The sequence below is a fragment of the Cryptomeria japonica genome, chromosome 11, assembly GCF_030272615.1.
Source record: "Cryptomeria japonica chromosome 11, Sugi_1.0, whole genome shotgun sequence".
NCBI classification, from domain to species: Eukaryota; Viridiplantae; Streptophyta; class Pinopsida; order Cupressales; family Cupressaceae; genus Cryptomeria; species Cryptomeria japonica.
In genome coordinates, this window is record NC_081415.1 from 62290865 (window position 1) to 62435043 (window position 144179).

At 37.0% G+C, this 144179-nt stretch overlaps 1 protein-coding gene across 12 annotated transcripts; it reads right to left on the reverse strand.

The window, feature by feature from the left end:
* Positions 1–49027: 49027 nt before the first annotated feature.
* LOC131051389 (WUSCHEL-related homeobox 8) lies at positions 49028–106735 on the reverse strand. Of its 12 annotated transcripts, none has more exons than XR_009107115.1 (6): positions 106440–106732; positions 106205–106282; positions 103797–104038; positions 102110–102640; positions 101641–101842; positions 49457–49593 (listed from the first exon to the last, which is right to left on the reverse strand). XR_009107115.1 is itself a non-coding variant. In XM_057985884.1 (6 exons), exons 3-5 carry the CDS (start codon positions 104017–104019, stop codon positions 101739–101741), a joined length of 858 nt encoding a protein of 285 aa, XP_057841867.1. In that variant the 5' UTR covers positions 104020–104038; positions 106205–106282; positions 106440–106732; the 3' UTR covers positions 49459–49593; positions 101714–101738. The 12 variants fall into 12 exon arrangements, 10 of the variants coding, with proteins under 10 accessions (XP_057841873.1, XP_057841867.1, XP_057841877.1 ...); XR_009107116.1 differs by having other exon boundaries at positions 49458–49593; positions 101662–101842; XM_057985884.1 differs by having other exon boundaries at positions 49459–49593; positions 101714–101842.
* Between the last annotated feature and the right edge of the window lie 37444 nt (positions 106736–144179).

Genomic DNA, 144179 nt, shown 5'->3' on the forward strand with positions numbered 1-144179 from the left:
TGACCTAGAGTTGTATGCACTAGTTCAGTCTCTAAAAAAATGGAGGCATTACCTGCTCCCAAAGGAATTTGTGGTGTTCATAGATAACCAGGCTTTGAGTTACATTAACACTCAAGAGAGGCTTAGCAATAGACATTTGAAATGGATGGAATACCTCCAATCCTTCACCTTCACTATCAAGCATAAAAAGGGGCAACTCAACAAGGTGGTAGATGCTTTAAGCAGAAGTTGTTGACAGTTCAAGAGTTACAATTGCAGAGCATAGGAATAGAAAGTTTCAAGGAACTCTATGAAGGAGATGAAGACTTCTCATCAACCTACAAGGTTTGCAAGGAGTTTGAGAATCATTTTCATGGTGAGTATGCAGATTGCACTCTCCAAAATCATCTCTTGTTCAAAGGTAATCAGTTATGTGTGCCTAGAGGATCCATGAGGGAAAACCTCATCCAAGAAAAACACAATGGTAGTCTAAGTGGACACTTTGGAATCAATAAAACCTTAGATCTAGTACAGAGGTACTACTATTGGCCCAAGTTGCCAAGAGATGTGAAAAGCTATGTGGAGCAATGTGGTGTGTGTCAAAGGGCAAAAGGAGGATCAAGTAATGCAGGCCTCTATCAACCATTACCGGTCCCTAATAGGCCTTGGGAATGTATAAGCATGGACTTTGTAGTAGGACTCCCCAGGACAAAGACAGGTGTGGATAGCATCTATGTGGTAGTAGATAGATTTTCCAAGATGAGCCATTTCATACCATGTAGAACTACACATGATGCTAGCTATATTGCACATCTCTTCTTTAAGGAGATAGTAAGGATTCATGGACTCCCATTAAGCATTGTTTCAGATAGGGACAACAAGTTCATGGGCCATTTTTGACAAACTTTATGGAGGAGATTGGGAACTAATCTCTCATTTAGCTCAGCTTACCATCCACAAACTGATGGTCAAACTGAAGTCATTAATAGGGTGTTAGGAAACTTGTTGAGGTGTCTAACCAAGGAGTATGGGCAGACATGGGATCTAGTCATTTCTCAAGCAGAGTATGCATATAATGATAGTATAAATAGGACCACTGGAAGAAGTCCTTTTGAGGTTGTCTATGGTAGACATCCAAGGGGAGTGTGTGAACTCAAGAAACTTGGTTCCATGGAGATGAAGAGTGGTCAAGCAGAGGACTTCACTCAAACCATCAAGGAAGTCCAAGAACAGGTCAAGAAAGCCATCCTAGAGTCTACTCAAAAAATGAAAGAAAAAATGGATGAGAAAAGGAGAGAGGTTCAGTTCAAGGTGGGTGACTATGTGATGGTCCATCTGAGCAAAGCTAGAATGCAAAGTGGCAAGCCTACTAAACTGCAAATGAAGAGGGTAGGACCTTGTATAATTCTGTCAAAATATGGTGAGAACGCCTACAAGGTTGATCTTCCTTCAGATTTAGCCATTTCACCAGTCTTCAATGTTGCTGATTTGATAATGTACAAGGGTGAGACAACAGGGCAGACTGAGAATCAAGCCAAGGTACTGCAAGACTTGGATGTGAATGCCTTACCTCAAGTGAAGCATCCCATAGTAGAGGAGATCTTCGAGTCAAGGGTGAAGAAGTCTACTAGACACCAAGTCTACATGGAGCACCTGGTCAAGTGGGTAGGTCAACCTGTGTCTGAAGCTACTTGGGTTGAAGAGAGCAAGTTCAAGAAGCTTGGCATTGATCTGACTCTTCTCACTCCCCTAGTTCCTTACTTTGTTGCAGAGGGGGAGTATGGTGTAGGAGCACCCTTCAAAGGGCTCCCACCATTTGATTTTGTTGTGTTCTTGCTTCTTTAAGAAGCCTTGTAAATGTAATAAGAGCCATGAGCTCATTGGTTTTATGTAGGTCCTAGTTTAGGTCCTAGGTTCTTAAGTCTAGGTTGAATTTTCTTGAAGAGTAGAGGGTATGTGTGTCTTTGAGGTGTTTAGGGTCCTTCTTAGCATGGTGGTGTCCATAGGATAGTCCAATGTGGGCCTAGGAGTCAAGAAAAGCAACATTGAGAAAGTTGCTCAAAAGTTGCAAAAGTTGGATGACAACTTTTCAAAGTTGTCAAGCAACTTTTCCACCTAGTAGGTCAAAATCTTTAGTTTAGCGTGGACAACCCTAATGTGGGCACACAGATCGAGGAAATGGTACTATATGTAGTTGCAAACCCTAAGATGATGGGTTGGATGTTAGTTTTGTTGGCAATATTGCATTATAACAGACAATGAAAGATTGTTGGCATTTCATAAGGATATTGAGAAGGTTGTTGATGATTATGGATATAACTGATTAAAGATGTTTACTGTCTTGATATTATTATTTTGTCATTGATGCCAAGAAATTGATTTCTAATTCAGTTTGATGTTGCCATATCTTGAGAAGTATGATATGAAGATTATAAAGATGTCGGTAAAAGACACAGGAAAGAATATGATGAATAAGGGGATGAATAAGGTATTCAATGGGCAACTAGTACCGAGTCAGACAATGATGAGATCATGATGTTTAGATTGTTTTAACATCATACATATGTTGTAAAATGTAAAGGTTAATACTATATTATGTTATCAAGTAAGGAACCTAGTCGGTAAACCCTAAGGTTATCGCTATCGGTTAATGAAGGCGGAATGTCTACCGAGTGAAGTTTAGTATTCACCGAGTTGTTACCAAGTTGTAACCAAGATATAACATAATGCATTAAATGTTTACATGCGTTATTTAATGAAGGAAGCTGATGAGCTGGAATTGATCAATGATTGGTGAGCTGTGAATGAAGTTTGTTAATAAATCTAAGGCAATGAAAAGTTGGCATGAAGATCTACAACTCAGATTGAACTGCAATATCTTGGCACAAGTTCCAAGACTAATATACAAGTTTCAAGGCAGGGTAAAATGTTTTCAGATCGAAAGATGCATTGAACCTGGACAAGATTGAAGATCTGATGGCTATGATTGATCATGGGAAATGTGATCAAGGAGATTAAGCGGTTACCAAATTGTTTATAAATACGAAACTGTTGATAAACAATGTATGCGGGCAAGTGTATGCACAGGGATGCTACATAGTGATTACCGAGCACAGAAGCTTGAAGACCTGTTTGAATAACAGAGTATAGAAGCCCAATAGATAGACAAGATTAGTTCTATGTCTAGATTGTATTGAACAAATAAGAATCCGCTTTAGCATTTTAGATGTGAAGTTGCAGATAGATTTTATTACTGTTATTTTGTGAAAGTGACAAAAAATCTCTTAACTGAGTGGACTTAACAATCTTATTTGTAAAACCCTCTAGCAAGGTGACATTCTGATTGAGTATTTGAAATCCTTTAACAAGGTCACTTCTAACAAGGTGAAGATCCTAACAGATCTGAGGGAAATCCCTTAACCGGGTCACATCTAGCAATGTGTTTGTAATCTTTAACAGGATTTGCTTTTAACCGAGCATACTCTAGAAGAGTATATTTCTTAGTGGGTCCGAAATCCCATAGTGGTTTTTCCCTATTTGGGTTTCCACGTTAAATTTGGTGTTATGAGGTTTATGATGTTCATATGCTTTTGAGTTTGCATGTTTAACAGTTTTGGTTATATTACTGAAATATATGTTACTGAGGTTGAATATGATGTTTTTATGGAAGATTAAGTTTGTATGATTCGCCCCCCCCTCTCATCTTGTTGGCTATTGGATCTGTACTTATATTAAGTGGTATCAGGGATTTGGACTCTGGAAGGAAAGTTTAAAGGCACTTGAGTTAAAGATCCAAAGATGTACAAGAGGGATGCACCGAAGCTGAACAAGTCAAGTTTCTCTACATGGCAGAAAAGGATGAAGCTACATCTATCAGGAGTTGGAGAATATGCTGTATACTATCTGGAGAATGATTTTGTCACACCAAGCACCTATCCATTGACTATGGAAGAGATAAAGGCAAAGCGAGAACATATTCAAGCAATGATTGAAATAACATCTGCATTGACCGATTAAGAGTTTAATGATCTAGAAGGCTGTGATGATGCAAAGGCAATGTGGGATAAGCTCATATCAGTATATGGAGGAGATGAACATGTTCAAAGAGAAAAAGTAGATAGTCTAAGAGAACAAATTGAATCTATGAGGATGAATGCAGGTGAGAACATAACGTAGTACAATACAAGACTAAAGGAGATTGTTAATCAAATCAAAGGAGCAGGTGGATCTATTGAAGAAAAGGATATAACAAGTAAGTTGTTAAGAACCCTTCTATTAGCTTATGCGATCCGAGTCTCTGCAATCAATGAATTGAGGTTTGTACCTAATATGCCAGTTTCTTTAGATGCTACTATTGGTAAGATACATGCATTTGAGTTAAGTAATTTTGATAACAATGGATCTTCGGTAAATAAAGTTGAATCTGCATTTAGTTCTTTTCATCTTGATGAATCTAATGATTTCAATGAAAGAAAGTATAAGTACTCTGAAGGATATCATAGTGGAGCAAATGAAAGATTTCATAAGAACATGGAGGCAGTACACAAATTATATAAGGAAATCAGAAAGCAAGAAGAGTTTGAAGCACTATTAGCCAAAAGGTTACCGAGAGGCAAAGGTAAGTATAAAGGAAAACTACCTTTGAAATGTTTGAATTGTGATAAAATAGGACATATGGCTTCTAACTATCCTGACAAAGATTCTACTGAAAAGAGAGATTATCGAGATGATAGACAGAAAGATAATCATTACAGAGGACACCGAGACTTCAGAAGAAGAGATAGAAAGACATGCCTAATAGTTGTTGAGGAATCCAACGATGATAAATCAGATGAGACTGATATAGAGGAAGTAGTTTATGTGGCTATCAAGGATGGATCAGATGAAGAAAGGTATGAAGAAAAAGCCCTAATATCTCACATAAACACTAATGATTCTTGGATTATAGATAGTGAATACTCACATCATATGACAGGAGATAAACACAAGTTTGTTATATTAGAAGATTATGATGCAGGCTATGTTAGATTTGGTAATGATGCACCATGTCCGGTGAGAGGAAAAGGATCTATAACACTTCTTGATAATGCAAGATGCAATGATGTTTATTGGGTTGAAGGTTTGAAATACAATTTGTTGAGTGTAGCACAGCTAAACAATACAGGTTACCGAATAGAATTTCAGAAGGGAATTGTCAAACTTCATGACAAAAATGGAAAGTTAGCTGCTACCGGGACACAAACAAAAGATAACACATTTCACCTTGACTCAACTCGGAATAAGTGTTTGCATGCAAAGTTAGATGATACCTGGTTATGGCATAAAAGGTTGTGTCATGTCAATTTTGATAATCTGATCAAAATAAGCAAGAAGCACAGCGTAAGAGGTCTACCGAGTCTTGAAAAACCTGAGAATGCTATGTGCCAAGGATGCCAGATGGGTAAGATGACAAGATCAAGCTTTACAAGTAAGTCTTAAACTTTTAAGGGAATTTTAGATCTAATGCACACTGATCTTTGTGGTCCTATGAAAGTTCAAAGTTATTATGGTGATAAATATTTCATATTATTTGTGGATGACTATTCAAGGATGAGGTCAGTAATGTTTTTAAAAGAAAAATCAAAAGCTTTTCAAATGTTTAAATGGTACAAGGCAAGAGCTGAAAATGAAACAGGAAGACAACTAAAATGTCTTAGATCAGATAGAGGAGGAGAGTTCACATCTGATGAGTTCAACTTATTTTGCAATGATCATGGTATTAAAAGACAAGTCTCTGCACCGAGAAATCCACAGCAGAATGGAATAGCTGAGAGAATAAACGGATCTATTGTGGATTGTGCTACAACATTGATGATTGAAAAGAAGGTGCCACAAACATTTTGGAGAGAAGCAATAAGCACAATAGTTTACACCTTGAACTGAGTTCAATTGAAGAAAGGTACTTTGAAGACACCATATGAAATCTGGTATGATAAGAAACCTAATGTAAGTTATTTTAAAATCTTTGGAAGTAGATGTTATGTTCATAAAGATGATAGAAATGGCAAATTTGATCAGAAAAGTGAAGAAGGAACGTTTCTAGGTTATTCTTCTAGAAGCAAAGCATTTAAATGCCTGATCAAATCATCTAAAAAAATAGTAGAAAGTGCAAATGTGAAAATTGATGAATTTGCAGAAAGAAATGATGAAGGAAATTCCAAGGAACCAGAAGACTATGATGAATTTGTCTATGTTCAACCGAGAAGTCCTACTGAGAAGATTGCTAAAGAAAATGAAGAGAATATCCAGTCACCGAGTGATGAAGAAGATCATACAGAGCCTACCGAGCCTGTATTAGCCAAGTATGTCAGAAGACATCATGTACCAAGTCAGATTATAGGAGATAAGGATGATCCAGTGATGACAAGGAACAAACTGAGACATAACACATGTTTGATATCTGAATTTGAACCGAGAATAGTGAAAGAGGCATTTAACAGTGAAGATTGGATAAATGCTATGACAGAAGAGATTGATCAAATCAAGAAGAATGACACATGGACACTAATGCCAAGACCAAAGGACAAAAATGTAATCGGTACAAAGTGGATTTTCAAAAACAAGCTAAATGAAAAAGGAGAGGTCATTTGAAACAAAGCAAGACTAGTTTGCAAATGTTATGCTCAAGAAGAAGGAATTGATTATGGTGAAACTTTTGCACCTGTTGCTAGACTTGAAGGAGTAAGAACATTGTTGGCCTATGCTGCTTTCAAAAATTTCAAGATATATCAAATGGATGTCAAATCTGCATTTTTGAATGGAATATTAGAAGAAGAAGTTTTCATTGAACAACCTGAAGGATTTGTTGAAGATAAGAATAAAGATCAGGTATGTAAATTGAACAAATCTTTATATGGTTTGAAACAAGGACCAAGAGCATGGTATGAAAGATTGCACTCTTATTTGATTAAGGTTGGTTTTATAAGGACAAGTGAGAACATCAACATGTACATGAAGAATGATGAAAATGGAATACTGATCTCAGCCATACTTGTTGATGATATTATATTTTGTGGAAATGACTCTTTATGCAAGAACTTTGAAAATGAAATGAGCAAAGAATTTGAGATGTCATTAATCAGTGAGATAAAGTATTTTATAGGTTTACAGATACTGCAAATGAAAAATGAGATTTTCATTACTCAATCCAAGTACACAAAGGAAATCTTGAAGAAATTTGGAATGGAGGATTCAAAACCAGTAAGTACTCCTATGACTACCAACTGCAAATTATCAAAGAATGATGAATCTGCATCTGTTGATGAGACACTTTACCGATCCATGATTGGAAAGCTACAATATGTTGTTCACAATAGATGAGATATAGCACATGCAGTAGGTATAGTTGCAAGATTCTCTGCAGATCCTAAGGAAACACACATGATAGCAATCAAAAGAATTTTTAGATACTTGAAAGGCACAGAGGATTATGGCTTAGTATATCAAAAAGGAAATGATTTCGATTTAAAAGTTTATACTGATGCTAATTGGGTAGGCAACATTGATGACAAAAAAAACACAAGTGGAGGAGCTTTCTTTTTAGGAGAAAGACTAGTGAGTTGGCTTAGCAAGAAACAAAGATGTGTTTCACAGTCAATAGCAGAAGCTGAATACATTGTTGCAACATTGCATGGATCAAACAACTGTTGGAAGGTATAAATGAGAAAGTTACCGAGCCAGTAACTATATTATGTGACAATACTAGTGCCATTAATATTTCAAAGAATCCTGTTATGCACTCAAAGACAAAGCACATATCTATCAAATATCATTATCTTAGAGAAGAAGCTCAAGAGAAGAAAGTGGTATTGGAGTATCTTAGCACAAAGGAACAAATAGCAGATATCTTCACCAAACCACTACCAAGGGACACTTTTGAATATCTCAGAAGTAAGTTAGGGGTCCTACCCCTATCTTCTACTTACTGACCGAGTTCGGTGAAAGCATCAATCCAATGAATTTAATGAATATCTTTTGGGAGTTGATGTTGATTTATACACTTTAGAATGTTTTCTAAAGGTGTACAGAAATAATACAGGAAATATTACAGGGAACAGGAATTGAAGACAAATGCTCTGACCAAGACTCAGTTGATATATAACAGCAGGAAATAACTTCTTACAGAAAGTAATTATGTTTTAGTTCTTTACTTTTTGGCATTATTGTCAAAGGGGGAGAAGACTAATATAGAGGAAGAAGACCTATCAGGGGAGAAGACTAAAATAAAACTGAGCAAACTAAAGATTAGAAAGAAGACTGAAAACAGGAGAAGTCTAAGGTATGGGGGAGAGCATTTCAGCATTTCAAAATCACAGCAATCCGAATCTTTTAAGGTCAAATCAATTGGTTTTACCATCAATGCCAAAGGGGGAGATTGTTGGCAATATTGCATTATAACAGACAATGAAAGATTGTTGGCATTTCATAAGGATATTGAGAAGGTTGTTGATGATTATGGATATAACTGATTAAAGATGTTTATTGTCTTGATATTATTATTTTGTCATTGATGTCAAGAAATTGATTTTCTAATTCAGTATGATGTTGCCATATCTTGAGAAGTATGATATGAAGATTATAAAGATGTCAGTAAAAGACACAGGAAAAAATATGATGAATAAGGGGATGAATAAGGTATTCAATGGGCAACTAGTACCGAGTCAGACAATGATGAGATCATGATGTTTAGATTGTTTTAACATCATACATATGTTGTAAAATGTAAAGGTTAATACTATACTATGTTATCAAGCAAGGAACCTAGTCGGTAAACCCTAAGGTTATCGCTATTGGTTAATGAAGGCGAAATGTCTACCGAGTGAAGTTTAGTATTCACCGAGTTATTACCAAGTTGTAATCGAGCTATAACAAAATGCATTAAATGTTTACATGCATTATTTAATGAAGGAAGCTGATGAGCTGGAACTGATCAATGATTGGTGAGTCGTGAATGAAGTTTGTTGATGAATCTAAGGCAATGAAAAGTTGGCATGAAGATCTATAGCTCAGATTGAACCACAATACCTTGGCACAAGTTCCAAGACTACTATGCAAGTTCCAAGGTGGGGTAAAATGTTTTCAGATCGAAAGATGCATTGAACCTGGACAAGATTGAAGATCTGATGGCTATGATTGATCATGGGAAATGTGATCAAGGAGATTAAGCAGTTATCTAATTGTTTATAAATAGGAAACTGTTGATAAACAATGTATGCGGGCAAGTGTATGTACAGAGATGCTACATAGTGATTACCGAGCACAGAAGCTTGAAGACCTGTTTGAATAACAGAGTATAGAAGCCCAACAGATAGACAAGATTAGTTCTATGTCTAGATTGTATTGAACAAATAAGAATCTGCTTTAGAATTTTAGATGTGAAGTTGCAGATAGATTTTATTACTATTATTTTGTGAAAGTGACAGAAAATCTCTTAACCGAGTGGACTTAACAATCTTATTTGTAAAACCCTCTAGCAAGGTGACATTCTGATTGAGTGTTTGAAATCCTTTAACAAGGTCACTTCTAACAAGGTGAAGATCCTAACAGATCTGAGGGAAATCCCTTAACTGGGTCACATCTAGCAATGTGTTTGTAATCTTTAACAGGATTTGCTTTTAACCGAGCATACTCTAGAAGAGTATATTTCTTAGTGGGTCCGAAATCCCACAATGGTTTTTTCCTATTTGGGTTTCCACGTTAAATCTAGTGTTATGAGGTTTATGATGTTCATATGCTTTTGAGTTTGCGTGTTTAACAGTTTTTGTTATATTACTGAAATATATGTTACCGAAGTTGAATTTGATGTTTTTATGGAAGATTAAGTTTGTATGATTCACTCCCCCCCTCTCATCTTGTTGGCTATTGGATCTGTACTTATATTAAGTATCAGAACTATCACCCTAATGTGGGCACACAGACTGAGGAAAGGGTACTATATGTAGTTGCAAACCCTAAGATGATGGGTTGGATGTTAGTTTTGTACGACCCAAGGAAAGTGACTTGATTGCGACTGCAATTTTGTTGCCAGTCGGTACTAATGGAGCCATGAAGGATTGATAATGAGTTGATCTTAAGCAAAACTGTGTTGAAAGTCTTATATGGTGTACATACCTTCATTTTGAGCAATTAGATTAGGTTTTGTTTTGCAGGTATTGTGTGTTTGTAAATATTTTGTGAACTTCCTTCTTACTGTCCAGTTTTGGACTGGTTTGTGTCAATGAGTTGATAACTCCTTTCCCCATCGTGGAATCATCATGAAACCATACATTACTGACCCTATACATTACTTCAAAGAAAACAAGGCCCTTGAAGATGCAGGGAAGCCAACCAAAGACCCACTCCTAGGCGAGACTAGACAGTGCTCAGCTAGGAAGGGTTAAAGTTGCAGAGGTCCAGGAGAGCAAGGAAGATCAGAGGAGGATGCACCCTTTGGAGGAGTTGTAGAGGGGTGAGTGGAGCACCATTAGTGAGAAGGAAGAGCTTCCGCCAATTCAGACAAGGTGGCAAGAAAATCAAACCAACACTGTAACCCTGGCAGGCCTAAAAACCCTCTTTAAAATCCTTAAAAACCTCAAAATTCACCTAGGGCAGTGTATGGACACTTGGAGGCCCAAAACCAGAAAAATCCTTGAGCCCTTGCCAAATGAATAGTAGGTCTTTTGGGAAGTTTCACAAGCATATGCATCATTTTCAAGAGGGAGCCCTAAAAGTCCGGATTGGAGGCCTAATTGGGCACATTCTTTGTAGCCCTATTTTGTAGGGAAAAGACAAAATAGTGAAATCGGTAAGGGATTGGAAGGTTGAAACCTCTTGGGGGCACATGAATGGATGGGAAACCTTGAATAAGACCTATCCTATTCTTGCTAGGACCTAAGAAGGTGTGGAACAAGAAAAACCCTTATTAGCCTAAGTAAGGGTTCTTTGAATCTCATGAGTAGGTGAGACCTTAGGAGAAGCAATTCAGGTTGTTGGTGGGTGGATTGGGCAAGGTCAGGGGATTCCACAAGCAGGGGAAGTCCTAGAGACCCTAGGGTGTGGTTAGAACACCTGGTGATCCAAGGAAAGGATCTAAGAGCATAGACTAGGCTATTCTATCCCATTCTCTATCCCATCAATACGTCATGTCTGAACCACCGGGTGGAGGAGGAGCATGTTGCATATATGGATGGTATTGATCATACACTTGTTCATATGGAGGAGGTCTATAATGATGCTATGTATAACGACCATTTGGTATCGAGTCATGATGAGGAATGAAATATCTGTTTTGTCCATGTATACCATACTCTACAGGCATGTCATGAGCTTGTTCTAATGTGTTGCCCCTAAATTTGACACGGGGTTTCCTTGTGTCCAAATTTTGATCATGCCTTTGGATATCCAATTAATTTTGTGGTTGGTCCTTAGCACTGGTATGCGATTGAGTATATTTTTCTATATAAGACTTCCATAATGGTCTGCGAAGGTGAGTATCATATGCTTGACTATGTGTATGTGGGACCTCAGGTTTTTGAAACAAAGATGATGGTGATTCAAGCACCATTTGTGGTCCTCTATTACCTCCTCTATTAGGCCTCCTTTGATCCATGTTGAGGTGAGGTTGTTGCAAAGGTCGATGTTCCATTATTTGAGACATATCAAAATCATGAGGTATCTTGGCTCCACTTTGTGCCATTACTTGTAAAAAATATTGTCTATCTCTTCTCATTATTTCCTCAACCAATTGATTGAAACGGGGATCCATAATGGAGTCTTCCACTTCTGCTGAATGTACGGAAAAGTTGTCCATATGGTCATTGTGTGTATCATTGTTGTTTGTAGTGTCCATGTTCTCAACATTTGGAATGTTTCTATAGGCATCCATGTCAGGTAATGTGGTACGATCAGCATTGATAATGACATCATTGTCATACTCATAGGCACTCATGTTTGCGGACTCTTGAGCCTCTTTAGCTTCTCTCCTAGATTTTTGGGAACGGGTTTCAACAATGAACTAGGTCTTGACCAAGATGTGGGAGACTAGATGAAAATGGAAAAGTATGGAAGACCAAGAGTTGGATGGAATGTAAATGAATCTGGGGTTTACTTGCAATGTCCAAAGTGTAAGACCAAGTATGTATGTAGTAGAGTAAGTGTGGCTTCCAAAGAGATGATAGTTTCTCTTGATGAGGTAAGTTGACGTTGACTCTAAGTAAAACCAAATGAGACACAAAGGTGATAGACCTTGATGAGGGACCATTTAGCAAAATGTTGTTGTATGTATCATGTTGACAAAGTAAGACGAGGACAAGCAAGTGACCTTTTGACTCAAGTTTAGACAAATGTGAATGTAATATAAGGTGTAAAGCAATGATGGACTTTGTGAGACCCAAAAATAGGCTGAATTCTAGATGAAAACCAGGAAGGATAACCTAAGAAGCTCAATAAGTCTGAAATTGACTGCTCTTGTTTGCTGGACTGTAAATTTTTCCAATTCTGAACACAAATGTGCCTGTATACTTCACAAATGTGGTTAAATGGCACAGACGCAGTTGAACATTGCACAGACGTGTTTCTGAGATTTTTGTGAATGAAATTTTCTTTAGGATGACACATACGCATTTCTGAACTTCACAGACATGGTTAAATGACATAGACGTGTTTCTGCCAGACACAAACTGAGTGCAATTTTTCCAATTTGTAAAGTTGTTCATTGTGACCAAATTTGAATTTTTGACTGTTTTTCTGTGACAAGAGGACACAATATTGATGAAGACTCAATGTTTGCAAGTGTTTAGACTCAAAATGACTCAAAGAAAAGTGTGTTGTTTGATGTAAAAATGTTTTGCATGTTGGCATTATGTGAACCGGTATGAGGACATAATGATATTGTATGTTGTCATTGATGTCAATATGTGATATGATGTGAACCGGCATATGTGATATGTGAGAAGAGAGAACCGACATATATTTCAAAGTGAAGCGGTATATTTGTTCAAGGTGAACCGGCATGTCAAGGTGAACCGACATGTAGTTATGGGAACTGACACATGGAAGCATTGTATGACTACCAGTTGGTAGGTAGTTTCCACTTTAGGATTTCCGGTTGAAGTACCTCAAGCCTGTGTGACTCAATCGGTGATCTTTGTGTGATGAGTTAGTAGTATAACAAAGAACAGATCGTGTTGCCACATAAGCCCTGTGCGCATGAAGGATCTTGCATGAAGAAGACTATCCCTATCCACCTTGGGAATGTGCGAAGTTTGTCAACCAGTGATAATGCGTGATGGGTTATCAGCCGCCATGAAATCAGTGGATAATGGACGATGGAGAATGTCTTGAGATCGATTCAAGATTGTTGCATTTAATGCAGTATGATTCAATGGTCAGGATTGAACCGTTTGAATTGCTTAACCTAACAGGTTTAGGGTTTAGGGTTTAGGGTTTTTGCTACCGACCTGTCTGTTTCCTATAAGGTCGATGTTGTGTTTCTTTCTAAAGTTGTTAGCAAAAGTTGTATGTGTGTATCCAAGGGAAGTGATACCTGGTTCTTTCCAAACCAAAGGAGAGAAGAGATACCTGCAAAGTGAATGTGCAGAAGGTGAAGAGGAGAAAAAATGGATCTGCATTAGCATTGAGTGCTGTTACCAGATCATTGTAATTCCTGTTGATCTTTAACCACTTCAACAGTTGTGAAATCCCTTAACAAGGTAGCCTTAACCGGCTTGATACAAATCCTTTAGCAGGGTAACTCGAAGTTATTGAGTTCTGGAAAGCTATAGAGCTCTGGAGATCCTTTAGCTATTGAGTTCTTGAAATCCTCTAACAAGGTAACCCTAACTGGGTTTAACCCTTAACCAGGTATTATAGCCATCCCTTAATCGGGTGATCCCTAATAGGATCGGTTCCTAGTAGAACCTATTGTAATGTCTTTAACCGGACAAGGCTTCTAACAGAGCGGACTTCTAAAGAGTTTAAAATGCAGCTTGTGGGTATTCATTCCCACCCTGGTTTTTCCCAGTTGGGTTTCCACATGAAAAATATGTGTGTCATGTGTGATACTTTTATCTTGTGATGCTTTGTTATTACCTGTTAAGCATATGATGGTTCTGTGTTTTATGCATGTCTATAAAACATATTGAACTAACTATTGTGAAGATCTGATGATAGTTTACCTGTTCATGCATGAGGGTGTAATGGTACTATCGTATTGAGCTAAGAGGAAGGCTAAGTGAGTAACCGGTTTATGATTGTTTTAGTTGTTCTGGGTCTTATCGGTTGCACTCTGTTTCAACCAGTGTCACTGCTTGCCAGTCATTTGGAGTATTTGCTGTCAAACCGGTTTTGGACTGTATTTTGTTTGTACTGATTCAACCCCCCCCCTCTTAGTACCGGTTTGGTACTATTCATTCATCATTGAGTTATCAATTGGTAACAGAGCACTCTAGGTCCTCTGTGTTGTAAGCTTAACTGCTTGAGGTAAAGATCCCAGTCAAATGATGAAGAGGGAAGGTCCCAAGTTTAAAAGGGAAAATTTTGGTATATGGAAAGATAGGATGAAGATATTCATCAGAAGCATGGGTGGTCAACATTGGAGTTATGTTGAGAATGTCTATGTTGTCCCTAATGATGCTCTGACCGATGACCAAAAGAGAGAGATACAAGAAAATGGACAAGTCATGGAAGCCCTTATTAGTAGTCTATCTGACATTGAGTTTATTGATGTTCAGGACAAGGTAAATCCCAAAGAGGTATGGGATGCTCTTGAAAATATCTATGGTGGTGATGAACATGTAAAACAGGCTAAGGAAGAAAGCCCAAGAGGGAAGTTTGAAGATATGCAGATGGTTGAAGGTGAGACCATCCAGCAGTATGGAATAAGAATCAAAACAATTGTTGGAGAAATCAAGAGTGCAAGTGGTAAAATAGAAGATTCCACTGTGGTAAGCAAAGTCCTGAGATCCCTATTGCCGGTCTATGCAATAAGGGTTGCTGCTATTTAGGAGCTGAGATCAATAGACAAGACTAAGGTATCCTTGGACTCCATCATAGCCAAGTTGATAGCCTATGAGCTAAATAGTTTTGATGGCAGTGTTCAAAAGACTGAATCGGCTTTTAAAGCCTTTCTATACCACCCAGAAAAGGAAAAGAAGCTAGCACCAGTGGTGAACCTAGACAGAGCAGAGAAATGGATGATGAGGAGATTCTGATGGAATTTGAAGCTCTCTTTGCCAGGAAGCTTCCTAAAGGAACCGGTAAATACAAAGGTAAGCTACCTTTGAAATGCTTTATTTGTAACTAGATAGGACATATTGCTATAAACTGTCCTAATGGCGACAACAAGGACAAACTAGAAAGGTTCAGGAAATTCAAAGGAGGAAACTGGAGAAATTGTTTTGTGGCAGTTGATGAAGGTGTCACAGATCAAGAATCAGAGGATGAAGAAAATGAAGATATTGTGTTTGTTGCTGTCAAAGAAGATGTGTTAGACAAGAAGGCTCTTGTCTCCCGGTTTGATAATTCCAATGAGTGGATCATTGACAGTGGCTGTTCTCACCATATGACTGGTGATCGGAGCAAGTTTCTATCCTTGGAGGAGTATGATGGAGGTGTGGTTTGCTTTGGCAATGATGCACCATGCATGGTCAAAGGCAGAGGGTCCATCTCTCTGAATGGAAAGAGCAGTGCTGACAATGTGTATTGGGTTGATGGTCTCAGACACAACCTTCTAAGTGTTGCCCAGCTGAATGACAGTGGCCTCACTCTGGAATTCAAGAATGGAGTTTGCGGAATCAAAGGAAAAGATGGTGAATTGGTGGCCACCGACATGCAGACCAAAGGTAACCTATTTCATCTGAATGCAAATATAAGTACATGTCTTATGACTAAGTTTGATGATAGTTGGATATGACATAAGAGACTTTGCCATGTAAACTTTGATAACATTGTGAAGGTTAGTAAGATCAAGGCAGTTAGAGGGTTGCCGGTGGTAAGCAAACCGGATAATACCTTGTGCAGAGAGTGTCAATTGGGGAAAATGTCTTCCTCGACCTTTAAAGGTAAATCTTTCACCGCTGACAACTTGCTTGATGTTGTGCATACTGATTTGTCTGGTCCTATGAAAACTAGAAGTGTGCAGGGTGATAGGTCCTTCATGATTCTCATTGATGACTGCTCATGAATGATGTGGGTCACATTCTTGAAAGACAAGTCTGAAGCCTTTGTGAAGTTTAAAGTTTTCAGAGCATTAGTGGAGAAGGAAAGCGGTAAAAGGATCAAGTGTGTCAGAACTGATCAAGGAGGGGAATTCACTTCTGGTGAATTCAACAAGTATTGTGAAGAATTTGGCATCAAGAGGCAACTGTCTGCCCCCCGGACTCCATAGCAGAATGGCCTAGCAGAGAGGAATAACTAGACTATGGTTGAAGCAGCTAGAACCATGTTGATTCAAGGAAAGGTAGCTCACACCTTTTGGAGAGAAGTGGTGAGCACTGCAGTCTACACAATGAACTGGGTACTCATCAAGAAAGGTAAGGACAAAACTCCTTATGAGTATTAGATTAGTAAGACACCCGTGGTTAGCTACTTTAGGGTATTTGGTAGCAAATGTTACATCAAGAGGAGTTAACATCAGGGCAAATTTGAAGCTAAATGCGATGAGAGAATATTCCTAGGATATTCCACCAAGAGTAAAGCTCTCAAGTGTTACAACAATAGGACTCAGAGAATTATGGAAAGTATCAATGTAAGAGTTGATGAATCCTCTGAGAAAACTGAGGAAACTGACAGTGAGCAAGCTGTAAATGAACCGGTTGCAATCTTCTGGGAACCGGTTGTTAGTCAACCAAGTACCAGTAACAGTATTCCTGAACTGGTGAATGCTAATATTGATGAAGATGAGGATGAAGAGGAAAAGCAAGAAGAACTAGTCAAGACCATTCCTCAGCATGTCAAGCTGAATCATGATCCTAAGCAGATCATAGGAGATAAGGATGCAGAAATCCTTACAAGAAGAAAGATCAGAGAAAACTCATGTATGATCTCTGAATTTGAGCATAAATCATTCAAAGAGGCCCATAAAAATGAAGATTGGATCAAGGCAATGGAAGAGGAACTTGACCAGATAGAGAAAAATGGTACATGGTCCTTGGTACCCAGACCAGAGCATAAAAATGTCATTGGCACCAAATGGGTGTTCAGAAACAAGCTGAATGAGGATGGCACAGTGATTAGGAATAAAGCCAGATTGGTGGGCAAAGGATATGCTCAAGAAGAAGGAGAAGACTATGGAGAAACCTTTGCTCCTGTAGCCAGATTGGAAGGAGTTCATATGCTTCTTGTTTATGTAGCTTTTAAAGGCTTCAAAGTATATCAAATGGATGTAAAATCTGCATTCCTAAATGGTGTACTTGAAGAGGAGGTGTATATTGAACAACCAGATGGGTTTTCCCTATCTGAAGACAGTGACATGGTACGTAGGCTACATAAAGCCTTATATGGTCTAAAGCAAGCAACTAGGGCATGGTATGAGCGCTAACATTCCCATCTTGTGAAGATTGGATTTGAGAGAACAAGTGAAGATAACAATATCTACTTGAAGTCTGAAGGAGATCAGATCCTAATCTGTGAGGTTTTTGTTGATGACATTATGTTTGGTGGAGATGACAAGATGAGTCATGAGTTTGCTGATGAGATGAAGAAAGAGTTTGAGATGTCACTCATAGGGGAGATTAAGTTCTTCATTGGATTACAGATCCAGCAGATGAAAGATTGAATCTTTATCACTTAGTCCAAATATGTCAAAGAGATGTTGAAGACCTTTGGCATGGAAGATAGCAAACCGGTTGGTACACCGATGGTGACCGGTTGCAAATTGTCAAAAGAGGATGATTCCGCACTGGTTGATGAGAAGGAATACCGATCAATGATTGGTAAGTTGCATTATGTAGTGCATAGTAGACCGAATATTGCACATGCAGTTGGCCTTACTTCAAGGTTCCAGAAAAGTCCAAGAGAATCCCACTTGGTTGCAGTCAAGCAGATTCTTAGGTATCTGAAGGGAACAGTTGACTATGGATTGTGGTACCCATACAACAATGATTTCATTTTGAAAGTATTCACAGATACTAATTGGGCAGGTAATGTGGATAATCGGAAAAGCACAACCGATGGTGCATTCTTTCTCAATGGTAGACTGGTCTCATGGATGAGTAAAAAGAAGAGTTGTATCTCTCAGTCTACAGCGGAAGCGGAGTATGTTGCAGCTTTCATGAACTGCACTCAGACAATTTGGATGAAGCATGTTTTAAATGGCTTCAAAATCACTATATCTGAACCGGTAAGTATATTATGTGATAACACAAGTGCTATCAATATTTCAAAGAAACCAGTTTTACATTCTAGAACCAAGCATTTTGAGCTTAAGTATCATTTCTTGAGGGAAAAGGTTCAGAATAAAGAGATTGCACTGGAACATGTTTCTAGTAAGGAGCAGTTAGCAGACATATTCGCCAATCCTCTCCCAAAGACTATATTTGTGCATTTAAGAGGTGAATTGGGGGTACTGCTCCTTCAGGAGGTGAACTAAAAGTATTTGTTCTACATCAGTCAGGTATTGCATAGTCAATTTTTTGTTGATTGATGTGTTGAAGGATGCTACTCCTCAGGGGGAGCAGCATAATGGAACAGGGATGCTTGTGCCTCCACTTTGGCATTGTTGTCAAAGGGGGAGAAGGAGTGAAGCAGAAAAGATATCTGCAGAAAATGGGGGAGAAAATGTGAAGCAGAGAGATATCGTTGTATATTGCCATCAATGCCAAAGGGGGAGGTTGTTGGCATTATGTGAACTGGTATGAGGACATAATGATATTGTATGTTGTCATTGATGTCAATATGTGATATGATGGGAACCGACATATGTGATATGTGAGAAGAGAGAACCAACATATATGCCAAAGTGAAGCGGTATATTTGTTCAAGGTGAACTGACATGTCAAGGTGAACCGACATGTAGTTATGGGAACCGACACATGGAAGCATTGTATGACTACCGGTTGGTAGGTAGTTTCCACTTCAAGATTTCTGGTTGAAGTACCTCAAGCCTATGTGAGTCAATCAGTGATCTTTGTGTGATGAGTTAGCAGTATAACAGAGAACAGATTGTGTTGCCGCGTAAGCCCTGTGCACGTGAAGGATCTTGCATGAAGAAGACTATCCCTATCCACCTTGGGAATGTGCAAAGTTTGTCAAACGGTGATAACGCATGATGGGTTATCAGCTGCCATGAAATCGGTGGATAATGGACGATGGAGAATGTCTTGAGATCGATTCAAGATTGTTGTATTTAATGCAGTATGATTCAACGGTCAGGATTGAACCGTTTGAATTACTTAACCTAACAGGTTTAGGGTTTAGGTTTTTTGCTACCGACCTGTCTGTTTCATATAAGGTCGATGTTGTGTTTCTTTCTAAAGTTGTTGGCAAAAGTTGTATGTGTGTATCCAAGGGAAGTGATACGTGATTCTTGCCAGACCAAAGGAGAGAAGAGATACCTGCAAAGTGAATGTGCAGAAGGTGAAGAGGAGACAAAATGGATCTGCATTAGCATTGAGTGCTGTTACCAGATCATTGTAATTCCTGTTGATCTTTAACCACTTCAACAGTTGTGAAAGCCCTTAATAGGGTAGCCTTAACCGGCTTGATACAAATCCTTTAACAAGGTAACTCGAAGTTATTGAGTTCTGGGAAGCTATAGAGCTTTGGAGATCCTTTAGCTATTGAGTTCTTGAAATCCTCTAACAAGGTAACCCTAATCGGGTTTAACCCTTAACCGGGTATTATAGTCATCCCTTAACCGGGTGATCCCTAACAGGATCGGTACTTAGTAGAACCTATTGTAATGTCTTTAACCAGACAAGGCTCCTAAAAAAGCGAACTTCTAAAGAGTTCAAAAAGCAGCTTGTGGGTATTCATCCCCACCCTGGTTTTTCCCAGTTGGGTTTCCACGTGAAAAATATGTGTGTCATGTGTGATGCTTTTATCTTGTGATGCTTTGTTATTACCTGTTAAGCATATGATGGTTCTGTGTTTTATGCCTATCTATAAAACATATTGAACTAACTTTTGTGAAGATCTGATGATAGTTTACCTGTTCATGCATGAGGGTGTAATGGTACTATAGTATTGAGCTAAGAGGAAGGCTAAGTGAGTAACCGGATTATGATTGTTTTAGTTGTTCTGGATCTTACCGGTTGCACTCTGTTTCAACCAGTGTCACTGCTTGCCAGTCATTTGGAGTATTTGCTGTCAAACCGGTTTTGGATTATATTTTGTCTGTACTGATTCACCCCCCCCTCTTAGTACCGGTTTGGTACTATTCGTTCATCATTAAGTTATCATTACATACACTTGAAGACACAAAAGACACAATGTTTTGATGTTTGATCTTGAATGTTTGAATGTTTAAAATAAGACAAGCACAATTCTTATGGTTGGCCGGACAATAGTTGTTGATGCCACATGGGGTTTCCCCCGAGGCTACGTTATTCAGAGTGGATACTTATATGCTTGACCCCATTGGCTCCACTCTCGACACTCACTTCTCAGGGGCAGCCAAGCATCAGTTCCCACAAAAACTCCCTATGGCAAACTTTGTATCTCTACTAAGAACTGTATGTGTGTGGGTTGCTCCAGAGGTCCAACCTCCAGCCGCAATAACTAGAAGGATTTTGGCTTTCTAAAACAAAAAGGTGCTAGTAAGGGCATCCGCTTGTGTGGCCATACATGTGGCACTTTTAGCTCTATAAATATAGAAGGATCCCAGCTGGTAGGGGTTACACCCTACAAATGATCAAATAGATTTGATCAAACGAGTTTATGGGGAGACATAGTGTCAGTATAAACTAATCAACACACGTTACAGATGGCTTTCACCATCGATACAATTATTTTCAGTTGTTTGGAAGAGGTGGGTTTTCCTCGCTACCACTTGGGTTGTTCTCTGCTCAATAGTAGTCCTAATGACCACACGAGGAGACAGGTCCTCTAGAGATTAAATACAAAGAGTCTATTGCTCAAGACACAAAAGACACTGGTTCAATTTTAGTGCACCAATTGAAGTGTTTTCTAGTCTATGAAAACACGACACAAAATAAAGATAAAAAACCCTTGCCAAAGTTCAACAACAAATATTTGTTAGTAGTTTTGCAATAATACCCCTCCTGCAAGCACACAAGTTAGGTAAATTTTTAGATCCAAAAGACTTTGTGAAATTGGGGCGTTTGACAAGACGATTCACTTCCAAGACAAGCTGCACCAATTTTGTTAGCTAGATCACAAGATGTTAGCCCGAAATAAATTAGATCTGAAATCCAAATGACAAAATAAAGCCTCAAAATTGGATCAAAAACTAAAAAATGCAAGATCTGAAACACAGACGCAGTTGAACTTAACACAGACGCGGCAGAAAATCACAAACGTGCCTAAATCCGTCACAGATGCAACTCCCGAATGCAGACGCGTCGGAAAGGTGCACAAACGTGGTTTGAAAATAGAGACACAACCTTGCAATCTGCAAAATAGGATAAAATAACATTGAATACAAATGCGATTACGGAGGTCACAGACACAACAAAAAAACAAAAATGCAGTTCCAGAATGCGCAGACACAGAAATGCCAAAAGTTTGTCGAAAATATCAAATTTGCAACTTCAAAAACACAAAATCTGCAACAAGAGATGTTAAATGCAAAAAAAAAGAGACAAGAGTCCCATCGGGCGTGCCAAAATGTTTATGGTAAAAATGGAAACAACAATATTGAAAGACTAAAAAGATTCAACCATAAAACCCTAGCCTAACAACAACAAAGATCCACCATAACATATGAAGATTACCTAAGACAATGCAAATCAAATAAAATCACAAAGATTATACCATCACATGTCCAATAGGGTTTGGATCTCCATTCTTCCTATCTCCATTGATCTTGCTTGATATATTTGCTCTCAGATTTTATGTGTGCACAATAGCTCAACAAAGAATGGAAATGTGGTTGCCAGTAGGCTTGATCGCATGTGAAAATTTGAAAATGTAGTTTTGGGGCGTCAATTGATTAGGGTTGATAATGAAGGAAGCATCTCTTTATATAGAAGACACTATAAGAAATGGAGGGATAAGATTGAGAGGTGTAAAAGATAAATGGTTGGCTAGGATTAGAGGGTAGGTAGAGGAAATCAAAATGTAATGAGAGGGTAGGTAGTGTAGGAATTAAGAGATGAATGACATGTGTCATGGGTAGAAAAGGCTAATGAATTAATTAAATAAATAAAGATTTATTTAATTAATAGAGGAAGTGGGATCAATTCAATAAATAAAAGTATTTATTTAAATTAGAAATAAGGCTAGAAGAGGATAAATGAATTAATTAAATAAATAAATAAAGATTTGTTTAATTAATAGAAGAATTAGGCTTAAATAAATATATATATTTATTTAATTAGACTGGACAATTTTAGGTGTCTACAGTTTGAAGTCTAACCGTCTGCGTCGGTCTGTACTCATGAGAAACACAATATCCCACATGCATCAGGAAGTCAGGTCGGTTCGTATTCATATACACCAACAAGACGATCTTTAGTGTCCAAGTGTTTACCTTTTGGACTCTGGTTCGAGCGCACACCCGTAGTCAATCTCTACTCCATTGGCCATCAGAAAGACCACAAAAGCATTGCTCTGATCTCCTGATAAACTAGTGACTCCATTAATGCGGCTCCACCATGTGGCACCCCTTGATTGGCTCTGGAGTCCCTGCCCTGCCACCTTATCACGACCTCACTAACTGTCCGGAATGAAGCTCTTCTTTGTCGCTGGGTCATGATGGAAAGTCTAACGAGCAATTTCCCATCATGACCTAGCGACCACCGTCAGATCTTCTACGATCACTATCCGATATTCTGCGATCTGCTTGGCCTTTAACTCGCCTTAGCCACTCTCTTGTCGGGTCCCACCACTTGGTCGCCATGTCGCGAGGGATAACATTTCGGGCACCTCACAACCTCGGTACAACGACAACCGCTGATAGTCCCATAATTTTACTCTATCGTTGATCTTCCCCGGATCTTTCGTTGGATCTTCTCAATTTGCACAAACCTTATCTTACCTAGGTCGCTCACTTATGCCATATGTCACTTTCTGATTGGCTCCAGAGTCCTTGCCCTGCTACCTTAGCACTACCTCAGTAACCGCTCGGAATGAAGCTCTTCTTTGTCGCTGGGTCGCGATGGATATTCTAACGAGCAGTTTCCCATTGCGACCTAGCGACCACCGTTGGATCAACCTTGATCTTCTCGGTCTTTAACTCGCTTCTTTTTGCACGTGCTTTGTTGCCAATCTGCAGGGAATAACTTTCGATCATCTTCCCATCACGGTATAACAACAGTCATTGGATCATCTCAGACTTGCTCACCTGATAGCCGATCACAAGAAGAGGGTTCCATTAGGATAGGTTACTCTGATAAGTTTGAATACAAGTCAAGTTAATTTGAGGCACATTTCCAGCAAACTCCCACTTGATGAGGAATTCACTGGACCAATTACAATTCCAGACATTACTGAGAAACATGGGTATCAAGACCCATAGAATTAGAACACCACCTGAACTTGTGAGTGCTCACAAGTTTCGTCAAGGCATTTGCAACATTTTCTAGAGTGTCTACCTTGTTAAGATAAACTTTCCCATCTTCCACCATGTCACGAACAAAGTGATACTGAACATCAATATGCTTCGATCTAGCATGGAAAGTAGGATTCTTCGCCAAACATATGGCACTCTGATTGTCACTCCAAATTTCAACTTGCCTTGCATCAAAATCAATATCTGAACTCAAACGCCTAAGCCAGACAGCTTCTTTACAAGCATGTGTGGCCACCATGTATTCTGCCTATGTAGTGGACAAAGCGACTACAAATTGCCGCTTGCTCATCCAACTAATTGCTCCACCATTCATGACAAAAACATATCCACTGGTGGATCTTTTGTTGTCTATGTCTCTTGCCCAATCAAAATCCACAAAACCACATACACTGAGAGTTTTCTTTGAATCATCAAAATGACCATGATAGCACTAAGCAAAATTTGAAGTTCCCTTTAGTTATCTAAACACCCTCTTTACAACATCCCAATGCGGCCTTCCTGGATTCAACATAAACCTGCTAAGCACTCCCATTGGTTGGGCAATGTCTGGTCTTGTACAAACCATAGCATACATCAAATTGCCAATAGCACTTGCATAAGGTACACTTTCCATGTCTTCTATCTCTTTTGGACATTTCAGACTGTCAAGAACAGATAGCTTAGTTCCCTGCAAGATGGGAACAACCCGTGATTTACAGTCAGACATATGAAACCTATCAAGAACATTGGTTATATACTTTCTCTGGCTGAGCCAAAGTTTCCTCTTAGATCTATTCCTTTTGATCTCCATTCCCATAATGTAATTTGCTGCTCCTAAGTCTTTCATTTTAAATTTCATAGATAACTGAGATTTTAATTCTAAGATCATACCTTTTGTATTTCCTATGAACATGTTGTCTACATAAAAATCTATGATAAAAATTCTATCACCTTTAGTTTTGTAGTAAACACAATGATCATCTTTTGATCTCACAAATCCCAAGGACAAAACAAATGTATCATACTTTTGATACCACATTTTGGGAGACTGTTTCAAACAATACAGAGACTTCTTGAGTCTGCATACCAAATGTTCTTTACCTTTTTCCACAAAGCGCTCAGGCTTTCTTATGTTGTGATCTAGTGACATAGGTTTCAGCTCATGAAAAATCACACTTCTGCTATACATAACCTCACCAATCACTAGATTCCAAAGTTTGTATCCTTTCACACCAACTCCATAGCCAATGAAGATACATTTCATAGCTTTGTTATCCAACTTAGATCTATTAACATCAGGCACATGAGCATATGCCTCTGCACCAAAAACATGAAGGTGCCTTAAAGAAGGTTTCCTACAAGACCAAGCTTCCATAGGTGTTTTGTCAACCAATGCTGAAGTAGGAGAATGATTCAGTAGGTAACATGTTGTGGAAACTGCTTCAGCCCAAAAGTTTTGTTCCAACCTAGCTCCGCTCAACATGCTTCTTGCTTTCTCCATTAGAGACCGATTCAACCTTTTAGCAACTCCATTTTGTTGTGGAGTGTGAGGTATAGTCTTATGTCTCTTAATTCCATGATCAACATAGTATTTGTCAAAATCTGCACTACAGTATTCACCACCATTGTTTGTTCTTAAACATTTAATCCTTCTCCCAGTATGATTTTCAACAAGGTTCTTAAACTCCTTAAACCGACTGAACACTTCTGATTTACTTTTAAGAAAGTACACAAATGCCCTTCTTGAATAATCATCTACAAAAGATACATAGTACTTAGACTTAGACAGAAAAGGAACATCTACTAGACCAAACACATCAGAGTGAACATAATCCAGAATGTCAGAAGAGTTATGAGAACTGGAATAAAACTGAACATGGTTATGCTTTCCATATATGCAGTGTTCGTAGAAATTGAACTCAAAACTACAATCACCCAGACCTTCAACCAGATTCTTATTCTTCAAAGCTTTTAAACCTTTTTCACCTATGTGGCCTAACCTATTATGCCAGAGCATTGTTTTCTTAGCAGGAAGTTTAGCTTCCAATGAATTAGCATTATGCATCATTATAGTTGTCTTAACATACATTTCAAAGGTTACATTACAACATATAGGTTCAATATTTAACTTATACAGTGTACCAATGCAATCACGCTTTGCCAATACAATGGAACCCCTAGTCATCTTGCAACCACCAGATACAAATGTAACTTGTACTCCAACATCATTAAGTTTACTTACAGAGAGAAGGTTTCTTGCCAGACCTAGTACATGAAGAACTCCATTGATCCCCTTCACTCTACCATCTGGGAATTGAATTTTAATTCTGTGTCTCCCTACAATCTCTAACGTAGAATCACTAGCCAAGTATACCTTTCCACCAACATACGGTTCATACTTCGAGAACCACTCCTTGTGGGAGGTCATGTGAAAAGATGTGCTAGAATCTACTACCCAGGTGTCATCTGAGGTAGGCACTGCCAGGACTGCTACAAATGCATCTGCATCACTCTGAGAAGATTCAGTGTCAGAATAATTCTTCTTCTTCTTCTTCTCCTCCTTGCAATCCTTTTGGATATGCCCTTTTTGCCCACAGTTCCAACACTTCACCTTTGACTTCTTACCTGGAGATTTTGATCTCTCTTGAGACTTGGACTTGGACTTCTTTCCTTTCTTCTTGTCTTTGTCCTTCGGTCTTCCTTGAACAGAGAGTGCATCTTTTTTCATCTCAGAAGACTTCTTTCTCATTTCTTCTGACAAAAGAGTATTAACCACAATATCCATCTTGAACTGGGTCGTAGTACTACTAATAGCCATCACTAAATGATCCCAAGAGTCAAGCAATGAACACAACAACAACATGCAACGTTCTTCTTCCTAAATGGTCACACCAACAAAACTTAACTGTGTAAGAACCATGTTGAATGCATTCAAGTGGTATGCCAATGGTGTTCTTGCATCCATCTTCAGAGAGTACAACTTCTTCCTCAAGAAAAGTTTATTCACAAAGGATTTGCCTTGATAAATATCTCCCAACTTATTCCAAAGAAGATGTGCAGTTTTCTCCTAATGGACATTTAACAAAACATAATCAGCAAGACATAGCCTGATTAGACCCCTTGCCTTCCGGTCAGCTAATTCCCAATCCCCTTGCTTCATGTCTATAGGTTTCTGCCCATACATAGCAATCCAAAGGTCTTGATTGACCAACAAGTCTTCCATCTTGAGTTTCCATAGTTCGAAACTAGAACCATTAAACTTCTCCATGTCTATGCGCCCTGAGGTGCTCGCCATCTTAACCTATAAAACAAACAAGTAGACACTCTGCAAGACTCCCACTGAAACATAACTGACACAAACAACTAACCCTACCCAACAAGGATAACAAAACGGGCCAAGCTCTAATACCACTTGTAAGGAAAACACAGTGCAGAAATGCCTTCCTAATATCATTTAATAGGGAAGATCATGCAAGAATGCAGTTTAAAACTTTTACAGAACATTAAGAATAACATAGACAGAACACATAGAATCAACACAAAGACATAACACCAAGAGTTACGTGGGAAAACCCTTTCGCGAAAAAACCCACCACAAACAGTTGAACACTTTATTTCCAGTAAATGAATTTACAATAAAGTTTCAGTCTACAACTACTGGTATTCATTCTCAGATTCTCACGAACTGGACACTACAATCGGCATACGATAATCAGTTACATTCACCATAATTATTCAATGGCTTCATATGTCAGATTGTCGACAGTTCATCTGAGCAAGTGCACCAATGGTTTGAAGTCTAACCATCTGCATCGGTATGCATTCATGAGAAACACAATATCCCACATGCACCAGGAAGTCAAGTCGGTTCATATTCATATACAACGACAAGACCATCTTCAGTGTCCAAGTGTTTACCTTTTGGACTTTGGTTCGAGTGCACACCCGTAGTCAGTCTCTACTCCATCGGCCATCAGAAAGACCACAAAAGAATTGCTTTGATAACCCGATAAACCAAGGACTCCACTAATGTGGCTCCACCACAGAGCACCCCTTGATTGGCTCCAGAGTCCTTGCCTTGCCACCTTAGCACGACCTCACTAACCGCCCGGAATGAATCTCTTCTTTGTTGCTAGGTCGCGATGGAAATTCTAACGAGCAATTTCCCATTGCGACCTAGCAACCACTGTCAGATCTTCTACGATCACCATTCGATCATCTGCAATCTGCTTGGCCTTTAACTCACCTTAACTGCTCTCCTGTCGGGTCCCACCACTTGTTCGCCATGTCACGAGGGATAACATTTCGGGCATCTCACAACCTCGGTACAACAACAGCCATTGATAGTCCTAGAATTTTACTCCACCGTTGATCTTCCTCGGATCTGCCATTGGATCTTCTCGATTTGCACAACCCTTATCTCACCTGGGCCACTCACTTATGCCACGTGTCACTTCCTGATTGGCTTTGGAGTCCCTGCCCTGCCACCTTAGCACGGCCTCACTAATCGCCCAGAATGAAGCTCTTCTTTTTCACCGGGTCGCAATGGACATTCTAATGAGCAGTTTCCCATCACGACTTTGCAACCACTGTTGGATCAACCTTGATCTGCTCGGTTTTTAACTCGCTTCTTTTTGCATGTGCTTTAGCGCCAAGCCGTGGGGAATAACTTTCGATCATCGTCCATCACGGTATAGCGACAACAGTTGGATCATCTTAGACTTGCTCACCCGATAGCTGATCACAAGAGGAGGGTTCCATTGGGATAGGTTACTCCGATCAGTGTGAACACAAGTCAAGTTAATTTTAGGTACATTTCCAACACCCCGACCTAAAAATAAGAATGTTATTGGAACTAAATGGGTTTTTAGGAATAAATTGAATGAAGATGGACAAGTTGTAAGGACTAAAGCTAGATTGGTTTGTAAATGATATTATCAGAAGGAAGGAATTGATTATGATGAAACTTTTGCTCTGGTAGCTAGGATTGAAGCTGTGACATTATTTCTTGCTTATGTTGCTCATAAGAACTACAAGGTTTATCAGATGGATGTTAAGTGCACATTTCTGAATGGAGATCTTGAAGAGGAAGTTTACATTGAGAAACTTGATGGATTTTCACTTTCAGATGACAAAAACATGGTTTGCAGGTTAAGGAAAGCTTTATATGGATTAAAACAAACCCCCAGAGATTGGTATGTTGTTAGCATTTGACTGAACCGATAAAGATTGTTGTTGTCATGCAATCGGTATATGCTTAGTTAGTAAATGTGATGAAGAGATTGAGATTCATGTTTGATGACTAAGTTTTATATTGCCATTGATGGCAACAATGTTTTTGTAGTCATCTAAGTCTAAGAAGACAACCGGTAAGGGTTAACCAGTACAAAAGACAGTTTTACATAGAACCAGTAATTAGGATCTCAATCGGTAAACTGAGACAAAGTAGCATTTCAACAACTAGTACAGGAGATTCACGAAGAGTTGGATGATATGATTTACAACAATGTTGGTGACAAGTATTTGGAGCTATGTTCTCAACCGCATTGACCGATTCAACTGGATGAGGGAGATTTGATTTATAGAAAATACAAACTAGTATAACACTTAACCGGTAGTGATATAGTCACTTAAATCAGTAACACGATACATGTTTTAATTTGTTATGTCGGTGGCTGACATATGTAAAGCGTGTGATGTGAGTTTATCTAGATTCATTGAACCTACGAAATTGTTCCAAGGTTGTTGCCGACTAAATGTAAATGTTTATAAAAAGTTTGATGAGGTATAAAGTTGGTATGTGTGTGAAGAAATAATTCATGAGTGAATATTGTGAATGTGATCGTGCGGTGTTTACGAAAGATATGTAATGAAGTGTTGTTGATGTTTTAAGGATCGAAAGTGGAACTTATCAGACACAGAAGGTGTTACTTGAAGATCTTATCGTTGTTGTTTTCCTAACAGTTTGCAGCAGCAAAATTCCCTAATTGGGTAGGTCCTAACAGACCTTAATCTGTAAATCTTCTAATAGGGTAGCTCTGAATCAGAGTCTCAAATCCTCTTGTGAGGTTGATCCTAACAGGTCATTGCTCCTAACAGGGCTTATCATTCAAATCCCTTAACCAGGTCTACTCCTAACAGGGCATAATTGTAAGACCTTAACCGGTCAAGATTTCTATTTTGCAGATAGTGAATCTTGTGGGTACCAACTCCCACAGTGGTTTTTCCCTTTTGGGTTTTTCATGTATAATCTCGTGTTATGTGGAATTTGTTTTATTGGGCATTTTCTTATGTGGTGATATTTCTTATATGCTTGATAAGTTTTAAGTTGTTAAAGTTGGTGATCATATTTATACTATTTTTGCTTGCACTGACTCACCCTCCCCTCTCAGTGCCTTATAAGTTCATCAATTGGTATCAGAGCCAACCTTCTTTGAGGCCTAACTGCTTAAGAAGGATTCCTAAGGAAGACATGGGGGCCATGAGTTATAGAGATTTGTCTCTTAAAATTGCTGAAACTGAGGATTCCTTAGAAACTTTGAGAGACAAGTATAAAAATTCACTCGCTAAAAGGAAAGAGCTTACTGAACAACTGTTGGAAGTCTCTGACAAAAGCTCTTTTGATGAAACAAACATAGATGCATTGGTTGAAGAAGTGAAGAAACTAAATGGCGAGAAAACTAACTTGAGGAGAGAGCTTGAAGCCCTTACAATTCGGATGAGTCAGGAACTTGAAGCAAGGAGGGAAGCTGAAGACAAGATCAAAGAGAAAGATCATGAGATCTTTAAGATAAATCAGGAAAATTACACTCTATATGCACACTAGCATGAGGAGAAAGAAGAAAAAGAAGAAATCAAAGCAGATCTTGATATGTCAATGTCTCTTAGAGAGACTCTTATGAAGCAGAATGAAGATCTTACTAAAGAGCTTGCAGAAGCTAATGAGAAGCTTGCAAAATTCAACAAGAGTTCTACCATGTTGGATGAACAAATCCAATCTAAGAGGATGAATGATGATACATCTGGATTAGGATACAATACATTTGAGAAAGGAGAACCTTCCTATACTAAGGTCAACATGCATGAAGGTAAACCTGCTCCTAAGGCTCAGAAAACCACTGGTAAGCAATCTTATGAACTTGTTTGTTTCAATTGCCATAAGACTAGACATACTGCTAATGTGTATAGAAGCAGGTCTGATATTAATACTGGTTATAGACCTAATACTAATCAGAGATATGTGCCTAGAAGATTTGACAGTTATTGTTACACATGCAACATGTATGGGCATAGATCTATTGAATGCAGGTATGGAGTTAATAATCCAATACCTCACATGAATCGAAGATTTGTTGGTGATTGGAGAAGGAATTTCAATGATTGGAGAAGTCCAAATTGGCAAAGACCCTATGCTAACTGGTCTAGTCCCTATGAGATGGAGAAGAGAATGAATGTGGTATGCACAATCTGTAATAATTTTGGTCATGTGGCTATGAACTGTAGAAGAAGGACTGTAGATGTTGGACCTTGGAGAGCTTCTGGTATGGCTTGTTATCATTGTCATAATCTGGGACATATGGAAAAGTTCGGCAAAGCTAAAGTGAACAAACCGGTGAATCAATCAGGTGACCGGAAAGGGAAGATGAAAGTTGATGTGGAGGAGACAGAGCATAAATGAGTAGAATCTGGAAAAAAGAAGGATGAGGAGCCACCGGTAGATAATCAAACTGTAGATACTCAACCACCACTGATAATGGACATTAATGAAGATAAGCAAGAAAAGAAGAATGAAGAAAATGAAAAGGAAAAAGAAGAAGAGAAAACTGACAACAAAGAGGGAACATAGGAGAATAAGGCAAAAAAGACTGAACCCATAGTGACACCTTTGCCACTTGATTCTAAAAGGAAAGATGTTGATGAAGAAGATGATGATGATACATTAAGCATCCAAGGACCTTTTGACATGGATAAACTGAGTTGTACTGAGTTAATGGAGATTGCAACTGCCATGCAATCTTGAGCTAAAAAGAAGAGGATGAAAGAACAACAGAAGGAGGTAGAGACCATAAAGAGTGCAGTAGATATTTTGTCTAGTCTCCTACTGAAGACTGATATATGAAATTTTTCCACTCCTATTGACAAACTTGGACAACTTGTTTTTGATGCCAGAGAGAAGATGAAGTTATTAGAGGATGCAACTTATATCAGTGTGGAGAATAATTACAAGAAGAAGAGGACATAGCACTTGATGTCTGAAATTGATAAATGTAAAGTGGCTCTTACTATTAATAAGGATTATTTGAAGGAAGCACTGGAAACCAGAGGTAAAATCCTCTCTACTATTTCAACATTTTCCTTATTTTGTGCTGATTTGAAGAAGAAAAGAGAAGAAGATGAGCATGAACTTGAGGTTGTAAGTGAGTCATTTAAGCCCCTTAATGACTCTGCTATTCATTTTGGAAGATCAGTTGTAGAACTTAAGCACAAGCTGAAAGTATATGAGCAGGAACATGTGATGAGAGTCAGATCCCTGCAAGAAATTCAAACACAACTTATACCGAAGGTCGAAGTTTTGCAGAGAGCATACAAGGAATGTGAAGCCATTTTTGCTACATCGGAAATGAACACTGTTGATGCAATGGAGGAGCTAGTTGGACAAATCAAGACTCGTGGAGATCGCATGCATAATTTTAGAGACATGGCACAATGACTTTAAAAATTTGAAGACTTTATGACTCTTATATCTATATATATGCTCTGATGCAAATTTTGATATCACGTGTATTTTTTATTTCATTTGACATTATTGTCAAAGGGGGAGTAAGAGTTGAGTCAAAATTTTGTATGTAATCGTATTTATTTTGTTATAGCATACAATTGCTAAGGAGGAGTATATGTCATGTAGTCAATTTTTGTTTTGCACACTTAGTTGACAAATTGTTTTCCTAAGTGTTGCCATCAATGCCAAAGGGGGAGATTGTTGGCATTTGACTGAACCGGTAAAGATTGTTGTTGTTATGCAACTGATATATGATTAGTTAGTAAATTTGATGAAGAGATTGAGATTCATGTTTGATGACTAAGTTTTGTGTTGTCATTGATGGCAACAATGTTTTTGTAGTCATCTAAGTCTAAGAAGACAACCGGTAAGGGTTAACTGGTACAAAAGACAATTTTATAGAGAACCGGTAATTAGGATCTCAATCCGTAAACTGAGACAGAGTAGCATTCTGACAACTAGTACAAGAGATTCATGAAGAGTTGGATGGTGCGGTTTTACAACTATGTTGGTGACAGGTATTTGGAGCTATGTTCTTAACTGCGTTGGCAGATTCAATTGGATGAGTGAGATTTGATTTACATAACATATAAACTGGTAGAACACTTAACCAATAGTGATATAGTCACTTAAATCGGTAACACGACACAAGTTTTAATTTGTTATGTCAGTGGCTGACATATGTAAAGCGTACGATGTAAGTTTGTCTAGATTCATTGAACCTAGGAAATTGTTCCAAGGTTGTAGCCAACTAAATGTAAATGATTATAAAAAGTGTGATGAGGTATAAAGTTGGTATGTGTGTGAAAAAAGAATTCAAGAGTGAAAATCGTGAATGTGATCATGCGGTGTTTATGGAAGATCTGTAATGAAGTGTTGTTGGTGTTTTAAGAATCAGAAGTGGATCTTATCAGACACAAAAGGTGTTACTTGAAGATCTTATAATTGTTGTTTTCCGAACAGTTTGCAGTAGCAAAATTCCCTAACCGGGTAGGTCCTAACATGCCTTAATCTGTAAATCCCCTAACAGGGTAGCTCTGAATCAGAGTCTCAAATCATCTTGCGAGGTTGATCCTAACATGACATTTCTCCTAACAGGGCTTATCATTCAAATCCATTAACCGGGTGACTCTTAACCGAGTCTGCTCCTAATAGGGCATAGTTGCAAGACCTTAATTGATCAAGATTTATATTCTACAGATAGTGAATCTTGTGGGTACCAACTCCCACTATGGTTTTTCCCTTTTGGGTTTTCCACGTATAATCTCTTGTGTTATATGGTATTTGTTTTATTGGGCATTTGCTTATGTGGTGATATTTCTTATATGCTTGATAAGTTTTAAGTTATTAAAGTTGGCGATCAGATTTATATTGTTTTGGCTTGCACTGATTTACCACTCCCCCCCCCCCCTCGCTCTCAGTGCCTTATAAGTTCATCATATGCAAGATTGAATAAATATCTTTTGAGGCTTGGTTTCACTAAAGGTAATGTTGACAGTAACTTATACTATAAGATCACTGGTGATGACATATTGATTGTTGAAGTCTTTGTTGATGATTTCATTTTTGGAGGTGAGGATAAGTTATGTATGAAATTCTCTGAAAATGTGAATAATGAATTTGAGATGTCTATGATTGGGGAAATGAAATTTTTCTTAGGTTTGCAGATTACTCAGATTGATAAATGTATTTTCATCTGTCAAACTAAGTATGCTAGAGAGTTGTTGAAGAAATTTGGTATGGAAGATTCTAAACTAGTTGGTACACCTATGGTTACAAGTGAGAAGTTGACTAAGAAAGATGCATCAACACCGATAAATCATACAAGGTATAAGTCTATGATTGGAGGTTTGTTATAGCTACTCAGACTAGACTAGATATAATGAATGCAGTTTGCATTGTATCAAGATATCAGAGTGATCCTAGAGAGAATCATGAGAGTGCGGTGAAAATTATATTCAAGTATTAGCAGGGAACAACTAAACTTGGTTTGTGGTATCCTAAAAATGATGACTTTACACTATGTGCATATGCAGATGTTGATTGGGCTGGAGATGTTGATGAACAGAAGAGCACATCCGGTGGAGCTTTCTTTCTTGGAAAGAAACTTGTGTCATGGATCAACAAGAAGCAGTCATGTACATCTTTGTCTACTGCTGAAGTCGAGTATGTTGTTGCTGCTACTAATTGTACACAAGTCCTATGGATGAAGCACAATGTTGAAGGATATAAGGGTGGATTGTAATGAACTAGGTAGTTATTCACTGTGATAACTCTGCTGCTATTGAGATATCAAAGAATCCAATATTTCATTCTAAGACAAAGCACATATCTATCAAGTATAACTTTTTGAAGGAGAAGGTGGAAGCAAATAAAGTCAGACTGGTTTATGCGAACACTAAAGAGCAGATTGTAGATATCTTCACTAAACCTTTGCTTAAGGAATCATTTGAGTACTTTAGAGACATATTGGGGGTTTTTGCCCCTTCGATAGAGACTTGAATGATTCTGACTAGCATCAGACCGACATGCACTTACAGAGCTACTATTCATTCCATATTGATGTTTTGGCTACTACTCAGGGGGAGTAGTCAGTCGTGTGGTTCAATGGATTTATGATTTTTCTTTGATGTTCATGTCAAATTTTTGGCATTGATATCAAAGGGGGAGAGATATATGTAAAAAATAGAGATTAACATAATATCAGTCAAGGGGAGAGATTAGAGCTTAACAAAGATATCATTCACAGGGGGAGTTTGTTAACTTCATTGTTATATCATTTTTTGGGAGATTGTTGACTGTCTTCCTTTGGGGGAGACTTGTTTGGCACTTGGATGTTTTTCACATCTAGTGTTGCCATCAATGCCAAAGGTGGAGATTGTTGGCAATTGTAGGAATTGATTATGTGTTGCATTGATGTTGTGTCATTGATGGCAACACCGATTGTTTTGGTTGTTTACTAGCTTCTAGTAGGTTCCGGTAGAGTGGTTGATTTATGATATTGATCCGGTATGCTCCGGTATGCTTTAGCTCATAGATTTGGTTTAGATATGTCATTCATACTATTCAGATGTGTATCACGATCAGTTGGTTTGGGATTTGACGACTCATGAGCTATCATTTGTTCTAGTAAGCCTTTTGGTCACCAGTAAGGGTTTTGCCGACAAAGCTTTGTTGAAGACCTTTTGATGCACGTGATAAGTGGTGTTGGTGGGACTACTAGATGGCTTTCGGGATGTTGTTGGTTATCTTGTTCATGTTCTTGTTGATCAGTGGTGTTGGATTTGGGTCTGGACCTAATGCTATCTTATTCGGCTAGGTTATGGACTAGTTTATGTAACGTGTTGGTGGATGATCCTGATGCGTTACCGGTTGGGTTTGTTGATTGGATTATGTTATTTCAATCTTAGGCCAACTTGGTTGATCATTAGATTACGGGTTTAAGTTATGAATTTATTGTATTATCTTTTAGGTGGCCAACCTAATTGTTTAGGTCCCAGGTTGGTATAAATATGATGTAAGATCTCTTTGTAGATCATGGGGATTTCATGGGTTTTTAGGTTATGGGATTATCTGTGTGCGAATAAAGTTGTAATCATATGCAGAGGATTTGATCGATCATAGGTGATCAAATTGGGTTGGTGAAAGAGGTTTAAGACCTCCGCTACTGAGCTTAACCAAAACTGTACTCAGGCATAGGAGATGTTATTCTTGCAGTTCATTCTTCTTCTAGATTGTAGACTGGATTTATTTTAAGTTAGTAATCCTAGTAAATTGAAGAAAATTTATTGGTGTGACTATGGTATATTACCTAATGAGGTTATATTCACACTAGTTTACTTCGGGAATTATCACTTTATGTCTCAAGTCATAAGATTAAGACAAATGCCATTATCATATGTTGTCATGTATGTCAACTTGGCCTGTATATCCAAGGGGTTCTCATTGTAATCTCAATCCATCATAATTTGTGTACACATATTTTGCATTTGCATCCTTTGATAGACATTCAATTTTTCTCATGTTAGGTTTATCTCGAGCTTTCTTTGAAACTCATGGATCTTGGATGACTACCTCCATAGACAAATCTTACATGGTCCTGAGCATTCTATATGGACTCTTACAAAATTAAACATTTTTTTTGAATTTAGAGCAATGCCTAGTAATATTTTTTAAGACAAGATTGATATTAAAATTTCCCTATAAAAAAAATTACAAAATCTACACGAGTTAATTCTGATTGGTTCTCTTTTAGGAATGAAGCAAGGTTGATCTTTTAACAATTTCATTGCCTAGTTTGAGAGGAAATTTCCTTATGTCTAAAATCTAGAGACAAATAGATAATGGAACACAATAGAACACTAAATATTTTCATGCTATCCTTGCACGAAGAAGGCAAGCAAATATGATCACAGGTATTATGGATGCAAAGGGGAACCTCCTAGAGGAATATCAAAAAATTGCCAAAGAAGTTATTCTTTTTCTTTGATCTCCTCTCATAAAATCCCAATAAAGAGCTAGCGGGTGGAGAATTACCTTGTAACTAATATCTTGGTTGTCCTTTTCCCCAAAAGATAATGATATGCTTCTTCCTTTTCAAGCAAAGAAGTGCACAAGGTTATTTTTTATTTAAAATGGGATAGAACTCTAGGCCTAAATGGTCTCCATGTCACCTCTTTTAAATTTTTCTAGATATTCTTGAAAATGTGATGGTGGTAGCAGTAAATTAGTCTTTCAAATAGGTAAAATTCTCAAAATTTTCAAATGCAACTCCTGAGATTTAAACCCTAAGAAAGTAAATGTGAAGTCTTTTCATGATTATTGCCTAATAGCATTGTAGTTTATAATGAATAAAACACTTTCACAGGTTTTTATGGAGCACCTAAAACCTTTTATTGCCCAAAATGATAGCGAATGAATAGGAGGCTTTGTAGGAGGAAAGCAAATTTACATAGTGTATTAATTTGTTATGACATTGTGCATTCTTTATGTAAATGCAAATATTGAAGTATGATCATTAAATTAGATGTAGCAAAAGCTTTATAAGGTTTCTTCAAGTTTCCTTCAAAATCCTTTTAATGCTTGGTTTTTTTAATAGTTGGTTGATTGGATTTTTCAATTAATATTTGGGATCTAATTTTTAGTGACTATGAATGGTAATCACGTGAGATTCTTTTAACATTCTCGAGGCTTAAGGAAAAGTGATTCCTTAGCACCCTGTCTTTTTATTCTTATGGTGGAGAGCTTAGGGAGGCTTATTAATTATTTTAGAATATAAAGAAGATTGGAAGGGGTCAATTTTTCTTCTTGAGTAGACCTCTCACTCATACACAATTTATGGACAACATCACTCTTTCGCTTGGCCTCAACATGTTAGAAGCAAAAGATTGAAATAAGATTCTCTCTAATTATATTGTGGCCTTGAGACAAAATGTTGATAAGGAGAGATGTAGAATTTTTATTTTAATATTTCTCAAATACAAAGATGTTTAGCTCATGTATTAATTTTTAATCTTACTTCTCTCACCTATAAATACCTTTTTGTATCTTTTTATTCTCTAACAAAAATAATATTTCTTTAAGAAATGAATAAATGATTTCTTTTTTCATTTTCACAAGTATTCCTTAAAATAAAGATTGCCTTAGCTTAACTAAGAAAGATTCTTAAAACTAAAGTAGTGCTTCAAGTTATCCCCATTCATTTTTTTCCTATTCTCAAATTGGTTATTCACAAGATCAATCAGATTGATAAAAAATTCTTTGACAAGGCAACTCAAAGAAACATTCCTTTCCATAAGTACAACTCGGGTTGGCCTAATGGTGGAGAACTTGTGCTCTTGAAAGAGAAATCACAAGTTTGAATTCCACAAGTCATAAGATATGTATGCCTCGTTTGTAGTACAGTTAGGTGCCTCCAACAAGGAGTATGTGGTAGTTCCATAGTACTATAAGCCATATGTAGACTCATATATAGACTACTCGATATCGTGGAATATAAAAAAATCATTCTTTCTTTCTTTCTTTCTTTCTAAGACAATTGGTGGTCCAAGAATGGAGGACTTGGAAGTTTATAGCGCCAAGAGAAAAATTGGTTTGATGTATGTTGGAGAATTTGAGGTTCAATGGAGCTCTATATTGAAATAAAAGCACTTCACAGGTATTGAAACTAGCGCTTTTTGAAAAATGAGATTATCCTTGAGGCTTCATCTATATTGAGTTTTGAGGATTAAGCTAGGAATATAATTGGATAAGACTCGCTTGGGATTTGGGGCATGGTATTTTGATGCGTTTCTTGGATTGGAGATAAAATCTTTTCCCATTTTGGCAAAATCTGAAAGCATCCTCACTATAATTTGGGGCACTAGGGTCTATAATTATTAGTGGGAAATCTCTATGTATGGTTGTGTCGATGTATTTTTAAGGCACCTCTAACACAAAAAAATACCAAAGTATTTTACCCTTTCTTGAATAAAATCACCTTAGATGCTAAATATCTTATCAACTAAGACAATTCCAAGGTTTCTACTGTTAGTTCTTGACATGTGGGTAACTCAATGGTTTGATGTGAATTATTATTTTCACTTGGGGACTTACACAATTGTTCTTAAAGATTTCAAACTTATCATGAATCGACATGGGTTTGTCGATGATTTTCAAATGATTTTGCAATTCGAGCTCTCAATCTATTTCTAACAAATTTTTAGATAAAATGCAAAAAGGATGAGGGTTTAGAAGTTCTATTCTAATCCTATCTTAAAATCTAAAATGCAAGACGTAATGGATGATTCAATGAAATTCAAGTAGGCTAGATATTGCCATCAACAAACAACTCAACACAAGCTTAGTGCAATCATCTAAGGTAAATTCATAAATGTTCAAATTCATACCAAACAACATCAACACCATCAATTGGAGCATATTAATGAGTAAGCACAAATTGAAGTTAAGTTCAATTCAAATTTTAGTTGACCACACAAGGCAAACTTACAATCAACAAGAAGTTAGTGGTATGGGTTAAATGAATTTCATTCAAATGCATTCAACACTTCTTTCATTTAATCTAAAGTACTCGAAAAACATATTCTAATCTAAATTCGGAGGCAATGAGAACCACAAAATGCTTCAAATCTCAACAAGATCACCAAACTTCAATGATTGAATTCAAACTTGCAACATATAGGCAACAATTCTCAATAATCTCTCTTACAAATGAGAAGCAAATGAGTTTATATAGAGTCTCCAATTGAAATGAATGACCAAGATTCATTTGGAATCAAGGGTCGAGATCATGCCAACACTGTCCTAATTAGGGTTTACAGCAAAAAGTGGAATAAAAAAGGTTGTCCAATGGGATGATGCCTAGTCATCAAATAGGGAATCTTCTAGAAGATTATGGCCTTCATCCCTCTCTCTAGCTGAATACTCAATGAATCTAGCCAAGATTGAGTTGAGTTCCTCCATCGTAACACTGAGTAGACCTTCCTACTTGCAAATCGATCACATCCAAAGCAACTAACCAAGCATCGAAAATGCTTTCCCAATCCAACATAAGCTTCTGCAAGTTGATGTGAATCATGAGAGAAACCAAGGTCATCTAGTCGATTCTTCCTTAAGGATTCCAATTGTTTGAAGTAAATGAACTTCATCTTCTCTTTCAATTCTTCCAAATTCAAACTACTGGAAGTATGGACATCTTGTCACAATAATTCTTCAAGATGTAAGGATCTTGGATTGTATCTCTTGTATTGATCCTTCCATCTCCATGCACTCTTGCTTCACATGATCATACATCGACTCTTGCATGGCCAAATAACAATACAAACCTTGAAAATCATAAACATTGCTTGACCGAACAACTCCCTCTTGGATCAATGTGGACATGAGAATTCACTTCAACACTTTGAGGTGAGGAATAGTCTTCTCCTGCACCAGTTAGAAATCTTCCCAAACTCCTTCCAAGCACTACATCCTGAATATGAGCATCGTTGTCTTATCAAATGCTTGGACAAACTGAGTTAAGAAATCATCCACTTGTCTTGAAACATCTTCTATCCATTTTCCAGTGTCCTTACATGCATTCCTCATTGCCTCATGATCAAAGGGGGTCCATTAGCAATAGCAATGGGTGAAACAAAGGTAGGATCCTCACGCCTTAGGGAATTCATCCCTTCAATATATTCCTTGAGTCCCCTGTTCTCACTCTCAAGCATCTATTTTTTTTCAATTATCCTATCCAATCATGCCTCAATTGCCTTGACTGTATCATCTAGCTCTTGAAACTCTTGTTTTTTTGTAGAAGGGCCAAAGTCAATAGTGGCAACCTAATAATCCATAGGAGTGACAACATCTCTGGTCTTATCACTTCTTAGGACAACCACTTGTGTAATACATGCGCTTGTATCATCTCTAGTAATCCTAGCGAACATCTTAGCCTTTTTCTTTTTCTTTTCCTTTTCCTTGCCAACCTTGGCTAGGAAGTCATCAATATCTTTTGTGGATTGTGCCTCTATCACTTTCTTCTTCTGCATGCTAATCAGCAACCAATCACAGATAGTAGAAAATTCCATCCCATCTTTGAGGTGTTGATCTTCATCAAGTCCTCTCAACGCTGAAATAACGTCATCCTCCATTTCTTTATCCTTAGTCAAATCTACCACATTATTGTCCAAGTCGACCTCAAGCTGAATTATAGGAGATCCTGATTGTTGTTCATCATCATGTTGTGCCGATTGTGATGTAGCATGTAAATCTTGATCATTCTCCAATAGGATCTCCATGTTGAAACCGCATTCGAATTCATTGTTCTTTTTTGTCATATCATTCTCCTTCACAGATGAGGAACTCGTGGTAGATTGAGGAGTGTTAGACTTGTGTTTCTTGTGCCTTGACTCGTGGATAACAATTTCCTTGCCTTTCGCTTGTGATCATCTAGGCATACCTTTCCTTTTTTTGGGAGCCTAACTCTTCTCATCATTGTGCGTTCGAACATTGCTTATTGTCCTTTCATCGTCATTGAGAGAGGACTCCTCATTTCTCATCTTCTCATAGGTAAAGGTGACCTTTAGTTTTCTCAACTCATTCATGTACTTGTCTATCCATTCCTTGGAGTAATCATTCACATCTCTCATCAAAATATTCAAATCTACCAAATTAGGTTGTGTCTAGCTAGGTAACGAGATAGGCTTGTCTTTCTCCTTTGCATACCGTGGATGGATATGATCCCCATCATCTTGCACCTGATTTGGAATAGAGAAGAAGTTACACTTCTCATGAAGTCCACTAGCATACGAGACCACATCTTTCTAACTGTGAACTTGTCCATGAGATTAGCCCAATAATCCTTGATGTCAATCCTGTGTATAAACTTCCCTCCTTTAATTGTTACAATTCTCTAAAATGGATCGAATCAATCCTTTCCTTTATAGATTCCAAGATGATAGTAGTCCAATGCCATATTAATTGTCTCTTTTGAAGATGCAGTGTGGCATACCTCTATCATCTTTCCAAGTGTGATAGGAAAAGTTATCCCTATTTTGTGTTTTACCTTATGGAGGTAATCATACTCCAAAAGCTATCTCACTACCTTAAGTAATACCATCTTATATGTTGGATACATAGGAAGCTTGTATGGTTTTGACGTGAATCCCTGAATCCTTAGGTATGTGAAGGTAGGAAACTGGATATACCATGATCCGTACTTCTCAATAAGTGATGTTGCCTCTTTAGACAATATTTTATGTATTCTGCCTTGCAACAACCTTGCAATGTACATGGTGAAAGCATCATTCACCCTCATATAATGTTCAATCTCATGTAGGTGGACTTGTCGATAGCACTTGTAAACTCTGTATTGTCCAAGCCCGTTCTCGACTTTGCCCTTGCATATCAATCCTTTGTACACAATATATCTGGCAAGCATGTAGACTAGGTAGGAAGTCATGTTAAATGTCTTTGTTTTCTCCAAACCTTTCAACTGGATATCCAGGTTGTCACTTATTATCTTCGCCCAATTGATCATTGTTCCCCATGCTATCTTTCAATAAAATAGTACATCCATGTCTTAAATAGAGCCCCTTGAGGTGCTCCAATGACTTAGTTGAGTAGATATATCAAATCATTGTACTCCTCCTTGAAGTATGAGCATAAGAGTTTGTTGGGTAACCTAGAGTTGTGATGTCTTGTCTCAAGAACTCACTCATTGTTGATAACTGTCATACATGATTCCGATCTTCTTTCAAATTTTGGTTGCACTTCCTCCTTAGTTCTCTCTTGCATGCCTATACATCTAGGGATCCCAAATACTTCCCCAATTGACTCCTCAGCTAGGTATGCAAGCACTATCCCCTTAGGTGTTTTGATCATTCTGGTTTGTGGACCATAATGCTTTGCACACTTAACTACACACTCATTGCACTGAATAGATGATGAAAAACCTGTTGCGTAGTATATTTCACTCTTCATGATATTAGCTGCCAAAGTGGATGGAAGATGATTCTATGTTCCAAACATTCTCCACCTCATCCTCTTCATGTCCAATTATTCCATGTTGGTGTCCCCAATTCTCTTCCATCAAGATGATATCTGTGACTCCAAGTAACAACCTTGCACAATCTTCAATTGATTCTTCCTCGTTGATATCCCTGCTTTGGACATGGCACCTGTATGAAGCTGAAAGTTAATATCATGACAAACTAATATAAATAATTCATTTTTTAGAATTTTCGAAGTTCTGATTTCTTTAAAATTTTCAAATTTGTGAGCTTAAAATCAGAAATTTGAACAATACATAACGCGAATTCTGAAAATGAATGACTTCCAATCAAACAAAGGCATGTTGCCTCTCATAAAAGCTGATTTTTGGACTTAGAACAAGTATGATCACAATATGTAAATTTGAAGACACTTTCCAACACTCAAAAAATGATGGTTTTGATGTCAAAAATGAAGTTTTCGCTTTGACTTTTTGAGTTTGAAGGTTTGAAAAAGCTATGCAACTTCAACTTCAACGACTGGGATCAATCAAAACACTCATGGTGCCACATACACTTAGTGCGATTTTGCCCCAATCAGCTCGAAATGAACACGCTTGGGCATAAACAATGGCTAGGCACAATCACCGGATCAATGAAAAAGGGTTGAGAATAAATCAATGCAAAAAAATGAGGCTGGAAATGATGTCTTAGCTAGGAGAAATGCCCTCAACTAGCAATGTCACCCCCCCTTGGATGCTCATAAATTCCTTCAATGGTGGTGCAATTAGCCCCTTTGGCAAAATCGCACCCTCTATAACAATGGCACCACACCAAAATCAGTCATTCCAACCACCCAACTATCAAATCAATCACAATATAATAATATGGAAGGCGTTAGACTATGTCTTTATTCATGTTTTTGCCTTGTAAATTGACCACACAGCTAATGTGGGATAATTTTTTTGCTTTCATCAGCCAAGTGGAAAATTGATATGCATTGGGATTCAACACTTAGCATTAATTTCACCTTGTTTGATCATTAAATGCATATGGCAAGGTAAAATTGATGTCATTTGGGACATATTAACTTAAAAAATCTCACTTGAATCTAATCTTCAACCATTTGGGGAAAATCACACTCCATCTTGACACATAAGTTTCACTTAAATTCACTCCAACTTGCCAATTATAATCATGAGGGGAAAATCGACCCTCATCTGGACAAGTAAATTTCATCACTTAATTCATTTTCATCCCCAAATCCACTCTAAGGGAAGATCGATGGTCATCTAGACAAATAAAAATTGATCATTTCATGCAAAAAACACTCCCTGTTGGAAAAATGTCCATCTGGACTCAAAATCTCATTAAAACTTGTCAAATTTCACCAAAGCATTCTCCAAGGGAAATTCGAATCCCATTTGGACAACTTAGTCGTAATTCATCATTTTGTCCTCAGTGGAAAAACACCTCATCCAGACAACATAAATTCATCCACATTTCACTTCGTCTCACTCAATTTCCTCTCTGGCAGAGATTTGAACCTCATCTGGACACTCAAATTCACTCAACTTGGTCACTTTATCTCCTGGTGGAAAAACATGGGTCATCAAGACACTCTTTCCTTGTACATTTTTGCACTTGAAGGCTTAGTGGATAAACGACCCCCATCACGATGACTTCAATGGAGAATCCAGATGCATCGAAATTTTCCTAAAAAACACTTGCAAATTCAGTCTATGAGGGGTAAAATGCACCTCATTAGGGCTATGACCATTTTAATCATTAAAATCATATTTTTTGCTTAAAAGTGGAGTGGAAAACCATGCTCCATCGAGACAAAGTTCATTTTCACCTTTATTTCTTAGTGGAAAAAAAGCCTCCCATCATGACAACTCACTTTTATGCCTTAATTTCATGGAGGAAAAACGTCTTCCATCGGGACTGATGATTTTCACACTGCAAAAGCTCAAACTAATCAAATTTCATCATTTCGCTCACTACAAATTCTATTTCCATTAGGACTTTTAACATTTTAATTGGATTTGAGGGGTGGAAAATAGGAGTCCATCGAGACTTTGTGCAATTTTGACTCATCCCACCTCCTAGGAGTGGAAAAACGACTCCTGTAGGGACTTTTGACACTTAAGCACAAAAGTCACACCAATTTGCAACATTTAAACAACACTTTTCGCTCATATTTTAAAGCTATTTGCAACCTCAAGACTTAAAAAAACTTAGAATCACCTTGACATTTTAAAAATTTTAAACACTTTGATCCTATTGACTTCAAAAACTCAAAATTTAGACATTAATTGCACATTGAAGACCTCTGGGCATGATTATGTCAAAAAGATGAGACTTAGGCACGAAAACTCAAAATTATCACTTGACTGCCCAAAACCCTAAACTAACGCAAAGCGAAAAGCAGGAAAAAGGGGATCCCTGTTTGCAATGGGACGATGTGTGGAAAGGTCACAATAGGTTGCCATCCTCGCATTTGGAAGAAATTTCAAGATATCCAAATGTTGAAGGATCAAAAGATGATTCCCTATTCTTTTCTCCATTCTATAATTAGTTCTAGTTCGAATCAACTAGACTATGCTCCATGGAATGGGCATCCTTCCGATATATATTATGTTTCTGTGAGTTGTTCTTTACTAAAAAAAAGGCAATTCCCAAATACTAAGCATTGACTGCGAAGGTTGTCCTTGCACCATCTAAGTTTAATGCCTTTCCATGGCTAGCGCTCTTTCTTAAATTCTGATCTAAGACAATTTGATCAAGGGAGGTTTCCATGGGCCATCCAAGAGTAGCTTATGTTAAGATGTATCAGTGGATCTTTATTGTTGCCTTGTTCCTTTTCCTCAGAATTGTGGAATAGAATTCTTAACCTAATGAGTTTGACATGGGTAAGAATGCTTATATGTAGCTAGTCAGTTGGCTCAAAATATCTAGCTAGTCTTTGAAATATTGCAGTCATAAGCACCTTGTGTAGGATTTGGCTGAAGCCCAATAATTCAAAACTGAAACTTCCTCTTGATAAGTGTTGGAACCATGTACATTCAGCTATCACAACCTATGCTAAGCCCTCTTTTCCCATTTTAGAAATGTCACTCTCATGCTTTGGGATATGAAATGTTAACCCTCATTCCAGGGTTAACAATCTAATGACTAGAAGGAACATTGGGATTCACAATGATCCTAATTTGAGAGGGGAAAGTAAGATGTGGGGACTTCTTGAAAATGTTGTGAAAATAAATTTTGATGGGGTTTCAAAGGGCAATGCAAGTAAAGTTAGAGCAAATTTTATACTCAAAGGTCTAAAAGGCATTTTTATGTATGATTGATCTCTTTTTTAAGATCAAACGAATAATAAAGTTGAATGACAAACACTTGAAATAGATATAACAATGCAACTTTTCAAGTGAAAGATCTTATTGTTGAAAGACAACCTCTTGTTGTGATTAATACTTTTAAAAAGATTTAATTCAAATTAAAAAATAAAATTCTATGTGAACAAACAAGGCAATATTGATGAGAGTGAAATTTGTGAAAGCTTGTTATCAACATTGGAAGCATAAATTGAACTCTACCACTTTTGGTGGATCAAACATCCCCTAGAGCATTTTATAGTCTTTCTAACTCCCATTAAGGATTTATCATTTGAACGATGCCTAAGTTTTATGCCACCCTATTTCAGCACATTTGTGCTCACATTATGACTCCTATTAAGGATTTGAACGATGCCTAAGCTTTATGCAACCCTAATTTAGCACATTTGTGCTCACTATGGTATCGCTCCCTTGCTGGCAAAGTCCATTTATTGATTTCTTTGTTCGATTTGTGTTAATCTTGTTATGCCAATTAAGGCATGTGGGCAGTGATGATTTGTCACCATAATGGTGTCCTTAAGGGTGCATACAATTTCTTTTACCTCGTAGGAAGAAATTGCACTCTCTTATAAGTGAATTATATAGAATATAAGCTTCCAAATAATGATTACTTCTATGCAGTGGTGGCTGCAGGCGTCTTGGCACTTGAATTATTGTTTTTGGGGTGTTTCTTTCTTTTTGTTGTGTTTATAATGGGTAGCCATAAGAGCTCATGAAAGAGTAAAGATAGCAAGCACAAACATTTAGTGGCGAATCGTCATCTAAAATTTATTTTGCCATCCGATAATCTAAGTGCATTAGAGTTTGTAAAAGGTTTATTTTGGGAGACACAAATCTAGGTTTAACGGATGATCATAAATTCAGGGAGGCTATAAAATGGGTGATTTCATCTGTAAAATGGCTTTTGGTAGTACCGATGCTGACCCATCACTAAAGCTTCTTCGTATCCTCATTCCAAACCATTTTAGCAATGTAGCGTTAGCAAAAGATGTAAGAGAAGACAGTTTTTTTAAGAATTTAAAGGTGCAAAGTTGATGGTGGGGGCCGAGTTAATGAAGACAATAAGATAGCTTTGCTTGCTAAAGATGCACGGCAATGATATGGGGAAAGCATTGGTTGGTCTATGTATTACTCGTAATGAAAGACATCCAGAAGTTTCTGTATGGTTGTTCTCTATGTTCTTTGTGTAAATGGGATTCTCTTAAAGGACGGGCGCCAACAAAATCATAAATTAGTTTAATCTTAAAAAAAAAGAAAAGACTTTCAACATAATTATGTCAAAATTCATAAGAGAATAAAATTAATAATAATTATTTATATAGGGGAAGAGCACCAGTAGCCGTCATAGCTAACTTCGCACACCCACAGATCCTAAACAGTACATCGGATTTTGGTTTTTTTTTTTTTAGTTGTCTTTGTATGCGACTTAACTGCTTATAGCTATTGATCTGGCTTCTGGGTAGTAACAATGCACGCTGTGGAATCTGTTATGCGCACAAAGGTAAAAAAATACACATTTGAAAGTGTCGCCTGATACCTAACTAAAGATGTTCTAGTAACTGTCAACTCAAAATTGCTAGTACTTGTCCCAATAGTGGGGCACAAAAATTCCAATAGTGGGGCACAAAAATTCCGATAGTGGTGCACAAATGGGAGAAATGTTCCAATAGTTGTGCACAAATGGGCCAATTAATTACAAAAAATAATCAGCTATTGGTACAAGACAAATTTATTAATGGTGTTTTCACTATGACGGCTATTGGGGGGTCAACATGACAATAAGGTGACAGTTATTGGAACTATGTTATCTATTGGTGCTCTTCCCCTAATTGTAAAATTTGTATTTACAATTACAATATTTTTTAGTTACATTTAAAACATAATCAAGAAAATAAATTTTTTAAATAATTTACAATGATACAATAAATAAAGAATTTATTCAATATATTTTTACTTACAATGGGTTATATTTTTACGTTTAAAGTCAGTCATAAATACATAAATATATCATTTGTTTTATATAACAATTCTATTTAATATTAATTCTAAATTAAATAACAACCTTTTTCAACTTCAAAAACAATTTAAATAATTAAACTATTGAAACTAGCCTTAAATATAAGAATTGAGAAAAGGATTATCATATCAATACTACACATTATATGAAACCTTTCATCCCTATCATGTTCTTTTCTTAAATAGTGACAATTGAGAATGAACCTCTTAACAAGTAAAAGATGAAATATTATATAGATTTTATATACTCTAATTTAATATGATTAAGTAAAATATGTTGTAATATAGTTCACAGCTTCCATAGTAAAGTATTTTGTTAGACTAATCCAAATAATTCAATTTTTCTTTACAAACCAATGCTTTAGGAAACATGCCTTTATTTTTACCATATTCAAACATAAAATTAATACTTAAAAAATATCTGATCTCCCTCTTATCTTTCTGTGTAAAGACTACCTTCTTTCTATTTTTATATGAAACATAAGGCAAACCGAAAATAACTTCTTTCACAATAATTTCAAATACTGAAAGAGCAGTGAAAATGAAAAAGAAGGTACTGACAAATACAATGCTGTACTGCACTGAAATTAAAAACAACTCATCAAAAACAAAATGAGAAATTTTTTACAGTCTGATAAATTCTAAAATCCAAAGAATATCAAAATATGACATTATTATCATCTTAAAAACTCGATAATTTGTAAAGCTCTAAATATGTCCATAAAGAATCTTATATATTAATTTTTCAAAGATCTTGATCTGCCATCTGCATTGTATTCCTTCTCCTTATTCTGATAATAAATTATAGTCTAATCCAAAATGATGATTTATCTTTGACTAATGTTAATATTATAGACTATTATTATTTATTTCTTCCATACATATGTCATGAATAAATAAATATAATTTGAGGTATAGACAATCTATATACCACTCATTACCTTATAAACTCGATAAGTAGAAAGGTGGGAGACTCTACCTCCAATTTTTCATGTCTGCTATTGACATTCAAGAGATAAATCACTCATAATTAGTGTGAAAACTAGTCTACCACAGTGAGCCTTTCCTCACTAAGGACGACTAAGATAACCATTTGGTTGAAGAATCCACGTTGCTTATTTCACATTCTACAGAATATTTTTTTATTTTTGGAAGGAAAAGGAAAGATAAATGTCACCATATAGGATATGTTCGAATCTGTTATCACCATCCGCATCTTTTACATTTGTCAGTTAGTTGTTCATTAGCCATGCGTGATTCCAGCAACTAGAAATGAGAATGGAAATTCAATTAGAGTACATTATTACAACAATTTAAAATGTACTATTTGCAAACACTATCATAGGATACTTCAATTTCATACAAAAATAAAGAAAAGTTTGACAGTTACTAATTTTAAAATTTGGAATCGAACCATGGCTTTTTTGGAATTAGTTCTCATAACACCAGGGAAAAAAACACTGAATACAATTCATTGCTTTTAGATTTCATTCAATAAACTTTTTCTCTATTGGTAACGTATTTGGAGCACATAAGATCTTATAAGCTACCCTTATTTCACGAGGAACTAACACAAGTGCAACCCAATCGTGTATGAGTATAAAAGACTTCATAAGCATTTGTAACAGTTTTTGAATGGGAAACTGCTAAGGGTCGCATATATTTGTAGACGTTGGTGGAAATAGAAGGAATAAGACCAGTTGTTTTGGAAGCTTTTTTTTCACATTTGCAATCTTTATGTAATTTGACTGCACGTTTTAAATTACCTTAAGATGAACTCCATTAATAATAATTATTATACTGATGACGTCTCTTGTGTCCAGGCTTGTCATCTCCTTGATTCATGCATCCAAGAAGCTTATATATTTGTATGTTACTCTTTGTGACTTCTCTCATAATATGGAATATTGAATATCTTTATTCTATTAATCTAGATTTAAGATTAACTCATGGGCATTTGATATTGGATAGATTTATTGTTTATGACAAATTTTAACATATTGTCACAACATGATGTCCTAATGTTAGTCCAATTCTAAGATTAAATATCATGGTTGCTCTTTAAAAGCTGAGTATGCTCTTCTCTTGCATCAAATGATGAACTGGAGAATTTGAAAAAAAATGAAAGAAATATTAGATTTGGAGAAGCTTTTTCATTTGTGACCTTATTTTGTAATTCTTAGAACAAATGTAAGCTCACCATTGAATTCACAGCATTTGCCATTTGATATGTTCATTTGAAAATTGAAGATCAGATCTACAGAGATTAAAGTTGGGAGGTACATGTCAAATCTGGCAGGTATCTCACCTGTTAGATCATTTTGGGTCAAATTCAACCCTACCGCTGCATTTGGAAGGCCCAAAACCCTTCATTTAACTATCAGCTTGTTGAAATCAAAGCACTAGCTTGGAGCTCTCAAGAATTTTTCTTCTCCCTTGATCGCATAGATCTTATCACAAAACACAAAAAAATCTACGTAGTACTGCATAAGTTGATACCCACACGGTACCTGCAGGGTATGTTTGCTAGCTACACTACAAAACCAGCAATGGCTAAACCAACAATCAACACCAACCACAAACATCAAGTGCCTACCTCTAAGGCTCACAAACCGTGGCCATCTCTCTACCTCTCCACCAATGGATTGGCCACCTACCACCGGAACGTACAAGACACTCATCCTACAAACTGCTCTCACCCTTGAAAACCATTAGCTATGCATAATCAACAATTTCAAACATTGAGATGCAATTTTTGGTGAGAAAGATGGTTTCACATAATCCAGTTGGCAATTTTGGGATATTTTTATAGGGCTGAATATACCAATAAATTTTTAAAAAATTCTTTTGTTGAGATCATTATTTTCATCCCTCCAATCTTGCCCACCTCTCTAATGGAATTTTGATTTTGGTACTTAGAAGTTTGGAGACTTTTTCCTTGTTCATTTTTACTTCTTTTTTCAAATAACTTTTTTTATATGGGCTGATATTTTCCGAGGTTTACATTGGTGTAGTCATTTTTTTTTTATTATGGTGTCTAGATTTTCCAAAAATTGTAGATTCTCACAGTGATGCTAGGTAGTTTTCATTTTGGGAACTTTCAAGGCTTTATTCAAGTTCATACAATAAAAAATTGTGTGCAATTTTTTTAAGGTGCATATTTTTTGTGCACTTCTCTTTGGTGTAGTTTGATCTATATCATTCTATATCGAAATTGTACTTTCAACTTTGTGGCCTAATTTGACATCTATAATATATTGAGATCAATTCGTTGATTTGGTAAGTTGCATTTGTAATTGCACTAAGTATAAAGTGCCATCATCATAATTTGCTAGGGGTTCTCATGGTTGTTTGCTTTTCGAGAGGGAAGATCTTGTAATTCTATATTTTCTTTTGCTAGTTTCGTAATTGAGTAATCATTATAAGGAAATTAATCATGTCTCTCACTCTCTCCTTTCCATTGAGTAATCATTAGAGAATTTATCACTACTCAGTAGTATCCTAAACTCTTGATCAGATGATGGTATTGGCTGCTCATGAATGCAGAGTACAATCCATGAGTTGTTTGGAAGTAAAGTTGTGCACAAACAAGACTTTAATTAAAAAAAAGGAGGATCAAAGTTATTAAGACCAAGTCTTATGGATTGGAAGCAAAAGACAATGATGAATAGAAAAGAAACTTTTATGGAAGCTGCAAAGAAGTACCAATAACAGAGGATGAATTAAATGTTATGAAAGAGCTGTAAGGAGTTGAAAGCTAGAAGATTCAGTCTGAGGAAGAAGCAGGAACAAAGGACCATGCAAGAAACATCTTTGTCAATGGTGGCGATGTGATGCTATCAAAGCATAAAATTGAGAAGGAATTTGAAGTCCGTTGAAATATAGGAAAAGTATGCGTGTAAAGGTGGGAGTTCCAAAGTTTAGAAACCTCATCGGAACCCAATATACTTTTCTAATGGTGACAAATGTTCTCAAAGATTGGTATAGTGGGATAATTTTGTAACCATTGGCAGGGTCTGCTATGGTTGTAAGAACCCCCTTCTTACCCAACAAACTTTTTACAACTGCAGACAAAAGAGCTATTGAGATAAACTTTGCAAACACCATCAGCACTTGGCAGTGGTTTTGGAACCGTCGGCTCCCGAAGTGGTTGTGAGAACCACTCAAGGGGATGAAAATATAAAATCTTGTGCAAGCCACGGCAGTGGAAATATTTAGCAGGATTTCATCTCACGCAATGTGAGGATTACAACAAAAGCATAAAATGGATTTATTGAAAAGGCTTTTGAAATGATCAAACAAATGCAAGACCACAACACAAGCCACAAAATGGAAAAACATGAGGATTACAGGATAAGGCTAGTTTTGGGACTCCAGATGAGCGTCGGAGAATTGAAGTTTCTCCAAACCATGGCCGATCTTGGCATCAACTATCTCATGAGTGGAGCATTTCTTGATATTATATTTACACAGGCACTGGTTAATATATGTGGATCAGCAATATGAAGGGAAGTTGCGACTGTACAATTTCCATTTTTCTTTCATTGCTGCCTGTTAATAATCTTAAGAGCCCAAAGATTGTGAGTTGGAGTGTTGATAGCAGCATTTGAGAGAAGTCTTGCCAAGTTGTATATCAATGCTTTTATCCTACACCAAAACAAAGAGTTCATGAATCTGCAAATTGAGAAAGAATGGCGGCAGATATCCCTGGTTTGCACACACTTCAGTTCTTGAGCTCATGCATTTCCTTTAGGACAAATTCGTTGGAGTTTAACACATTGGACTCAAAACCTCTGTATCTGACTAAAATATATATCCACTAAATCGGCAAATTCATATTAAATCTGACATAATAAGAGGCTTGAAGGAATTATTGTGGATATCTGGGAAAGAATGACACATTTGTTAATGCTATAAATGATGCCAAACAAGCTTCAAACGGGATCATCTGAGGCTGTTGTTTATGAGTTGTTTGATAGGTGCCATGGAACATTGCTTCAGCATGTAGAGCTCTTAACTAGTGCAATTTTTTTCATGGAAATAAGGAATTAGAACAATTGAATACATCCTATGAATTATTTTTGGATCTCCTATCACATCGAAAGCCAATCATATGATTGGATTTTCTCACAACAGTTCATTCAATGTTTCCTTCGAAAGAATGGAATAGTCTCTCTCCAGAAGTGTATGTTGCATTTTGTGGGTCACATTTTCACATTACACAAAAATAAACTGAATGGACTGGACATGAGTTATTTTATAATTTATTTTATAAAGCTTTAAAGGAAGCAGTTGATGAAAGTTGAAAAGTCTCAGGAAATAATTAAAGGTTCAAGAAACAGTTGTCAGGAGAAAAGTTATAAAATAACATTTTATTTGTAAAGCAGGGGGAAGATTCTGTTTGCTGTTTTCTAGGAAAGCTCCTTTGAGAACTTGTGAGGAAGATGGTGACAGGATTTTTCTGATTTGAAGACTATATTATTTTTTTTCCAGCATGGTCATTTATACAAAGAATGTAGAGTCTATGAGCTCTCATGTTTAACGAAGGAATAAGGAGATATTTTGAATCTGTGTGTTTAACTATCTTCCTTTTGTTTGCAAGTTTTCCTATGTGAATTCACAATCTTTCTTTGATGTTTCTGTTATATCTAGCTGTTGTTATATTTATTACAGGATCTATGAGTTCTGAAGATATATATACTTAGAAGGGATTATTGCTCGTCTTCAAAATCATCATTCGTGGGTACAGGATGTAAGAACCCTGCTGGTTCTAACTCTCCTGAAAGACTCTTGCTGATTTGTTTTTGGATTTTCAAGGGTTTTTGAACAATTTTTAAATAAAAATAACAAGTGCACCAGGCAAGTATTGCTCATATAACTGAATAGATACCAAATATGGAACAATTGAATCTAATGTAATGTCCCTACTTTGAAATATAATTTAATAATAATAGAATTAAAATACAAAAGAATAAAAATAAAAAATTAAATTAAAATATAAAAGAATATAATTAAATATAATTAAGTTGATGAATGGTCAAAAGACATGTAAGGAAAAGTTGTGACTCCTTCAACAATAAGATATAAAAGGGAGAAGAGAGCCTCATTTGAGAGGGGACAATTTGAAAATCAGAAGTGCAGATCTGTCAGAAGTCACGTTCAACACAGAGAGAATTCTTAAAATGATAGTATCGATTTTGTGAAGAGTGTATTGATATTTTCGAACTTGGTGGCTAAGCATAAAAAATGAAAGGCGAATTCATATAATTAATAAATCGATAACTTTAAGCATCAACTTGTATATATCTGTAGAAGTGGTTCGAATATTTTTTTCAGGGAGTTGGCATTGAAAAGTTGGGAGTGGCTTTGGAGTGGTTACAAGCATTTATAGTTTCCAGGATTATATTAAAAAATATTCAAATCTGGGTTTGTTTTTTCGATGTTGGCTGTTATGCTATGATAGTACGGTGGATATTAAACATCAAAAAGGAGTTGTGCAGTTTTTTTAATAAGTGGCTGCCATTTACTTTTGTGTGACATAGGGGAGTATTTTTGAAGTGTGAGGTGTGGGACGAGTGATGTGTTGGCTGTTGCTGGGTGTGCTGGTAGAGGATGTGGAGTGACTTCATGAAGAGAAAAAATGTTTTGTTATCTGATACAGACTACCATTATATGGGAATGTGGTTGTAGCTATATTTTGAGAAGTCGGTCTAGGGGAGATTGGTGAACTATGATAAAAAATCATATATGATGTGTGTAGAGTGAACATGTGCTGCTGTGCATTTTTAAGTGCTGAGAGTTTGTGTTTAGGTGTGGAGGTCTTAGCTGTTGACCAAGATCTATATGTATATCCAAGATTCTCTTTGTTGCTGATAAGGTTGTGAAGTAGACATGATTTTCTGTATTAATATTTGTTGCAATTTCAGTTCTTCCTGAGCACAGATTGTTTGTGAGTTGGTGCTCACTGTTTTGAACTTTGTTGGTGCTTTTTGCTTGAGCTGGGGTTGGTGCCTCGGTATACTGGAGTTGGTGTTTCAATTCTTCAAAGTTGATGCTCTGTATTTGTAATCTGGGTTGGTGCCCATTTGTTGAGACTAATAAGAGCTTATTTGTGCCATGGTTTTTTACCCGAAAGGGTTTTCCATGAGAAATTCTAGTGTTTGACTCTTTTTGATTGATTTCTCATATTTTATGTTTGTACTTGTGATTTCAAAGTTTAAAATTCTTTAAACACTAATCACCCCCCCCTGCCTCTCTCAATGTTTATTGTGCTATCTTCAATTGTATCAGAGCTAGTACCTTCTGCAAAGGCTTAAAAGCTTGAGGGTTGTTTCTGTTGGAACCGGAAAATGAATGCTCTGGAGGGTCTTGCAACAAACAGAGGTCCTCAATTTGATGAATCTTTGAGTGATGAGATCCTATTCATGGCTATGGAAGAAATTCACACAGAAAATCAAGAAGATGAAAGTGATCTTAGAGAAGAAGATGGTGAAGTGGATTTGGAGCAAGAATTGATAACTGCTCTCAATGAGATCAAATGTCTTAACAAGAAAAATCTGAGTTTGAAGGTGCAGCTCAAAGAAGAAAATGAAGGAAAATCTGCAAAATCACAGGCTCTTGAGGATGCTGAAAAACAAATTAATGATCTGAGAATTCAAATTGAGGAGGCCAAGAAACTAGAAATAAGAAATTAGATTAAGTTGAAGGAAGAAAATTGTGATAGATTGGAAGCTGAAATTGTCTTTCTCAGAAAATTAGGCAAAACATCAACACTGTTGAACCAAGAAGAGATAAATCAGAGAGTTTCGCTTTCGCTAGACAACTTGTTAGCTTCCCAAAAACAGTCCTCAGACAAGGGTGGAGTTGGCCTTGAAGAAGGTCAAAGCTCAAAGGTAGAACAACGAACTCTACATACGTCTTTGATTTCGTGGGAATCTTTTTAATGCTGGGCATTATTTCTCCCTATAGTTGAGCCTTTGAAATTCTTTGAAATTTCCGATATAAGTTTGGTGTCGTTATAGGAAGCTTAAGTGGTCTTTATTAAAACATTGTGGTGCCGTCGAAGGACTTGGTGTCTTTATGCTTCTACAGAAGGGGCATTTATATTTATTAGCTTGCTCGATGGAGAATAACAGCAAATTAATTCTATGGCAGAAGTCGCATTCAACACAGAGAGAATTCTAAAAATGATAGTATCGATTTTGTGAAGAGTGTATTGATATTTTCAAACTTGGTGGCTGAAGTATAAAAAATGAAAGGCGAATTCATATAATTAATAAGTCGATAACTTTAAGCATCGACTTGCATGTATCTGTAGAAGTGGTTCGAAATTTTTTTCAAGGAGTTGGCGTTGAAAAGTTGGGAGTGGCTTTGGAGTGGTGTTGGTGAACAGATTGTCCTCTCACTTAATTTCTCTTAATTTACTCTATGCCCAATGTTATGAAGAGAACAGAATCGTTCACTACAGTTGAGAAAGTATTAGTTTCATTTTAACTTCCTCTCTGAATTTTTCTAAAGGTACAGCTCCCTTATCTGATTTACAATGAATTCAGTTTTTTTTACAATCACACCTTTTCCTGAAAGTGCATAAGGTTCTCTCAACTACTCCTAGGTAGTGAGGTAATTACAAAATACAGATCGCAGATAGAAAAATTCACATACATATAATCAACAAAATCTATTTCAAAGAATGAATTCTCTGCTAGATTTTCCACATATATCAAAACAAGAAATAGATGAACTTACAACTAACCAACAGCAATAAGGAAATTTCGAATCGCTGAATTATCTCCACAAAGTGATAATAATTCAACACTCAGAACGCAAAGTTTCAAAGCATAACTCGAAAACTTTTATATATGTATATCCAACTTCAATGCACAAAGTCTTTGGAAGCTAAAACATGCATATACTATCCTTCATCACTGTTCTTCCGAAAAATCTATATATAAAAACTCTATTTAACTTCCTATTCTTTCCTATTCTATATGCTAATCCCCTAAAACAGTTTAATGCCCTAGCATTTATAGTTATTTTTGAAATCCCGAAGGGCCTCCCGTAAAACTCAGCCCTATCGGGTTAATACAAGAAACCGTTATAAAACTAAAAAAGCAGTTATCAAAAAGATAGAACACCAGCAGGTGACGATTCAATTTCCGCTATATTCGCCGGCTTCTTCTTCATTTCCGACAGTCTGACGTACCAGCTTCCAGCTCTGGAAAGAAGACATGAATTCTTGCGTGGCCTGTGAGTGCGGGTTCTTTAAACTCATCAGCCGGGCTCTACATGCATCCTTCTGCCACCTGTATTCCTTCATCTTTAGGCTCTGACATGGCATCAACTTCTCATTGAGGCGCAGCATGGATTCTATACCTGCCAATGAAGTGAAATCATCGACCTTGGGCGTCTCTTTGTCCCTAATCCGCTCGACTGCTTCGGTGAAACTTTTAGTTAACACTTCAATGTCCATGCTGCCTTCATCCAATTGTAGGATGCCTGTGGGGTTGACAGTCTTCATGTCCTTAACCAGTTCCTTATGTATGTCTGTGATTTGATTCTTGATGCCTTGGACTTCTTTGATGGCTTCTTGGTAGATGGACTCCTTCCAGCTCATATTACTTTTCAGGATAAATAAGGTGCACGGGTCCACGGCCTTCATGGAGTTTTCACCTAAGAATTTGAGAACTCCAAACTTTTCAACCTCAATTACCCGGGAAACTATGGTTTGACACCGTGACAATTCTGTCTCCCATACTGGTATCAAAATTTGAATCTCTTCGAGCAATGCTTCACCCTCGGAATAGATACTAGTAATTTCTGAAATAAACTTATTCCCTTGCTCTAATATGTTATTTACCCAACTAACCACAGCATCAGACAACAATTTTCCCCTCTGCGTCTGTTTCATCAATTGCTGGCTTTCGGTAGAATTTGGGTCGAATGGCTGAGGCAGCTGGATTATTGAGTTAGGCCCTAAATTAGTCAGCGAATTGATGTATGTGGCCATCGTCACCACCATTGCTTTCAATTCTTTCTTCTCCTTAGAATCTTTTTTTGATTGAGTGAGCATGTGGTCAGCAGAAAACTTAAAGAAATTATTGCCAGTATTCCTGTTAAGGGTACCTAGTTCAATAGAAGTGACTTTGAATCCTTCCTCATCAATTTCCCCTGACTCCCTTTTCTACTTATAAGTAGCCACTTCCGCTATGATTTTCCCCGTCACCGGATCCTTAGTGAGACAAGCATCCGTTTTCATTTTCTTTGCTTTAGACCCTCTAGCCGCGTACCTAGTGACAATGTCCTTTACTGGCGAGGCCATTGGTTGTAAACTCCGTTTCTTATTGATTGAATTTGACAACCATAAAGGAACAGTGGGAGTGGTTGATACCATCTGAGTATCTTTAGTCGGAGTTAAGAACTTGGGTTGATCTGCCTTTGGTGTTTCAATGAATTGGACTTCATCTCAAAAAGGAGACTTGTCACTTGAATCCCGCTTTGGTGATGTCATTTTCTGCTTCTGGGAACTAGGCTGCTTCAAAGCTTTGTTCCTGGAATGGGATCTCGTTCTAGGAGCCGTGACTTGGGAAGGGAACTTTATTTTCTTATCTGAGGCCAATGTATCACCTGCAACATGAGAAAGTGGAATGTCAGATTGAAGCGGTTCCGAGAGAGAAATCACCTTAGTAGAAGACTCAGTGATGTTTCCAGTCTTTTTCCTCTGCAGCCAATCATCCGTATAAGTTAATATGGATCTGGCTCTCCAATTAATATCATCATCTTCCTCCTTGCTCCAATCAACTGTCAAGAATTTTGTTTCATTTGATTCTTCCCATTCGGGTTCAACTAGACATGAACCATCCTCAACGATCCCTTGTGTTTTGAACTTCAAATTGAAAGAATTAATTTGCTGCAGGGTGAGTCTAGAATGGTCCTTTTTCAAGACTTCTTCTTCGTTTTCACAATCTTCCCATAAATCTTCTAGCTGCGGAGCAACTGTTGAGTTGATTTCAAGGCCGAGGGTTAGAGCTGCATATCCTTTACTATCGAAGTTTCTCCTGCTGTGGTAGAAACCAAGATTGAATCCCAGCAAATTGCTTCCGATGATGGAAGCGTCATTCATGTTATTACACACCAGAGAGTGCAGCTTAATAGGGAAGACCGTTTCCCATTTATCCTGAGGGAGGTTATCCTTAATAACAGCAGAAAGTTGCCTGCACAATTCAGCTAAAATGAAACAATCAAGGGCATATCGAGGCAACCTCACAGGTTCTTCCTCAAACCCTCCGATTCTCAAATATGTGAACCTGGGGAACTGAATAAAAGAACTCCCATAATATTGAACCAGCTTCAGCGATTCAGAAGAGAGTCGTGGCATCTGAACACCTTCTAGAGCCAAATAAATGTTTTCAAACAATATATCATGCACTTTACGGAAATCCTCCAGGACTCTGTCTTTTTGCAACAACGGGCAATATTGGAAAATGGTCATTTCCTCATTCCATACCTCATGTGGAAGAGTGGCGAGATCACAGGTGCAGGCAATACAATAAGTCAAATATGAGGCCATACGGAAATCTTCTCTAGATTCTTTGGCGCGTTTGAGCTGGCTTCTCAGGGAAGTGGCAATAATCTCCGCCCAATCTATCCATTGTTCACCTTTTAAAATAATTTCAATGTACCTATACATCCATTCTTCGAACAAACATACATCAGCTGAACCTTTCACCTTGTGTAATAATACCACCAGGTCGTGTATGTGGGGTTTCATGTGGCTTCTAGTAATGACCTTGGGAAGTCTAGACCCACCTCCATAGTTAACCTTGGCCCATTTCCTGGCAAGAGTGTTTCGGTACACACTAGGGTTTTCCCGATACTCAGCTTCAGCTTGAATGGGTGAGAAAGCGGCAAAGGTACTTGTTGTTAATTTCAAAACAGAAGAAATGGTTTCTCTGGAGACAGAAAGTATGACATTACCATTTTTGCTTACTATGCTCTTGCTTCTTACATCATAATGGTCAATGCAGAGTTGTAAGAGTTCAGGGTGTACAAAGGCAGGGGGAAACGCAGCGGCTTCAATTAACCCGCTCGTTAATATTTCCATACATCCCTTAACCTCTTCCGTATTCGCAAGAAAACTTGCTTGAAGATTTTCCACATTTACCCCTTCTAAATTGATATCACAAATCATTGGTCTTTTACATTCAAGGCTAGAAACATTACCGAGAAAATGCATAACCGACTTCATTCTTAACTTAAACAAGCAAGACTTCTTTCAGACAAACCTTTGAAAATAACAGTTTTGCAGAACAGAACAAAGGTTACCAAACTCTCACCTGTTTTCCATTGAAAAGCAAATAATCTCCTCTAGCTTCCCTAACTGCTCCTTCTCTCCGAAATCAGACCCCCTCTCCTTTATCCTTTTTCTTTGTTTTCGGATAACTTACCAGGCAACTGAATGAAAATTTATCACAGGGGAATTTTATACATGGGAAGATCAGATAATGATAGTTTATCAGCTCACATCAGGATTGACATGCTCGAGGCGTTGATGCATAAATGCCTCGATTAATGATTTACCCTTCCGCATGAGTTAATAATAATTTATTTCGTGCGATATCCAGTCTTGCATGAAACGAAGGTCTACTCACACTCATAACAATGATGCCCTTTTCCTTGAAAAAGAAATAAAATCTTTTGATTTGACATGCCGACGGGACCATTGATTGCTCTGAGAGAAAGGCGGCGCAACGTACTCCAAAAATAAACTCCTGACGTCGGTATTTGCCAAAAACTACTTTGAATAGGTTTGAACCAAGCTTCAAAACGGTTCAAAGTATTTCAAAAAGGACCGCCGCGATAAAGATACTTCCTGCCAAAGAAAGAGTGTTAGTATGAAAAATTTGGTCGAATCACTTTGAACTACTTCGAACCGAGGTTCGAAATGATTCAAAGCGATTCAAAGGGAGGGGAGTAATGACTGTGGAAACTTGCGACCTTGACCAACTTTATTCAAAAGACGATAGATACTTAGATGATAAAGAGGAGACCTCGAATAAGATAGGTGGGGTTTTTAAAAGGGGGAACCTTTGAAATAATATGGTGACTCTAAACACAACTAACAAGTGGTTACAATCATTTAATTTCTAGGATTATATTAAAAAATATTCAAATTTGGGTTTGCTTTTTTGATGTTGGCTGTTATGCTATGATAGTATAGTGGATATTAAACATCAAAAAGGAGTTGTGCTTTTGTTTTCATAAGTGGCTGTCATTTTCTTTGGTGTAGCATAGGGGAGTATTTTTGAAGTGTGAGGTGTGGGACGAGTGATGTGTTAGTTGTTGCTGGGTGTGGCGGTAGAGGATGTGGAGTGACTTCAAGAAGAGAATTTTTTTTGTCATCTGATAGTGACTACCATTGTATGGGAACGTGGTTGTAGCTATATTTTGAGAAGTCGATCTAGGGGAGATTGGTGAACTATGATAAACTTTCATATATGATGTACGTAGACTGAATATGTGCTACTGTGCATTTTTAAGTGCTGAGAGTTTGTGTTTAGGTGTGGAGGTCTCAACTGTTGACCAAGATCTATATATATATATATATATATATATATCTGAGATTCTCTTTGTTGCTAATAAGGTTGTGACGTAGATATGATTTTCTATATTAATAATTGTTGGAGTTTCAGTTCTTCTTGAGTACAAATTATTTGTGAGTTGGTGCTCAATGTTTTGAACTTAGTGCTTTTTGCTTGAGCTGGGGTTGGTGCCTCAGTATACTGGAGTTGGTGCTTCAGTTCTTCAGAGTTGGTACTCTATATTTGTAATCTGGGTTGGTGCCCATTTGTCAAGACTAATAAGAGCTTATTTGTGCCGTGGTTTTTTACCCGAAAGGGTTTTCCACGAGAAATTTAGGTGTCCGACTCTTTCTGATTCATTTCTCATATTTTACGTTTGTACTCATGATTTCAAAGTTTAAAATTCTTTAAACACAGATTCACACCCCCCCTCTCAGTGTTTATTATGTAATCTTCATGCCATACAGTTGTTTGGTTTTCAGTTTAATGTTGCTGAAATTTTCAAAACAGCACCTAAAGAGGAGCATCCGCATCATTTCAGTGATAGTAATACAAATTTTGAGTGAGAATTTTCCATGCATAAAGGACACCAATTTGACTTCTCAGAGAATCCCATAGAAGAGAGTGATGAAATGGATCCTAATGAAGATTTCAAATCAGCATTAAGTGAGATCACTCATTGTTTAAGTATGGTGCTGCCATGACTTTTGATCAAAGTGATTGTGATGAGAAAGCAGTTTTTGAAGATCCATATGGTCTTTGAAAATGAAGACACTTTGCTACTTCAAGAACCAAGTCACCTAGTTGAACAAAGACCTAGAGAGTTATGTAAATTGAAGAATCGACTCTTGGTCACCAATGAGAAAGAGATTCAAGTCCTCCCAAGTTTGGAAAGAACTCACAAGATCCTTGTAATCCTCATGCAGAGAGGTGTTGAGGATGGATTTACTTCTTCAAATCTGCCACTTATCAAAGACTTGTTGTTGTGTTTTTTATGACGACGTTTAACACATAATAAATTTACCAACGGTCACCTTACTCTCTCTTGATCAAAATTAGTCTCTATGCTAAGATTGCACAAAAGTTCAAACGGCTAACTCCAAGGTTCCTTCAATGCGTGGACGTGACTCAATTGATTGATGGGTTTGCTGCTAACCCAAGGGGCCTTACGTATTCACTTAAAGAGGATAACAAACTTATGCGAGTTCAAGAATTTTTATGTGAATGATTTGCAATGAAAGCCCTATTTTTCAGATTTTTGGATTTAAGAGATGCAGAAAAGTAAATGAGGAAAGGTTTAGACGACTAAGCTAAGGCTAATCTAATCCTATGAACACAGAGACGGGATTACTTATGCAAAATCCAACCACGCTTCGCTTCGCCAGCAATGCACAAGTACACGAAGGCGGTGCAATCTTCAAAGGATGTGTTAAAGATTTTCAGACCATCAGTAGAAACCATCAAATCGAACAATCTCTACTGATAATCAAAGTGAAACATACACGAATAATGGGGGGCTTAGGCTAACTTTGCACAGTATGCAACTAGTATGCAACAATCAGTTGCACACCAAAAGTATAAGCAATCTTGCAACAAGCAACCCTATCAAATCCAGTCCGTCTAATAACATAAAGCAAGATCTATTCTAACTGAAGAGAGCAAGACCATGCATATTGCTAAAATAGAACAAGAATACACCATCAAAGTCGAACAATGTATTAAGTTGGCTACTTCAACAATCCTTAGCAACAATCTCAGACAATAATCTCTCCTCCTTACAAATGAGGGGGGTCATCCCTTTATATAGGCGTCAAGCCTTGGCTACATGCAAAAGCCTAATTAGGGTTTCACCCTAGAAGATTCCCCACTCAAGATGCAACAAGGTGGGAATCAACAATAAATGCCCATTAAGCCCATATACAATTAATTCCATCCCATTACAATTAATTACATTCAAAAAGTGCCCACTATGCAATGAATGTACCCTCATGCAAAAATTGCCCATGATGCCATAAATGCACCATCATCTCCTAAATGTGACGGCTACATGTAGAAAGAATCTGCCATAATGCCATAAAAGTGACGGCTGCATGCAAAGAGATGCTTCATTAATTCAACGTCTGTTGACTTGGTTGCCACTTGGCAAGAAAACCTTGGAGAGAGAAAACTTCGAGAGAAGAATTTGATCCATGAAGAATTTTCTTGAAGTTTCTCGAACTTTCCTTGCTTTGGAGGAGATTTTCAACTATTTTCCACCATCTCCTATTTTTTAGGAATTTCCACAAGTTTAGGGTTTTTCCAGGAGAGAGTATTCTTTCACAAATCCATATCTTCAAAAATTTCTAAATTTGGACGTCATTTGAGCCCTGAAAATGGATTTTTCAAATTTGAATCGAGGGAAATTTTTTTGCCTTTTCATTCCCCATTTCTGACCTCCAAATTCCCCTTTGCCTCAGAAAATCTTCATCCTGAACTTGGGCGTGGAATTCACTTTGCATGGTGGAATTGCATTATTTTGCACTTCTTCCATGCCTTAGTTGTTTTGAAGCTCATCTCTGTGGATTTCATTATATCATGGTTTTCTTTGATTCTCCATGACAATGGAGTTTTAGAGTTTGAATCTTCCCTAGGGCGCAATTCCTCAAGGCAAGCAATTCATCCTTCTTTCATATTTTCCATTCCTACCTCCATTTGGCACCTTGACTCACTCATGGGCAGATTTTTACATAGGTGGAGGAATTCATGATTCTTTCAATTCTTCCCTGACCACTCCACTTTGGTGCCCTCCATAATTCCTAGGCGACATTTCTCCCTTGTGATGGAATTCCTTCCATCTTGGACTTTCCTTGATATTCCTTCTTTGGCGACTTAATCCTTCCTTGAGTGTTATTTATCCACGAAGGAGGGATTTTGCAATTTTTCATCTTTTCCTTCACCACCTCCCTTTGGCACCCTACCTGAGTGTTGGGCGGAATTTCCCTTAGGTGGAGGAATTGACTATTTTTCCTTCCTTCCAAGCATACTACATTTTGGCGCCCTTCCATGTCCTAGGGCGGAAATTTCGCCTGGAGAAGGAATTCCACTATGTTGTGCATCCTTCCTTGACCCCTCAAATTTGGTGCCCTCCTGAGTGGTGGGGCAGAATTTTACCATGGCCAAGGAATTCACAACTCTTCCCTCCTTCCATGACAATTGAGTTTTGGCGTCATTTGACCTCCTAGGGCGGAATTTTGTACTGAAGGAAGGATTCACTTGTTTTGCAATCTTTTCCTTGTCTCCCTTGTTTTGGCGCCTTTTCCTGTGCATGGGCGGATTTTTCACTAAGGCATGGAATTCATTGATTTTCCACCTCTCCCTGGAGGGTCCATTTTGGCGCCCTTCTCTGGCTTGGGGCGGATTTTTGATGGTGAGGAGGAATTTAGCAAATTTGGATTTTTTCCTTGCTTCCCTTGGTTTTGTGCCCTCCATCATCCTTAGGCGCCATTTTGACTTGGCCATGGAATTTCAACATTTACATGGATTCCTTGCACCCCCTAATTGGGCACCCTCCATAGTGCTTGGGTGCAATTTTGACTAAGGAATGAACTCATTGATTTCTCATCTTTCCATCACCACTTGAGTTTGGCACCTTGGATTGCAATTTGGCATGGGTGAAGGAATTTCACTTGTCTTGGATTCTTCATGAACTTAGATGAATTTCTGAGCTTCTTATTGATCAGGCTACCATATGTGGACTTGATGTGATTTCTAGACTTAGATGATTTTGCATGCTTCCCACTTTTGGAATAGGAGTTCCATACTCAACCATTTTTTTTATCCAACTTGTCTGCCTTCCGACTCTTCCGGATTTAGAAATGATCTTCAGGAACGTTCAGTCTTCAGCATCTTTAGGGATGAACCTGCCAAAATAGATTTTCCCAAATAGTAAGTGTTTCAAAATGTTAGGGTTTGGACAAAATAGGTTAGGAAAGCACTTACAAAAAACATAAACTTACTAAAAATAGTAAGTTTTATTTTTGGCCAAATTAAGACATTTCAAGGCTCAGTAAAACCCCTAAAAAAATAGGAACGTTCTAAAAATAGAAAGTTGCTCCGTTTTCGCTCAAATTTTACTGGGAGGTTCCTTGAGGGGTCCTGATTCCAGCGATATGTTTAATTTTTCCAAAACCCTAACAGAAACCCCTAAAATCTAGGACTAAAGGCAGAAACCCTAAAATTGACAAAACAAGCCCTAGACTTCATCAAATTCACTCAAACGAAAAGAAAACTTAATCAATTCAATCCCCCAAACACCTGCAAAGCAAAGAGACTGGAGAGACTGTTGCGAGAAGACCCAAAAAACAAAGCTAAAAGACCGAAGGGGCCTAAAAAGAAGGGGGTCCCCATTTGCAATGGGGCGATGTGTGAAAAGGTCACAACAAGACTCTTTGCAATAGTGAAATCAAAGTACTTACAATTGATTAGAGATCAAGATTATACCATCAAATTCGCAAAGGATATTATTAGTGCATTCAAAGAAAAGGAGTAAAAGGTTGATGAGCTTACTCTTGAGCTTGATTCAACAAAAGACATGTTACTAAATACTTGAATGGCACTAATGGAGTTACAAATTCAGCTGGTTGATACAAAAAAATTCAGGGAGCAAAAGAATGAACAAAGAGCTAAAAAATAAAGCAAGTAATTGATGAGCTTGATAGTCTTCAAGAGGAGTTTGATTTAGAGGATTTCCCCAAGAAATTGAAAGTTGTATGTGCATATTTGGATTAACAAGATGGGTTTGACTAAGAGGAAAGGAACGACTTCCAAATTTTTGATAATCCTCTCTCTATAGTGGGTGCAGAGTCAACTTATGACAATCCACTCTTTGTGATGGAAGATGAAACATCTAGCGACAATATCAAGATATAGGATATCAGTGAAATTCCAAGCATGATATAGAGCATGGCTTTCAGCTGGCCAATGATTCGAGATCATATCATGAGGATGTGCCAAACTTTGTGATTGGTAATCCTCCAAGAAGGCCGCCTGGTAAAGAATGTGTGAGGTTGAAGATGAAATTTCCAGAAGGATGTGTTGAAACATGGAGACTACATCATGCCTAACCTTGAGGAGATTCCAAAAGGTGATTTTGAGGTTGCTAGCATTTTCAGCAACAACAAGAGATAATGCAAGTTTAGAAGTAGTTTCACATTAAGAATTGGTAAGACAAGGGTCTAAACATGATTTCCACTTTTTGGATTGGGAGCTGATTTGACATATGCTAATCCTTCTTTGAAATGGAATATGGTGAGATCAATTGCCCATAGACCCTTAGTTGGTGAAGCTTTCATGGTTGAGTTACAAGAAGTCAAAGATGTCACAATCCTCTATGGAAAGCAAGAGGATGAGTTCAAGATGGATATTATATTATACAATGGTTACAAATTTCCTAATGCCTTGGAGGTGCAATTTGTTGATGGCACTTGGATGATTTGCATGAGAGGCATTTTTATGGAGAAGAAGCCTTTAGTTTCACCAAGAGGTCTCTAATGAGCCACACATGAATAGTAGAATTGCGCAACATAAGCATGGTGGAGTTGCTTCATTCCTTCGAATTCATGATAGAGGTCACCAACAAAGTATGTTGGAAGGTTATGATGACCAGAGAGATGCTCCTTGGCAGAAAATCAATTCAGATTTTCAGTTTTGACTCTAGTGTTTTGTTGCAATTCAGCCACCTCACACTTCGGTTTTCTCAGATTCATGAAGGATGACAAAAAAATTCAGTCAAGGGATGGAGAAACACTATTAGTTGGAGGTTGCTTGGGAGCCTTTTTCAACCTCTTCCGAGGTGATTTTGAGCATTTCAATGTTCACCATTCATGTCCTTGCTAGGATATTGCATTTAAGCAGTTGTTGTCCTACTTCAAGGTTGCTGATTTTGATAAAATCAGATTATGAGTTGTTGTTTGAGTTTCTATGTTTGATCAGCTGCAAAATTGAGTATTTTGAGACACTAGACTATTGCAGTATGCTGGAGATTGGTTTCATTTGGAAAAATTGAATACTACAGTCGTCATAAGTTTATTTGGGGTAGAAAATCAAATGACTTATAGCTGCAATAATTTATTTTCATCTTTGCAAGCAAGCTGATTTGTGTTCTTTCATGGAGGAACAATTCAGATTTTTTCCCACAATATTTGAGATAAATGAGTTGTGTGGATGACTTGTTGAGGTATGCTCATTCTCTTACCTCCAACTTATTTGACTATACAATGATTTTGTATCTAGGAATTTGAGATATTGGTAAATTGCTTCATAAGGAAACCAAGAATGCTAGTTTGGGAATCTTCAGTTGCATCAATGTAGAGCAACGAAATCATGGAGAAGCATTCTTTAGACTTATTTGGGATCCTTAATTTTTTTGGGGTCTATCCAAGATCAATCAAGATTTAGTTGTGATTGCTCGAGGACAAGCAATCTTGTGGAGGGAGGATAACAACGTCCACTTTTGATGCTTAGCCAATTTGTGCACATTTAGCCAATTTCCAAGTCTTCTAGAAGCTAACTAATTAGTTAGGGAGAACTCCAACATTCTTGGAGAGGCATTTGAGCAAAACAATTGTTCTTAGGGTTGACTTTTGTTGGTTAGATAGAGCACTTTGATGCTTTTGAAATTGATTTCTAACCTTTTGGGTGCTCTCAAGAAGACTTGGAGTAAGCTAGCTTTAGAAAGTTACCCAGTTGCCTTCGATCATCATCTCTAGTCTTCAATATCACTTTTGTATGATCAAAATTGCAAAACTATATCATTTGGGTGCTTTCCACAACTTGGATATAATATTGAGTTGTTTAATTAATATTTCACTCAAGTTGTCTTATTTTGGAAATATTAAAAGAGACAACAAAGTGTAACAACTCATTTTAAAGGTGTTGAAAAGTTATTTCTAATAGACACCTTGGAAAAGGGGCTTTATTCATGGAAAAAACATTATTATTCCTCAAAAAGGTGAAAAGTGCCCCATAAAAGGAGATTTGGAGAAAGAGAAAGAAAAAAGTAGTATTTCAGTGCTTCATAAGTTATAAAAGGATGCTGAGTGCTCATTGTTTGGGTTGTTGATGAATTTGATTTTGCTTCTACATTTTGGAGAGAACTTGTGTTTTTCTCAAAAACCCTTGAGGATGAAACCTTCTTGAGTTTATTGGTTTTGGTGGTGAAAAATCCTCCCTAGCTGGTTTATGGTAGTTTCACTTTAGAAAGCATATTGGAAATTCAATGGACTTTGTTGTTTTCTACAGAGACTTTGAGGATTGCTAAAAGCTGGTTTATGGTGGTTTCACTTCAAAAAGCATATTGGAAATTCAATGGACTTTGTTGTTTTCTGCAGACTTTGAGGATTGCTGATATGTTGAAATTTCGTCTTGATTAATGTGTTGAGATTTTGAGAAGTTTGAAGTGTTGAATTACCTTGATAAAATGGTAGTACCATTACATGGAAAGTGCACAAATCTCGAGTATGGCATTGTAATGTCCCTTCTTTGAAATATAATTTAATAATAAAATTAAAATACAAACGAATAAAAAAATAAAATAAAATAAAAATATAAAAGAATATAATTAAATATAATTAGTTAAATTTAATTAAGTTAATGAATGGTCAAAAGACATGGAAGGAAAAGTTGTGACTCCCTCAACAATGAGATATAAAAGGGAGAAGAGAACCTTATTTGAGGGGGGGACAATTTGAATATCAGAAGTGCAGATCTGAAATATCCCCTTTGAATATCAGAAGTGCAGATCTGAAATATCCCCTGCTCATAAATGACTGTATAGGCAAGGAATATCGTCAAACAATTAGCTGGCAGCCTTCTATTCTAAGTCTTACTGTGTATAACCTGTGTGTTATGCAGTTTTTCTAGGCTGCAGGTTAACTTGTGTGTTATGCTGGTTCATGTCTCAAGGAATATTGTCAAACAATTCATTTCCAAACTTCTAGCTTGTTGTTTAACAGTCTGATATGTTCTTATTAAACTGATTCTAGATATCTGGTTCCAAGGGCACTTTCAGTGGCATAGAATGTGAAACAAACATTGAATAGGTTGGACCAAGTTTGGAAAGAATGCTAAGAATTAGTTGTGAATCCTTCTTCTCAATCCCACACGATTTTAATTGCAATTTTAAAGCCTTTAGTTTTGTGAAGAAGTCTTGAATTGTACCAAAGTTAATGGGTTTAACCCTATCAATTCATTCTCCAATTGGTGCCCCCCTTAATTCATCTTGTTTATTGAACAACCCTTCTAATGGTGTCCATATAACATTTGGAGTTGTAGCGGCTTCAACATGAAAAAGAAGATCAGGAGATATAGCCATGCATAGAGTACCATATGCTTCATCACATTTGTTAAACCATTTTGGCTTTTCTACAAGTAGTGATGGTTCAGTTTCAACACCCATTGTTACTCTATATAACCCCAACTTCTTAAGATAGATTGTCATTTTAGACTTCCACTCATAGTAGTTATAGATTGTGAGTAATGGTGTTGCTGATTGATCCATTTTTAATGCAGAAAATAAGATAGTTGTGCAAAAAAGAAGAGACACCAATCAAAGACAGAGAGTACACGAGACCACCGCCCCTTTTTTACTAGATCAAAAATCACCCCCCCCAAATATTACAAGTTGGCACTTTATAATTCAGTGCATTTACAGAAAAAAAATTTCAAGTTACAATCCATATCAGGCTCATAATGGCCGAAATTACAATTTCTGATCCAAAATGAACCAAAGATAAAGTCTGGAAAAAGACTACTGTATCTATGTAGTGCTCTTCACCAACTTTCCAATGCCTATTCGTTTCTGAAAAACGGACCACCAGGGTGAAAGTTATGCACTTTTGAAAGTCCCAAAACGGGGACTACACAGAGTCACGTGTGAGAATCTGAGATTTTGGAAAATCCATGCATTGAAATCAGAAAACGTCTACACCAACTTGTAGAGCACAAAAAAATAGCCAAATCAAAAAAAGAAGTTTGTAAATTGAAGGTCGGAAGCCCAAGTTATGGCCTTCAGAAGTTGAACTACAATTTCCAAAACTCCAACGGAGAGGGGGTGTGTCGTAGCTTTATGACTCGATTTTCTCATGATCTGTTGACTGAATGAAAAAATTGAAAACGACTCAAATAGTTTTTTTAGTGGCGAAATAAACTCAGAAAGCTTTTGTAATTATCACTTGCTGATGATGAGGCCACAGTGAAAAAAGACGTATTTTAGCACCACAAAACGACCCCAACAACCAAAAAATGGCATGCATAGATTGAATCAGCTACCTAATACATGAAAAGGCATGTTGCAACCTGAAAGATTGATCAAAATACATAAAATGGAAGCCGAATGTTAGATTTGAGCTCAAAGAGTCTCCGGGAAACTCCAAAAGAACCTGCAACTGACAAGTCAAAATAAGAACCCCCCCCCCAGACACTAGATTTTTCTCCACACTTTTCTGATTCTCCAGGTCATCTGAAGATGCAAGAGAAGAGCATACTCATGTGCTTCGAAAAAATAGCTCTACTCTCTAAGATTTAAAAAAAAAATTGATCTTCCAAAATAGGCTCTGATACCATGTTATGACCTGAGAAGCAATTATAAAACTAGAATCTAATGAAAGAGTTAGATCAAACAATTGGAAATAAAATTGACAGAATAACAATATTAGACAAACTTGATGTAAATGCTCAGAGGCATAATAGCATCAAGGGAAATCTCAATATGCAATATCCCAATATTTCCAATATATAAAATACATGCAATCTAGCCTGTTTATATAGGCAAGAGCTGATGGGAAGCATGGACACGGTTGAGACAAGTGTCTCAACCTGGAGGAAGTAGAGTCCTGATAGAACTCAACAACATCCTCTAGAAGAGTGAGAGTCCAAATTGGACTCAACCATATCATAGGAGGAGTTAGAGTTCAAGTAGGACTCAACTATATCCTAGGAGGAGTTAGAGTTCAAGTAGGACTCAACTATATCCTAGGAGGAGTTAGAGTCAAAGTAGGACTCAACAATATCCTCCTAAAATAATATCTAAATAAATAATATCCTCCTAATAAATAAGTTCACCTAAGTAAACTTAAGTCAAGAGTGGAATGGAAAAGAACCATTTACTCCAACACTCATGAAAATGGGGACATCACAAGATCTGATTATGAAAAGTTGTGTCCCTTTCAAAAGGCAGAAATAATGAAGAGTTGCACTAGTTCAAAGGGTGCTAATGGTGAAAGGGTGTGTCTCTTGCCAAAGGGAATACATGATGAAGAGGTGGGGCCTCTCCCTCACATTGAGAGATATAAAGGAAAGGAATCAAAAGGATCCAGTGAGATCAACATCGATTAGATAAGATCAAATCAGATCAGAACTGTTATTAAGTTGCAGGCAGTAACATCCTTGCTCTTGGTGGTATGCATGAGGATGTGTTTAATATGTATGCTTAATATATGATGCCTGATAATGTTCTTATGTAGAATTTAATAGTAATATTAATATAGACTGCAATATGTATGACAATCATACTTAATTTTATATATATCAATGATACATGAGAAGTTAGCATAATTATAATCTAAATCATACTATTACTGTCAGTATTTAAGAAGATGGGGATGAGATGTTTCAAAGTAGGGACATTACAGGCATGTGCAGGGGTTTCTAAGTTAGTTTGCAGCTTGTTCTGCATTGATTCTTGACTTTATGGAGGCACTTGGTTGTAGAGATTCACTGTGAGATGATTTGTTGTTGATCAAATTATGTTGAAAAGAGTTTAGGATGTTGATGTTGTAGATAGGTCGGATTCCTTCTAGGGCCGACCTAGCACATGTGGGTGACTAATTGGCCTATTGGCCCAAGTCACATTAATATGCAAAGTTAAAATGTAACTTGTGATTATAAATAGGGCTGACCCTATAATGGCTAATGTAACTTGTAAATGAGTCTGACCCTATAATGGGCATTGTAAACTTGTAAATGCTTATAGGGCTGACCCTATAATGGGCGCCTCCTCAAGAGCATTATATTATTATTAATTATCATCCTTGAGAGCCGACCTAGGATGAATTGGGTGGCTAAAGTCACATATATAAGCAAGGTTCATTCATGCTTCAAGGCATACATTTTATGATTTACCGAAAGCATCAAGCAGTCTATCACCTACAACAGCGAACATATTCTAAGGCAGCAAATCTCATCTCCAAGAGCAGTGAATCCATTCAAGGGCAGTGAATTCATCTTCAGGGACAGCGAAATTGTTCTAGGGGCAGTGAATCATCTTCATGCCCAGCGGATTGTCTTCTTAATCTGCAACTTGTCTCCTTGTCAAGCTAATGGCCTTAAAACAGCAAATTGCCTTATCTGATTAGCGAATCACCTTCAGTCAAGGATACTGCAGATAAGTTTGCCCTAGTCAGTTTTACATGCTGCTGTTCATACTACTGTGCATGCCCTAGTTCAGATTTATATTCTGTTGTTCATATTGCTTCCAGCGTTGAAGCAAAATTGTAAGACACATTCTGATTATTGGATAATACAAACTGAGATTTGTTGCTGGGTTTTTCACCTTCAAGAGGGAGGTTTCCCAGGGTACTCTTGTGTTCTGTATGTTCATTGTGTTGATTTTGTTAATTGCTATCAGTCTGATCTAAAACTAACATAGGGTTCGCGACACTAGGGTTTGTTGTTGTTTCAGACATTTTCCTTGTTTCAGATTTCAGACCTGCATATGACAAATATTTAATGGTGAATAGTGAGTTTTCATTGAGTCTTAGGATTTCTACATCAATTGTAATGTTTGAGCAATGATGGGTATGATTCATTGTGTTATTTGAGTGATTTCTACATGATATTCAATGTTATTTAAAACTCATATTGGCTGTTATTTTATATCAGACCTGTGTATAAGTGTTTGAAAGTGATTTTCAATGTTAATTCAGTGACTTCATGTCTTCTCGATCATCTACTACAGTTGTCCTTCACTTGGGTATGATTTCTATTCGATTTCATATGATTCACGATGATATTACTTCATGAAATGTATTGCAGCAGTATTTCAGTTTGAAAATCAGAAATAAAGCTTATATTGAAGATCTTGTCAATCAATGTAATCACTTATAGTTGCAACTATATATGTTTGTAATATCTAGATGGTTGTACCTCCAATTGCTTTCGTGCATGCGTTACTCATATTCTAATATTGAATGGTTTACTGCCAATACATATAGCATTTCATAATTGGCCAAGCCTAGTATTATCAACCGTTTTGGTTTGAATCAACGCTTGATTCATGCCAGTCTTGCATGTTCAGTTTGTTTATGATGCACTCTGCTGAAGAAGAAGTGATCATCTCAACCACCTGGGGCATGCTTGTGTGTGGTCGCCATGGATGCCTGGTGTGTACATACTCATTTGCATGGCATTCATTACAGCAACCAATTAAGTAAAAGTGTGATCCTAAGCACCACATCCTCTCACCTTGCCCATCTCGAGATCTAGATGATCAGAAGGTGTATAAGAGAATTCCTATTGCATGGTTTTCAATTGAGATTATTTGCAAAAAAGTAAACAAATGTCTTAGCCTTTTGTGGACTAAGGCCCCTTTATGTTAATCATACTACCTCCCTAGTGTTTATACCTTAATTTTATGTTGGATTTTAGGACTTAAAATTATTCCTAAAAATGCAAACTTGAATTTGTTCTTTGGGCTATTTTGAACTATTGTAAGTCAACTTTTAGTGTTTTTATGTCCTTTGATTCTCATGGCTTGGTACCTTGAGGAAAGGTATCTATTCGGGTTGATTTTGAATATGGTGAATGAGCTTAAGCACTCATTCTACCCTTGGCAAGAAGATGCATTTAAGACGCATGACAGCATGGAGGGATTTCTTAGTCAATTCTTTCCTGTTCACAAAGTATGTGCACTGTTGTGACATTTTCACACATCGCCCCATTGCAAATGGGGAACCCCACTTTTTGCTCGTAGGTTAGTTGTCTTAGTTTAGTCCTCTACCTTGGCAGTAGTTTTAGTGTCTTTAACCTCTTGCTTGTGAAGGGATGCAATGCAACTTCTAGGTCAAGTCAAGGGGTGAGTATTAAGTGTGATGAGTAGTCAAATGAGCAAGTGGACTTCCTTTGGTCAAAGCATGGAGGCAAGGAATGACCAAAGAGAAGATCAACCAACTGAGGTGAAATGCTGGATGAGGATCAACCAAGGTCTAGGTGATGATGGAAGAGAACAAATACACCAAGTCAACCCCACGAACATGTTACCCAATTCTTGGTAAAAGCATTGAAGTAATCAACTTAGGCAAGCGCTAAAGTAGTTAACTCGAGGTGGAAGTAAGAAACTATTCCTTCACTCCCTCAAATCCCCGACCCAGTAAGGGACTTTTCCTTGAAATGCTAGAATCCATGCATTGTGAAGGTCAAAGTGCTTGAAGAGTTTTAAAGGCAATGGTGAGTGAAGGCGATGCTATCTAAATGCCTTAATGAAGGATGATAAGGTCGCTTTGAAGTGAATTGAGAGGAAATCTTGGTGTGGAAGGTGAACGACATGCATGACTTGGAACCTCTCTTTGCACCTCCAAACCCCGACCACCCTTTGCAATCTTCCTTTACACCCCAAAATTCCCTACCTAGGATGTATTTCTCCCTTACTTGCTAAGATCCACACCTTGTCAAAGTCAAATGTTTAAAGAGCTTGAAATCAATGATGCTATCTCAATTCCTTGTTGAGTGATGATGGAAGTGCCTTGAAGGATGCGGATAAAGAAGCTTTGAAAGTAAATTGAGTGAGGACATATTGATGTTGAAGGTGAATGGTAATGAAAAATGCTCAATTCCTTCACATCCTCCCCTCAATCCCTCAAAACCTTGGCCATCCTTCACATCCTTCCTCCACTCCCTCAAAACCTCGGCCATCCTTCACATCCTTCCCTCACTCCCTCAAAACCCCAACCATCCTTCACATCCTTCCTTCACTTCCTCAAACACCGGGCATGATGAAATTCTTCCTTCATCCCTCCAAATCCCCGACCATAAGTCAAGATCTTCCCTTGCCTCCCAAAATCCACAGCCTTCCCCTTCCACTTCCACTTACCCCTCAAATCCACGGCCTTCCATTTCACCTCCAAATCCATGGCAGTCCTGAGACGTATTCCACTTCATGTCCAAATCCACGGCAGTCTCGGTGAAATGCAGCAAGTTTGTCTACCACTGGGTAGAAACACCAATTAGACCTCTTAAAGGTGAAATCATTTGGTGGAAGCCCCAATCAGACCTGAAATCAGTAAAATCAGCCATAAGATCAGAAATCAGAACATCATTTCACCCTATTAGGAATGCATATCAGATTAGAAAATTTGGAAAATGTGTGAAATCTGACTATATCATAGGTGTTTGATGCCTTGTTTGTTTTGCAGGCAACTAAGGAAAGAGGATGAAGGAACTGGCTGCAAGCATCTCAAGGAACATTGCAGCAAAGCAGGAAAGTTCCCCACAACACTTCAGCAATGCAGGAGAGAGGACTTCACAATGAGAGAGATCAAGCAAGGCAAGGTGACAGATTGCTCCACATGATAAACATTCCAACATTCATCAACACTGCAAAGGAAGGATAAGGACTCATCATCACAAAGAGCAAGCATAAGAGATGAAAGTGCTAAAAGAAGGAATTTTACAACTATCTTAAATTTCCTCCACAAATCCAAGAATCATTGCCAATACATCAAGAGGGTAATCCAAGACAAAGCCTTCAAGTGAGGGGATTCAAGAAGGATAGGTGAAAGTGATCAAGTTAGATAAGAAGATGCAATTTGGGAATATCTCCCACCATCATCACCTTAGGTGCTAGGAAATGTTGAATATCAACAGATATTGTCCGAATCACCAACACTTCTTTGTGATGATCTACAAGATGAACAATGTTGAGTTGGCGCTTAGTCATCCCCAACCCAATCATATCATTCCAAGTCAGGCATCCAAATTCAATGCACTTGACTCATCCAACAAGGAGGATAACTACCAAATGTGGAGGCACAAAGTTTGATGTACCTAACCTCATCATTCATTGGTCAGAATTCAATGATGGACATGTATCCTAAAGATGTAATTTTAGCATTGGTCAAGCATTAAATGCTATGTAATGGGTGTAACAAATCCTAACTAGGGTTTCTATCTTTCAATCTTGGCCATTGATGTGGAGTTGGTCTTGGCAATTCAATTGTATTGGGAGCACTATATAAGGCTCCACTCTCTCATTTGTAAAGGTTAATAGTTTATTAATAGCTGATAGCAGACAGCTAGAGTAGAGTAGGAGAAGGCAAAATTGTTGCCAAGCTTGTAAATAAACATCATTTTCATTGAATTAATAGTGGAATGTGTTGTTTCTTCTACATATTGCATGGTTTTTCGTTGTACCCTTATGTTAGATGAAGTTCATTGATTGTGATGGAGTAATGTGTGAATGTTGATAATTCCTTGGTTTATACTATTTGTGGTTGGATGATTTTCAATTGCAGTGCATAGTTAGCCTAAATATTAAAATGTCCTAAGTTCAATTGTGGATATGTTTGTTCAAGTTGCGCCAGTGTATTGGGTATTCGGATAGATGATTCATGATATGAAAACCTTTCAATTCCCTTGGAAGATTGAATCAGTTTTGTGTAGTTGTAGGCAACATGGCAAATCAAAGCTCGGTTTAAGGAATGTGTCCAACCAAGCATGATCCAGTACTATCATTGATCTTAGAAGTAGATTAGATTTCTCTAAAACCTTATCCTTTTTATCTTTTTTTCAAGCCAATTAGATCTCAAGTTCTAGCCACATTCAAGCAAGAGTTCAAATACAAACGTAAGTCCCCTTTGTGATTCCAACAATATCAAATCAAACCGTTGAACTTATCCGCACATCAAGACTTGACATTTGGAACCTTGGAGTCACCTCAAGTGATCACTTAGTTCAGCATTTGAGAGGATAAGATACCTTAGTATTATATTCTGTGTATGAAGTGTATAAAAAACACATCAACATGCACAATGCACTAACATGTACCTATGGGGATGCACTTGGGAGGTATAGCCTTGCAATTAATTCTTGCAAGATAGTGAATGCATAGGCAAGTAGTATGTCATGTGTCTCCATCCTATTGGATATAGATAAGCAGCATGGCACTCCCATATAAATTGTCTCCTTTAGCCTCTACAAGCCGTAATTCCTCATTTTCCAAAAAAAACTTGGGGGATTCAAAGAGAGAATGATTTGAGAGAGTTCATAGTGTTGTTGGGAGTTCTTGAGCTTTTTGGGAGCTTTATTGGTTTGTTGAGAGCTTGGAGAGTTTATTGACAAGGATTCCTGGAGGAAGAAAGAGTCTTCAACTCTATTCGAGCTTATCTTGAGAAATAAGTACACTTATTATTTTTACAATTTGTTTCTTTTGTGTGAATGTGTTTGAAAAGAAAAAAGATAAATCATTGTACATGTGTTTATGTTTAGAGGTGATTTGTGTTGATATTTTGTAAGCCTATCATGATGTTTTGTATGTGTTGGAAGAGCAAGTGTTGCTCTCATTTTGGTGATATTAGGTGTTCAGGGTAGCGTGTTGGAGGTGATATATGGTGATTTGGGCATTGTGAATATGAAATATGATGGAGGATTCTCATGATGGGTTTCAAACCCAATTGTGATTCTTATTTTGGGTTTCAGATCCACATTCTTATGCTTCTCATGGTTATCCCTCTTGGCTCCCCCTTTAGTCAAAAAAAGAATTAGTTCTCTATTTTTAATCCTCTTCCATGTGTCTTCTTGTGTGTTCACCATATGGCTGCAGTATGTGTTAAATATATACTTAATTTTCTTGATGATTCTCCTAGCTTGATGGTTGATATGGCATCTTACCTAAGTTGCTGGATCAGGTAAGGGAACAAGAATGGGTATGTGGATACAAAATGCCGGTACAGAAGAATTTTTTGGGGGGTTGGGTTATGTTTTTGGTACGTTAATACAAAATAATACATATATACGTGCATATGTATATATACATCCATGCATACATACATACATACATACGTACATATATGTGTGTGTGTGTGTGTAGCTAAAATAATAGAATTAAGTTTAGAATGTCACATACCAATACATATGCAAAACAAAACCATTACAAATTTCAAATTTTGAAACATAACATACTAAATTAAATTCAGTTTTCAATATCAAAAAGATCAAACTAGAATCTCATGATAGATATGTTTTGAGTTCACTAATCAACACTATAGGTCTTTAGAATATCAAAAAGATATCACTAAACATTTTGACATCTAAAAACACAAACCCTAGACGCACCGATAGGATATTCATTTAAGAATCTGATTCCGGTACATTTTGTACCTGGAATTGCCCAAAAATCCCACGATTCAGCAACTTAGCTTTTTACATGTCATATGGTACGGAGATGAGTACTCTTTGAAGTAAACCACCTTTGATTTTTATAAGCTTTAATGATTCTGAGCTAAAACAATGCAGAATTGTTTGATAATATCTAACAATAACAAACTCAGCGATGTAATATTGCATAATTTAACAACCAAATCTGGGCCTTATGGAGATGTCGTATGAATCAGACCTATATTAAACTCAACATTACAAATCCAAATGTAAATTTCTTTCTACAATGCACAGACTGATATAAGTTCAGGGCTTAACCAAGACCCTGGTAAGCAAACTAAGCAGAGTTTATACTGTAGGTGATTGAATAGACGCCTTTAGAAGGTCACCTCCAACATGCTTGATGTGGCCTTTGTCTGATTATGAGAGCTACCCCAGATTTCCAAGTGATTATGATTTTCCCATGCTACCTATCTTGCACAAATTATATCGCTTTGATGAAAGGCTCCAACTTGCATCTGATGAACTTCCCCAAACAACAATCTCTTGTAATATCTCCCTTGAAAATGCTTCCAATGACCTTGCCTGAATCTACTCTTTAAACATAAGGAAAACAGCACTACTCAATTGTAGAAATTAGTGGATGAAATAATTCAGATAGGGTTTTCATCCTATATATGAGCTCCTCCAGGTTTGCGTCTAGAGAAGTTTACATTCATTTAATGCAAATATGAACTTATTTCTTCAATGCCCCTAACAGCTCCCGAACCACAAATATGAACATATGTCTTCGATGCCCCCCTAATAGCTGCCAAACCACACATAAATACAGAATACTGGTCAGTTAACGGATAACTGCCCTAGGTCAACCCAAAACAACTTATTAAAATATTCAATAATTTCCAGCATTTCATGGGGACCCGTGCCCCCCAAAAAACTTGTGTCCCCTATAGGGGGATGTTTCCAAGACTTGGAGACTTGGGTGAAACATCCCCCACAACACCACCACCTCTATCGAGGACGTTGTTGGGTCACTTGCTATATGACACATGCCATTACATACTAATTGCAACCTTTAACTTTGTAAAAACTAGTTGGCCTTTCATGGGGCACCCACAAAGATGTCATATTGCAGATTTTGCCTTGATGATTTCAATTCACCTCTATTTTTATATCAGCATTGCCCTCCACCACCGCTTTGCTGCCGTCCTGTTGTGACGTTTTCACACATCGCCCCATTGCAAATGGGGACCCATGTTTTTTTTGCTCGTTTTGCTCGTTTTCGCTTTGCTTTTTAGGGTTTTGGTTTAGTTTGTCAGTTGTCTGGATTAGGGTCAAGCCTTAGGGTTTTTCATTTTGACGTTTTCAGGCCAGAATCCAGTCAGTCTTGACAGCCTTTTTTTTGAGCTTCCTTTTGTAGGATGCAATTTTGAATGAAATGAATTCGCCAGAATGGTTTATTTTCAATTGGAATTTTGAATGCAGAGTTTAAATTTGTCTAAGTGTGAAAGGAGAAATTGTGAATTTTGTCCAATTGAGTAATTTTGACCAAATTTTGAGTTTTTTGATATTTGATCCTGGGCATCGGAAATGATTTGTTTTTGCCTTGTGAAGTGATTAAACTTGTGAAATCATGATATTTTGGCCTGTAGGAGCAAAATCGCTCTTGTCCCTCAGTGGAGGACCGGAGCTCGTTTTCAAAAATCTTACTGTCTCTGCAGGATCAAGATGATTTTTCGAGTGGAAGTGGTAAAGAAAGGCGCGATCTTTCCGTTGAATATAAATTGAAGAATTTCACGAACACGGAAATGCCCCAGGAGTCAAAATCGCTCCTGTCCCTCAGTGAAGGACCGGAGCTCAAAATCAAATATTGCTTTGTCCTTGCAGGATTTGAACAACTTGACGATTTGAAGGAGTCAAAGGGGATATGTTTTATCAATTGAATATAACTTGAAGTGCCTTCATGAGGGAAAATTTGACTTTGAAGCCAAATCGCTCCTGTCCCTCAGCCAGGGACCAGGGCGAAGTCCAATGTAGCTCCCGTCCCTCTCCCAGGGACCAGAGCGAAATTCCTCATGAAGCATGTTTTGGGCAAAGATCAAGCAAGTTTTAGGTTTGAGGCAAGCAAAGACAGTGTAACGGATTCGTTGAAGACAAAATTGAAGATTGAAAGACACCAAATGAGACCTATATTGGCCTAGGCGCTCCTGTCCCTCAGTCAGGGACCAGAGCGATTTTTATCTTAGATGAATTTCTTGCCAAGTTTGAATGATTTCCAAGCCAAAGATGAATAAGACGGGGCACAACAAGACCGTTGAAGATAATTTTTGAAGATGGCAAAGTGTAGTTGAGCTTGAAAGTACAAATTCGCTCCTGTCCCTCAGCCAGGGACCAGGGCGATATGATGGTTATGTTGCCTTTCCTCCAAATTCAAACCACTCCAAGTCAAGGTGAAAGGTGGCAAGGACGTTTTGAAGCGTCTCAATGAAGAACGAAGTATCAAAGGTCGCCAAAATTGAAGGATTTGCACCAAGTGTCCCAATTCGCTCCTGTCCCTCAGTCAGGGACCAGAGCAAAATTTTCATAAAGGCCTAGATTTTGAAGGTTTAACAAGTATCAAGTGTCCAAGGGGATCAAAGGGACCTCATTCTACATTATGAAAGTAATTACAAGTTGATGGAAGCAAACATGAGTCCAGGACATTGAAGTTCGCTCCTGTCCCTCAGGCAGGGACCAGAGCGATATTCACCATATTTGCCAATTCATGCAAAAATCATGCCAAGTCAGGATTATACGAGGTTGCAAAGTATCAAAGGTGTCTTAAGAAAACGATATGCAAAGAAATCAAACGTTAAATGGTGATCAATGGAACCAAGGGACCTATATCGCTCCTGTCCCTCAGTCAGGGACTAGGGCGATTTGCACAAGATCATTCGTTTTTCTTCAAAATCAAGACAAGGCAAGGATACACAAGAATCAAGGACATCATTTAGGAAGCAATGAACAAAGAACAAAGGTTGGAAGATAGCAAATTTTGGCTAGGACTTCAGGATCGCTCCTGTCCCTCACCAAGGGACCAGGGCGATAATCTATTTAAGCATCAAAATGCCTTGTAGATGCCAAGTGAAGTAAGGGTGGAATGAAGAAATAACACCATTGCTTGCCATATAATGAAGATCGGTGATTAAAGAAGCGAGATCAAGGAGAGAAACACCAAGATCGCTCCTGTCCCTCACCAAGGGACCAGGGCGATATTAGCTAAATCACTCATTATCCTTCGAAAATCATGTCAAAGCAAAGTTGCAAAAGGTTTAAAACGTCATTTGGAGGGCGACACAAAAGAAGTGAATGACAAAATGTTACCAATTTGAGCTAGATATGGAAGTTCGCTCCTGTCCCTCACCAAGGGACCAGGGTGATATCCACCTTAGAAGGCATTCATCCTCCAAATCAAGTTAGTCAAGTTCGAAATTCCCAGCAAAAATGCCAAATTCAATGTGGAGATGGAGGTTTTAACGTCAAAAGCACAAGAATCAAGACCAAATTGAGATTTCGCTCCTGTCCCTCAGTCAGGGACCAAAGCGTTAGGTTTGCATCTTTCCACCTTTTTTAAAAAATTCTTGGCGTTAAATCATTTTTTTGAATTTATTTTAAATGCTAAAATCGACAAAATCAAAAAATCCAATTAAAGTTAGCATTTAACATTAGCGCATGGGCCTTTATTAATTAATTTTTGCCTATTAAAAATCGAGTTTATTTAAAATTATAGGCATTAAATTAATTAATTATAAATAAAAGTGGGGCGCTTGATTTAAAATTTCTTTCATTTTACAAAGGTCGGCCTTTAAGTTTATTTTAAATTTGCCTTATTCACCAAAGTCGGCCTAGGGTCAATATGAAGGTGAGCGCCTATAAAGGGAGGTGTTTATTTCATTTTCAAATCATCATTTTATCCTCTTTCATATGCGATTTTGGAGAAGACAAGGTGCGAAATTATCATCAAAGAGGAGTGCGTGTTTGTTTCAAGTAAGGCGAATTTGTTATCATCAATACATTGAAGACCCCTCCCCCAAGGTGGCAAATTGCTAAAGTGGACGTTTATTTGGAGAGAGATCACGTTGAAGCCATCAAATTTTGATTTTTGCCTAGGCGAAATCCTTGTTTTGCATTCTAGAGTTAGCTCTCAAGTGAGGTATGACGATGTGGATTTATTGTTTTGATTTTGATCATTGATCGTTATAGCCTTCAAGTTTTGAATTTTGAATTTTGAATTCTAATAGCTCAATCCTTTTTAGGAAATGATAATTCAAGGACTTATCATGAAGTTTCCTAAAATTTAATCTATGCTATTCATTGCAAAATCATGTTACTAATTTTGAAATGTTGTGTAGGTATCAAATGAAGATCTCATTAAGGAAAATCAAGCCGGATCAAGGACGGTCTTCGTCGGGACGATCAAGCCAGGACATGGGCAACCTCTTTCAATCTAGCGTTCCAAGGCGAGGTACATCATCATCCTGCACATCAAGGACACAAGGAGTTAGAACAAGGGCTCGTTGAAGAAGTAAATAGTTCCAGATAAATTAATTAAAGCAAGCTTCTCAACAACATCAAGTTGAATATCTACCAAGTTCCAAGTGTCAAATGAGGTGGCATCCTAGTCATCACTTCTCCAGTCAGTGAGGTCCACCTCAGTATGTCCAGATTCAATGTACTTAACTCATGGAAGGTGGCACAAACTCCGATGTACCTACCTTGGCTATCCATTGGTCGATTTTTCTAGAGAGGACATGTGTCCAAGCAATACAATTTTATCATTGGTCAAGCATTAAATGTTATGTAATGGTTGTAACAAACCCTAATTAGGGTTTTCATTGTTGAATCTTGGCCATTGATCTAAGCCATCAAATTGTATTGTGGGCACTATATAAGCCCTGACATTTCATTTTGTAAAGATAATTAGAGAGAGTTGTAAATAATTGAAAGCAGTTAGTAGATAGAGAGTAGTTAGAAATTGATAGAATAGCAATTAGAGTAGAATAGGAGGACAAGGCAAGAAATTGTTGCCATTGATTGTAAACAAACTCCATTTTCATTGAAGTAATGGTGAAGTGTGTCGTTTCTTGCAATTTGCATGGTTTCTTGTTGAGTCTTCAATCCTAGATGGTAGATGATTAGATGAATGGAGGAAATGTGATTGATTGATGGTGGAATTCGTATATCCATACTACTAGCAGTTTGTTGATTGCAGACTTGCCTTGTGTAGTCAACTGGAATCGTTCAGCTTAAGCTCAATTTCAATTTGTCACTTCTTCATTGATATGCATCAACTTGATGGTGTCTATGCCTGCAGTGATGATTTGAACATCATAAAGCTTCCCTTAGAAGATCGCACTAGTCTTGTGGAGATGGTCCATTGATGTCAAAACAAGACCTAGTTAGAGTTTTGTCAAAGATCAATCATTGCTCTTACATTCTTAGTATTAGGATTAGATCCTCTCTTCACCCTCATCCTTTTTCCATTTTTTCAAATCTAAGTTAGTAAGAGCCTGTGTTCCAGCAAAGCAGATCAGAAGTTCAAACATTAAATGTAAGTCCCCTTGTGATTCCAGCAAATCACATCATACCACTGGAGCTTATCCACACGTAGAGACCCTACATACAGGAACCTTGAAGTCATCCCGATTGATCCTTTTCGCGACATCTTCAGCATTCGGAGGCTTTATTCAAGAGAGGATAAGGTACCCTTGGGTATTTTATTCTGTGTTAGGCAGTGTACAAAATACACGTCAACACGTCCCCTAGCTGTCCCCAAATTTAGGCCCTTGGTCCCTCGATCACTGAAACTCATCCTTGCGTCCCCCCATTAGGATACTTCGTGGAACATTGATAATTTCACTTATTAATATTTTATTTGTTTATTTAATTAAAACAAGCAAATAGATGACCGAGACAACCTAGGTCTAGTCGGGTTCATTACAGTCTGGCCGTCCCGGATGTTGCTTGTCCTCAAGCAACTTTGAACTTGAGTCCACACCTCCCCCATGTCTCCCCATCTGTGTCTTCATCAGAAATGACCTTGATATAATGAATTTGTCCTTTACCCAAACACCTATGACCCCGTTGCCATGATTCTCTGCATGTGAAACATAACCTTTTTCTTTGCAACTCATTTTTAGACATCTCCACTGTATTTGTCTTAGGTGGTATCATGTTTTTCTAAGGAGACTTCATTGATAGCATAGGAATTGTTTGCTTGAGACTCCATCTATCTTTAGTCACCAAATCTTCAAAACTCAAAGCCTTATTGATAGCTTCTTATAAGGTACTTGGAATAAACGCTCTTACTAACCCTTTGAGGGGTTCAGCTAGGCCTTCTCTAAAGAAGACTATAAGCCTTTTCTCTAACACATCAAAGATCATTACTGCTAGCCTTTGAAACTCTACAGCCTAATCTTCCATCTTACCCTCTTGCCTCAATTGTGCTAACTCTCTAAAATGAGTTTTTGGATCCTTCATATTGAACCTCTCCAACGATCTTTGGCTGAAGTCTTCCAAGGTAGTGATTGAATCATGCCCTTGGGTTACTAGGCTATGGTACCACCATTCGTGAGCCACACCTTCAAGATGCAAGTTGGAAAATTTGAAAGCCTCTTCCTCAAGCATCGGATTCAATGAGAAATATGTATCTAGTTCTTGCAACCAATCTCTTGCAAATGAGCTTCCAAATCCATCAAAAACTGAGATGGTAATCTTCCCCAATCAGTGTTGGATGTCCTTTCTTTTTTGATACCCTTTCCTCCCATGCCCAATTGCTTTATTCATCTCATAATAGTCCTTTAAAGTCAGATCTGCTTGGATAACATGAATAACGGAGCTTAGGGCATAGTATGCATCAAGAAATCTTGCCGTATCTTCATCTAGATAAGTTGTTCTTCCCCAATACCTTTAGTTGTTTCCCTACCACAAAATTTAACCCTAAAGATCATGGTATTAATTGAAGCTCGCCCACCATTAGCTAAAGCTTTTCCTCCACCCGAACTATTGCCTTCAACATCATTCTGAACACGCCTATCAACACTTAGTTGTTGGCTAATTCCTCAAGTATGAACCATCTACCTCATGGCATCCTTCACGCCGGTATTAATCTCTCTGATCTCCATAATGAAATCTTAGGGATTTGCCTCTTCCCATCACCCATTGCCTTCTTCTTTTCCCTTTGCTTGTAGCTTTGATCTCTGTTACTCATCAATCCACAGATTGGCAGAAAGGTGGCTCTGATACCACTGAAGTAAACCACCTCTAATTTTTATAAGCTTTAATGATTCTAACTAGAACAATGCAAAATTGTTTGATAATATCAAACAATAACAAACAAGAATGTAATATTTCATGAACTAAATTTGGGCCTTATACAGATGTCATGTGTATTAGACCTATATTAAACTCAGCATTACAAATCCAAATGTAAATTTCTTTCTACAGTGCACCAAATGATATAAGTTCAAGGCTTAAACAAGAACTTAGTAAGCGAACAAAGAAAAGTTTATACTACAGGCGGTTGAATAGATGCCTTTAGAAGGGCACCTCCAACATGCTTGATATAGCCTCTATTTGATTATGAGAGCTCCTCTAGATTGCCAAGTGATTTTGATTTTCCTATGCTGCCTATCTTGCACAAATTGTATTCCTTTGAAGAAAGGCCCCAAATCACATCTGGTGAACTTCTCCAAACAACGATCTCTTGTAATATCTCAATTGCAAAGATTCGTGAATGAAATGATTCAGATATGGTTTTTGTCCAATCTGAGCTCCTCCAGGTTTGCATTTGGAGAAGTTTTCATTAATTTAATACAAATATGAACTTATTTCTTCGATGGCCCTAACAGCTCCTCAACCACACATCTAAATACAAAATACTACTCATTCAAGGGATAACTGCCCTAGTCAGCCTATGAGCTGACTCGATACAAAATTTATTTAATTATTTATTGAGCACAGTTTCTCCTAGGTCAGCCCAAAACGACTTATTAAAATATTTAATAATTTCATTATTATTGAAATTGGAGGATCTTAATTTTGTTGGAGTTCTTGTCATTTGAAGAAATTGTAATCCTTGAATTGTCAATTTTTGAGCTTCAAATGTAATCTTGAAAAGAGTTGTAATGTTGTTATTTATCTTTATGAAAGAGGATTGAGACACTCTCTTGAGAAATGTAACTTTTATGTTTTGTCTAGTAAAATATACAGTAAGCCCTATCCATTGATTTGTTTATTTTGAAACTTAATTAAATAAAGTGTAAGAAGGTTTGTGAAATGGAAAGGTTTTCTATGAGTTTTTGGATGAATTTGGAGTAGAATGAATATTTACCAAATGAATTTTGATATTTCACTTTTTATTGTTATAGCATTGTGTTTGAATGAGTTTTAAGTTGTTTCCTTCAAACCATGTGTTTTGATTGGTTATTAATCTGTGCCTTTTAAAAATGTCCCTAAACTTTTTCTTAAAAAATTGTTAATTTATTGAGTTGGGTCCTAACATGGTCATGAACCTACCAATGCAGTGGCATCCCAACCTAACTATCACAATAACAACTCAAGGTTAAATAGCTCTAAAAATGCTTTTCAATATTTTATGATAAAATGTCAAGGTTGAGGACTCGGAACGATGGTGAAGACCACCACAGTGCAGTTGTGACTGTACTAATACAATTACAACCTCGGCTTCTAGTAGCTTGAAATTTGGATGATATTTTGCATCTCTTTTCTGTTATTTTGAATCATTTTCCTTGTACATTAACTCACTTATGAAACAATGATGTCATCAAAGCTCTAATGTTTTTACTCCCTCCGTCTCTCCCTCTTTGTCTCTACACTTGATTTTTGTGACTAAAAATAAACAAACCATCTTTTTATTATAAGCAAAAGTCTAAATGATTATTCCTTTTTGCTGAATCAACTAAATGTATTGAATGATTATTGTTAATTTTAGGATCAGACTGATAAATATAGATAGCAAAATCAGAGAATCAAATCATTGAACACAAAGAGCACCAAAATACCCTGGGAAAACCTCCCTCTTGGAGATGAAAAACCCAGCCAACTAAATCCAGATCTTTATTAGACATATCAGTATGAGACTTTACAACTGTACTTCAACACTTGAAGTATTCAGAACAGCAGGGTAAGCACAGTAGCATAACACAATAAGAACTTATCTGGAATAGAACTTGCAGATCAAGGAGAATATTCGCTGTCTTTCAAGTTCGCTGACCCTAGAATGAAGTCGCTGTCATTAGGAATGACTTCGCTGTTCTTGATGGTATCTTTGCTGTCCTTAAGTATATCTTCGCTGACCTTGGAGTGGTGTTCACTGACCTTAGGAGAAGGTTTCTGCTGATAGGAATATAATCTTCGCCGACCTTGAAATGATGTTCGCTGACCTTAGGAGAAGGTTGCTGCTGAATGAAGAGTGTATTTGCTAAGTGTATATGTTGATTAATTAATTATGTCATGCAAATGACTTGCTTATATACTTGACTTGTGGTGTCAAGTCTCAAGTCGGCCTGCCTTGTTAATTTAATAATAATATTATGTATATTGTCCAAATAGGTCTTGACCTATTAAGACGTTATTGCTTGATTGTCTTTACCACACGCTACATGAGTTTGGGCCCAGCCCAATTACATAATCGTTCAAAATACATATTTGATTTTACCGCCCAAATTGGGCCTAACCTATCTACAAGTTACATTATACATAGGTCTTGTCCTATCCATAGCAAGATATAATTACAAGTTACATGTATTTGATCCCAGCCCTAAGTTATATCATATGCCTTCACGTTACATGTGTTTGGGCCCAGCCCTAAGTGGTTCGGATTGCATGAGATAATACATAGGAATTTTAATTGTCATTGACAACATTAAAATCTAATAGTCAGGTATCCGAGCTAGCTACAATTTTCAACAATTATACCCTAAAAACATAGTCGCTCACCCTTAAAACCTCTACTCCTTATTTTGTAATTGAACGGTTAGCACAGATAAATGAATTCAAATATCATGATTGGTATGCCAACTAAGAAAGAGAAATTGCTCAAGAAAGAAAAGGGGCAAGTAAATAAATGATTTATATTTAAAATATATTCTATCCCTTCTCAATTGCATAAATTGAAATGTCAATGTAAGTAAGCATGTTATATATTATTTCAATTACATCTAAGGAATCTAGAAAATGAGTTTAAGTTCACATACTTATTATAATTTATGATTAATTGCAATATTTGAATTAATGTGTGATGAGGTATAATTACCTCTCCATATTTAGTACCCAAGATGTGGTCTTATCATGAGGGTGCCATGTGATGTTCCCTAATGGGACCCTCTCATATTCTACCTTAGAATCACAACTTTAGTACATAGAGAGAAGAATAGAGGGGCACCAATGTCAACCAAAGCTTGGTCTACAACCCCTAAGAACAAGGATATTACTGCTTGTAATTTAATAACAGCTCTAAGCTGATTTGGTCGATGGTGATTCCTTTCTTCACCGGATATATTCCACACAATTCCTTCCTCCCCTTTCCATTGCAAAATAATTTTGATTCCCTTTTTGTATCTCACAAAGGGAATGGTGGGCATCGATTGGGAATCACGGGATGTGTCTCTTCATAATTATATCGCATCTCTCCTTATGCCACGTAATCATCATTATTTAGGATAAAACATGTTATCCTCTTGCAATTCACATCCGTAACAAAATGACTTGCGGATTGATAATATTCTCAAAACACCTCGTACTCCACAACTTACACGGCTGGACTCCTTACTCCAAAATCATGGGATGATTGTCTTCGATATTTTTTATGCATTGGGTTCCTGATTGCTGAGTTAACACATAACTTGGAGGATGTATTCATCGTTTGCAATCTCTTAAGTTTGCTATGCTAGCTTTAATCATTGCCATTAATCCCTCTTCACAACTTTGAGGATATCAATTATCACAACTAGATCATACTCGTACAGGAACGACATTTGCTCATTGTGATCTCTAAGTTGGTTGATAAGTCAAGATTGCTTGTAATTCTAGTGCCATTATCTTTTAATCTTCTTTTCAAATTCATCTCCATAGGAGACTTCTCAAATTTGGACAACCTTGGAGAACGATGCTCTTGTGAACTTAGACTGTTTGTTAAGGTTGTCTTAAAGATTCAGGATTGGGTTTCCTTTTCTTAAAAATTGTGTTTGCTCTCAAAGATGGGGAAATCACAGTTTCCACTCCTTGGATATGCTTGCCCACAAGAATTCTTAGATTGCTCCCGAACCAACCCTTGGAGTTTTAGTTTGGTTGCCCTCAAGGTTTGTTCAATATCTTGGATATCTCTTCGTATCAAAGCAAAGGTGATCTTAACATATATTACGATTTGAATTAGAAACATGACACACATAAATGATCTCAAATGCAATTTATATCCTTCGAGTTATTAATATATCGAGTATGGAACAAACACAAGGCATACACATGAAAACATGAAGTATACACATAAATATATGAAGACATGGAGCATACACAAATACTTAAGTGTACATATGAATATATGCATGCACGGACTATACAAACAAATGCATATATTGACAAACCTTGTTTGAAATCCTACAATAGGTTAGGAAACCATTGGAACCAATAATATATATCTCTAAAGAAAGAGATTTAAACATAAATTAACTTAGCTAGAGTCTAGTCCAACTCCCTATATGAGCTTAATCATTAGAAAGTGGGAGTAAGAGGAATGATGAGGTGTCTAAGAGACCCTCTACCCTAGGCCCAAGAGCGGAGTGAAATTTAGAGCCCCCTTGGCCTCATGGGACCATGAGGTGGTCTACCTAGTGAGGTATCCTATCACCGTTCCCCTTCATCACTTCCATCCTTATCCCTAGGTTAATAATCAACTATGATAGAGTTTGGAAAGATACAATAGGGTGTCTTGAATGTCCTTCCCCTCTAAGTCCAAGAGCGATGGACTTCATCTTACACCCCCTTGGCCTCATGGGACCATCGGTCAACTACCATGAGGTGGTCTACCTAGAGGAGGACCTCATCACCGTTCTCCCTCCTTGTACTTCCTTATATTACTATCATGGCAGTTTGCTCAATAAATTCATCATGGATTACTTATACGTTTCATAGTTGTGTAAGTTTAAGACAAGTTTTCTCTCTTCCTTTCTTACTCATTGCTGTTGGAGCTAGTTAGATATTGTAGATCTTGGGGTGTATGCATTTATGATCACTAAATCTGTTCTTCCACAAAAATCCATTTGTTTGTTGTCTCATCCTCTTTTGGTTTAAGGAATTTAAGATTTCCTTTATCCTATCTTGTTTTTTTCCAAAGGTTTTCCCTTCCTCCCTACTCATTCCTTTATGGGGTATAACTTCAATATGATGGGCTTCACCTTTCCTTTCACACTTATGTCCTGGTTCCCAATTTTCTTTGCACCTGTACCACAAGTTTTTATTCTTACGATTACTTTGGCTGCAAGCATGCCCCTCCTCCCAGGGATCTTTACACTTGTGTTGATGTGTTTTTTATGCACATGCGAACACAGAATAAAATACCTAAAGGTACCTTATCCTCTCTTGAATAAAGTCTCCGAATGTTGAAGATATCGCAAAAAGGATCAATCGAAGAAGCTTCAAGGTTCTTGTATGTAGGTTCTCTACTCGTGGATAAGCTCTTTGTGGTATGATGTGATTTTGCTGGAATCACAAGGGGACTTACACTTGATGACTAAACGTCTGATTTGTTGGAATCACGAGTCCTATTTACTAACTGGAAGACAAACAAATGGCAAAAGATGCAAGGTTCGAGAAGTCTACTCTACTACCTAGAATGCAAGAAGATGGATGAATGACTAGGTGGAGTCCTACTAGGCTGGGTCTCACCAACAGGCTTGAACAATTCGACACCAGCTCAATGCGATCTTCTAAGGGGTGCTTCCAATATGTTCAAATCGTACACCATCAGACACTAATCACCATTCAAGGTAATGCATGAACAATAGACGTGTAACGACTTAAGATTAAGCTCATTTTGTTCCAGTTGACCACGCAAGGCGCACTTACCATCAGCAAGAGGCTAGTGGTTTGGATTAGACGGATTCCACACAGGTGCATTCAACAATTTTCTTCATTCAATCTAATTATCTACCATCTAGAATTGAAGATTCAACAAGAAACCATGCATATTGCAAGAAACAACACACTTCACCATTACTTCAATGAAAATGGAGTTTATTTACAATCAATGGCAACAATTTCTTGCCTTGTCCTCCTATTCTACTCTAACTACTATTCTATTTGCTATTAATCATTAGCTATTCTAACCTCTATGAACTAACTATTCACCTTCTAACTACTCTCTATTAGCCTTTACAAATGAAGAGTTGGGGCTTATATAGTGCCCTTAATACAATTCAATGGCTAAGATCAATTTGAGATCAATGGCCAAGATTCTACAATGAAAACCCTAATTAGGGTTTGTTACGACAAACTCAATTCTGACCAATGAAATAATTGTATTAATTGGACACATGTCTTCTCTGGAATATTTGACCAATGGATAGCTAGGGTAGGTACATCAAAGTTTGTGCCACCATTAATGAGCTAGGTACATTGAATCTGGACATGCTAAGGTGGACCAATTCAAATGGAGGAGTGATGACTGGGATGCCACCTTATCTAACACTTGGTTGATGCCAATTTGGTGATGCCTTCCTTCAAAGGCTGGACTGGAGGATAGATGGAGAAGGTCGCCCTTAATGATGCTAGACTGGAAGAGGTTATTCCTGATGATGCTTGATCGAAGAAGGCTGTCCTTGTCGATGCTAGACGGGAGGAGGTCGCCCTTGTCCTGGCTTGATCTTCTTTGATGAGGGTCCGCCAAGTAATTGATCCTCCGACTCCAAGGCCGCCATTTGATGCTTACACAAAAGATTTAAAGTTAGTCTTTGAGCATCAAACCTTAAAGCACGAAATTTAAGACCTTTCAAGGGTATAACTTAAGATATTAATTTGAAAAAGACACGATAAATCAAGAATTATACATTTTCAAATTAATTATGAATGGAAATTGGATTTTCAAGACTTAGACTTTACAAAATTGCTATGAAATCACAATAAGTCTTGAATAAGAACTTCAAAAAGATTCTTCATACCTTCTCCTTTGAAAGCCTAACTATACAACCTTGGAAAATGATGAAAGAAGACCGGATTTTGCTGGACAAGGGTTGAATTGTGGTCTTCCTTTGGATGAATTATGCCTCCATTAGCCTCCAAAAGAGCTTCTCCTCCTTTAGCCTCCAACACTTAGCAAAATTTCGCCTCCACTCTGCTGGATTTCGCTCCTCAAATTGCTCCTCAATTTCACACTTAGAAGGGATGAATGAATGATTTGCATTTGTCCACAATACACCTCCCTTATATAGGGTGCTCACCCTAATTCTTGTTGAGGCCGACTTGACAAAAAGGAAATAAAATGAAATAAAACCCCCTTTTGAAGGATGGCCGACTTGGCAAATAAATGTAAATAACTCAACTTAATTTTTTCATTTTCAAAATTAATTTTAATGCCTCCAAGGTGGATTTCTTAATTATTTCAAGGCCTAAAAATTAATTTATTAAATTGCCAATGCCTTAATTAATGCGAATCTAATTCAACCTCCAAAATGTCTTGAATTTGGGTAATTTAGTGCAAATTAGGGAATATCAAGGTTTGATCAATGCTTAATGAAGCTTCCTAATGATTTTGCCCTGGACCCTCTGGAAGGGTCAGGGGCGATTTTCAATTTTAGGCCAAAATTTCACCTTAGTTTGATCATTGAACTCTTCCAAGGCAATCTACAGGGTCCATTTCCTTGTATCACTGAGCTGGCTCATCAAAATTTTGAAGGAAATAATGCATTTAGGGGAATTTCGCTCTGGACCCTCTGGAAGGGTCAGGAGCGAAATTCATAATTGGGCTCAAAATTTTCATTTTCAAAGTTCAAAAACCTCTTCAAGGCACTCCAAATAGGGTCTTTCATTGCATTCCAGACTTAGCTTTATTCAACTTAGGAGGAAAAGTGTGATTTTAGGGTTTTTTGCCCTGGACCCTCTGGAAGGGTCACGAGCGATTTTTCCTCCTTAAGCTTACTCCTTCATCCTTTTGCCTTGAATCCTTTACTCAACGCTAGGCGATGGTCTTCTTCATTCATTCCACCCAAGTTTGGCTTGTTTTTGCAAGGTAAAATAGAGGTTTTTCAAAATTTCGCCCTGGACCCTCTGGAAGGGTCAGGAGCGATTTTTCCTCCTTGGCCTAGAATCATCAAGTTTTTTGAAGCAAGCAATTACTCATCATGGTCTTAAAGGTCATTTCTACCTTAGTGCATCCTTGCCTTAGCAAAAACTTAGAAGGAATATGTTGATTTTATGATTTTCGCCCTGGGTCCTCTGGAAGGGTCAGGAGCGAATTTTGAGTTTTAGGCATATTTCTTCATGCTTTTAACTTGAAATCACTTCTAAGGCAAAGAACATCATGCCTCTCTCCCATCCAAATCATGAATAGCAAGATCTTGTCTTAATTTTGCAAGAAAAGGGGAGAACTTGGAAATTTCGCCTTGGACCCTCTGGAAGGGTCAGGAGCAAATTTCTTCCTTGGCTTCAAAACTTGCATTCATGGCAATCCATTTCCACTCTAAGGCAATCCAAATGTTGTTTCAAACCCATGCCTAAGCTTAGCTTCGCTCAAACTTTGGAGGAAAAGATAGGTTTTAGGATTTTCGCCTTGGACCCTCTGGAAGGGTCAGGAGCGAATTTCCTTTTCTAGGCTAGGTTGCTGCCTCTTGACCATCCAAATTATCTTCAAAGGACAAAACATGCTTCCTCACACTCCTTCAAGCCATAAAAAACCAAAAAATTGCTTTGACCTTGTAAGAAAAGGTGATTTTAAGGAATTTCGCTCTGAACCCTCTGGAAGGGTCAGGAGCGAAATTCACAATTGGGCTCAATTCTTCCACCTTTTGATAATTTCTTCCAACCTTAACATATTCTCAGGGGCAATTCCTTCCGTGTTTCATCTTATTCCTCACTTGGTTTAGCCAAGCAAAAAGGGGTTCTTGAGAAAATTCGCTCTGGGCCCTCTGGAAGGGTCAGGAGCGATTTTCACTATTTTGACCAAAATCCTTCATTTTTTCAAGTTGAAACATCCTCAGGAGGCAAAAAGGAGTTGTCCTTGTTTCATCTATGTCCAAAACTTGACTTTTTTCATTGCGAGATGAGAGCTATTCAAAATTTCGCTCAGGACCCTCTAGAAGGGTCAGGAGTGAAATTGCCTTCCTTGCCCAGAATTCATCATTTTGCATGCTTCCAAATCTTTGAATGATGCTCAATCTTCATTCCAAGACACCCTGCACATAAAACGTTAGCAAAATTAGTGACAAATAAGCTCAAATAAGATTTTCGCTCTGGACCCTCTGGAAGGGTCAGGAGCGAAATCTTCATCCCAGGCTAAACTGCTCAATTTTGAAGTTTGAAATCATTTCACAAGACAAGGTTAGATCATTTTCAAGGCTAGGAACAAGGTTTCAAGTTCAAACAAGGTGGCAAATGAAGTTTATGATGAATTTCGCTCTGGACCCTTTGGAAGGTTCAGGAGCGAAATTCCTCTTCTAGGCTAGAATCCATCATTTTTCAAGGTTTTCAAAAAATTCCAAAGTCCAAACATGTCCACTTTTCCCTTCAAAATGCCTTGCAAATCCAAATTTGGTCAAATAAGACAAGAAATGAATCCTAGGTTGATTTTCGCCCTAGACCCTCTGGAAGGGTCAGGAGCGAAATTTGACATTTTTCGACTCTCCGTCAGGATAATTTTATGGAATATAACATTTTTCTTATACTTTAAGTTATATTCCATATATACTTTCAGGATGTTTGAGAGTGGTTTTAGACCTCCAGGAGCTATATTGCAAAATCTAGTTTTTGGAGGATTTTCAGTTTTCCAGACTTAGTCAAATTTCAGGATCAGGACATTCCAGACTTCATCACTCACCAACTTGACCTAACTCGAGTAGAACCTGCTATCCAGGTGATCCCCTTGGCAACACTCGAAAGCTAAAGGCTAACAGACAAAACCCTAAAAGACCTAGAAAACAAACCCTAGAAATCAAAAAGCAGGGGTCCCCATTTGCAATGGGGCGATGTGTGAAATGGTCACAACAACTTGTAACACAACCTTTCCTCTTGATGTCCTTTATTACAAACATGCCCACGCTTCCATGGATCTTTACATTTGAAGCACAGACTTTTCTTTCTAAGTTCTTCTCGAGTGGCTTGAGAAAGAAATAATCCCTCATGCCTGTCCTCTTTATGGAAATTCTTAGGTGCAAGGTTTTTGTACCTTTCTTTTAATGATGGGGTGTCAAATTTTAGGGCCTTTTGAATGACTTCTTCCAGGTTTGTTGGTTCCATAGCACTTACTATGCTTCTAATTGATTCCTTTAATCCTTCCACAAAGAGGTAAGTGAGTCTCTCTTGAGATATTTCTGATACCATGACAGCTAACTTTTGGAAGTCAGTGGCAAACTCCTCTACTGTCCCTTGTTGTTTAAGTTGAATTAATTCTTTGAAATACCATCCTAGATGCTTTTGGTCAAATCTTCTGATGAGTTTTTGTGTGAACTCATCATATGTGGATACTTGTTGATGGTCTTGGGTGACAAGACCATGATGCCACCATTCGTGGGCTGTCCCTGTTAAATGTAGCACCCCAAACTTGATTGCATTCTCTTCTGTCATAGAACTTAAGGATAGGTAAGTATCTAACTTTTGCACCCATGAATCTGCGGAAGTTTTTCCAGTTCCATCATTCCAGTTCCATCAAAGTTAGGCAAGGTAATTTTGCTGATTATTTCTTTAAGATCTTTATCAGATTGCTTCCCTCCCATTGCCCTAATTGGGCCTAGGTTGGTTATTACTTATGGTTTGAAGAGTTTGCATAAGTAGCTGATTTGTTTTCTGATTTTGTTCAGAGAGGGCTTGGGTAGTTTGGGCTGTTTGTTCCATAAAAGCCCTTAATTCATTGCTTAACTATTCACTCATTTTATTTCCTCCTCTTGACATTAACTAGATTTTACAAGATGGCAAGAAAATAGCCCCGATACCAATTGTAATGTTCCCTAATGGGACCCTCTTACATTCTACCTTAGAATCACAACTTTAGTACATAGAGAGAAGAATAGAGGGGCATCAATGTCAACCAAAGCTTGGTCTTCAACCCCTAAGAACAAGGATATTACTGCTTGTAATTAATAACAGCTCTGAGCTGATCTGGTTGATGGTGATTGCTCTCTTCACAGGATATATTCCACACGATTCCTTCCTCCCCTTTCCATTGCAAAATAAGTTCGATTTCCTTTTTGAATCTCACAAAGGGAATGGTGGGCATCGGTTGGGAATCACAAGATGTGTCTCTTCATAATTATATCACATCTCTCCTTATGCCACATAGTCATCATTATTTAGGATAAAACATGTTATCCTCTTGCAATTCACATCCTTAACAAAATGATTTGCGGATTGATAATATTCTCAAAACACGTCGTACTCCACAGCTTACACGGCTGGATTCCTTACTCCGAAATCATGGGATGATTGTCTCATAAATACTAACTATCCAATCGGTTCCTTAGATATTTTTTATGCATTGGGTTCTTGGTCACTGAGTTAACACGTAACTTGGAGGATGTATTCAGCGTTTGCAATCTCTTAAGTTTGCTGCACTAGCTTTAATCATTTCCATTAATCCCTCTTTGCAACTTTGAGGATATTGATTATCACAACCAGGTCATACTCATACAGGAATGACATTTGCTCATTGCAATCTCTAAGTTGGTTGATAAGTCAAGATTGCTTGTAATTCTGGTGCCATTATCTTTTATTCTTTTCAAATTCGTCTCCATGGGAGACTTCTTGAATTTGGACAACCTTGGAGAACGATACTCCTGCAAACTTAGACTGTTTGTTAAGGTTGTCTTAAAGATTCAGGATCAGATTTCCTTTTTTTAAAAACTGTGTTTGCTCTCAGAGATGGGGACATCACATGCCACTTCCTTTCCCAGTCTACTTCCATAGTTGTAATGTTGATAATTGCATACCCTTGCAATTTCACCTATGTTTATGTCCACTTTGATGTCCATTCCCTTAATATTTTTGTAAGCTCGTTTCAACTCTTGCATCAACCTTTCTTCTTCTCAAAGTGCTCAAGCCTCCTTTTCCGAATCACTTTTTCATGTTGCCTTGGTATTAGCCCAATTTTTTTCTAGTATTTGTTGCTTTTGAGCATGAATTTTCTAGACACTAGCACTTCACGTAGACGCATACACGTCACACTACCATATCATGACAATTTTTGTTTGACAATCATTTTCACACATTTTCCACTTGTCACCTTCTTAGGTTAGTGAAAAATTGGAACAATTCTAAACTACTCATCAACCTCTTCCTCTTCCCTCCCCTCTTTTTAAATCTATCTTTCATTTGGCACAATCTCTCTTGGCCCTCTTGTACTCTCAAGCTCACATACATCTCTCTACAGCACTCTCAAGATTTTTGCAGCAATCTCTCTCTCTCTCTCTCTCTCTCTCTCTCTCTCTCTCTTCTAGATGCACTTAGAATAAGAACACACAAACTATTTGATTTTTGTTTCTCTATCTTGGCTACTATGGAGGTAGAAATACCCAATTAAGGATTTGACTAAGGCAAATCCCCAAATGGCCCTCAACATTTTTCCTTCTTGCATTTGCAAGTATTTTGAGAGCACTCAATGGCACAGATGTTTAAAAGTGCTTCTTTATTGCTCATTACTTTTCTTAAATCATTAAGACCTTATTATTTAGTTTATTTCCTTGTATTTTCATCGTACAATATTTGCTGGTATATTTTTTGTTTCTTGTCTTACAACATAATTGAATTGCAAATTTAAGTTTTCACGTTTTTTGGGTGTCATCTGTTCACTATTCGTACAAACAATAGTGCGATGCATTGGCATCCTTGCCAATGACTTCCAAATTTTGATTCCATGTTCTTTATTGTATGTGTTTTCCATTTTATTATTGAAAAGTTATTTTTATTTTTCTATTTTTAGATATTTTCACCAATTTATCTTCCTTAAGCATTTTAGTCAGCCATTTCCATTTTTATATTTAAGAAATCAGTATGGTTTTACATAATCTTAAAAGTACTAGTTTCTCTAATGTGCAGTATGGTTTTACATAATCTTAAAAGTACTAGTTTCTCTAATGTATTAAGTGAATTTACTCTCAAAAGAACCTAAATTTCCTTTTGTTAGAGTCAAATTTCCTTCTTTACCATAGTGAAGGGTATGCTTCATCGGGACGTGTGCCACCTAGCCTTTCATGTTCTTTTATTTTACCCAACCCCTTATGCATTGCCAATTTATCTATTTTGGGCATGGTTAGTAGAAGGTGAACTTGCACATAGCAATGACAGCTATGCATGAATATCATAACATGATCACCAAAGTAGTGCTTTGTCTTGAAAAACAAAAAATGTTTGTTGCATTTTCACTTTGTTTTGTCCATGTTCATGTCATTACCATATCTTCGGTGGCTTGCCTCTTTTCCCTCAAGTTGTTTATGAAGATTGCATTTTTCTCTTTGGTAATAAAAAATTGATCCTTAAGCAACCTCAGTTGATTCCAAACTTGCTTCTTCCTTTCTGACACCAACATAAACAAACTGTGATAGCAGAAAATAACCAAAAAATGTATCAGGTGCCACGAAATGAATTTATATGAACCCTCCCATAAACATTTGGTTTGCATGTCAAGATCTAATGTAGGTTATAGTGCTTTCACTTGGAGTGATTCTTCTTTAACTTATGTTAACTCATCCTTGGTGTCCCATGGTGTAGTGTTCTGAATTTTCAATGTTCCTACCGGGCCTGCACTGCTGCTATAGCGAAGTTGGCTTTACATATTCTTGCTACCATTGCTGCAATAGTTAAATCACCTTGACATACACATGCCACATCAATGCATGATACAAATATATTGATATACTAAAATTACCTTTGTATTTACATGTGACAACATTTTGCTTCATTCAGTTTTTTAATGCATGATACAATTGTTATTTTGCTTATTTTGTGTTACCTTTTGCCTTTCTTCCCTTTTACATCTTGGACTAAAAGCCTCTATTATTGTCTGGTTTTCAGGATTTCTCTCTTTTGCCGTTTACAGGCCCATGTACTTTCCCAAGTGGACTGGCAGTCACCTTTCTTGTGCTTGCCAAATAAAACTTCACGCTAGCATCTTCCTCTAATTGGATTTGATCACCAAGTAGAAATAATTCAATTCTTGCCTTTGCTGCCCCTTCATTGGATATATTACCAAGTGAGATCTCATGCTCCTCCATACATTGAGACAAGTTATTTGGTTCTCAGAACAATCTTGCAATTATTGTATTGCAGGATGGAATGGCTACATTTATAGTTATTCCCTGGCAGCTTTATAGACCAAGTTTTGTTGCCATATTATAGTTTATGACATTGTGGAGTTATATTCTACCATTTTTAATGTCCATTGTTCGGCTCATTCATATGTTCATCATTTGTGGTGACTTAATTACTCTTTGCAGTCTCCATGAAATTTACTTTTACACCTACAGACTTGTCAGCTTTGCAAGATGTTATTATTATTACATGCATTAAAAGTGCACTGATTTGTCTCCCTCCACAACCATTTCAATAAGTGGTTCTTTACCTTGAGGATCCTCATATTCTTATATTGATGAAGTATTGCCATTATAACATTAAGGAAGCTATACTTAACCTATTAGAAATACTCAATCAAGGCTGCAAGATGTGAATTTATAAGTAGGAATTCATCGTTACAAGTAAAGAGAATTTTCCAAAGATATTGATTGTTTACACTTTCAAGCCAGATAGTTGCTTATAGTTGTTAACTTGTAGCTATTGATTAGGTTAAAATCTCCATTGTCAAAGGAAAAAAAAATCTCATGGCATCTGAAAGAGAGGAAATTGCTTCCGGACTGGAAAAACATGCAGCTGAACTATTAGACATTCATGTAATTTTTGTTGAAAACCTCTTAATAAATTGATAAAAGCTAGGATTCAGCAATGCATTCTACTTGATCAAATGCAAAAAGAAAAAAAAGAAACTGGGAAAAGATTGGAAGTTAGTCCACACTTTGAACTTGAGAATTTACAACCAATGAGCAATGTATATAACTTTGCCTTATAAAAGCAATTCTTAACTTACGAATCAAGAAGCTCTTCTCACTTGGAATAAGGAATGTTGGAAAGACTTGGAACAGAGGGACATCGGAAAGCACCTTGAAGAGAACACCGAGAAGAATATCACCCTATCATAGCATAACCTTCTCCAGCATGTAATGAGTTGCTAGTCTCTATAGACTCCATTGAGTTTGTTAATTTTATTTTCAAACTTTGCAGTTCATTATCTAAAAACAGCATTCAAAGGACTTGATTAATTTACTTTAATTTGAATTTCTGAAATTGCGAGTACTGTTCAAATGAAATGCTATGCTATTTGTTCACAAAGACAAGAAACGTGTATTGACTGCCACTCTGCTGATAATTATTGAAGTTGAAAGACTTTCCTATAAATTCATTAACAATCTTAAGTACTTACATCATGTTAGCTAGACACAAAGCAGACTTCTATGGATGACAGAATCTAGCATTAAAGAAATGCAGAATGTACATACTTGTGACTGAGAGCCCATGTTCGAAAGAAGCACTTCTGTTAAAACCAACTGTAGCCTTTGAGGCAACTTGCGAACCGAAAGAAGTTGATGATTTATGTCGTTGAGAATCAAAATTGTTGTATTCAGATGCTCCATGATTCTGAAAACTAGCACTGCTCTGTCTGGTGAGTGAAGTTTCCTGACCACTACTTTCATCAAATTTAGCTTTCTTTTCATTTGAAGAGTCAACGAGATTATCCATTTCATATTCCCCACTACCAGTCAACCCTGTCTGGTGTTTCCTTTTAGTGCGGGCTCTGCGATTTTGAAACCAGTTATAAACATTTGTCTCAGAAATATGACCATGTTGACTAAGCTGAGCTGTTATCTCTTTTATCCTTTGCTTACATGGGGTTCCTTTACCCTTTTCAAATATTTTCTCAAGAATCTGAAGTTGTGCCTGGCTTGGTGTCCAACGTTGCCGAGTGGTCATCTTATGGCCCACAAAGCCCATCACTGAGTTGAAGGTAAGTGCTTGCCCCGGAGTGAATCCTAAAAGCCATGAAGTCGGTGAGATGAAAAGATAAAAAAATATTCTAAATAACTGCAAATGGAAAGGTATGCTTTTGCAAATGGCACTGCTCAAAACTTTAGGATGTGTGCATATTTCATTTATGTGTATTAGGCCTCAGGATAAATATAAATGCAGCATTTTATGGAAATCCATACATCACAGTATACATCTCAATAAATAGGTATGCATGCATGCATGTATGTTTCAATACATTGATCTCAAATGGCAAAAAAAATACAAATGCATCTCAACCAACCCCGCAAATGTTATCCCCTGGAAACCATTTCCTGGACACTTATTTTTCATTTTTGACATCTGCGTACTTGGTACGATAAATTCTAATTAAGGCTTTTACTTTTTCAGATTTGGTAAAGGAAATAGCTCTTGGATAGGATCCTTATATATTTCAACTCTTCTGTGAAGATTGCCAAGCAACGGTACTAACTACTAAGGACTATGAAAACATTCTCAATTCAGCTAACAATGAACATAAGAGGGCACTTTAATTCTTCTTCTATAAAGTGCATTAAACAACATTGTTGTCAAGTTGACATTCCTTAACTTGGCTAAATAAGAACATAAAATATAAATAAATAGAAATAGGCATACAGATAAACACAGAAACTGTCACACATACACACATTGCATGATGACCTAAGGTTTGAAACTCTGTGAGGATGCCCCCAAAATCAGGTAATCTCTGTGTCAATGTGGCAGAGATGATGTGGGCATGCCTCTTAACACTAAAAGGTCTCATGTAATGCTGTTTGGTGACTGTGGCAGACGAGATGGCTTTCAAATGAATTAGTAGACTGCGGGAGGTACAACAAGGTATCTGCCTTCTCAATTAGTTATTTATACTATGAAGTAAATTGGAGGGCACCTCACTCTAAGATAATTAACAGGCTGTATTTGTAAGAGATATGTAAAAGGACACAGGCAATAAATATGTAAACTGGGATGTTAACATCGCCCTGACTGTCTACTAGACATTGAAAATATATTATCTACACTTAAAAGATAGTGGGGATCATGTAAGTTGTTCTCAATATACATCAATGAAGGGCATAATCAGGAGAATATATAGGCAATGAGTAGTTATTGTAAAACACAATCTGAGAAGAAATCACCCACCATGCAAGACATTTTGCTGCACTACAATGGTACTGTGCATTTCGATAAGTTGTTTACAGATCGATCCATAAGCAGATATCTGTTTTGCTAGCATTACCATTTGCTCTTCTGTCATAATTGGCTCAGGCATTGTGTCACATGTTGGATGACCTGCCACACCTGCAAGCCCTCTTATGTCTTCATGATTTATTACTTGCGCAAAATTGGCGGATACTATATTCATCCTTATTCTGAATTTTCACCTGCCACTGTGCCGAAAAAACAGCCTAAAATCTTGAATGAGATTGTACACTAATTGTTTGACAAATTAGTCTCAAAAATTTAAAAAAACTATATTGAAATTGGAATTGCAATTGATTTTAATTATGTCCATGTGACCAAATATGTCTATTACAGACAGTCTGACAGAATACCTCTAAGAATTTAATAATCAATATTACATTGCTCGCAAACTGTTAGACAAGACAACACAAAGAAATAACCCAATGCAAGATTGCATACAAACTGTTGAGAAGATATTGCATTGAAAAACATGAAAATAACAATGCACATTACAGAGAGTCCAGTGCTTTGTTTCCCAGTTTAAAGGATATCCTATATTAGATTGCAGAACATTCTATTTGAAAAATTGTCAGTAAAAATAAAAGAGATGGTGATGTATACGATATTGAAAACATCAAATCAAATAGTTTCTCGTTTTTAGCAATGTTTTCCATAAGATTTTTTCTACAAAAGTTCAATGCTCTGTCTTCCGAGCAACACATAAGACCATTCAGAAACCAATGTTACTTAGATTGCGTACAAACTGCTTGACAAAATGGTTCTTAGAAAAAAACAAAAATAATTGTATGTCTTGTATAAGAATCCAATGCTTTGCCTCTCAAAACAATAATTTACATGTTTTAATTGTGAGCTTGTGATGCAAAAGGCTCAAATACTCGCACTGCTTACTGCATTTGCCTGGGTTCAAATCCAGGCCACAAAGATCATCACCCCTAGAATGTGTACAGTGTTACCACAAGGGTTGCAGCCAAAATGAATTCAGTCCTGCCAACCTAGGGAATTCTCCAATCACTTACAAAAATAAAGTCTACTGATCAAAATCTTACTGTAACTTTTCCACTCAACAATTTATAGACTAGTATATCTCGGATTGCATACAAAAATTTTGACAAAATGTTTCACAGAAAATGACAGAAATAACATTTCTTACATTCTAATACTTTTGGAGGCTAGTCTATATCAGATTGCAAAGAAACTGTTTGACAAAATGCATCAAAGAAAACAATGCAATGACAATATTCTCATACATTAATCTGATGCTTCGCTTCGAATACAACATCAGGGAATTCTCAAATGGCATAAGAAAACAGAGTGCACCACTTGAAAATGCCTTTACTGCTCAGCACTTTAGAGATTAGTATATATCGGATTGCATACAATTTTTATGACAAAATCTTTCACAATAAATGGCAGAAATAGCATAAATTACATGGCAGTTCAGTGCTTTTGGAGGCTACTATATGTTAGATTGCTAACAAAACTGTTTGACAAAATGCATCAGAGGAAACAACATAAAAAAAAACAATATTCTCTTACAAGAATCTGATGCTTTGCCGATGCAACAATTCAGGGGCTATTCTATATCGAAATGATTATTATTGTTTTAAACAAATGCCCATCGTAAAACAACCTAAATACCAATATAGATTATAAGTCAAATGGGGGGTTTCTAAGTCTCTCCAATGGAACAATTCAGAGGCAATCATGTATCATATCGCATACAAAATGTTTGACAAAATGTAGAATAGAAACAACCAAATACTAATATAGGCTTTGGCTACATAATGCAACAATTTAGAGGTTATTGATGCTTTGAGATTTCCACGTGTTAATATTAAGTCATATATCTGGATACAACTTAGCTTAAACTTTTCTCCTAATATTTTGTTTTGTTGCTACAAATTTTCATAAACCCAAAACAAATGAGGAAAAAAATGAAAAAGACTAACACAGTCACATCCAGATATAGCACTTCAGATTCAAAGGCTATTCTATATCACAAAGCATGCAAACAGTTGCCAAAATGCTTCACAGAAAGCAATACCCAATGAATACTATTCGGATGCTATTCTATGTCGGAATGAATACTATCTATTTTGACAAAATGTGCCGCAGAACACAACCCAAATAGCAACATACAGTATACAATGCTTTGGATTCCAGTTGCAACAATTCAGAGGCCCATTCTATATAAGACTGTACACCATCTATTTAGACAAAATGTTCCACACAAAGTAACTCCAAATAACAAAATACATAATCAAGAGTTCAATACTTTGCTCTCAATGCAACAATTCAAAGGCTACTATATATCAATTCGTATACAAACTATCCGACAAAATTACCATGAAAACTATGCATTGCACAAAATTCCATTGCTTTGGCTTCCCGATGCAACATTTCAGATATTATGCATCAAAGTCCTGTAACCAAAAGAAAAAACATATTTCATAGATTACCTTTTTATGACTTGGGGTTAAATAAATATTTCACTAAGCCATGAATCTTGTTGTTATTACAATCTTTTAGCCTGTTTTCTGCTTCAGTAAAAAGAAAAGAAAAGAATAGCTGAAAACTTGCTTCATACAAAACTGCAGTTTTATGACAATTGTGCGCTCATTCGGCAACAAATTTTACCACCACTCTCTCTGTTCCCGCCCTGATTCCACGTTATGTAGCACAGTTAAGCAATCATTTTTCAAGATTGCTCGATCTTTTGCCGCCCCTGTGCAAGAAAATGTCGTAGAGATCCACCATGCATGCCTGTGATGGTGTTATATGCAGAACCTAAATATAGAAAGGCAAAAACTGGCCAGTCCAGTTCATAATGTCGAGTCACCTTAATGAAATTTTATTATAACCCTCACTCCAATATAACTTTAAGGTTTGGCAACTTAGTTATGAATTTTTTCTGAGATGTAATTTACTTTAATCTATACAAAGAAATCTAAATCAGTTTCTATTTTGTTTTGATAAATAGAAATGGTTGTGCATGGATAAAATAAATATGTTCGACTTTGATGTGAATCTAAATCTAATGTGCAATGATTTTTCCTTTAAATATGAAAGTATGAGCAAGCCTTTCAATTGTGGACAGTTATCAAATATTTGATAAAAGCACGAGAAGAAATTCAGTTCTAAGGTTTGGCAACTTAATTATGAATTTTTTCTGAGATGTAATTTACTTTAATCTATACAAAGAAATCTAAATCAGTTTCTATTTTGTTTTGATAAATAGAAATGGTTGTGCATGGATAAAAAAAATATGTTCGACTTTGATGTGAATCTAAATCTAATGTGCAATGATTTTTCCTTTAAATATGAAAGTATGAGCAAGGCTTTCAATTGTGGACAGTTATCAAATATTTGATAAAAGCTCGAGAAGAAATTCAGTTCTATGGATCACTTAGATTGGAGGATATTCATTTTGGAGATATATGAGTGAGGAAGGATCATAAACCTTATGTATGCAATTTTTGCAATAGTTATCGGCATCGTCTTATTGTCATTATTGACAAGATAGGATAGTGAAGGCTCTACTTAACATGTTCGAATTGTCTATTGCTAGTAATTCCACTATGATTTTTCACTATGATACTACTAAATCGCATGCACGAGACACTATTTTAGAGGGATTTTCGAATAATATGAAAAATTTGAGCAATGGAAATAATGGGTAGAAGTGCAAATTTAGAATATGTGACACCATGAGGGGAATTAGTCTAAAGAATCATAATTTCTTGATATCTATATGGGTCATTCAAGGAGAAAGGGAAAGAAGTAATAATTATTTTTCTTTAATGAAAACTTTAAAAAATGAGGTCATTAGCAAATGAAAAGTAGATGATTTGGTCCAAGCAACAACTTTGATTGTAGTAAGCTTAAAGGAATTAATCCCAACCTTTGCAATTTAAAAGAATTATGTTTTTCCTTGGAAACTAATGAAAATGAAAAAAGTTGTTGATTTTCATTAGATTTCAAGATTTATAGTAAATATGATCTTAATAAATAACCATGTGTGTGACACTATCTATTGTCGATATGAAGCATTTTTTACTTATAATCAAATAGATTATGTGTGTGCTTCATCAACTTCAGTTACGATTCCTATAAATTTCATGAAAGAGATGGATGAAGTGACTTCCACTTAAATGGTGTTAAGTCTAATTCCATAGATATTAAAAAGAACAATATTGATCCTTAATTAATAAAAGGATTTTGGTGAGAAGTAGTAAGGTAAGCAATGATAATGATAGTTTAGAAGATAAAGTGAAACAACCAAGTCCAATTTCTATTTTGGATTCACTTGTTCAAGGACACATCCATCTTTGAGTAGTGTTAAAATTAAATAACTCAAGAAGATACGTGATTATGAGCAACTTGCTCGAAAGAACCCTTTTGTTTATAAAATTGACCATTAAAGAATCCTTTTGTTTATGATAATTGCTCAAAATAAAGTAATTGACCATTAAATGGTGTTGCTCCCATTAGTTTCATTTTTCTTTAAGCATGACTATTTTTGTGATTAGGGTTGATCTATCGTTGGTGTTTGTTATAGTGGTAATTTAGGATGTTTATTTTTTTCTTTGTTTAGTGGTTGTGTTAGGTCAAAGGGGATTTTTTGATATTTTGGTTGACTCTTCTCTATTAAGAGAAATGTAGTCTTGATTACAAATTAGCTTATGTTTTTTAAGTCTTCATATTCAAAGTTACACATTTTGTTGTAAATATATTTTCTTTACATATTTCCCAATTTGATTATGAGTTATTAGATGGTTGTGAGTGTATGAAAATAATTATTCTACGGAAATAAGATTGTAAGTAATGATTCTTTTATTTTACTTTGTTTGTTCTAGTTTTTGGTGTAAAACTATAAGGTGTAAGGTCAAGGGTTCTAGACATGTGTTGCCCCACATTTGAAATACCCAAAATTTGAACTTTGAGTTGGTCCTAATGTTGTATGAAGTCTCAAATATGTGTCTTTGCAAAATGAGTGAGCATGTGATCCAAGGTTGTCATCCTTAATCTACATTGTGGTCAATCATAAATATGCTGGTCAAAATGTGAAAAATGGATGAGTTTTGAAAATTACAAGGAATTGAGGGAAATCACTTTGTGAACATATCCTAAACACCATTTTGTGCTATATGACCAATTTTTATCTGAACCAGTTCGCAGTTTGCAATATTTTTAAATTTTCAAATTTTGATGTCCCTCGTCTTAAATTAATTAAATCCCTCACCCTAGGTTTCATCATGAGGACTAAATGATGGTATATTCTCATTGTCCTACCTTGAAAGCATGTTTCAAATTTCAAAGCCTAACTCCTTACCATTTAAAAGTTATGGTTGTTTTTCCTACATTTGTGTATTAAATTTTAATGGGAAATATTTAAATGATTTTTCAGAAATAATTTAATATTTTAAATTGGTTTATATATTGTGATCATTTCGAGGAAAACGTTATTTAAAAATACCTCTCATCTCCCTTTCTCCCACTTCGTGGTCAACGGCTCCAAAAGTCAAAATTAGATCTTTTGAGAGATTAAGGTTAAGAATGTTCCGTTTTCGAGCATTCCTAACCCAAATTTATAACCTTAAAAAGAAGAGGTTAGGATTGCTCCAAAATGGAGCATCTCTAACCATATTTTTTAACCTTATGTGGGCTTGCTTTATGAGTTACATGAAAAGGTTAGAAATGCTCCGTTTTGGAGCATCCCTAACCTTTTTCACAAGATAAATAAAAGATGCTCAAGGGATAAACCTATACAAAGAATAGTGAATGAAAGGCAGTGAAGATAGTAAGAAGCAAATAATCACATAGTTATATATGAATGTAACTGTCATTATAGATGACACAGTCAAAAGGAATGTGTGAGAAAAGATGACAGAGCCCAAAGATAAAAATGCAAATGTGGAAGCTAAGAGAAGGTGTATGAACAGTTTAACAAAATGCTCAAAGAAATGTCATCTCATGGATTATAGTAATGTCTGAGTGTCTTACTTGCGGTTTGGAGCGATAGCGAACTTGGAACAAGTTATAAACATCCATCCATGCATGTTGATTTTGTCAGATGCAGTAGTTTGAAATGCTCTCGTTGATGTGCATGCATACACATTGTGGATTCATAAACCAAGCATATGAATTGTTTTGAAAATATTTTTTCTCAAGGAATGGAATGACATGACATGATTGCGGTAATTGCACAAAATCAGGTTTCTAAAAAGAGCTTTAAAAATTTGCAATCAAATGCAATTGTAAAGTGTAAAACCGATTCCAAATTAATTGCCATTTCTTCTCCATGTGTGCAATGGAAGCTTCAGAGTAGGTTATGAACGGCCATCATTGAATGAATGTAAAGTGGGGACATCATAGACAAAGTGAATGAACTGTTTAATTGTAAGATAAGCACAAAATAGACGTGTTGAACAGGCTTTAGAAATTCTCAAATAAATCCAATTTGTAGGAGTAGAATCTTCGTAGGCAAAATTTTGTTAGGTATTATAGTTGGAAAAGCTTGGTAGACGTGCATGCCAGTGTGGAAGCAATGTGTTGGCATTGACATCGCTTGCGAACTGTTTGATAGAAAGCTTCGAAGAAAATGTGGTAGCATAGACACCGCACGTTAACTGTTTGACATAATGCATATAAGAGATGTCATGTCATGTGATGCTATAATTGAAGGATACACACACGATGTCTTGTTGAGAAAGCTTTTGAAATTTTCAAGGAAATACAAGTGGCAGGTGTAAAGCCGTATTGCACAACCTTAGTATACACCCTCTTTGCTCGCAAATAAATATTGAAGTTTTAGAACCGGTCATGGGCATCCATCAAAGCATAATGGATAGGGAGATTTTTGTCGAGTATTATAGTTGGAAATACTTCAGCAGATATAAATATAAACATGTGAAAGCATAGACAAAGAATGAGAAAGGTTCGATAAAATATCTCAAAGAGATGTCATCTCAGGGAGAGCACTGATTGCAGTTACAAATACTGTGGTTAGCATTCATTCAAAATTTAGATTTAGAGACAATGCACAAGAAATGTTTGATTTAATGCCTCAAATAAATGTGATCTCAGAGGAGTATGTGAAAGTGTGGAAATGAATTTGTTGAAAAGAGTTAGAAACCTTCAGACAAATGTAATCGGCTAGTGTAGAACCGAAACTCCACTCTTCTCACGTGTGGCATGTGTAATGGGGTTGACCAAGCACATAAACAATTTGACAAAATGCTTCGATGGATGGTCATCTCATCAAATGGAATAATTGCAAGGATGTTCGCTAAATATATTTGTTGAAAATGCTTTAGAAACTATTGAGAAAATGCAGTTGGCAGTCATTTAGCTAAATTCTACAACCTTGCAAATGATGAGAGCACCAAAGTGTGTGGGTAGCTATCAAAGAATAATGGCGAGTATGAACAATTGGTGGATAGTCAACAATTACATTTAGCTTGTTAATTTCGGCCCATGCATCAGTAATTAGATTTGTTGTGCACCTTCAAGTATGTTCTATCTCTCTATTGCATCCAAAGGATAACGAAAAATGAAATCTTTTCATGTTGAAGTTGCAGCCACCTCATCATAAATACATGCAAAATGTGTGACCACTGACAAGGCACATGAACTCTATGATCGAATGCCTCGAAAAGAAATCATTTCAACAAATGAAATGATTGAAGAATGTGTAGAAAATGGATTGTGTAAGAGAGCTCTCAAAATCTTTGATTTAGTGAGGTGTTCTGGAATACATTCTAACATTGTGAGCCAGGCATGTACATACACACGTGGTTATGTAGTTTTAATGGATAAGTGCTATAAATACTTCAAGAGCATGGTTAATTCTCATTCCAATATGCCTAAAGCCTGTTACAATTTATTCATGGTCATGGTGACTATCTGGAGCACGTACTAAATCTTGCTATTAAAATATCAATCAAAATCATGACAGTTGTATGGAAGTACTTTCTCGACGCCTTGCGAATCATATATCATATAAGCTGAGTATTTGCAACATTAGTATTGTCATAGTGAGCATGTATGCAAATTGTTAAGGAACTATCATCCTTTGGAACCCAATGACTACAGAGCACCATAATGGATTTAATGTAATGTTCCAAAAACTTCCAAGCTAGTGAAATTTTGGAGAGTCAAAATGTTTCACAAAATCACTCATAGTGATATCGTCTCAAGGAACAACAATGCTTACTATCAGAAATATTTTCAAAAAGTGTCATAGATGAAGCAGATGGAGTGGACAAGTAGCTTAGCAAACCAAATTTGACATTTCATTGAAATTGGGGGTTTTCAAGTATCTTTGGGGTAAAAGTGACTTACGTCAAATATTTGTAATAAAATTGGAAAATAAGCTTTATTTGTGTAAAAATTGAGAAAAGTCAAAGTAATGAAGCTTATTTTTTATTTTCTTAGATTTGCAAAGGTAGTTATCTCTAGGTAGTTATCGAGTGGTTACTAGTTAGTTATCAAGGGAAAGCCTATAAATACAAGGCTATTGGTAATATAAAAGGGGGAGACTTTTTACAGAGGGGAAACTCTGCTAAAATTCTAGGAGAAACTTGTAATGACATTTTGATTTGCACTATGTATAGAAAGGATTTTGGACTTGTCTATATACAAAAGGACAATGAAGAATACATCTTAGTTTGTGTGTTCTAAATGTATTCATGTGTTATCATTGCTGACTTCTCGTATGTCAAATTGGTAGTTTTTTTATGCATATGTGATTTGTACAATTGATGTGATGATACATAAGCAACCTTTGGTATCTTAGTTTGAATGTGTTGAAGTATCTTATCTCTGCGTATGTTGATATTTGTCATTCTTCTTTATCGTCATCTCATAGCTAAGCATATTATGTTATAAACTCTCCTTGTAATTTGTTGCAAATGCTGAGAAATCTCAGTTGATGTTCGTATGTATATTGTTGGGGTTTCTATCTTTTTTTTTTTTTTTTTTTTAATGTTTTCTCCTTTATGTACTTTTAGGTTAAAAGTACACAAAAATCCCAAAATACCCCCATCATACGAGGGAGTTGCCCCTCTCAAACACAAAGGAAGATTGCGGTTTGATTGCAATCTCTCCAACAGTTGGAACGGTTGTCATAGCTCTTTGGGCAAATAGGGTCAATTTTGAAGGAGAATTCATAGTGACAAATATGTTTACCAACAACATGTGTGTTAAATGTGTAGGAATAGAGGTTTGTTTCCAGCAATTTTTATATTAGAGCAATTCATTATGACTCAAAGAGGGGTTTGTATGAACTAAGGTAGAAGGGGTCGGAGAAATCTAGGCCCTCAAGGAAATGTTGGTGAGTGGCTTAGGAGGTTAAAAACCATTGAGGACAAACTACATCTAGATGAATCTCAAGACGAACAAAAAAACCTAGGAAATGTAGCTAGGTTAGTAATCTCTATATAGAGGCTCACTGAAATTGTGAAGACAAGGCTCCAAGGTGAAATTTAATATTTCAAACTTTAAAGGTGAACTCAACCTATATTTAAGTATACGTTTTGGAAACATATTTTGAAATAGAAGACATTGATGAGGATGATAATAAAAGGGTAAAAATTATAGCATCCAAGCCTAAAGTCTCATGCTACTCTATAGTGTAAGAACTTGTAGAATTTAAAAAGAAAATATGGAAAAGATAAAATCACACTATGGTCTAAGTCGTTGAAATATCTACGAACTAAGTTCTTGACTTTTAATTACCGAAAAAAATATTTAAAATTTTTCATAACTTAAAATAAAGATTATTCAATGCAAGCTTATATCGAGGAATTAATGAGGCGTCAAACTTGAAGTGTCATGCAAGAGAACAAAGGGCAAGTAGAATTCAAATATGTTATTGGTCTTAAGTTTTAATTTTAATATGAACTCATCTTAGCAAATGTACCTACTATAGATCGATCTTAAAGTGGAGGAGGAATTGAACCAAAAAAATGGTGTGTAAAAGAGGTGATAGCAACTAGCTAGAATAAAGGAAAAGAAGTTTCCTTAGAACCTGCACTAAGTGAAGAGCTAGAAGAAGACAAGAATGTGAAAGTTAACTTATAAAAAGGGGAGACTTTTAAGATATGGAATAGGGATGATAATCTTCTAGAGATTGGAAGCCCTTAAGATGTTTCATTTGTAATGAAGCATATTAGGCCATAAACTATCCTTAGAATCCAAAACAAAAGTAAGGTATCCCAAGAAAACATGAAATTTTAATAGAGGACCAAATAATGTAACTGACCATTAAATAATGTGTCTCCCATTAGTTTCACTTTTCTTTAGGCTTAGCTATTTTTTGTAATTTTAGTTGATCTATTGTTGGTGGATATTGTAGTGTTTATTTAGGATACATTTTTTAGTGGGTGTGTGTTGTGTAGTAGGGTGTTTTTTTTTGGCAAGTTTCATTGACTCCTCTCTGCTAAGAGAAGAGTAGTTTTTTATTAATCAGTGATTTTAAGTCTTAATATTCAAAGTTGTATATTTTGTAATAGGTATATTTTCTTTGCATCTTTTCTCAATTCAATTTTGAGTTATTAGATGTTTATGAGTCTACGCAAAATCTTGTTTATTATAAGTAAATAAGATTTTTAAAGCAATGATCCTTTTATTTTATTCTAGATTTGTTGTAGTTTTTAGTCTAAAAATATAAGTTGGAGGATCAAAGGTTCTATATATGTATATTGAATATATAGTATTAGAGGTGTGTTTGCATCAATTTTAGTATTAGAGCAATTGGTGATGACTCGAACAGGAGTTTGCATAAATCAGGGAAGAAGGGGTAGGAAGAATGTAGGCCCTCAAGGAAATATTGATAAATTTCTTATGAGGTTAGAAGTCACTAAGGCCATATTACATCTATATAAGTCTAAATAAGAATGAGAGATTGGGAAGTACTTGACTAGGGCAAAACAATTTATGGAGAGGTTCATTGAAGTTGTGACCAAACAAGGCTCCAAGGTAAAATTCATTGTATCAAAATTTAAAGGTGAACTTAGAGTATATTTATTACCAGACTTGGTATAGAAGTTGGAGAATTGTTTTGGCACATAAAACATTAATGAGAATGATAATAAAAGGATAAAAATTGTATCATCCAAACACGAAGCCTCATGTTGCTCTGTACATTGCAAGAACTTGTAGAGTTTCAGAATAAGATAGGGAAAATGTAAAATCACATAATACAACTAATATGTTGAATCATCTATGAGCTCAATTCTTGCCTTCTAATCACTACAAAAAATACTTAAATTTTTTTATAATTTAAAACAAAAAGATCAACCAATGCAAGCTTACACTGAGAAATAGTTTATGAGGTTTAAACTTGAATTAAAATGTTATAGAACAAATAGAAAGTATTATGTAGGTATATTAACCACCTTAAGTTTTAATTTGAAGATGACTCACCTTAGTGAAGGTTCATATTGTTGGTGTGAATGTGGTTATATCCTAACTAGTTCATAGTTAGAACCTATTCCTATGTTAAGTTTACTTAGGCTAGCTTGCATTTAAGTTAGTTGTCACATGTAACTTATAATTTAATGTTGTTCATGTTCATTATCCTAGGTGGAATTCTAGATAGATATGAGTCACAACTCATTATTATTATTAGTTTCATAATGCATTGTGCATTAATATTTGTAACAAGGTAGTTGTAATCCTACCTCTTCACCTTGCCTATATAATCAAGATTCATTTATAGATTGTATCATATCAATTAATCTCAATCATTTCATTTCAATCTCATTGTTTATTCAAACTCATGTTCGAACATTCTCTTATGATTGAATTTTTCTTGATTGATCCTTGAAGTCTATAGCTTCATGATAGACTCTTTATTATTCCAACATAGTACAAAGCTTTGGCCAAGTAAAACTCATTATATATGAAAAAAATGAGATTTTGGATAGAGATCCATTGCAGATGAAAAAAATTCCCCCCTCCCCCATCAGGCTAGTTCGTAGAAGAAATGGCTTAACCTGGCTCCTTTTTCCCAAAAAAATGGTTTATTTTGGAGATATTTCATTGGGTGGCGATCTATTGTTGCAAAACGACATAGACATTTGAGGGATCTTCTTGAACGTTGTGAATGAGGTCATTGATCCATGCACTTTCCACACCATTGCTCGCACCATCCCTAATTTATATTGCTATCTCCATCGTCATGGTTTCACCATTAGCAATCCAATTTCTAATAGATCAAAGTGCATATGATTCGATCACACAACCTGTGCTTATATTTGGTGAGCCCTTGTTCTACAGTTTTTTTTGCAGGATTTATTCTTTGAAGAATGGACATTGTATTTTATCAGGTAGCAGATATATATTGAGAAGTTTTTGCATGCTTAGACGAGCCATTCTATTTGAACGATAGTCATTGGGCCTCGTTTTGTTTTGACTGGAATGCCACTTTTTGGCAGGGGTGCATTAGCTGTGTGAAGGACCTTTATGTTCGGTATTGCATGTTTTTTGTTATTGCAGAGACGAATCATTTCTTGTCATAGGCCAACTTCACCTAAGCGATTCAACATTGGTGATTGGGTTCTTCTTCAATTTTTTTAGCCAGTCGATATCTTTTGATGGGTTTCATTTTTATTGTGGTTCGATTTATTATTGGATCCATGTATGGTGTATCATCTTTCAAATGTGCATTATATTTGGAGGTTTTTATTATCATATGTTGGTTCTATCTTTGTGATTTTGAGGAATTGTTGTAGTCAATTATGGGTTTTTCCTTTCATCCTTCTTTGATCATCTTTAAGAGGGGGAACTACACACAATGGAAAGATGGTGTTATCATTCATTTTTGATAGCTTCATTTGTTGCCACACTTGTATAATCGTGTTCTCCTACCTAATACTCTTAGTAAGAGATTTGCTTGGAATTGCAAAAGGGATCATGTCTTAGGAGTCATTGTCATGCATGTAGATGATGACATTTTGGAGTCTACAAATGATTTTGAGTATCCTCGTGCTCTTTGGACTCACATTTGGGATTTATATGGAGATATTGATACTCGACCATTCCTAGATCATCTTATTTTAGATTGCAATATGCCTCTTCACTCTTGAGAGGATACCCTATGATTGTGATGCTATTATAGTAAAAAGTTTAAAACTCTATAAATTCTTTAAAACTCTGTAAATTTAGAATTTTTAACAATTAAAAAGAAGATTTTTTAAGCTTCCCAAGTAGGAAGATAAGAAGAGTTTAATTTTTTTAGAATTTTATAAACCAAAAACTAAAAAGTTTCTTTTAGTTCCCTCATAGGAGAGTTGTAGATAAGAATAAATATTAAAAAGACTGTCGAGGGAACCATTTAAGGAGGATGACATTTTTTATGCATGTTTTAGGCTTAAAAAATCATAGTGAAATAATAATTAAGATAGTGTAGATTGAACCATATTGGGGTGAGTCTTTAAGTAGAGAAACAAGGAGAATTTGGGGAAGAGATAAAAACCATTCGATAGAGGAAAACATTAGCAACCATAGCATAAGAAAAAGGGAGTATATATACAATAAGAGTAAAACAAAGGTTATGGAGGAAATCCTTCTCATGGATTATTTATACAAGTACTAGTAAGTTAATACTCCATAGCATGGACATTATAAAAGCAAAATCTGACAAAAGCATTTACAATTAGATTATATTTCATTTAAATGTTATCTTTGTAATGATACTAGTGAATAGATTCATCTTGAGCATTCATTTCTTTGATTGGGTATAACTTAATTAATGGTTCTCAGACTGGTATTATCCTTGATATTTTCCTTATTTGTAACCAACATGAATGAACTCCCATGTGAGATCAATATCGTTCTCAATCTCTCTCTTTCTTTTCACATGCACAGGTGAAAACTATAATGTCCAATCTTCGTTTTGATTCCAACAATTTAGATTAAGACTTATAGTCACTGCATGCTTGATTATTGTATTTTATTAAATACATTGTAAGCTACCCACAAAGTAAGCATTTTATGCCTTAACTCTCTGCCACACACTAAGAATTATCATTAGAAGAGTTACTAAGCAACCTACTATCTGCATGCATGTCAAAGATTGTTTAAATACCAAGTTATTCTCAATAATATCAAAATGAGTCATCTTGTATATAAAAAGGTATAGGATTTTTTCTCATCAAATTATCACTTGTAGAAGATATATAAATGTGAATGCTAAGCAGTAATTTGTTAAGTATAAATTCAACTATTGTTATTATGATTTACTCTAGTTTACAATGATGAAAAACGTAAAGATTAAAAGGATAAGGTTTCTAGGTACCTGAATAGGCTCAAATTCAATATTCAAGATGAGATGAGTTTGATGATTCCTAAAACAGTAGATGGATGTGTAAAGCGGAAAATCGAACCCTAGGTGTTCTCCCCCACTCCAAGGAGAAAGGGGGTCACTAGGATTGACGGTTTTCACTTAGGAGGGACTTTACATTCAAAAGAGGGGTTGAAACTCACAAGATCCAGTCCCACACAATGCAAGACTGGATTCTAAATGAGTTTCAAGGGTTGAGACATCAAGGATACCCTCTTTTGTAAAGATTGTAGATAGAAAGATTGAACTAGGAATGCATGTAAAGTAAGAAAGATTCGCTTATAAACAGAGATAGGGATACGGGATGAAGCTGCGGACCTGGAATTAGCAGTAAAATGTCGAGATGATGTTGTTCTGCAAATTTGGGCGAAAGTTGACGGGATGATGGCGCTCGGCGTGCACACGGTCCTCCGAAAAATCCGCGAAACGAAGGGGGATCTGTTCGTCTCTGCACAAGGATTCCAGATCTTCAATTACAGCCGCGTACCTGCAACCTACACACAGAAAAGAGAGGATGTTTGGGGGGTTAGGGATTAGGGGTTTGCCTTTAGGTCAAACCTCGGTTTTGGAATTAACCAAGAAATGAGAATGCTGTAAATGTAAATGTTTGTAATGTAAACAAGTACTGATACCTTGTTGTAAGAATGTTTGTATTCTTAAATGCGAAGGTGTAATGTATGTTATGTGTTATGTGTTGTAAGTGATCTCCTCTTCAATGGTTGAATCCTTGTCTTGAATGCAACACTTAGCCTTGAATGGAGACTTAGAATGCTCAATTGCTTGAAGGAATGCTTGAATGCTTGAATGTTTGAATGTTTGAATATCGCTTCCGCCTCTTGCTTGCATATATTTTCCTCTTTTTTATTGCCTCCTCAAATGGGAGGGGAAATGTAGCTTATATACTTGTCAATTAGGGCTGATAGACTGATTTTTCCGACCTTGGGCCGACCAGGAAACAATATTTTCCAATTTGCAAACTTAAAGACCCGATGCCCAAAAGAGACCGGGCCCAAAATAGGGCCAGGGACAAGGGCGCTGGGCGCCATGGTCCCACCTCCCGGGACAGCAGGGTGCAAGGAGGATCAAGCCAGGGTGTTGAAAAATGCAGTTTTTGGTGTCGTAAACAGGTTTCGGGGTCTCCATTCAGGTTCAACGTTGCGCCGCCATCGTGAAGACCCAAATGCAGTCGAAATTGCAAGTGTCGCAATTTTAGGACGCTACATTTAGCCCCCACTTTAGCGGGAGTATAAGCGTACGCCCATACTTCCGATAAAGTACAAGGGAACAACATTGAAAGACTTTCACCACGTCAAGAAGGCAAGATATACCAAGCCCCCAGTGGACTAAGGATCTTACGACTTTGATTGACAAGGTAAAAGGGAAGATCACGAGGGAGAACCATGACTGTCAGTAGTAAGGTTCCCTCACTATGAGTCATGCCAGAAAGATATCAAAAATTTTCAAGGCAAAGCTAAATTTGTCAAGAAATTTTCAAGTATCTTGAAGAGATATGAATAGGGTATATGCCCCCCTACGTTAAAGCGATCGTACACGCCTCATCAGGGGTGATTGCTTTAAGGTAGTGATACATATAGGAAATGAGAAGGAAAGGAGCACGTTATCACAAGGATTTAGCCCCCAAGTGTGAGATAAGCCCAAGGATAATAGACACAAAACACAAAGCACGAGGTGACTTCGCTTTCCTTGGGGTCAGTATGCTGTATGATCATTCATGTATATCATATGTATGTATGCATAATTGTTCTTCATTCCCCAATCAAGGAAGGTCACCTAGAAGAAGGGAACACATGTGTCTTTTGAGTCAACATGAGAGAGACCAAAAGAGATCCCAATGCTTTGCATCGTCCTCAAGTAGACAACACTAAGGACAACAAATAGAAGAATGAGAATAACACATAGAAGAAGTAACAAAAGAGAGGAGGAAAGAGTCTGCTATGCTAATGAACTAGTCTAGCACGTCATCTACCCCCCGATCTTGCTGATCAATGTTTCGGGAAGGTAGGGAACACGCTAGAGGAGGAACATCCAACACAGCAGATGGAGCTATCACAAGATCCAAACAAGGGCTATGTTCATGTTCCAAGCCACGTTGTTCTTGTCTAGGAGCTAGGATAAGTGCTTTAGAAAATTCATTAGATAAATGGTTATCAACATCAACATATTCATATTCACTATCAGAATGAAAAGAAGTAACATTTTCATCATGAATAACATTTTCATCTATATCATCATCAAGATTTATAAAAATAGGATCTTTAACTCGCACAGGATCAAGACCATCATGCATCTTATGTTTAGGAGATTTTGGCTCAATTTCTAGTTGAGGAGAAAATGGAATAATGCTAGCTGAAGGTGTTTTTGGGGATTGCAAAGTTTGAGAAGTAGCTGCCTGAGCTCTAAGACGACGCTTTCGTCGGCGTTCACGTGCAGAACGATTTCATCTAGTCTTAGTAGGAAGTTGAGAAGATTGAGGAGGAGGAATGTTCTCATCCTTTTCGCTTGGGTGTTTAGGTTGTGGTCTCTTAGGTTGAACAATAGGAGAAGAGGAAGGTCTCTTCTCTCCATAAGAGGAAGGAGGAGGAACTACTCCATATAAGGGAGGAATATTTGGTTTAGGAAGGAGACCAAGTCCATCATGACGAGGAGGTATAGGTCTACCTTTAGAAAGTTTATTAGGCATAGACATAGTCACATCCATAGGGATGGGTTGGGAATCTTCTTGAGGAAAGACATTAGTTTTATCTTTCAAAGGAAGAACTTCCTTCTCAAGAATGATAGGAATATCAAGTTTGGGTGTTCTAGGTTCACTTAGAGATAGGATCATATCTTTTTTCCACTTTTGATAAGATTTGAAAAGATGATCACTTCGCGGTGGAAGAGGTTGGAATTGTTTAGGCCAAAAGTAATCAATAGGAACACTAGAAGTTCTTTCAGCTAGTTTAAAGAGACTATGATTGACAGTAACAACTTCACCATTATGGGGAAATTTCAAACACTTGTGAATAGGAGAAGCAATAGCTTTCATGGAAGATAGCCAAGGATAGCCTAGCTTCACACGAAATTGTTCGGACGATGGAATAATAGCAAAGTTCACATCAAGGGATTTGTTATGGACCTCAATAGGTAATGTAATAGAACCAATTGCAGGAGAAGAAAATGCATCAAATAGTTTCACAACCATATTTGTTTCGTCATAGATCACTTGATTCAATTGCAAAGTAAAAAGAAATTCTTCAGTAATGATATTAACCATGCAAGAAGGATCAATAAGCACTCCACGGCAAGGTGTATTCTTGACTTTTGCAACTATATATAAAGGACCATCAGGTGCCCTGATAGTTTCACTAGAATCAAATGTGATGGAAGGTTCTTTAGGGATTTTCTACTGCTCTACAAAGTTAATCACATTCAGAGTCATAGACACAAGATCATCAGGTGAGATAGAGGAATCATTAGTATCAATCACATTAGAGGTATGAGAAGGTAACAGATCAGTAAAAATCTTGAGATTTTGGTTAGGAGGAGCTACAGATGTGTTGCCTTTATCATTCACACCAGAAATAGAGATAGTATTATTATCAATCAAATCTTGAATTTTACCCTTTAAAGCAAAACATTTTTCAGTATCATGCCCAGGTTGACGATGAAATTGACAAAAGGATTTGTTATCAAAATAGGGTGAATTAATCTTTGCAGGATCTATTTGCCTTATAGGAGGGAGAGTAAGCACATTTTGTTCCAATAACTTATTCATAATACTATGCAATGATTCATTCAAAGGAGTAAACTTTCTTTCTTTCTTGAAAAACTTAGAAATAGGAGGCACACCTGATGCTGCATTCACATTGTTGTTGATGATGTTTTCATTGAATTTAATGGACTCTCTGTTCGGTTTAAACTTCCCAAATGGTTGTTGACTACTATCACCCTTATCACTCGGAGCCATAGGATTTTCTTGTTCCATTTGACTCACAGTCAGTTGATAATTGTGAAGAGTTGCACACAACTGTTGGAAAGAAGTAAACTCAGAAAACAAAAGTTTTTCTCTAATATCTTTTTGTAAATTAGAAATAAAGATTCTTTGAATATCATTGTCAGGCACTGGAAAAGAAATTTGAGCATACAAATGCTTATATCTACCAATGAAATCAGTCACTTTTTCTTTAACACCTTGTTTACAATGCATTAAATCAATCAAAGTAACTTTAGGACTTATATTGTTTTGAAATTGTTGAATAAAAGCATTTGCCAGTTGTTTGAAAGAAGTAATAGAATAAGAAGGCAACGAGCAATACCATTGTAGGGCTTTATCTCTTAATGTTCTAGTAAACAGTTTTCCAAGCAACCTTTGGTCATAAGCAAAATCAGTTCATATTGTTTGAAAGGTCTTAACATGTGTTAGAGGATCACCTTTACCATTGTAAAGCTCCAATTGCGGGAGTTCAACATGCTTAGGGGGAATAGCTCGAACAATGTCAAGAGAAAGTGGGCTCGCAACATCAAATGTGGGCACACTAAACTTAGATTGATTCATAGAGGCAATTTGTTGTTGTAAAGAAGAGACAGTTTGTGCAAGATTGTTAATGGTCGCTTCAGTCGAAGAGTTCATATTAGACATGTTAGATTGAGATGGAGGTATTATGTTATTGAAAGAAGGTATTGATTGAGAGTAAGGTGGCGGGACACTATGATAGTTAGTCATAGGAGATGATTGGAAAGGAGGAACACTACAAGGAGGAATGGAATGGTTAAATGAATTGCCCCCTTGCGCCAGGTTCATTTGTGGAGATGTAATAGGGACACTTATTGCAGGAATGAATGAAGAAGTCGGATTAAATGAAGGGAGAGGGTTAATTGAAGAAGAAGGATTGCCCCCATGACTGGTGATCATAGGAGGAATGTCTTGTATTGAAGTAGTCATTATGTTTGATGTAAAAGTAGGTATACTAGCAATAGAAGTTGTCAAAGGGATAGAATGATTAACTTGAGTGGGAGGTTGTGTATAACCCAAAGTTTCGGCACAACTCTTCATAGGCATCACATTTGAATCCACAATGTGTGCAATACTACGCAAAATATCAATTCCATTCTTATCACTTTGAACCATATGTTTTAGACCCTCAATTAAAGGAAGAGCTTGACTATTAGGGTATTCTTGAGACATCCATTGTCGAAAATCATCAAATTGGTTATCCAATTTTGAAAGTTGTTCTACAGAAACCTCATGGAGAGCTTCTTCATCATTAAGAGGATTAGAGGAATTACCCATGTCCTCGTTAAAAAGGCCATTCAAATTAGGTTCCATCTCCTCAGTAATTAAACCTTGGAAAGACTTAATTCTAAGGCTTCGTCTAACAGGAATAGTGTAAGTAGGGCTTATTGTTGTAAAACTCATGCACTAGGGAGAGAGAGAAGATTTTGAATTTTAGAGGTAGCAAATTTCAATAAAATCAGCCAATCTCCTAGATTTAAGCTATTAAATACAATCAGGACAATCTCCCGAAATTTCGGAAAAAATGTCCGGGACCGTGGCGAACGGAGTGCACACGGTCCTCGCAACTTTTTTCAAAATTTGTAGGGATGAAAGTTATGATGATTTTAAAGCTAACCTGAAAAAATTGAGTGATTTTACGATCTGTAGATAGGCCAAATTAAAGTTGCAATCTCAAAATTGAACTCTACCAAGATTGTTGAAAAATGCAAAATTTGAATTTTGAAAAAGAGAGGAAAACTAAAATTTTGAATTTTATGATTTTAGAGGGAATACTAAAAGCAATGCAGGTTTTGAAATTTAAAAATTGACTCAATTTCATGCAAAATTCAATTTTGAAAGTGGAAATCAAGGTTGTTGCAATTAAACATTTAATTTCAAAAGTCACAAATTGCAAAAATTTGAATAAAGCACTGAAATTTTGAATGAATGCCAACACACTTTTCAGATTTAGGATAGTAAGAAACACAATTTTGACATGAATTTCAATTTCAACAATTTTTGAATGATTAGAAGCCTTAATCCAAGCAATCGCTAGACCAACTTTGACTTTAATTTTGAAAGTGTTAGAATTAATGAAATCAGCCAAAATTCTGGATTTTAGCAGAAAAATACAGTAAGATCTAGCTCCCGAAATTTCGGAAAAAATGTCGGGGACGATGGCGCTCGGGGTGCACACGGTCCTCGCAACTTTTTTCCAAATTTTTAGGGATGAGAGATATTATGATTTTATTGCGGAATCCAAAGTTACAGTCGATTTGGAGGTGTTTTAATCAGTGAAATCATCAGTCAAAGGCTGAATCAAGAGGGTTTTAAAAATTAGGGTTTTGACACTTAACCACTTAATTTTCAAAATTAAAGCACATATATGATTTGATAATTTGCAGTAGAAGGGTAGATCTGAAACAAGCATTAATGATTAAACATTTCACAAGCTCAATTACTAAAAAGAATATTTTAGGGTTTTTTATGCAATTAACCTCTAAAATTTGCAAAAGATCAAACATGAAAATGTAACTAAGGAAGCAAATTTTTCAGATCTAACCATGAATAATCAAAATTAGGATGTTCACGTCGGGTTCACCAAAGTGTAAAGTGGAAAATCGAACCCTAGGTGTTCTCCCCCACTCCAAGAAGAAAGGGGGTCACTAGGATTGACGGTTTTCACTTAGGAGGGACTTTACATTCAAAAGAGGGGTTGAAAGCCACAAGATCTAGTCCCACACAATGCAAGACTGGATTCTAAATGAGTTTCAAGGGTTGAGACATCAAGGATACCCTCTTTTGTAAAGATTGTAGATAGAAAGATTGAACTAGGAATGCATGTAAAGTAAGAAAGATTCGCTTATAAACAGAGATAGGGATACGGGATGAAGCTGCGGACCTAGAATTAGTAGTAAAATGTCAAGATGATGCTGTTCTGCAAATTCGGGCGAAAGTTGACAGGACGATGGCGCCCGACGTGCACACGGTCCTCCGAAAAATCCGCGAAACGAAGGGGGATCTGTTCGTCTCTGCACAAGGATTCCAGATCTTCAATTATAGCCGCATACTTGCAACCTACACACAGAAAAGAGAGGACGATTGGGGGGTTAGGGATTAGGGGTTTGCCTTTAGGTCAAACCCCAGTTTTGGAATTAACCAAGAAATGAGAATGCTGTAAATATAAATGTTTGTAATGTAAACAAGTATTGAGACCTTGTTGTAAGAATGTTTGTATTCTTACATGCGAAGGTGTAATGTATGTTATGTGTTATGTGTTGTAAGTGATCTCCTCTTCAATGGTTGAATCCTTGTCTTGAATGCAACACTTAGCCTTGAATGGAGACTTAGAATGCTCAATTGCTTGAAGGAATGCTTGAATGCTTGAATGTTTGAATGTTTGAATATAGCTTCCGCCTCTTGCTTGCATATATTTTCCTCTTTTTTCTTGCCTCCTCAAATGGGAGGGGAAATGTAGCTTATATACTTGTCAATTAGGGCTGATAGACTAATTTTTCCGACCTTGGGCCGACCAGGAAACAATATTTTCCAATTTGCAAACTTAAAGACCTGATGCCCAAAAGAGACCGGGCCCAAAATAGGGCCAGGGACCAGGGCGCTGGGCGCCATGGTCCCACCTCCCGGGACAGCAAGGTGCAAGGAGGATCAGGCCAGGGTGCTGAAAAATGCAGTTTTTGGTGTCGTAAACAGGTTTCGGGGTCTCCATTCAGGTTCAACGTTGCGCCGCCATCGTGAAGACCCAAATGCAGTCGAAATTGCAAGTGTTGCAATTTTAGGACGCTACAGGATGCTTTCAAATGACTTTGAGGGCAGAGGACAAATTGAGAAGAAAAGGTGAACAATACGGTAGGGGAAGAAGAGGCAAGAACTTTAGAGGAAAAGGAAATTTTGGGGGAAGAGGACAATTTCAAAAACCCCAAGGTGAGTCTAGCCAACAAGAACAAAGTGAAGACTCAGGTTCAAGAGGAGGTTTTAGAGGAAGGACACCCAATGGAAGGGGTAGGTTTGGAGGTCTGGGAAGGGGTCCTAGTGTCTTCACAGGGAGATGCTTCAATTGCAACCAAGTGGGGCACGTTGCAAACAATTGTCTTGAGAAAGCCTCAAACTCTCATAGAGGAGAGAGAAGGAACCAATTGATTTAAGAAGAAGATTGCCAAAGTGTCAATTCCCCAATTGGAAGTGCAGCCTCGGCTCATGATGGAGAAATCTTGATGATGAGGAGAACCATGTTGAAGGTGCCTCAAGTGAAAGAACCCCCTCAAAGGAAGACATTATTTAGAACCACATGTAAGGCCTATGGTAAGATATGCAAGGTAATAGTTGATTTAGGTTCTATTGAAAATTTGGTTTCCATAGAGATGGTAAACAAACTAAAATTGAAAAGATTACCTCATTCTAACCCTTATAAAGTGTCATGGTTAAATAAGGGGCAATAGGTCTTAGTGGATGAGCAATCTTGGGTAGAGTTTGAAATAGGGGAGTATAAGGAAAAAATATTGTGTGATGTAATCCCTATGGATTCTTGCCATCTATTGTTAGGACATCCATGTCAATATGATGTACAATCCCAACATGATGGAAAAAAAACTCCTTTCTCATAGCAAAAAATGGAAGGAAATATACAAGATGGATCCTTTACCGGATGAGAGTGTAGATAAGAACATTGGGTTAAGTGTCATGATAGTAAGTGGAAAAGAGTTTTTAGACATCCTAAAAGAAGAAGGAACCCCCGGGTATGCTTTGCTTTTGAAGCCTAAAAACTTTCCTAATGAGCCTAGTCATGGTAAGGAAGAAGTTCCTAAAGAGGTGTAGATATTGTTGGATAAGTATAAGTATATAATGGTGGAGGAAATGCCTAACACCTTACCACCTATTAGAGACATAAGCCATTAGATTGACTTCATACCAGGGTCTATATTGCCAAACAAGCTAGCCTATAAGATTAGTCCATCTCAAAATGTGGACATTTCCAAGCAAATGCAAGAATTGTTGGATAAGAGGTTGGTGAGAAAGAGTCTCATTCTATTTGTTGTCCCAACAATCCTAGCACCTAAAAAGGATGTTAAATGGAGACTTGTACTGATTATAGGGCCATCAATAGGATTACCATAAGATATAGGTTTCCTATGCCTAGAATTGAAGACTTAATGGACTGTTTGGGAGGGGCTTGTTACTATTTTAAAATTGATCTCAAGAGTGGGTATCATCAAATTAGGATAAGGCAAGGGGATGAATGGAAGAAAACCTTCAAAACAAATGAAGATCTCTATGAGTGGATGGTGATGCCTTTTGGGCTATCCAATGCCCCAAGCACCTTTATGTGCCTCATGAATGAGGTATTGAAAGAATTCATTGGTAAATTTGTTGTGGTTTATCTTGATGATATTATTGTGTTTAGCAAGACAAAGGAGGAGCATTTAGAGCACTTGAACCTGGTTTTGAAGAAGTTGCATGATGAAAAGTTGATGATCAACATGGAGAAGAGTATCTCCATGAAGGAGGAGCTTGTCTACCTTGGTTTTGTAATCTCCAAGGGGAATTTTAAAATGGATCCAGCAAAGGTGGAGGCTATCTTGACATGGCCAACACCTAAGATAGTAGGTGATGTGAGAAGTTTCCATGGGTTGGCAACATTTTACAGAAAATTCATCAAAACATTTAGTCACATATGTGCACCTATCCTAGACACCATTAAGGGAGGACAAAATTGTAAATTTTCTTGGTCAAATGAGGCAGATAAATCTTTTGAATATTTGAAAAAGAGAGTAGCACAATAGCCCATCCTTGTTCTACCTGATTTCAATAAGTTGTTCACAGTAGAGTGTGATGCTAGCAATCTAGCCATAAGGGTTGTCTTGAGTCAAGAAGGCAGACCAATGGATTTCTTTAGTGAGAAACTCAATGATGTAAAAGGAAGTATTATACATATGATTTGGATTTGAATGAAATGGTACAAGCCTTGAAGAAATGAAGGCATTACCTTTTACCTAAAAAATTCATTGTTTATACTGACAATCATGCTCTCAGTTTTCTGAATGGACAGGAGAAGCTTAGTCACAACCATATGAAGTGGGTTGAACATCTTCAAGCCTGCACATTTGCCATCAAACACAAGAAGGGATAGGCCAATAAGGTGGCAGATGCATTAAGTAGGAGGGTGTGCATGGTGCAGGAGATTCAGTTGAAGAGTGTGGGGATTGATTCCCTCAAACAAATGTACAAAGATGATGAAGATTTTGGTGAAATATATGAGGTTTGCATTCAATTTTTAGATTCCTATCATTCTGATTTTTCCAAGATTTTGTTGCAGTAGGGGTTGTTGTTCAAGGGGAGTCAATTGTGCATCCCTAAATGCTTCATGAGGGAGAACATTATCAAGGAAAAGCATTATGGCAGTTTGGGAGGTCACCTTAGACTTGATAAAATATTGGAACAGGTGAAAAGGTTCTATTTTTGGTCCAAGTTGCAATCAAAAGTCAGGAAGTTTGTTGAAAGTTGCAGCATATGCCAGAGGGCTAAGGGAACATCATCAAATGCAGGTTTATATCAACCACTCCCTATTCCTAGTAGGCCATGGGAGAGTATCAACATGGATTTTGTTTTGGGTCTTCCTAGGACTCAAAGAGGTTTTGATAGAATTTTTGTTGTGGTAGATAAGTTTGGTAAGATGGCTCACTTTTTGCCATGTAAATGTACTAATGATGCTTCCCATATTGTTGGCTTGTTTTTCAAAGAAATTGTTAGAATCTATGGTTTGTCTCTCAATATTGTGACTGATAGGGACTCTAAGTTTGTGGGTCACTTTTGGCGTACATTGTGGAAGAAGTTGGGTACTCAATTGTCCTTTACATTAGCATATCACCTTCAGACTAATGGCCAAACTAAGGTAGTGAATAAATCCTTGGGAAATCTTCTTAGATGTCTTACAAAGTAGCATGGAGAAGCTTGGGATCTGATCATCCCTCAAGCTGAATTTGCTTATAATGATTATGTCAATAGAAGCACAGGAATAAGACCTTTTGAGGTGGTATATGGGATTCATCCAAGGGGTATTCTTGAATTAAGGGACCTACAAGGATTGGAAAGGAGTGTTCAAGGAGAGGATTTTGCATTGGCTATGAAAGACATACATGATAGGGTGAGAGAAACCCTTCACAAGAATGTTGAAAAGTACAAAGAGAAGGATAATGAGAAGAAGAGGAATGTGTAGTATATGGTAGGGGACTTGGTGATGACACATTTGAAGAAAGAAAGGCTTCCAAAGGGATAACCAACTAAGTTGTTCATGAAGAAGATTGGACCTTGCCGGATTGTGCATAAATTTGGTCCTAATGCCTATGAGATTGATCTTCCTCAAGGCTTGGGAATATCTCCTATTTTCAATGTTTTAGATTTGTTTCCTTACAAAGGTGATGTTACAGGTTCAGATTAGATGGAGATGGAGGTTGGGTGAAGGATCTCCCACCTAGCCAACCCTTGAAGTTGGAGTGCATCTTGGACACCAAGGTGGTCAAGAGGACTAGAAAGAAGACCTAAAAGGAGTGCCTTGTTAAGTGGAGTGGCCTACCTACTGAATATGACACATGGATAAGTGAATATGACATTCAGAAGCATGGTACCTCTTTTGTTGATTTGGTTCCTCAAGGGACTTGAGTTTTTCTATTCCCCGGGAGTATGGTCCAGGAGCACCTAGTGACTCAAAAGGATTTGATCTTTTAGTTTTTGTGTTTTTTCATGTTCTTATGATGTAATAAGGTCCCTTGGACCAATTCATAATTTTTTTTCTACAATGTAAGACATTCATGCCATTTTGGGCTTTGTAACCTATCAGGACCTATTTGGTCACCTAGTGGTCAATGGTCACCCAAAGGTGTCAAAATGGGCGAGTTCAATGTATTTAGAATATTTGAGCCACATTTGGCCTATTTGTAATTATTTTGATGAGTCTAGGTGAGTATGATAGGTTAGAGTGAAAAGTTATCAACATTGCAAAAGTTGCACGACAATTTTTGCATTCTTGATGACAGTTTTTTGGAAAAAGGTGTTGTTGTTAGAGTATTCGGGTATTTACTTGATTAATTAAACAATATTTGTTTAATTATTTAAGTTCCCTTTATCTCTTTTACACTTAAGCTAACTTTAGGTGCATATAATTAATTATTTTAATTAATTATTATGTGCAAACCTAGGTTTTCCCTTTTAAGGTTCCTTGACCTATTAAAGGTTAAGTTCTTTCTTTTCATTGTATGAAGAAGGATTATTATTGACAATACATTTTTGGAGAATATTGTGCTCTCTCTTTTTGAGCATATTTTTCCTGTGTTTTTATTCCTTCTGTGATTTGCTTCCTTGCTTCTCCTTGTAACAGGTTTTTCAGCTTGCAGAGATCATTTGGGCTCCTGTGGTGTTGTATTTTTTCAAATTCTATATGGTATCAGAGTTTCAGATCTGCAGCTACCTGTTCTTGTTTTGAGAATTTTTTGCTTTGGAAGCCGATCTGGGGTTTCAGAAATTTTTTATGTACCTAGGGTTTGACCTTTTTCTGAGCACTTTGGGCCTGAACGGACCTCACCATCGTGCTCAGAAGGCCCGAAAACCCCTATGGTCATACAAAATTCGACCTATTTTGGTTCCTGAGCCTCTGGGAGTATTTTTTCTCAGATCCAGGCTATATGACCCTGGCACACAAATCGAGAAAAAACTTTCAAATTTTTTTCCTTTTTTTGCCTTTTTATGGCATGCAGGCCGAATTTTGATTTTTGAAAAAAAAAAATCAAAAGGAAAAAAGGGCAAAAATAGGGTTTAATTTTTTTTTTGTTTTTTTGCAAAATTTTTTTTTGGGGGGGCAACCCCACAGTACGTAGGGTACCGTGGGGCCCCCTACCATGTTGCAGGCTTCCCCGCTGCCCTGTCAGGCTGGGCCCCACTTCCGGCTCCCTGTCGGCCCCCGGCCCCTGCTGGCGCCGACCTCCAACTCCTTGTCGGCCCCCTTCCGGCCTCGGCTTCCGCTCTCATCGGCCACCAACGGCTCCCTGCCGCCGACCACTGCAAGCTCTTCAACCACCACCTACAACACAGCCCCCGCCAGCTACTCCGCCTGGGACCGCCCACCGCCGCCCTCCTTCGTAGTCAACCCGACCCCGCTCCACCTCGCTGTTGTCAGCCTCCTTGCAACCCACAGCCGCCGGCTTCCCTGCGACCCCCGCCCAGCCTGGCCTCCTCCGCCGACCGGCCACCACGTCGCCGGAATCTGCCGCCCGGCCTGCTGGTCGCTCAGGCTCCACTGGAAACAACAGCCAGCCATTGGTGAACCATCCAACCACCACTAGTGCGCCGCTCACTGGCCACCTCCGCCCGCCAGAGCCACCAGACTCCCTTTTTTGCCTCTTTTAGGGGGGGGGTTTGGTTTTTTGGCCCTATCTTGGGCATACAGAGTCATTTTTTCGAAAACGAATAGGCATCGGAAAGCTAGTTCCGATCCTGACCTCATGATGTTGGTAATTTTTTCCAATTTTTCTATTTGACTATGTTTTTTCAGTCAAAGTGAGGTCTAGTTTTTGCACTTTGGGAGCCATAGAATGAGCATCCGAACTCCGTTTTTTGAAAATTTTATATTTTTGGAAAGCATGTGCTGTGTAATTTCCAACCATCTAAGTTTTATTTCCAGATTCTTCTCCATGCATATTTTATTCAGTTTTTTGCTTTTCAGCACTCTGGTGGATATCGTGGTTGTTTTAGGTCCTGGGATCTCTTCTCTGAGTAGGATGTCTCTATTTTGGTTCACGTTTCTATTTCCAGTCTTCTTATCATTGTAGTTTGTATTTATGCAAACGTACTGAGATAAAGTGCCATCGTGCATTGTTTACTTGGGATCTTGCACATCGTGTGTCTTGTTGTACATGCACTATTGATCAAGTGCCATGAGGGGGTTGATGTTTGCCTGTTGTTTGCCATCTTCCTTTGTTTAGTGAGTGTTCCTTCCATGACATTCACCTCATGATGTGTGTCAAGTGAGTGTTCCTTCCACGACACCATGTACTTGTCTCAGCACCTTTGATGTTCCTGGTTCTTCGTCATGCAGTTCTTCATGGTTGTCCTTTTCAGTGTTCATGTCCCTCTCCCACTTCTGCATTATGGGGAGGTTTATATTGTTGGTTCTAATGCTTCCATGGTTTGATTGATCAGCTCTTCAGGCTTTGGTTTCTCATGCCATCTGTATCTTCAATTTCAGTGTTTTCCTTGTTTGCCATCTGATTCGAGTAGTGTCATTTGAGGGCACTCATGCAGATTACAATCTTCTCTACCTGGTCATGTTCTATTTCAGTGGAGTTTCTTCAGATCAGCAGTTATTCTTCGACAGAGTTTGCAGGTTCTTCATGCTTCGATGGTATTCTTTTTATCTCTTTTTGGAGTAGAGTTTTGTTCCCACATGGTTTTGTCTATTTCTCCAGTTCATAGAGATTTCATTGTATTTGGGTACCTGATCAGGCCTTGTTACCGAGACCCATCTTTATTGCTTTCAGTAGCTGTTCTAGGTTTTAGCTTCTCCCTAAGTCTAGCTTAAGGGGGGGTGTTAGAATATTCAGGTATTTACTTGATTAATTAACAATATTTGCTTAATTATTTAAGTTCCCTTTATCTCTTTTACACTTAAGCTAACTTTAGGTGCATATAATTAATTATTATGTGCAAACCTAGGTTTTCCCTTTTAAGGTTTCTTGACCTATTAAAGGTTAAGTTCTTTCTTTTCATTGTATGAAGAAAGATTATTATTGACAATACATTTTTGGAGAATATTGTGCTCTCTCTTTTTGAGCATATTTTTCCTGTGTTTTTGTTCCTTCTATAATTTGCTTCCTTGCTTCTCCTTGTAACAGGTTTTTCAGCTTGCAGAGATCATTTGGGCTCCTATGGTGTTGTATTTTCTCAACTCCTATAGTTGCTAATGGTCATAAGGTTCAAATGGTGGTTATAATTGGTTATAAGGATGTATTTTGTCTATATTAACCTCTCCCAAACCAAGAGGAATTTTTTTGATGTAATTTTTGGTGATTGGAATACAAAACTTCATTGTTTCCCTACAGATTTGCTATTAAAACATGTGTTGCTGTAGCATCGTAAATTGTACGCACTTGCTAGGGTGGTATAATTTCACACCTAGTTTAGCACCCGCCTTGGCGCATTTTGCATTTTGCATTGCATTTCCCCTTTAGCACTTAATTAATTAAATTAATTAGGTCTAAGGTTCTATTTTATCATCTCCCATATCATAAAGTTGGGCCCTTTTCATTAAAGTGTGCCCCTTTCATTTTATTCTTCCAATACATCATTTAATCAAAAACCCTAATTAGGTCCTATTTTGAACTTGGGGGCTTGATTTTGGGGGTCAAAACATCTCGAAATCACCTGTAACTTCGGGATTCTCTCTAAAATCATCATATCCGACGGCCCTGAAAATTTGGTGAAAAGTTGTCGGGACCATGGCACCCGGAGTGCACACGGTCTCGGACATTTTTCCTGAAATTTTAGGAGCGCGATCCAATCATAAAATAAAGCTTAACCCCAAGAAATTGGCAGGAGATTCAATCTCTAGGTCGGCCAAAAGTTGAAATTAAGACCTAGGGTTTCATATATAAGAGCTCTCTTTCTTCATTCGAAAGGATCCGAATTTTGGTTTCAGGGACCTTCTATGCAGCGAAAGAGAAGATCTTTGAATACTTCAACAAAATTCAACATCCATCCATCAAGCATTCATCAATTTCATTCATCCATTTAGGACTTTGAAGACATTGAAGAGCAATAAGGGATCACTGACTGAAGATTGGCTTGTACCCCTCCCTTGGGGTTGGGTATGATTTCATGTTGTTTTCATGTCTTTGCATAATCCTCATTATATCATTTGTATTCATGCTTTAGATCACTTTGCATCTTGATTTGGAGCATTTACATTATCATTTACAAGGAATTAGGGTTTACTTTCTAGGTTGCTCTAGTTTGCTTACTTGCATTTTAGGATCTTGCACACACACAAGGTCTGCACACACACTACTTTTACAATACAACTTGGCTATTCGTGGAGGTGGAAATCACCAAAGCGGGGGTTTGACTAAGGCAAAACCCTATATAGCCGCCCACCATACCTTTTCAGATATAAGTGCAGACTTCGGGATTCAGACGACGCCGCAAGTTGCAGATCTGATGGAAGCGGACCGAGACAGAACTTCACACCAAATTCCAGCCCAGAAAGCTAGGATAGGGGCGTGGGGTGCCTTGGTCCTGCCAGGACAGGGGCACTGGGCGCCTTGGTCCCTCTGTCAGACAACAAGTTTCAGCATTTTCCGACAGCTTTTCAGGTTGCAAAACAGCAGTTTCAGGAGCAGAATCAGGACAGTGGCGCCTGCGCCCCCGTCCCGAACATTTTCACTCAGATTCTAACTTTGGGTATGCATCTACATTCTTATCTTTTCCTTGTGTTTACATGTTTCCATTGTTTAATCTCAATTCTACAATCTTGTTATTAGTTCATACTTACACTTTAGGGTTAATAGTTGAACTTGCATCATTCTATCTATCATTTGCAACAAAGGAATAGAAATCCTAATAGGTATCCCGTGGCTCTCTTCCACAAAAAGAAGTAGCCAATTGTGTGATACCTCTGGGCTCTTTCGTATTCCACAAATGTGTGTCAAAAGGTGAGATTAGGGCATGTTTGCTTAGTGTCACTTTTTCCCCCATACATTTTGGTGAACCCGACGTGAAACTCCAATCTTCTCTAATTCTGATTTATGTTTTCAAATTTGAGTGTTTATGCTATTTCAAATTCAATTTTGTATTTACAAGTTTTAATTTCTTGCAAGATTCAAAAATTTAGAGGAAATTTTTTGCTAAAACCCTAATTTTTCAATTCAAAGTTGAACTTGTGGATAGCTTAATTGGGATCAATAATTTTAAATCTGATTTAGGAACTCATTTGAATCATAAATTTAATTTTCTAAATCTACATTCTAAGTTCTTGCATTGGTTAAAATTAAACATTTCCTTCTATTTTGCATGTGTTATCATTTGAAAGAGGAAAATTGTTGTCATGATGCATTCATTTCATAGATGTGATAATGGGTTAGCTTCCCTTGTTTCAATTTTTCCTTTTCCTAAAGAACCTCCCCCCATCTATAACAACATTTTAGTGCCTAAAAGAGTTGCTACCAATCCCTTTGAGACTCTCCCATGCTCTAAGGATGAAGAGTTTAAGAGTGATCTTGACAATTCTCCTAAAATGTGCCCTTCCTATTTAGCTATCCTAGAGGAAGAGAATGATATCATAAACACCTTTCTTAATGTTACTTCACCTTCCCTACATGATGCCTCTCTAAGTGAAAAGGTATTGATGGACATTGACTTATTTTCTCCTAAAGTTGGTCCTTCCAATGGGGGCATGTTAGTGCAACAAGAGGTTATGAACACTTCTTTCAAAGATCTCCTTCCTAAACATGAATCTTTGGAGAAATATGTTCATGTTCCTCCTAAAAAACACTCCCTCCATGAGGATCCTTTTGTGCAAGAAGATGACATTATCCCTACATTTCCTAGTGATGGCATTTCCTTTTCCAACAAAATTCCCACTAGAGATGATGAATTAATGATAAATGCTTACCCTTCTCCTAAAGTGTGTCTTACCCATAAGCATCCCTTAGAGAAAGAAGATGAAATAATAAGCAATTTCCTTAATTCTCTCTCCCCTAAAGATCATATTGAACATATTTTGAGGAAAGAGGATGAGTTTAACACATCTATTGATGCTCTCCCTCCTAAGGATGAGGAATTAATAAACAATGTTATCCCCTCTCCCGAAATTGACAATACTTCAAACATTCCTTTCAACAACTTCGCTATTTGGGATGAACCATTAGAAGAAGGTGTAGATTATTCTCTACCCCATGAGAGAACCCTAGCCAAAGGGGATGAAATCAAGATTGAAAACTCCCTTGATAGTTTCTCACCTTCCTTGAATCTCAATTACTCTCCCTTTCCTCAACTTGGTTCTACTCATAAGGAAACCCTAGTTCAAGGCAAGATGGTTAACATCTCTTTCAAAGATCTCCCTCTCAAGAGTGAGACTTTAGAGATTAATGTTGATCCTTCTCCTAGAGAGTTTATTCCCCATGTAGATCCTTTGATGATAGAGGATGATATGACCTTTCCTAGTATTACTCTGCCTACTAGAACATCAATGCCTACCCCTTGTCTCTCTCCTAAAATTGATTTAATCCGTGATAAGATTTTAGTGAAAGAGAAGACTATCAATAATTCTTCCAACACTTTTGTTCATTCCTCTAAACCATCCTCAATCAATTTGATACATGTGAATGAAACACCTAACAAACCTCTCTTCACTATCCAAGGTGCTTGCCCTTCTCAAAATTCTCAACCTTTAAATAAGCCTATCTTAGTGGTTCAAGGTGGTTATGCTAATGATTCTTTTTGCACTCCTAACAAACCTATTATTACTGTGCAAGGAGGTTATTCTACTAAGAGCCCTTATGAGTATGCTAAGCAACTGACTAGAGAGAGTTATAATGCAGTTGCTCATACCTATAATACTAGAAATAATAGGCAGCCTAATCCTCCTCATGTTACTCCAGTTTCTCTTCCTAATCCTCAACCAATTCTTCCGCAAGCTCTATGTATTTCACAAGTTCTTGGTAAGGAATATGATCTCATAGAACAACTTAAAGCTACCCCTGCTAAGATATCCCTTTGGGATTTGATCCAAACTTCTTCCGCTCATCATGGAATGTTACAAGATGCCTTGAAAGATTTGAATGTTCCTCCACCTAATACATCTAGTAATATGGCGTCTTTGGTTAACTCTGTGATGAATCCTAAAGCTCAAATTGTGTTTACTCAAGATGAGTTGCCTACTAGTGAAAATCAACATCAATATGATCCCTTGATGATTGTGGTTATCATAAATGACATTGCTATAAGACGAACACTGGTAGATAATGGTTCTGGCCTTAATGTGTGTAGCATTAATCTATTGCATAAGATGAATGTGGATACATCCCTTATTGAGCCCGACTCTCATCCCATTCGAGGATTTGATAATGTGGCTAAGTCTTCATTAGGTATTATCACCTTACCCATCACAGTGGGACCTGTTACTTTGCCTACTCCTATCCATGTTATGTCGGGAAATCTAACATACAACTTGTTATTAGGGAGACCTTGGATTCACAGTATGCAAGTTGTCCCCTCAACATTGCATAGACAAGTTAAATTTATTTATAATAATAAGACATATACCTTGATAGGTGATACTAATTTTCAAGCTTGTTTGCAAACATCTACTTCCAAAGGGAGTTCTTCTAAGCCTTCCTCTTCTAGTGATGACTTGTTAAACAAGATACCTATGGATGAATCATCACCCTCTGATAATCAAAATTCTTTGGATGAGTCTGAAGTTCCTAAAGAAGATTCTTCTCAACTTGAATCTACACATGGAAAGGCTTTTGATCCTGAGAAGGTTCTCGCAGAAGACGATTGGGGATCTCTTGATTTCAATCCCACCTTTGTAGGTGAGTATAGGGTTCCTCCTAGAGAGCTTAAAGTTAAAAAGAAGGAAGAAACTAGAGATCAATCTATCTTACCTGAACCTATGAGCAATAATTTTGTGGCCACTTCTCAAACTTCTCCTCACATCTCTAATTCTGAAGAATTTGATTCTTTGTCCTATGAAAAACCACTTTCTCTTTCTAAAATGGCTAATCGTTATGGTCGTGGTTTTCATATTTTGGCTAAGAGTGGCTATAGTGGAAATGGTTGTGGCACAAATGAACAAGGAATTAAAGTTCCTTTAGAAGATAGCATGCATGGATATTCATTTGGACTTGGATATAATCTTTCTAAGCCCACCAAAGCATCTAAAAGACCATCTCTCAATGTGAATGCTATATTTAGTAGTGATGATGATCTCACTTCAACTAAATCATCTTCTACTTCTATCAACTCTCATTCCCCTCATAAGGAAATCTTGGCGACGAACAAATCTCTTTATGATTCCCCTCAAATTTCTAAATCCACTTATGAATCTTTATCTCCTATTCATCATAAAGTCCTTTCCTCCAGGGATAAGGCTCTAATAAATTACACTCATCCCTCTTCTAAGATTTCTTGTGACTTTTCTTCTTCAATTTTTATCATTTTATACATGTTCTTGATCTCACTTATAGTTGAGCATTCAGCATGTCATATTCAAATACCTCATTCAATCTATCATGTCTTTAAATAACATTAATGGCTATTATGTTGCTCATCATTATGTGACATTGGTAGCTCATTTACTAGGGGCTCATTGTCATTCATGATGGTACAATTTCAAGTGCAATCATATTTTTGAAGCAACATAATAGCCTAATTTTTCTATGTTATCTCTTGTTCCTATGGGGTAATAGTGTGGAAATATTGATCATCTTTGCTTTAGAATTCTCTTTTCCTAGATATGGGAGAAGATGTGTATTCTCTTTCCTATCCTACCCACTTCTTGTGAGGAGCATTTTACATACACTAATGTCTTGCTTGCATGAACTCATGTGAGTATGTAGTACATTTTGTTCATGTCTAAATCTCTCCCTGGAAGATTGAGTAAGTCCTTCTCATTGACATTATCCTTGGGAGGCAATGATCTTTTCTTATTTTTATCTAAGGATCCACTTTTTCCTATTTCATGGATGGTGTGAACTTTATTACTTGATGTTATTCCTTGTAGGCATTTGTTGTTGTTTGTTCAAGGATTCTCTCTTACAAGAGGTGTAAGTTCTTGACTACAACCTCTTTTGCACTTGGTAAAATACATCCATAATGAATTCACTCTCCCAATTGGGTTAAAAAGAGCGTCATCCTTCATTAAGAATCACTTTCACTTCTCGGAACCAGAGCATAGACTCTTAGAGCAAGATGTCTCCATTTTTCTTTTACGCAAGGTGATTATTCTCGGAACCAGAGCACAGACTCTTAGAGCGAGATGTCACACTTTTGTACTATACATATACAGGTTGTAGCATACTCGGGCATAGACTCCTATGAGGTGCTTCTAACCTCACTTACACACACATGCACGAGGTTGAGTGGAACTAGCAGCATAAGGCTAGACTTTCTCACTCTCCTCCCTTACATGGATCACCTAGACAGACTCTAGGGGCTGGTTTTCCATGTCCTTTTTCCCCTGGATCACCTAGACAGACTCTAGGGGCTAGTTTTCCATGTCCTTTTTCCCATGGATCACCTAGACAAGATCTAGGGGCGAGAAGTCCATGTTTTCTCTCTCACTATTCTTCTCATGGATCACCAATGTGTGTATTCATGCTTTTTTCCTTTCTTTTCTTCTCTTTGCATTTTGTTTCCATTTACATCCTTCATCTTGTGTTAGAGAACTCTCAAATCCTTACACTCTTTGTTGTGTTGGAATTGAGATTTAGTCCTCTTTCTTACCAAATGATTCTCCATTAATTTTTGATCTCATATCAAATCTTCTTGTGAGCATTTGTCATCAATATTCTTTAACAATTCAAAGTGGTAAACATGATACCCTGTTTCAACTCACTAAAATTAGCAAGCTGAAACAGGGGGGGGCATATAGCTACCCTCAAATTTTCATCACCTTCCTTAGTAAGCATTAGGTGATTTTGTGATCTAATGTGTGTTTTGTAGGGTGCGGTTCCTAACTATGTACTGCAGATACCGCTGGGGGCTTCGTTCGACAGACTTATGGATATATCCTTTTTCAAATAATGTTTACTTTTCTGTACTTTAGCTTGCATATGCACGTAGTGTTCATATGACCGCTAAAGTGGGGGCTAAATGTAGCATCGTAAATTGTATGCACTTGCTAGGGTGGTACAATTTCACACCTAGTTTAGCACCCGCCTTGGCGCATTTTGCATTTTGCATTGCATTTCCCCTTTAGCACTTAATTAATTAAATTAATTAGGTCTAAGGTTCTATTTTATCATCTCCCATATCATAAAGTTGGGCCCTTTTCATTAAAGTGTGCCCCTTTGATTTTATTCTTCCAATACATCATTTAATCAAAAACCCTAATTAGGTCCTATTTTGAACTTGGGGGCTTGATTTCGGGGGTCAAAACATCTCAAAATCACCTGTAACTTCGGGATTCTCTCTAAAATCATCATATCCGACGGCCCTGAAAATTTGGTGAAAAGTTGTTGGGACCATGGCACCCGGAGTGCACACGGTCTCGGACATTTTTCTCGAAATTTTAGGAGCGCGATCCAATCATAAAATAAAGCTTAACCCCAAGAAATTGGCGGGAGATTCAATCTCTAGGTCGGCCAAAAGTTGAAATTAAGACCTAGGGTTTCATATATAAGAGCTCTCTTTCTTCATTCGAAAGGATCCGAATTTTGGTTTCAGGGACCTTCTATGCAGCGAAAGAGAAGATCTTTGAAGACTTCAACAACATTCAACATCCATCCATCAAGCATTCATCAATTTCATTCATCCATTTAGGACTTTGAAGACATTGAAGAGCAATAAGGGATCACCGACTGAAGATTGGCTTGTACCCCTCCCTTGGGGTTGGGTATGATTTCATGTTGTTTTCATGTCTTTGCATAATCCTCATTATATCATTTGTATTCATGCTTTAGATCACTTTGCATCTTGATTTGGAGCATTTACATTATCATTTACAAGCAATTAGGGTTTACTTTCTAGGTTGCTCTAGTTTGCTTACTTGCATTTTAGGATCTTGCACACACACAAGGTCTGCACACACACAAGGTCTGCACACACACTAATTTTACAATACAACTTGGCTATTCGTGGAGGTGGAAATCACCAAAGCGGGGGTTTGACTAAGGCAAAACCCTATATAGCCGCCCACCATACCTTTTCAGATATAAGTGCAGACTTCGAGATTCAGACGACACCGCAAGTTGCAGATCCGACGGAAGTGGACGAAGATAGAACTTCACACCAAATTCCAGCCCAGAAAGATAGGATAGGGGCGTGGGGCACCCTGGTCCTACTAGGACAGGGGCACTGGGCGCCCTGGTCCCTCTGTCAGACAACAAGTTTCAGCATTTTTCGACAGCTTTTCAAGTTGCAAAATAGCAGTTTCAGGAGCAGAATCAGGACAGTGGCGCCTGCGCCCCCATCCCGAACATTTTCACTCAGATTCTAACTCCGAGTATGCATCTGCATTCTTATCTTGTCCTTGTGTTTACAGCTTTCCATTGTTTAATCTCAATTCTGCAATCTTGTTATTAGTTCATACTTACACTTTAGGGTTAATAGTTGAACTTGCATCATTCTATCTATCATTTGCAACAAAGGAATAGAAATCCTAATAGGTAGCCCGTGGCTCTCTCTTCCACAAAAAGAAGTAGCCAATTGTGTGATACCTCTAGGCTCTTTCGTATTCCACAAATGTGTGTCAAAAGGTGAGATTAGGGCATGTTTGCTTAGTGTCACTTTTTCCCCCACATAGTTGCAGACCTTATAACTTTATTATATGGATTGATTGATCAAATTCAGGCATATGGATTGTTATAAAAAATATCTATCTTCCATTTATCACCTATTTCAAGCCTTTTGGTGTCTAATTGAGTGAGATCCATCTATTTTTCTAAAATCGGGTTTGAAAACCCTCATTTCCTAGGGTTCAGTACAAAAAATGTCAATAACTTGACATTCCTCAGTCCAAAATTCATTCCACTTGGGGAAATTTAATTTTAATTTATTTATTTTAAGATTCCAAAAGTTTCAGGGGCATCCATGGAGGGAGGAGTGAGTTTCATGAATTTTTATCCTAGCATCTCTATGTGATGTGGTTATGAATTTGTTGCTATTTTGAGTGCTGGAAAGAATTGGAGGTGTTTGGACCTAAAATGATTGTGTATTTGGTGGATTTAGAGATATTAGGAGGTTTTATAAGTGGTGGAATGTTAATTGGAATCATTTTTAGGGTAATTACTTTGTAAAAGTGACCTAATTGGGGTTGTAGGCCTAGTAGGTCAAATTTACACTTTGGGGGTTTGCATAAAGAGTAAAGGTATGAATTTGTAATATGTTTTAGGCCTTTTTAATAAATCACATTTAATTCATATAATTTGTGTTCAAGCATCTTTTGGTTGTGTATTTTGGTGTTGTCCTATGTTGAGGGCTACTAGGGCTAGGGGTTGGTCTACATGATGAATAGTCATAGTTTGAAGTTGGGATCAAAACAAACTTGTTTAGGGTCTGAAATTTTATTCATAAATTTTTTCCAAGGTGTTCTTATTGTAATACCCTAAAAATGGTCATTTAAACCATGGGCCCCTAATCTCGACAATGTCACCAAGGTCCTAACCAAAGGCAATTAAATCAATCTTGAGCACACAATTAATTCCTAAAATCATCAAATGTCACATGGCAAATCAATCACTCAATATTAATTAAATATTTATTTAGTTAATTAAATCATTCCAAGTAAATCATTTTAAACAATTATCTTATTTATTTTAATTAAATATCTTAGCATATTTAATTAAATAAATCAAATTGCCATAAATCTTCAAAAAAGGAAACAAATCAAGAAAGAGGAATTGATTCAATTAAATAAATCAATTGAGCACAAATCTTCAAAAATAGAAATAAATAAAAAAAGGAATTAATTGACAAAAAAGAATTAAAATTTGAGAAAAGAAATCAATTGGAGATAATCTTGAAAAAAACAAATTAAAAATTGATAGATAATCTCAAAGAAAAGAATTAAAACAATTAAATATTAAAATTGAATGAAATAGAGAATAAATCAGTTTTTTCCTTATTTTAATCTTAATTTTAGTTCAATTTCCTTTAAATCAGTTTTTTCTTGATTTAATCTTATTTTTAGTTCAATTTCCTTTAAAACTAAGAAAAGCATCCAATCACATCAATTCACCTGGATTGTGCTTCCTCTTGGAAAATCTTGATCGCTCATCATCATTTGATCTTAGCCGTTGGTTTCTTTCTGAATTTTCTATAAATTCAGGCTCATCTCTCATTCAAAGAGAGGTTGGAGAATATATTGTTATTATACTGTTTTTTGCTCTAGGATTTCATTGATATATTGCATATTAATTATTTCATATTAATTAAATCATTTAGTTTAATATTGCAAAAATGTTGTTAGATTAATATTGCATCCATCTAGCATTCATCATGTTCATATAGATAAAATCCTTCGTCTTGATGTTGTCTAGTCACTGGTATTGCTTATAATCTGAGAGCAATCTTATACTCGCATCTTTTAGAAGGCAATGGGTCGATTTGTTATGGTTTATTTATTCATTGATTATATCTGATTAACCATGCATGTAATGACTTAATTGAAGTGTTGTGTCTTGCAGATACAGATTCTCATACCACTTTTCACACACACACTTATGACTTCCCTAAGAGTTCCACATCAAGTTCATGGCTGTCTCATGCTTGACCATTGAAGCCTAGTGGGGTTTAGGCTTGATTTTGCATGATGTGTGGTCTATCATGCTTGGTATGTTTTTTTTTTTTATGTCTAGAGCCTTGTAAGGAGTCTAATATTGGTTGTGAGTCTGATGTAAGTGGTCCCAAACACTTTGGGGGAGTACTGACCAAAGTTGGTCCAAGTTGTTCAATCCTCTTAGGGCTCTGCATCACTTAGGAAATAATATTGATTATGTTGGTTATTTGAATCTTTATAAATTAACTTGTGTATGAATATCTCAGTGCATACTCTTAGTTCTCTAGTGTAAGGTGTGAATTATCATCTCATGATGATAGTTTCTTTATTGTCTTTGAATTGTTTTAATGTATATCTTTTTAAAATAATTTTGATAGAAGTTGTATTCAAATCTTGATGAGTAGACATGTGAATGTATATAGATAAATGCACTTGTATGCTCTTATGTACTCTTATGTGGTTTTTTGTGCACTTATA

Coding starts and splice junctions, on each gene's coding strand:
- LOC131051389 (XM_057985884.1), bottom strand. CDS start 104,019: ATGAATATAGTATCCGCCAATTTTGCGCAAGTAATAAATCATGAAGAC. Junction 102,641..103,796: donor GCAGCAAAATGTCTTGCATG/GTGGGTGATTTC, acceptor CATGGCTTTTAG/GATTCACTCCGGGGCAAGCA. Junction 101,843..102,109: donor ACATGGGCTCTCAGTCACAA/GTATGTACATTC, acceptor TGCTGTTTTTAG/ATAATGAACTGCAAAGTTTG.